This window comes from Adiantum capillus-veneris, chromosome 20 (genome assembly GCF_014529385.1).
Source record: "Adiantum capillus-veneris isolate H3 chromosome 20, ASM1452938v2, whole genome shotgun sequence".
NCBI classification, from domain to species: Eukaryota; Viridiplantae; Streptophyta; class Polypodiopsida; order Polypodiales; family Pteridaceae; genus Adiantum; species Adiantum capillus-veneris.
In genome coordinates this window covers 4,098,074-4,220,000 of record NC_140950.1, presented here as the reverse complement: position 1 = coordinate 4,220,000, position 121,927 = coordinate 4,098,074, and the positions used below count along the sequence as shown (strand labels likewise).

Genomic DNA, 121,927 nt, shown 5'->3' with positions numbered 1-121,927 from the left:
ACCTAGTAGTCAGCAGTTCACTCTTTTGACCATAACTTGCTCATCCGAACTCCGATTTAGGTGATCTATAGCCTCAATCGAAGAGCACGAAGCCCTCTACGCATTGATGTAAAGACAGAATTTTTCTGTGTAATGGAAGGCTTTGCTGTAACAGCATCTCAGAACTGAAAAAACTGTCAAAACTTTGCGTTTTTGTTGCCGACTTGAAGGCAATGTCAGACAAAACTCGCAAGGGTGGAAAAGCCACACTCGCCATGGATAATGATGCAAAATCTCCAAGGAATTTGGATGCTAATCCAACCACATCATCTACAACAACGGAAGCAATGATCATGGCTTACTTGATCTCGTTACAAGAAAACGTCAACAAACAAGGTGAAGAGTTGCGCGCACTTGCAATGGAGAATGGTACTTTAAGAGTTCTCGTTGTGGAGAATGAGCACCTCAAGAAGGTTCTTGAAATGCAAACAACACGCTTGATGCATCTTGAGAATGAAGTTCAAGAATGCAAACGCTCTCTTGTTGACATGAATGTATTGAAAGAGCGCTTGAGCAAAGTTGAAAGTGATCATGTATTGAAAGAGGAAACAATAGATACAATACGACATGATGTATGTGAGATGAGAAATGCATCCAAATCATGGGCTAATATATGTAAGGATAATGTGGTTTCTATATCTCCTATCACGCAAGTCGTTGTCCAAGCAAAGAATGTAGAGAATGTGGACACTCAAGAATTGCACGAACGACAAAAACGCTCAAAGAACATCGTCATTCGTGGAATCAAGGAGGAAAGCATGGAAACACCCCAATCTCTTGCAGTTGCTATTGAAGAGTTTTTTGCTACACACTTTGGCATGTCAAGAATCATGGCTTATGGTGCACATCGAGTTGGAAAACAAGGAGTCCCTCGCTCGGGAGAAAGACCTATTGTATGTACCATGGCTGATGAGGTAAAGAGAAAGATCATCCTTGACAATGGTTGGATCTACCTCAAAGGAACAGGTTGTAATGTATATGAGGATCGCACTATTATGCAACAAAATGTAGGTCGCAAAGCATATGAGGAAAGAAGTAAGAAGGTTAAGGTATCACCTCAAGAAGAAAAGCCACTTAAGGAGGATGCAAGTCCACCCAACAAATAGGGACACATGATCTATGAGACCAACTCACGCTTGCGAATAAGCTTTTGGAATTGTAACGGGTATCCATGGAATGCAGGAATTGGCATTGATGAGCTTACCAATGACTCCGATGTGATACTTCTTGTCGAAACATGGGAGCATGATGCGCAACGAATTCTTGGATTTGACAAATACGATGTGCATTCTTTGATGTGGGCCAAAAATGCAAAGCAACGAAGAGGCCAAGGAGGCGTAGCATGTATGACCAAAAAGGGTTTGAAAGATGTTTCCATTGTCAAAGAAGATAAGTATAAACGCTACTTATGGCTGAAAATCAGCCCACCAAATGGTCAAGTCATGTTTGTGGCCGGTTGCTACATTCCTCACTATGACTCCAACTTTTATGCTTGCTTGAATATGGATAGAGATCAGCCCTTTGTTGAACTAGAGGAAGACATTGCTCATTACAAAGATCAAGGTGAAGTCATTGTTTTTGGAGACATGAATGCTCGCACAAATATGCTACAACACGACACACAACAAGTAGACATGCCGCATGTCTCAAGAAGAATGGATGACTCATACATGTATAATCGAAGTTCTAATGATGCAAAAGAAGTGGATCACTATGGAAAGTTACTTCTACATATGTGCAATAGTACCGGAATGCTCATTGCAAATGGTGTATCTCTATGGCAAGGCACCAATGACTTTACATGTAGAAAGCACAACGGTGCTAGCGTGATTGACTATATGTTGTTCTCGGAAGCCACTCTAGAATGCATACAAAGCTTTACACTTGGTGAATGGAATCCGGAATCAGATCATAGGATGTTATGTATTGACCTCAAGTGTGGTAAACGGCCCAAGCATGTAGCTTCCAATCATGATGTGAATCATTTGTACCTATGTCTAGACTTCAAACGAGCACTTATATATGCTGATATGGTGGACCAAATGTTAAGCATGATAGAGCATCAAGAGAGCCCAACATTAGAATGCAAGTGGAAAGTTTTCAAAGAAGTAATTTTCTCTTGTGCGAAGGAATGCTTTTCGGTGAAACACACGTCTTTCAAAAGGTCTAAGAAGGGTAGCACCAAGAAGAAATGGTTTGACATGGAATGTAGTCAAGCCCGAAAACACTTGCTAAGATTGGATGCAATCAAAGACAAGGAAGTTTACTCGGAATGTTCACACACATACAAAGCACTTGTTCAAAAGAAAAGGAGAAGGTGGGAAGTCGAAAAACAACTTCTTTTAGCACAAGAGAAAGCACATGCATGTGGCAAGTTTTGGCAAAATCTAAAAGGCAAGCGCGTTGAGAGTTTTGGTGACTTGACTCTTGAGGATATGTATATGCATTGTAAGAATCTCTATGAGCAACCCAATGTTGATAGGATGGAGTGTTGTAGCTCCCTTCCGTTTATGCCTCCCTTCTTTACCATTGAAGATGTATGCCGCGCGCTTGAGAAACTTGCTACTCATAAGGCAGGTGACCTTCAAGGTGTCAAGGCTGAAATGATTAAATGGATAAGCAAGAAAACACGATATTGGATATGCGATATGTTTAACCTTGCACTTCAGTATGGCATGCCTCATGATTGGAGTGCAAATTGGATCAAACCTTTGCACAAAGGAGGAGATGTAAACAATGTGAACAACTATCGCACTATAATGGTTGGTTCTTTAATGGCAAAGTTATTTGGATGTATCATGGAGATGAAGATAAGTGAATGGGCTGAAAAGAATGGCAAACGTGCACTTGGCCAAGCAGGTTTTCGAAAGCATCATAGCACTATTGATCACCTTGTCACTCTTCGAGTTCTTATGGAAGCGTCTCGATTGAAAGGAAAAAAGTTGTATTGTTGCTTTGTGGATTTCAAGAAATCTTTTGACATGGTACCGCGAGGAAATCTTTGGAGACGTATGCAAAGCCTTCAAGTGCCGAGAGAATTTATGCATGCAGTCTTTCGCATCTACCAAAAAGTGATATGTCGATTACGTATGGGAGATGGAATTTCAGAATTTTTTGCAAGCACTATTGGTGTCAAACAAGGATGCCCACTTTCCCCAACCCTCTTTGGGCTACTCATTGATGAATTGGAATGCATGGTTCTTGACTTTATGCAGCAAGAAGGCATAGAAGAGGTTAAGATTGGAAATGCAGTGATCATGCTTTTGCTTTATGCCGATGATGTAGTGCTCTTGGCACATACCTTAGAAGATGCACAAAAGCTTATGAGTGTCTTGGAACGCTTTTGCCTACATAGCGGGCTGATCGTGAATGGATCCAAAACCAAGGTTATGCTTGTAAAGACCCTCAATGATGAAAATCCATGCATTGTATATAACAATGAGAAACTTGAAGTGGTAGATCACTTCAAGTACCTTGGCCTTGAGGTTCCATCCAATCATAAATGGAAGGATTGTGCAATGCGTCGCTTGGAAGCCGGAAAGAGGGCCTATTATGCATTTGAGAACATGTGCAATGCAGGAGAGATCAAGTGTTGGGCTCTCAAAAAGTACCTCTTTGACACATTGGTGACACCGGTGCTTCTTTATGGAGTGGAGGTGTGGGGTGGAAGCATCGGGAAGTCTACTTGGAAAGAGTTTGAGAATGTCCAAAAGCGTTTTCTCACCAACTTTCTCCAAGTCAAGACACAAACACCCTACATGCTCTTACTTCTTGAGTCCGGATTGCTTCCCATTGAGGTCTTGGGCATGCAAAGGGTTGTGGAGTACATGCGTAAGACACAACGTAGCCCTTTGCATCGACTTCCTAGAATCGCATATGAAGCAAGTCAAATGGTTCAAAAGACATACAAGAGCAAAATACTAAGTTCGGGGTGGATGCTTGATATCAAGAAATGGTTTGGAAGATGGGATGCATGTCACTTGGTCAAGGATGCGTCGATCGACTCCCAAGTTAATGAGGCCTTCTTACAACGCCAATGTATCACGGCTTGGGAGAAATCCGGAGGTTCTCGCTTCAGCCATTACACCACACACGTTGCCCCAAACTACAAATCTCTCTTCTTCTCGGAACGAGGTAACCGAACCCATTCCTACATCCTTGAGCCCATCCCGTTGAGTGCGATCCGCACCATTGCCTCCATTCGTCTTAGCTCCCATTCTCTACGCTGCGAGACAGGACGTTGGGGCACTGGCGAGGAGTGTCATCGACTTTGCACCTTATGCCCTCGTCAAGTGCGAGAGAGTGAGTACCACACACTACTTGAGTGCTCAGCTTTTGACCACATTAGGTCCTCTTTTCCCCATATATTCAGCCATGATCTCTCCCTACATACCTTCCTCTCCCAACCACGATGTGGACTCTCTATTGCGATGCTCATTTCATCCATTTTTTAGCATCGAGAGTCACTTATGAACTCCACTCACACCACGTGACATGTTCATTTGGTCCCATAGGCCATATTTGACCTCCCAGGACGATAATAGAACTATCTATCTATCTCTCTCTCTCTCTCATTTATTCTTTAGCGTTGGCTAACCGTTTGAGCTCACATTAAGGCATTGCTAAGATGGTGCTGATGATAGGGTGTTGCACAAGGTAATGGAGTACACTATCGTCTTTCTTCCATATTACAAACGATTGTATGAAAAGGCAATGCAACTAAGAATGATAGCTCTGATTGCTTTGTCAAGGTATTGCAATGTTCAATATCTGTTGCTAAATTTTGGATGATTTATCTCTATATAATCAATTTTCCATTTATGTTTACTAGAGTTTCCAATTTTGACTTAAAAATCCAGAAAGTTTTTAAGTGTGGCTTTGGTTAGGAAAAATGTTTTTGGAAGCCATGGTGGTAGGAAAGATAGAGAGAGAAAAGCGCTTGCATTTATGCTGAAAATAAATAGAATGGAAGTTAGAGAGAGAGAGAGAGAGAGAGAGGGAAGAGCATCCACGTCGGTGGAAAAATAAACGAAAATCTACAAGTAAAAAATTTGTCAAGATAAATTGTCTGCATTTTAAGGGCTTTAGAGAAATTTAGAATGAAAATTTTTAAATTTTGTAGCAAAATTCAAACGTCTATACTACTCTTATCTCTATTATGGAGAAGCCTTTTCAGGTGGACATGCACCAGGGATGGGAGGCGAATGGGCAAGACAAGAGAGGCAATTGAAGAGGAAGCACAGAGAGAGAGAGAGAGAGAGAGAGAGAGAGAGAGAGAGAGAGAGAGAGAGAGAGAGAGAGAGAGAGAGAGAGAGAGGGAGAGGGAGAGATCTCCTTGCCCGCGCACAGTCGCAAAAGCGAGCCACAGTTGCAATATGAATGAGTTGTGATGAGCTACATGCCAAAATCATTCTCTCTATCTTCCTACAGCCCCATGTGGCCGGTTAGGCCAGGTGCCCGCCCACTATACTTATTCATTATGTACATAATAGAATAAGGGGGCTCACATATTGTGAGTGAGTTTTAGCCCCTGCAAACACAAGGTCTCCTCTTCTCCATTCCTGCACACACACACACACACACGCTCTCACTACACGCGCACTTCAACTGGTACCAGAGCATGACATAGTTGGTGCAGGAGATGTCAGACTATTGTTATCGAGTGATGCATCATACGTGTTGCGAGATGTATGCCATGTGCCAGGTTTGACGCAGAGCTTGATCTTTGTGAGTCAGTTACAAGGTAGCGGATGCCAACTAGTGTTTGATGAGCACAGTTTTAGATTGCATTGTGAACAGCTAATCATAGTGAGAGGTGCTAGTGTTGGCATGATTCACGCGATGCGAGTATGTCACGTACAAGACGGCACAGTCTTTGTGAGTACGCAACCATGCAGAGAGACGAGGCATGTCTTCTTTGCGATGGATAGGTTGCATGATGCTCCAGTTTATGAGCATGTTGAGCCAGTTGTGCAGACAGTTGTGCAACAGGGCATGTCATTCATGGATATGATGACAGATATGGATGGCTTGAGTGTTGAGGATTCAACCATGATTCAGTCATTCATGGATATGCTTAGGCTAGAGGCTGATGTGTGTGAGTTAGAGCTAGGCATTGCTCTTACCACACAGGGTTCAGGACAGACAGATGCTCTTGGTGTGCATGTGACATGCGATGGACACGAGGATGGATTTGAGGGATCAAAGTTCGGGTGTCAGGGTGATTTCCATGAGTGGAGTTCTGAGCCAGATTTGATTGAGATGGTCAGATTGGCAGATATTGCTAGGATCACATCAGCATTTGGAAGTCTCATGTACGAGATACTGATCTCGAGACCCGAGATTGCATTTGCAGTAGGTGCATTTGCAGTGGTAGCAGTTAGTCGTGCAGTGACTGTCGTTGGCCTTGAGCATAGGGGCACTTTGCAGCGTATGGTGAGATACATGCAGGATGTGTGAAGCTTTGGTGAGGAGTATGGTGTCGATCGCTCTATACTTTCTCTACGATTCGAGCTGGATACACACAGATTCAGTGAGTCAATGGGCGTTGACTGAGGTCATACTTGCGATGGCCTTGTATAGGTTTTGTACGGTTTTCTTTTCTCTCTCACGGTCACATTGGCCTTTATGTGGGATGTTGTTGGGGTAAAGCCCCATGTGGCCGGTTAGGCCAGGTGCCCGTCCACTATACTTATTCATTATGTACATAATAGAATAAGGGAGCTCACATATTGTGAGTGAGTTTTAGCCCCTACAAACACAAGGTCTCCTCTTCTCCTCTCTTTTTCATTGCTGCACACACACAATCTTGTATTAATAAAGCACCAACACCACGCCCATTAGCATGAGTCCAAAAAAGAAGGGTCTTTTGAAATCATGAATTTGTAAGACAGGGGCATGTGTGAGTGCATAATAGAGTGTCTCAAAAGATTTTTTATGCTGGTCATTCCAAGTAAAAGATGTGTTCTTTTTCAAAAGGTTTGTGAGTGGTAAAGCCAAGCATCAAAAAGTTTGAATGAATCTTCTATAATAACTACACAAACTAAGAAAAGAACAAATCTCATAGAAAGATAGAGGTTTATTCCTTGTTTCATTGAGTCGATTCAAATAAAGTTGATTTTCATGCGACAGTTCAAAAACCAATCCAAATGTGTATAATGGTCTTTTTCATTCTTACTGAAAACCAAACTATCATCAAAGAAAATCACGACACAATCTTGATGCTTCAAAAAGATGTGATTCATCATGCGTGAAAACGTAGAAGGTGCATTTGTTAAAACCAAAAGACATTACAAGTAATTCATAATGACCAAACTGTATTTGAAATGCAGTTTTATGAACATCACTTTCCATCATACAGACTTAATGATATCTAGATTTAAGATCTATCTTACTAAAAATGGATACACCACCTAATTTATCAAGTAAGTCATCAACACAAGGAATAAGAAAACGAGTCTTTATTATGATTTTATTAAGTGCTCTATAGTCAATACACAAACAATACTAGGAAATCTCGTGATTCCACAAAGTCTCCTAATTGGTATTGCAAATCTTTTACCATATACACACAATTTATTTTGGTTCTTTGGAAAGCTACTTTTACTTGATAATTTGTGGGAGTCATATGCAATTTCAACTTTTGTGTAACACACGTAGAAATAAAATCATCATTATCAATTTTAACTTGCATACATAAAAGGATATGTAGTTGAGAAGTAGCAGTACATTTGTGATCTTGGTAGGGTAGGTAACCTTGAGGTTCTTGATTGCTATCTTCAAAAGTGTTGGCAATGTTGACATTCATCTCCATGTTGTGCACTTGATGGTCATTATCTTCTTCTATCCCCTCAATAAAGTGTGAGGAATGTGTTGACTTGCTTTCAAGAAATTGTTAGTTGTATGTCCCATTTTGTGACAAGTGTATCAAACAACAGTCTTCACAGCAACTTTTCCATTATTTTTGTTTCCATTATTGTTGATGTTGTGACTATGTGGAGCCTTGTTCTGTGACTTTAAGAAAGGAAAAGATAAAAGTTTAAAAGCATTACTTTAACCATTGTTATTTACCTTCTTTTGTCGAAAACCCTTTTGATTAAGATTGCTCGATTGTGGTCGATATTGATCATAATGTTGCATCCATCATTCCTCATTGGTCATTGGTCCTTGATTGAGGTATAGTAGGACTTGTACACTATGGTGGTGAAAGAGAAGAATAAGTCCTTCTGATTGGTTTCCCTTTTGGAGATGGATCTTTACCTTTCACAGCTTTGGCATCATGAGCTAAAGAAATAGCTCTTTTCAATGTATGAGGACAAAAACTATTCACCTCTACACGTAAAGTAGACTCCAAACCGGTAATATATTTACGTTTGAAAGTAGAGCGAGAAACTTTTTCTACATTTTGAAGAGCAAGTAGAATTTGTCAATAAATGTATGTGTACTGTGTGATAGTTTTCCATGTCCTAGGTTGAAGAGTATCATATGCATGTTTAGATTTCTCTTTGTATTGAGAAGGAAGAAAGTGCTTTTTTACCATTCTTTAAAATTTCTTCCAAGTTCATGGTCATTTGTGTTGTTTGCGAGTCACATTCCACCAAAGAGATACACATTCCATCATTTGGTATGCTGCACACTTGATATTGTCTCATTCACTGAACTTTTCTCCTTGAAATTAGTCATCCAAGGATGATGACCAAGAGAGAAGTTTTTAGAGATCTTGTTTTGTTTTGTCTTGGCTTGAGCATCCAAAGTATGTTTAATCACTTTGATAAGCCGCTTATCTTCGTTGTCATCCTCATGATTGCACTTGTGAAAACTCTGCTTTTGTAACTTCTCAATCTTTTTTTGAAGTAGAGTACGTGTAGTGCATTCTTTTGCAAGCTCTTCAAAAAAAACATCAATCTTTTGATCCATAACAAGAGAATCTTGGGTGGGCATAGTTTATTAACTCAAGAAATGAAAAGTTAAAATATAGTTGCTAATCCAAAATATATGCAAGTGTTAAATTGCAAAAAGCAAAAAAGAGCATAAGAAAACAAATTAGATGATAACTATGTATGTTGAACGAGCCAGAAAAATTTCATGAAGACCTCAAGTGAATATGCAAAGCCATTGGTTGTGATTGAAACTATTGAGATGAGGAAGCTTATTGTTCTTGCACCTTTATATGCGAACAAAAAGTTGAAAATAGACATGTAGTTCATGTGTCGAAGTAGAGCGCAAGACCTAATCTTGTGAGTGCAAACAACACCCCCTATGGGCAAAGGCGCACACACAAAAGAGGGAATTTTGTAAATATCAATCATTGCCTTCTGTGTTTGCAAATAGTCTAGTGGACTCAAGAATAAGAAAGAGCCAATACTAAGGGGGTTTGTTTGCTCCCACATTTGTCGCTCTCCATCCAATCTCTAAAGCTAGGTTCGTGAAGGTGGATGGATAGATGGATGGAGAGAGAGAGAGAGAGAGAGAGAGAGAGAGAGAGAGAGAGTCAGTCATGCAGCTGGAGAGATTCATGGAAAGGGTAGGAATTGAGCCACTCGTAATAGCGAGAAGAAGAGATCAACACTCAACAACAAAGAGAAAAAGAGAGCAAAGGACCTAGACTTGGTCGGACGTAGCGCATTTGGCAAGTGTTTCTGCTTGAATCGTCTTTGATGTTATCCCACTGCCCTATGCATACAGACTCCAACATGGCCATTCATATCTCAGTGCAATGATGCAGGTGTGCTCACTATCACCGTTGAGCATCATGTCCAGGGCATTCTCAAACATTCTCAAACATTCACTTTGAGAATTAGGTCTACTATAATTGTAAGCAAAAAAAATTCACCTCAATTCACGAAAAGTATACCATGAATCATTGTTTATGACTATTGAGGATGCACGGTAAAACAAAGTCTGTCATGAAATTCATAGAATCATAAAGAAATCCCACAAACACACTTAGTCTTGCAATGCTTCTAATGCTGATTATTTTTGTTAGTGAATATACCTAAAGAGGCACACACTCAATTAGCCAAATATTCCTTGTTAATGGAAAAATTGACCAGAGGAACTCTTCCAATTCGAATTTATCCTTCCACATGCAGCTCCCAAGTTTACATGCTTGAATGGAAGGCAATGAGACCTACTCATCATTTTCATACAAAGCTCAATCCTCTCCAAGTGCCATTCACCTCATTTGCAAATGACATAAACAAACAACCTAAAATATTGCACGCCAAAGCTGTAAAATGAAATAGCTATCCTCTCCATTTTTATTTGAGCTCGAGGCGCTTGTAGCCTATAGGTGATCAAAACATTGTTTCAAGAGGGGAATGCAACATAGGTCATATATCAGCAAAATGAACAAAGAGAAGCTTAGTCTCATTTTTTTGTTGTGATGGGTTTGTAAAAGATCAACCTCATTTTTTTTTTGAAATGTGTTTTCTAAGTGTGAAGGGGATAAAAGCTTTATCTCAGTTAAAGCGCTCAAACCAAATTTTAGTGATTACCCACAATTAATCGGCAACACTCATCTCAACTTCTGACAAATAGCTGCATTTAAAAAGTTAAAGATTGTACTAATCATAAATGACAAAGCTCAGTGCCAAGGAACTTGCAATGGTAGTGACAATTAGTGGCTTTACCATATCAAGAGTCAATTTTCACTATAAACGATATGCCATCAACAATGAGAATTTAGATTTGTGTCAAAGGAAAATAGCTACATGCTATATAATACCAGAATGCAAAAAAATCTATAACTACTTTCTTAAGATGGCAAACAAAAAAACAGAAACAGAGCGATGGAGCTAGCATGAAGGCATGGTGAGGACAATGAGACAATCATCTTTTTTGCATGCAACATAATGCATCTTTTTGTGTACAACATAATGTCGAATGGTGTAACACACACGTGTGTGTGTGTGTGGGTGGGTGGGTGTGTGTGTGTGACTATTTTACTTATATAAGACATAAATGAACTTTTACGCTCAAAAGACAGTTGGCTTTAGAAAAGTGACAATAATTAGTACAAAAACAACTCAGTCTTAGAATTATCTTTGTACATGGCTATACAAATGAAATCTCATTCTAATATAAAATTACAATAACCGATAAAAGAAGTAATTCCCAAACAATAGTAGGAGCTAGTGAAGTCACAGACACACATTTGTTTCAAGCCGAAAAATTTCAAGAAAGGATAGAGTCCTTACTCGCATCGATCCAAACAAGACAACACATTCATTAGCCTTGGATGCGTTTTATAGGTGTCAATGGACTATATCAGTTGTTATCCATGTCCAACTTACTTTTTTCAACTCAAAACTAATGTCCGAAATGTTTATGTAATCCAATTCTCTATTGTTTCAAGAAGCTCTTTAGAGTAGTTATAGATATTGATTTCTATTTAGCCCCATTTTTAAAAAAAAATTTAAGGTAATAGCATACATATGATTCTTGATCAGAAGACCACTACCCCTTCTAATCCACATGTCAAAATGCCCCAAACAATCCATAGGTCAATTTTTTTACATTTTTCAAATTATATTGCCAAATTTTTAACCTAATTTTTGTCTTGTTTCTCCAAGCAACATAAGTCATAAAAATGTCTCCGAATCCACATCTTTAGAACCAAAAATATATATACCACTGATAGCTTCAAGGTAGCCAACTTGGCTAGGCAAAGCCAAATTCTATATGGAATCTACCATACCACAGTTAATAAGCCAATTTAATCAAGTTAACCTTATGTTAAAAACTCTACACCATCAAAGGTAATCCCATTACCACACTAATAGCTTGATAAGAGCTTCGACTTTTAAAAAAATAAGAGTAATATCACGTATGCAGTCAATTTGACAATCGATCACCTCTTGGTGTTTAACAATAAAAAAACCACCAACTATTTTTCATGGGTAAGTACACCACCCTAAGTTTTTAAATCCATTAGTTTTATGGCAGCATAAAGTCATGGACAGAGGGTATTCAACAGAAAACCAAAAAATATAGCGCAAAGATGGCCAGTATGAAAATATCCTTAACCATGAGCCAAAAACCTCATTGATGTGGGATTTTTATCAAGCCAGAAGGTTAAAACAATCTACAAGCGATACAGTAATCAGTGGCGCAAACCCATGTCAGAGAGATGACGCAGACAAACTACTAATCCAACAAGTAAACGGACGTAACCACCATAAACCAACTAAGTTGAAACATGCTTTGCAAAGTATTGCAAAAGAAACCATAGCCTTTTAACCAACCTGAGATGTGACCTTATGTTCCACCATCTCCATTGTAACTCACTCCGCAATATTCAAGCACTCAGAAGAGCTCACTTTTTATACACACACACACAAAAAAAACAATCGCCAAGGCTAAGTGAGGGGGTAAACCCTCACCTGGTTTATAAATACCAGTTCTAGTACATGTTTTGAGAAGTAATATTCACAACGAATTGCGGCCTACTGTGTTATCATGAGAGGATGCTCCAACGACAACCGCCACATTAACCCGGGAGGGAGGGGCGGGTTGGTGGTGGTGTGTGTGTATGAGAATAATCGTGAGCAGAGTGTGGTGACATAAACGAGTATCACGCAGAGAGTGGGGGAGGAGGATTTATTGCATGGTAAGCTTACCAAGGAGGAGAAAAAATTCACGCCCCCCCCCCCCCCCTAAGAGGGGAAATTATGAGGACTAGACACCCAAGGCCAACTACCACTTTAAGAAGAGCATCCCACGAAAGAAGTGGAGATTCCTAACCAATTGATGTTGGAATTAGGGTTGCAGAGAAACACACACAGCTTGGAGAAGACGAAGGAAGCTCAAGGCACACAATAGAGAGTATGTTACTTAGTGTGCAATGGAAAGATAGTTAGCCCTAGAGTGATGGGCGTATATACAATGCACGGGGGAAAAAACCTCCTAAAGAGGGAAAAAATGCCCCGGCGGTCCTAGTGTGTTCACACACATCACTACCACATGTATATGGTAACAAATCCCCCCTGGAGTGATGCGGTGAACGAGAGCTGGCACATGAGTAAAGGGAAGTGCCATGCCCTGAGGACAGGATCAATCCACAAAGGGGAGTAAGCCCAAAGCTTTGCGGAAAGCTTCAAGCTTCTCACGAGACAATGCCTTTGTGAAAAGATCTGCAAGGTTGTCCTGTGTTGGCACATAAGCCAAGCTGATCTCTCCTGCTGAGAGCCTCTCCCTGACATAGTGGTAATGCACCTCAATGTGCTTTGTGCGAGCATGAAAAACTGGGTTCCTCGCAACTGCCAATGCGCTCTGACTGTCAGTGTAGATAGTGTTGGCAGTGTCCTGTCCAACACCCAAGTCAGCCATAAGGCGTCTGAGCCATACACACTCAACCGTAGCTGTGAAGACTGCCCTGTACTCAGCCTCACAACTCGAAGTGGCCATAGTAGGTTGCTTCTTGCTCAACCATGATATACATGAACTGCCAAGCATGAAACAAAAACCACTTGTGGACACTCGCGTGTCAAAACAACCTGCCCAATCTGAGTCCGAAAAAGCATGTAAGTCTGGCGGCAATGATCCCCCCTTGGGATAAAACAAGCCAAGATGTAAAGTGCCACTAAGGCAGCGGAAAATCCTCTTGACAGCCTGCCAATGCTTAGAAACTGGGCTATGCATAAATCTGCTGACCTGCGAGACTGCAAACTGAATATATGGCCTCGTGTTGCATACGTAAATGAGGCAGCCAACAGCAGTTTGGTAAAGAGTGACATCAGCAGGATCGCCAGCATCATGTAGACTCAACTTCAAACCTGTTTCCATGGGAGTGGCAATAGGTTTGCAATCCTCAAGTCCAAACTTACATAGCAATGTCTCTATGTAACTTTTCTGACACAAGGCAATACCACCATCACACTGCTTAAACTGTATACCCAAGTAATGATGCAACAGCCCCAAATCTTTCATCTTGAAAGTAGCATTCAAATCAGCCTTAAATTCAGCAATATGTCTCTCATTTGGTCCAGTGATCAGCAAATCATCAACATAAAGAACCACAATGAGAAATACATCATCCTCACGCTTTACATACAATGTGCTTTCTGTTGGACTGTTACGAAAGCCTCGTTTAACCAAATGAGTGTCAGCTTTCTCATACCAAGCACGAGGAGATTGCTTCAACCCATACAAAGCCTTCTTACATTTGCACACTTTGTCCTCTTGTCCTTTTATGACAAAACCGCGAGGCTGCGTTACATAAACTTCCTCAAATATGTCACCATTCAAGAAAGCAGTAACAATGTCTGATTGATGTACATCCCAACCAAAATGAGTTGCCAATGCACATAGAAAACGCACAGTAGTCATACGACAAGTGGGAGCAAAACTCTCTTCATAATCTATGCCTTTTTGTTGTGCATAACCCTTTGCAACAAGTCGAGCCTTATGGCGATCGATCTCACCATCCGGCTTGCGTTTCAACTTGTAAACCCATTTCGTACCAATGGCCTTTTTGCCAGGAGGCAATTCACATAAAGTCCATGTGTCATTCTCTATAAGTGCATCATATTCTGATTTCATGGCAGCAATCCAATTTTCTGAATTCTGTGCTTCATCAAAAGACAGAGGCTCCTCAACATCATGTAAACTAGACACAGCCAAAGCATAACAATCTGATGCATAAGATGCATGGCGAGAGCCTGAACGAGTACGACTAGATAAAGGTGCATCCAATTTACTGTCACGCAAAGTGTGCACCAGCCATTTTGGCATACCTCTAGCCTGCTCATTTTCAGCCCTTTCCTCATCAAGTACATCATGTACATCTGCATCAGTAATAGGCTGTTCTAAAACATTTTCAGAAACCCCCATAGGCTGTACATTTGCCTCATTGGAACTTACATTCGTATTTCCACCACTGAAAAGAGGCAACAAAGTGTCATAAATGTCCTGTGAGCTTACATTACTGTCTCTAGTACATGACAGCAAGGGCTGAACAGAATCTTCCACAAACACTACATCCCGTGAAACTAGAATACGTTTTGTTTGCGGATGATACAACCTGTAACCTTTGCTTTCAGCACTATAACCAACAAAAATACATTTGACAGCCTTATCATCCAATTTTCTGCGCTGCACTTGTGGCACCAAAGCATATGCCAAACAGCCAAAAACACGCATGTGCTCAATAGAAGGTTTTCTATCATGCCATGCTTCATATGGAGTAATAGACTGCAAAGCTTTCGTAGGACACTTGTTAAGTACATAAGTGGCACACATGATGGCCTCAAGCCAAAAAGAATGCGGCAAAGCTTGACTTTTGACCATACATCGTGCCATTTCCGTTAGTGACCTGTTTTTCCTCTCAGCAACACCATTTTGCTGAGGTGTATAAGGCACTGTACATTGGTGTTTTATCCCACGACTAGCCAGAAATGCATTAAATTCATGAGACATATACTCCCCCCCTCGATCGGAACGGAGGGTGTCCATAGTACATTTTGAGACATTTTCAGCCATAGCCAAAAATTGTTTGAAGCACATAAAAACTTCGGACTTCGCTTTAAGCGGAAATACCCATGCATGCCTGGAGTAATCATCAATGAAAGTCACGAAGTACAGGTAATTGCCCAAGGACGGAGTTTGCATGGGCCCACAAACATCACTATGCACAAGCTGCAACCTGCATGTGGCCCTAACTGAACCATCCTTTGGAAACTTAGAACGCTGCATTTTACCCAGAATACAGCCTTCACAAACATGTTTGATAGGTGCTTCAAGAGGCGGCAAAGAAGCAACCATATCAGATTTCTGCAAACGCAGCAAACTGGCAAAATTCAGATGACCAAAACGTGCATGCCAAAGTTTTGTATCTGAAATAGCCCTTGAATCTGCAACAGCATTTGCAAAATTTTGTCCACACTTGTCATACAAAGTGAGCTTATACAGCCCACGGCACAAAAGCCCAGATGCAACAATTTCATCACCAAAACTGAGATCATGAACTGTACATCTGTCATCCACAAATTTGACTACAAGTCCAAGTCTAGCAACTACGGATACAGACAAGAGATTCTTCTTAATCCCAAGTACATAAAGTGCATCAACAAGTGTGAAGGAACTGCCATTAGCAGCAGTGAGCACAATCTTTCCAACTCCCTGAGCTGGATAAGAGGCGTTGTTGGCACAAGTGACTGAATTCCCATGAGGGACAGACTCGAGAGAGGTAAACAATTCACGATGTGAGGTAATGTGCTTTGTAGCACCACTGTCGAAATACCACACATGTGAATCTGCAGCAACTGACAAGCATGCATCATGGACAGCAGGATTGTAAGTGCACTCTGCGCTAAAAGCCCATTCTGCATCAACATCAGCATCACAATCTCCTTTCACAGAAGACTCAACAATGGCTGCATTTGTAGTGGAAGCAGCATTTGCAGTGGAACCACCCTCTTTCTTCTTAGCCTCTTTGGCCTTCAACTTAGGACACGACTTGATCAAGTGATCATTGGCTTTACAATAATGGCAACGCATCTTCTTTTTGCCCTTATCACCAGAATTGCCAGACGAAGTGCTGCCAGCAGAAGCATTAGGAACAGAATTTTTGCCACTCGCAGCAGAACCATAAGAAGTGGCTGCATTACTGTTACCACCCTTTCTTTGAGAAGCAATAAAAGCCTGTTCAACTGCACGCTGCCTAGTCTTGTTTTTTCTAGAAAGTGACTCTTGCAACAGCAATGTGCATAATGCATCAAACTTGACAACTTCAGGATTTCCTTGGGTCATCAGTCTCCAAGTACTAGCAAAAGTCTGGTAGGAATCTGGTAAGGCATCAAGAACAGTCTGCACAAGGGAACTGTCCGAAATGACTTCACCTGCAGAAATGAGTTGCTCATTGATATCCTTGACACTAGCAAGGAAAGTGTCCATATCATCTTCCTCATGCATAATCTTCGACTCTAGCTCTTTACGCAGCAAAGCAATTTTAGCCTCATTGCGGCTTGCATAAAGACCTGCTAGAATATCCCAAGCCTGTTTTGCTGATTTTGCTGAACGGATGTGAGGAATAATGGTGCGCTTCACAGACAACGCAATCAATGCATGAGCCTGCACATCCTTAACATCCCAACGAGCTTGTTCTGCCGTAGGCAAAACAACTCTAACAACTGCAATCCTTGCAGCAAGACCTGCAACATCCTCAATATCGCCTACATCTTCAGAACCAGGACGTACATCAATGCCCTGCACAATGTTCCAGACACCTTTTGACACAAGAACATGTTGCATCATATAAGCCCACATAGGGTAGTTGTCCCCATCCAACCTTTCCTCAGCAGCAAACATCTTGAACACATCTGTGTTGTTGTTGTCAGCCATGGTAAATACTGCACCTGATGTGAAAACTGCCCGAAAATAGGAGAAATGGAGCGGGAACAACTTGTGCTATATAGCACAAACCGTAGAAGACTATAAGGCACCTGTTATGCAGAAAACGGCACTGACAAAAAATATGCACAAAATGACGAAATAGCCTGTGCAGTACTGCCCGTAGTGGAAACGGAGGCCGAAGTGAGCCCAAATCAAAATTCTGAGCAGACCAAGCTCTTCGAGCTATCCCAAAATATTTGTCGACCTGCGAACGCTCGCCAAAGCTCACTGAAATCGGAGAAAGTGAGCAGGCGTGTGCTGGAGCAGCTGACGACTAAGCCCGGGAGGACGTGACCTGCTCTGATACCAATTGTTGGAATTAGGGTTGCAGAGAAACACACACAGCTTGGAGAAGACGAAGGAAGCTCAAGGCACACAATAGAGAGTATGTTACTTAGTGTGCAATGGAACGATAGTTAGCCCTAGAGTGATGGGCGTATATACAATGCACGGGGGAAAAAACCTCCTAAAGAGGAAAAAAATGCCCCGGCGGTTCTAGTGTGTTCACACACATCACTACCACATGTATATGGTAACAATTGAAGTGTCCAAATTGTTGTACATGTACCTGTGTGTGTGTGTGTGTGTGTGTTTTGGGGGGGGGGGGTATGCACTATTTCTGTCATGTCAATGTGGGATTTTGGGCTACGTTTTTCACCTAGATGTTTAGAGATCATATGTTAAGGGACTTATTTACATTGTGTGCAAAAGAGTCAAATTTTATCAATTTTAAGGATTGGCCTGTCCTTAGTTTTGTATGCTGATGTTTATTTGGAATTCTGAGGCAAATTTACATCAGTTTTAGTATAACATTTTGTGCCAAGGTTAAGGTTAAAGTTTATCTATTCCGAGTATGACGTGGCCCTTGGTTTTGGGTTGACTTAGGGGAGCTTTGGAGATGTTTTTACATACATCAATTTTAGGAAATTACTGTTTGCTAAGAAAAGGGCGGTTCCTGGGTTTAGGAGCAAATGTTTAATTGGGACTCTGGGACTCATTTACAAGACCACTGGGGCATATTTTTCCACTACGTCCAGAGTGGATTTGCATCAGTTTGAATAGAGGCTGATTTACGTCAGCTTGAGTAGTCCCTTTGGTGTCGAGGTCAGGGTCGGTTCCAACGATAAGATTTGACGGCCATCCACCATGCCAAAGGCTTTCAAATTGTCATAGGAACGGCAAAGAAGGAACCAAGATGTCCACAGTACGGTGGAATGGAAAATCGCCCATCCACGTGGATTGGGAGGATTTTGAGTATAATGTCTATGGAATGGCATCCACAAAAATCGCTTGTCCAAAAAAAAATTTTGATAAATATATTTATATATATGTTAAATAGTTATAAAAGACACTACAGACTTCAAATTGTAAGGCTAAAGCTCACGAGGTCACTGGTGTGACACTGCTCCAATGCTCATCCTAAAATAAGGGGTGACTCCAGACTCAAGGGCCAAGGCTAAAGCTTAATGGGGCCTGGGCAGAGTCCGGACATCAATTTAAAAAATTGAAACCTGCTTACAACTACAAGTTTTACAAAAAAATTAAAATTTGAAGGATAATGGGCCTAAGGCTACACTCAGCACTGCACGCTTCGCCTGGTTCGAACGAAAGTTGAAACGCCTGCGCAGCTGCCTGGTTCAAAAGCTCAGAAAAACGCAGTGCGCAGCAGCCAGCTGCCTCAGTGGCAAGTGTTTGTTCAAAAACGCAGTGCGCAGCTGCTCCTGAGTCCGCGGCGCGTGCCCCACTTGCTGCTACCCCAGTGGCAAGTGCTGTCACGCATTGCACCCTCTTGCTCCCTATCCAACTTGCGCCCTCAAGGCTTAGGCTCTTGCCGCTTGCGCCCTATCCAGATTCTAGATTCCCGAATCCCACCTCGTCTGCAGAACTCACCTGAGTCACGACTCGGACTCACCTGGCAAGTGCACAATGCCCGTGGGGCGTTTATTTTCAGTTTTCAACGCTATAGCCTATGTTACATGTAGTATGAATAATGAAATGTCACTGTTCACCTTGGTACAGAGAGAGTCTGAGTCCTGACCAAAACTATTTCCTTTGAACAATGTACAGAAACTTGAAAAGAAGGGACTTGCGTGGACCGTGGTGCATCGTTTGACGAAGAGATTGGGGGAAGAGATTGAAAAGAAGGGACTTTGTCATTGTGAGGTCAATCGGCGACCGCGATCTGCAGGTGCAATATTTATATTTTTTCTTCGGTATTGTGTTTCAAAGAGTAACCCAATGGTATTGTTACAGTATTTGTTTTGCTTGCAAATTGTTTTGTCTCCTCGATTTTGTTTTGAATTGCAAACTGAGCTACACTTAGTATGTTTTATTTTGTTATCCTTAGCAGTAGAGTCAAGTTATGGCTGCTCTAGGGCGTCCTAAGAAAAGAAAAAAGCAAAGGACTCTTTATGAGTCTATTGGTTTGCACGCTTTGCCTAAGGAGACCGGAGAAGAGGTATTTCAAAAGGAGGAAGCAAAAAATAAGAAACATCGTCGAGTGTTTCTAGAGAGCTGGAAAATAGCTCATCCATGGGCTTATTGTATCATCGACAAAGATGGTAATGAACGAGCCAAGTGTAAGTGGTGTACGTTCGCTCATAGGAAAAATGTTTATGCAAAGCCGGAAGGGGCTCACTCATTGCAAAAACCTGCTCTTCAAGTGCATGAAGACTCTGACGAGCATCATGATGCAAAGCTCTTGTGGTTAGAGCATGAGCGAAGAAGCACTTTACCCATTGAAAAGCATGTTGTTGTTATGACAGATAGTGAAAAGGAACGCATTTTGTCATGCATACAAACAAGCTGGAATGTAATGAAAAGGTTCTTGCCTCTTGAAGAGTATCCTAATTTATGCAATTTTCAAAGATTTATGAGAACTCCAAATATGCCACTTGCCAATGAGTATTCATCTTATACTGGGAAAGATGCAAGCAAACAGTTTGGCAAGGCGATTCAACATGTATACTTTGAGAGACTGATGCAGGATGTAAAGAGTAGTCCATATTTCTCCATTCAAGTGGATGAGAGTACGGACATTAGTGTCAAGCAATATATGATTCTCTATGTCACATACATTGAAGATGCTGGCAATGGGGCCGTATGTACAAAGTTTGTGGAGCTTTTGGAGCCTCGGGATGCTACTGCAAAAGCTCTTTATGATGTTTTGATTGAGTTTTTTAAGAGCCAAAATGTAGCTATAGCCAAGATGGTTGGCATTGCAATAGATGGTGCAACTGTCATGACAGGTTGGGGTAGTGACAAGGCTTAAACGAGTGGTTCCCCATCTTGTAAGCTTTCATTGCATAGCTTATAGAGAAGCTCTTGCATCCAATGATGCTTTTAGTAAGCATAAAGAGTTCAAGTACACTGACAAAATTGCAAGAAATCTTTATGAATGGACTTCGAGGTCTGCCAAGAGACATGATTTTCTTGAGGATGTGGTGAAAGCTTTTGGAATTGGTAGAAGGAGAAAAGTGAGACCCCAAAAGATGCATGATGTAAGATGGCTCTCAAAGGGTGAGGTCTTGATTAAGGTTATGCGACTGATGCCTACGTACTTGAATGTAATGAGGAGTGCGGATGTCTCTTTATATGCATCACTCACTAATTACAAGGTGCAATTTTTTCTTCACTTTTTTGCCGATGTACTTGGAGAGTTGAATATCTTGAATTGCAAGTTTCAAGAGGCTCATGTTGACATATGTAGCATTAGAGACCATATTACGTCCGTTATGGAGACCTTTCGTTTGTTGTTCTTGGGTCCTAATTTTGCAAGTGAAACAAGACACACTGAAAGCTTCATAAAAACAATACATGCACAAATGGGGGTAATGATGTACAAGGATGAGAAAGATGTAGTACACTCTCATTATTTACACTTAGGTCCCATGTATGAAGGAGATGTATCAAATCCGCAGGAAACATATGATAGTGCAATGATTTACATGATGTATTTGTGTCAAAGCTATGTGAGAACCATAATTTAATCTTTGTGGGATCGCTTCAAATCTGACTTTGACATTTTGCAAGCTTCAAAGTACTTCACTCAAAGATTATGACAGTGACTTGGCAAAGGTAAATGTAATATCACAACAATGGCTGGAAGTTTTATGCAAACACTTTGGGGAATGTCAAAGTTCATTGCTCAATAGCCAAGAGTGCAAAGGAGAACGCCCATCTTTTATTACCAAAATGCGAAACTGCTTTAAAGACAAGGATATGTATACAGCTTGGTTGGATACATGTAATCATGTAGAATGGGAGCATTCTTTTCCTTGGATCATGAAGCTTTGGAGAGCTTTGTTAGTGCTTCCTCTTTCAAGTGTAGCATGCGAACGGGGATTTTCAAAGATGAACAAGATCAATAACAAGTTTCGTAATCAATTGTCGCTTGATACGCTTAATTTGGCGATGTTTGTTGGCATGAATACTCCCAAGATAGCGAATCCAAAAAATGTCTTATGGGATGAATGCTTTGAGGCTTGGAAGGGCATGAAGAATAGGAGTGGAGATGTAAAGACAACATGATGTGAAGATGATGTATCTTTTTATTGGGCTTTCTCGTTGTGAGATTACGGTTTGCTCACTGACATGGTGTTGCCAAGGCTGTTCAAGCTCTTTCCTTTAGCTTTATGTTTTCAATTTTTGTCACATGTGGATTACTTGACCAATGACGCCATATCTAATCAAGTCTTGTTAATTTTTTTGCTAATTAGATCTTTTGCAATTAACCCTAGAGTATAACTCTCACGAAAATTTTCCTGTCAAGCAAATTTTTGGAATGGTGGCTTGCATCTCAAAGAGGCTTTGGAATGGCCTTTTGAAAATTTGTCATGCCATGCGGAATGGCAATCGTAAAATGAGATTGTCCATTGCAAATAAAGGGTGCTTAGCAAATCCTAACGCTGGTCAATTCTCTTCTGTTTTCAAGGCCCTGACACAACCTTGACTTGCATCAATTTGATAAGGGACCCATTTGTGTTAGTTTTAGGAGACAATTATGGGCCAAGTTTCTGTTTATTTAAGTCTGAGAGAGAGAGATTGTAAACTATGTTGGCCATCCAAGAACGTAAAGAATGGTGGCAAGTATCCTCTCTTTCATTTCTGTATACTGGTACTTCTTTGCGTGTTGATATTATACCTAGATGAATTCAAGATAAGCATGAAAGGGAAGTGCAAGGATTAGACTTAACTGCCAAATTTATGATGCATCGATTTAAGCGAATATTGTTTGATAGTGGATGTAGAATTGGATACCGATGCATGCTGTAACACATGTGCACACGAAAATAGTACACTGTTCAGCTTGCAACACTAGGATTCTCTCTTCGTTCTTGGGTAAAAGATAGCTGAGGTTCGAATGAAAGCACAACAATGAATGCCACCCTAATTTACTGATCATAGACGCTGAGATTGACTAGTGTTTTCACAATATTGGACAGGGCAAAAAAGAGCTTCATATGTAGAACATGGATTTTCTGTTTCTATCATGTAAACAAGGCAAAGGCCGAGCAAGCCCGATAGCACCTCCAGAGCGTGAGTGTGTACCCCTGCTACTTCCCCCAGCACTACCACCGCCTACACTGTCCCTGTCATGCTGCGAGCCATGATTTGAACCCTCCAGTCCCAACCAAAGCCTCGCTCATGTCGCAGCCAAATGGGCATAGTAACATGGAGGAACTGGAGCAGCAACAAGCAAAGCAACAAAAGATTGTCAACAAGAGCAATCGTGTATTACTGTATATTTCAACTATAACCTTCTACACACACCTATGGAAACTGAACGGGTGCATCGCACATACCTGCCAAGGATAACCGTAAGTGTAAAAATCATAATTTAGTGCACAAATATTTGGCCAGAGAAATCTGGGCATCTTTCTAAGATAGATGCAAGAGAAGTAAATGAATGATTGGCTAAGGTTAAGTACTCACGTGTAACACAGATCATGTGTCAGCCGTTGAAGTTCATCTACTGTAAAGCCATTCTCATCCCTGAGCACATGGTAATGTGCTGGCCGACTTGTCCCCTAATATGCAAGGCAATTGACACAATTATTAAATCATGTCCACACAAGGCACCTCATGATCAGTGAAGAGTTTCATACTTGCCTTAATTCCATAATGGCTGCAGAGATAAAAATCGAAGTGTGTGGGATGGCAGATCACTTCATCAACAACGGTGCCTGCACACAATTCCAAGCATTAACCCACACTCTGCCTGTCACTTTCTTTTCGCAGGACTACAATTACCAGGAACAATATTGCCATTTTTCGTGTCATGCTGTTTTGGGAAAAGCCTCGTATGGTGCCCTTTCTGCACCACAATGAACGTAACTTTTGGCAGTGCATCACCCGATTGATGTCTCTTTGGCTGAGACTCACTACTCTCCACCAAGCGAGCACTTGCCCCAGCCCAAAGATTCACAAGCCTGCAGTTATATAGACGGCATGCATCATCTACCAAATCGAAGACATAGTTCGCCCATGAAATAAACTCCATAGAGCATAGCAATAAACCTTTTTTATTGCCCCCAGTTCATTATTGAGTACAGCTTCAAACGCCCCGTCACTTACACCATCTCTGAGAAAACAAGTGGAATGACATGATTAAAATCATGATGACTAAAACAGCTGATGGTTCTTCAATAGTTTCTAATGGTACCACCGGACACAGAGCTATAGCATTCTGCTCCAAGAGCTCAAGTACCTGTAGTAGATGATTCTCTCTGGCCTTCCATCTTGCCTTTCCGCAAATGCATGCAATAAATCTCTGCTCAACCATACCAAATTAGAAAAACAACCCAACGCTCTCACAGGGATGATTTTGTATACAGCAAGCAAGCTCTCTGCTTACTTGATAATGCCACCAGTCCTCCTTATGCCCTGCTGGTCCTCTCTTTCCCAAAAAAGGTCCTGGCATACTTCTTCCCGCTGCTGCTGTGTTTGTACAATAGCTTCATACTGCGAAAAATAAGGCCAGTCCATACTGGCTGCAACCTGTGCCAAAATAGGAATCCTTAGCCAAAAGATCAAACAAACAGCATGCACCCACAAATAAAGCATATAGATACACTTAATTACCGCAGAGATGGAGGGACTGTATTCATCACCCACTCTTGGGTGCGAAACATCTGCTCCAATGATTATGGAAGGCACTTCCGATATAAGTGGAAGCCTCCTATTTTTTTCATCAACCAGCAGGGCATTATAGCCTCCCATCTATCATGTATGGACTCTCACCGATTTAAAAAGTCACACAGAGATCCAGTATCTGACACTTTGATCACTCAAGGCTTAAGTCTAGGTAACAGAAAACCCAACAGAAAACTTCTCCAAGCGTAAACGATTAACAAACAGGTACTGAATTTTAGACTAAGGCAAATACTTGCAGGCAGGGCAGCTGTTGAACAATAGCGCTGAACAATTTCAAACAAAAAGGGTTTCATACTCATTTTTATTGAACAGAAAAACATTTTTGACTGCATGCACCTACCTTCACATTGACTTTGAGCAGCAAATTGGCAATGTACTCTGGTCGGGCGTTTTTCACATGCTCTGACAAGCAGCACGGGTGACCACACCCAGCTCAATTTCACATACACGCTTAACGGAAGCTGAAACAAGAAAAATTAAACGTCACACCCCCAAAATCCCTCTAGAGGGAGAACCATCAGCAGTTAGAATACAGGGGCTCACCATAAATGAACTGATTGTCTGCTTGAGGCATGATACAAATGAGCAAATCAAGATCCTGCCCAGATCTTTCGAAGCATTGTCTGTTTTGGTGTTTGATAGCACCCTCTACATTACCTCTCGTTTCAGTAATAGGCTTAACAGCCATTTCAGGGTTCATGTCCTGCAAGATTTGAAAAGTTAACTCATAATGAAAAAAATGACCCACAGGCAACTGAAGCGAGAACAGCTAGTCTCCTTACAAGACCATATAAGTCACATTGTTGAGGAAGCTTTCTGCAAAATTCACTCAAAGCCCTATCTTGCAGAGTGCTGGAGAAGTTGATAAGAGCCCAGCGGCCAACCCGACAGCCAGTTACCATCGTCTGAGTCAGAAATCACCGCATTGAAAGTTACCGTGTAAATTAAAACCATACAACTGTAAATAGAGACAACATGCTGTGTCATGAGGTCGTGGAAAGCCTGCAATATCATGATTGTATTTGATTTTACTCATACACCAGATCAAATACCAGGAATGTAGCACACACCTTATTCCTCATGTTCCAAGAACCTGATCCAGGAAAGGGTTGAATTGTAGCTGACTTGTACTGAGCTGTACGATCAAATGTAGAATACTCAGGACCTTGTTATGCGGCTAGCTTGGGCACAGAGCATACGTATGGATTCCTTACAGATGGAGCAGGTAATATGCCAGCGGGTATTTCAGTTATTTTGGTATTCTTTTGCACTCCAAACTCCTGGGGTAACGTTTGCGTTTGAGAGCTCAAGTCTGAGTGGATCTGGGATTCTTAAGCAAACAATACTTTAATTGTGTAGCTTTAAATCGCGACAAAAAAATAGGCCAACAATAATTGGTTGGATAAGATTTACCGTCACGGTGGCACCCTTACGCTTTTCTGGTTGGATACAAGTTATTCCAAGCAATGTTTTTTTTTGAGATTCACTCATGGATTTCATAAATGGTTGGCCAGGAAGAATTCTACAAACCTGCATCAGTATTTGAAATAAACATTAAAATTTCCCTTTACCCTATTAGACTTGGTCACTAAACCCTCTCTTTATCTCTCTACCTCGATGGGCAGATAGCGTTTCTTTTCTTTCGTCCCTGACTCGATAGCAGGGAGTCCTGGAAGCATGATTCTATAATTGTAAGTCCGAAAAAAGTAATCAGTCACCGAGATGCTCTCACCATCCATGTCAAATCTGTGCACAGCCAACCAATCTTACTATCAATAAGCAAAAGAGTACCAGAATCTAGTGGTAAAATTATTGTTACTCTAGCTGTAAAGACCTCCAAGACTCTTACTCTGGTCAATTTACTTCACAGCCAATATTGAAACACTAGTTCAAGTCTCTTACTACAGTCATTTTACTTCACAGACAGTGGAAACCTTAGATTGCGCGAAGGCTCATTAGATAAGCTTTGAATGCGATATTTCCGCTTGGCTCCACGATTATGGACAGTCTCTACACGAATCCCTTTCAGTAACTTTTTGGCCTGCATTGAAATTTATGCAAATTAAATACTGTCCAAAGTCACTCGGGGTAATCCCACTTCGAGATCAGATGCCAACCTTCGCTCTAGCTAGGTCACCATATGCATCTGGCCTGGAAAACTCCTGATTCAAATCGCATATATCTTTGCGGAAGGCCTGGGCAAGGAAATCAGGTAGATCTATAGCCTCCAGGAAAGGAGCAGCCGCAATATCTGAGGCAAGAAGAACAGACATAAGAAAGACTTTTAAGGAAAGCAAAGAAAAGAGACGTTAGAGGTATAAGCTTGAGACTGCTTACCAATATTCAGTGATAGCAATCCATTTTGGGCTGGCCTAATAGACTGATAGTAACCACGATAAGCTTCGACACCACCAGCCAAGCTCATTTTCCCAAAATGACTTCCAAAGAAGCACCGACCTTTCTGTGTATATCTACATACGGTAAAGCCAGCATCCTCTTAAAACACTCAACATATATGGGCACCCACGTTTGTAATCTTAACCCAAAAAAAAGCATACAAACAGAAGACTTACTGTTTGACTGCAGCTTCCCTAAGCACTATATCTAAAGCTTGAAGGCACTCCTGTGGGAGTACCCTGCGGCTTCCACAAAGGTACTCATGAAGAAACTCCATCTTGATTCTGGAAGCTTCACGTAGTGTAATTTTAAATCGATTGTTTTGCCTGCCAATAAGACATCACAAAACCAATTATCAGAGAAATTATCACTACATCCCCCAAGAAATGATACCCACAACTCCTTTCTAAAGTATCATGACATTTAGTGTCTCTTACCTATAAGGACAGTAATACAGTGACACATCATTTTCTATTACACGTCCCACACTGTTGGAGAGCCTTTACATCATAACTAGTTTTTCTTGTTCTATCTGCCAAATGTGGCACCTCCGGATACTAGTGTACAAACAAGGATGTATCTGATTTGTCCTATAGGTCGACTTCGGCCTCTAAACACTGTTGATATAATCTCTCTCTCTCTCTCTCTCTCTCTCTCTCTCTCTCTCTCTCTCTCTCTCTCTCTCTCTCTCTGCCCCCCGCCCTGCTCCCTCGCGCCCCCTCGCCCTGCTCTCTCGCTGCCCCCCGCCCTGCTCCCTCGCCCCCCCTCGCCCTGCTCGCTGCCCCCCGCACCTGCCCCTGCCCCTGCCCACGTGCCACTGTGCCCGACTGCAGCCTCGCGCGCTGCTCAGCCTCTCTCTGTGCTGCTCGCTGCTAGTGCGCGCTGCTGCCTGGCTTGCACCCCCCCCCCCCGCCTCTGCCCTCGCGCCCGCCGCCCTGCACCCCCGCCTCTGCCCCGCCGCGCTGCCCTAGCCCCCCAACCTCTACGCGTAGAATGTCTCCCTCCCCTTTCCTACGCGTAGCATGTATCCCCCCCCCCCCCCCCCCTCTCTCTCTCTCTCTCGTAACTAACGTTTTCACCCCCGGGCCGTACCGCCTCCGCTCTACCACTCGCCGAGACCGCTGCTAGTGTGGGTGCATACGTGCATCTAAACCCCCCCCCCCCCCCTTGCGAACAGCGATCAAGCATGAGGAAGACAAACAATAAAGCCGACCCCCTAGAGGATGCCATTCGAAAATGCAAAGAGGAAATGACGGAGACCGTCACCAAGTTGAACCGCAATCTCTGGGGTACAAAAAACATTCTCGAAGGACGTGTGCTGATCCAAGAGAGCAAGATAAGCACGCTGGAAGACCGTGTGACGACCCAAGAGGAAGAGATCGCGTCACTCAAGAAAGAACTCGTCGAAGCCCGATCAAGAAACACACTGGAAGAGGGCGAACTGCAACCCTCAGTAATTGAAGAAATCAACACGATCAAGGAACAAGTACGGGCCATCAAAGAGGGAGAAAAATAGCACAAAGAAATGACGACTTCTTGGGTGGATGTTCTTACCAAAACCCAACAGAAGGCGGACGAAGCCGAGAAATGGATCAAGGTGGCCAAGAAAGGGAAAGACAAGGAGATAACGCCCACGTCCACACCCAACAACATCATTAACCAGACACTAGAGGAGGAGCAGAGGAGAAGGGTGCGCGCTTTACATGTGAGAATTTGCGGTCTTAAAGACAAAGGCAATGTGGACAAAGAAGTAAAACAACTCACAGCCCTGATGGGGATTCATGAGCCGACACACACAAGGGCATGGAGGGTGGGCAACGTAAAGAAAAATGGAGGCAGTGGAGAAACCTCAAAAGAAAGAGCACTCATCCTCCGTTTTCCCTCCATGGAAGCAAAGAAGTCTTTCTTGAAGAAAAGACCAACTCTTAAGGAGACTGGCATCTTTCTCGGGGACGATCTCACCCTCTCGCAGATCGCCCATATGCAGGAAGTAATGCCGGAGATTAGAGCGGCAAGGGGGAAAGGCAAGATCGCTTTCTATCGAGACGGAAAAGTAGTAATACTGGAGCGACGCTCCACATGACGGTGCGAGACTTATGGGACCACACTCAAAGTAGCTGCCTGGAATTGCAATGGATCTATGCGTCTTGATGTGGGTGCTTTTGAGGATAGCTTTACTGGAAGAGACATCATCTTCTACTCTGAGACACACCAGGCCCCGGGGCAATCCATGCCTCACATCAGTGGATATAGGTGGGAGACAGCCTACAGACAAGAGACACACTCAGAGCACAGAGGGCGGGGCTCGGGAGGAGTGGCAGTGTTATTTAGAGAGGATCTGCAGCCACTGATACATATAGCCCGCAGGGACGAGCAGGCCAGGTACATGTGGGTGAGACTGAAAGCAGACAGGCAGATACCTCTATCTAGCTATTTGTTACTTTCCCCCGAGTACATCAGTTTATGCACCACCTAGGGGACAATCCCCTTTCTCTATTTTGGATGATGACATATGGGAGTTCTCTAGGGACGGTGACATTATCATCCTCGGGGACTTCAATGCTAGGACTGCCCATCACCAGGTAGTGTTCTATGATACTTCAGAGGAGATGCTAAGAGCGATAGATGTGGTAGATACGGGCCTTTCCAGACTATCACACGATATGGAATATACCAAGTATGGGCGACACCTGATAGACATGGGCACTGCACATGGATTGGCCATCTTGAACGGCCTACAGAGATTCCCTGCTGCGGGAGGTTTCACATGCTTCCCACACAGACATGGAGCCAGCACGGTGGACTATGTCATGGCACAACCGAATCTCATCTCTAGTATCCAGGATCTCACAGTTGGGCCCAGACCGGTCGGGGTGGCAGTGGATCATACTCTGGTGTCAATGACTATCTCTTTCCAATTCAGTGTAGCACACAGGCCACGAGTAGCAGCCCCTACTCGCTACACATTCACAAGGGAGACAGACTCTGTATACATGGACGGAATCTACAGACGCCTATGCACTGAGGACCCGGGGCGACCTCTGGAGGAGCTAACTACTATACTGACACAGACATTACATGAGGCAGCAGCAGAAGCATACCCACACACCCAACCTGAGCAGAGCCGCCGATCTGGGAGCAGGCCTCAGAACAGCTGGTACGATGAGGAGTGCCGCCAGACTAGAGTTCAGAGGGAGGTGTTGCTGGGGGACGTCACTCACAGATGGACTTTCGATGCATGGTGCGACGGAAGAAGAGGGCTTTTTTGGCCCGACTCGAGCAAGATCTCTATCAGCTATTCATGAGTCAAGACTCGCGTGAGGCGTGGCAGCTCTTTCATGAGCAGTCCCCCCCCCTGTTATTTCCTCCACAGAGACCTGGGGTCAGTACACATCATCTTTGTACACAGTACCTGAACAGCCGCCCCTCCCCAACCCCCCCGACCCATGCCCACATACATGTGTCTTTTTCACCGCTGAGATGGTGAAGAAAGCTATTGACAGGATGAAGACTGGGAGAGCATATGATCATGAGGGCCTAGTAGCTGAGCATTTCATGCATGCCAAAGACCTACTAGCAGAGCTTCTAGCAGTTTTTATTAACCGTGCCATGTGTGAGGGCTTACCGGACACTTGGAGCCTATCTACGATCATACCTATCTTCAAATCAGGAGACCCCATGGAGCATGGGAATTATCGCACTATTATGATCGGGCACACACTGGCACGGTTGTATGCATCCATTCTTGAGCAACAGCTGAGTAGATGGGCAGAGAGGGAAGGAATGCGTGCAACTGGGCAGGCAGGATTCAAGAGAGGCTTCTCTACTCTTGACCATATCCTAACACTCAGGGCCATCATCGAGGAAGGCAGATCTCATGGGAGACGGATCTATTGTAGCTTTGTGGACTTCCGCAAAGCTTTCGACACGGTACCCAAAGCTAGACTGATGCGCAGATTATAGGAAATGGGAGTACCCACAGAGCTCATTTGGGGGATCATGGCATTATACAGATCAGTAGTAGGGCATGTATGCACCCCGGAGGGACTCTCAATACCGGTTCACTCCACTATTGGGGTGAAGCAGGGTTGCCCGCTCTCTCCTACTCTTTACGGTATGTATGTGGATGAGGTTTCTGACTACATTGACAGGGACGGGGATAAAGGTGCACAGTTGGCAGGGACATGGATTCCACTTTTGTTATATGCGGACGATATTGTGTTGATCTCCGAATCCCCAGAGGGAATGCAACACCAATTGGATGCTTTGCATACGTTTGCCCACGAAAGTGGTTTGTCTGTCAACCTTGGTAAAACCAAGGTTATGGTGTTTAATACCACCCCACAATGGATCAGAAGATCGGCACCTACATTCACATACGGCCAGGAGATTGTGGAGTACACAAACGCTTACACTTACCTTGGAGTGGTTTTTATTGGACCCACATTCTCACTCAGAAGAGCAACAGAGACCAGACTGACTAGAGCCCACGCAGCATTGGGTAGATTGGAGAGGATGTGTTCAAAGGTTTAGTTTTAGGAACCCCGGACGAAGCTCTGGCTCTTTGACACCTTGGTGGCCTCACCATTGCTCTATGGGGCTGAGATATGGGGACCTTCATTGGATCACCACGGGAGGCCGGGTCGCACAGGCGGATGGGGGAACATGGAGAAGCCTCTCGTCTCTATGATCTCGCGGCTCATTAGAGCCAAGGCATCAATACCACGGGCCATTATCCGAGCAGAGCTGGCGGCCCCCCCACTAGTGGTAGAGGCGCTCACCAGATCAGTCTCCTTCATAAACCGCACATGGGAACTTCCCAGAGACAGATACGCTCGCATTGCACTTGAGTCCTCCCGACAGTTAGCCATACAAGGAGATACAACATGCTGGTATGGGGAGATGACATCATGGTTTCAGGCGCATGGGTTCAGCATAGACATGCTGCCACCATTCCAGTACTCATTGGACGCACCATCTCTCATTCTTACACAGTCGGAGATCACCAAGCTCATCCGCCAAGACCTGACCCAGCTAGACACATGGAGGACATGGATACAACCAACACAAAAACTGGGCACGAAGATGGCTTTCTACAAAGACCACCTTCTCCAGCTTACGGAAGATGGTTTTGTGATGAGACCTAGATACATGGATACCCACCTGTCTCATGGGATACGGTGTGCTATTGGCCAGTTACGCACATCGTCTCACCAGCTGCGGATTGAAACCGGGAGATATAGCGAAGTACCAACAGAGGCCAGGACATGCCCCTTGTGTGACATGGAACCTGAGACAGAGCTGCATTATACATGCCGCTGCCCCGTCTACTACGAGATACGAGGCCGCTTCCATTGCTTGTTCAGAGAGGGTTTTGGACCACTCTCAAGAGTAATGAGATACGAAGATCAAAGATGCCTAGGTTTGTTCTTGCTCGAGCTGCGCAAACACAGAGAGAGCCTGATGAATGGAGAGGCTAACCAGTCTCAAAGACGGATTACAGACTTCTTCAGAGCAGACACGGGACAGCCGCAAGAGCCACTCCCACAGCAGAGCTCCCCCCCGTCTCACACCAGAGGCACATTGATTGACCGAGTGATTGAACTGGGGAAATCCAGGCGCCCACGACTACGCAGGACTACACAGCATCGACGGAGGCTACGTCAAAAGATTCAGAGCACGTTGGCCAGGCATGCACGACACCAGGTCAGACTACTAACCATGGAGGAAATTGATGAGATCCACCAACGACCGATGCTAGATCTTTTGTGATTCAGCTATCCCAACTAGCCACCCATTTTTGCTTAGTTTTTCGGCTTAGCTCACATCGACCTATCTAGAATCCCATAATATATATCTTTGTTTTGTACTCTTGATTAGGTTATTTTGTTACTCTGACTTTGTATCAGATCCACCACCTTGTAACTTTCTGGTCTCATAGGTCACTATGGCCTTTTGAAGACGTTAATATAACATTTCATTTCTCTCTCTCTCTCTCTCTCTCTCTCTCTCTCTCTCTCTCTCTCTCTCTCTATATATATATATATATATATATATATATATATATATCTGTGGATCAGGATAATTGGAAGTCAATGGAGAGACCTTTGGTATCTATGATTTCCCGAATGATTAGAGCCAAGGCCTCCGTACCACACGCGATTACCCGAGCGGAACTAGCTGCCTCTCCGATAGAAATTGAAGCTCTTACCAGATCAGTGTCCTTTATACATGGTTTATGGGATACAAATATACTAGATTGACCCTCGAATCCTCTCAACAGTTGACAATGAAAGGAGATACATCATGCTGGTATGCAAAACTGTCCTCGTGGTTTCAGAGACACGGGTTCAGTATGGAAAGATTACCCCCCTTCCAATACTCTCTTGAGGCTCCATCACTGGCAATCACACGAACGGAGATCGATAAAATCATCCGCCAGAATCTTATACAGTTGGACACTAAGAGGACATGGGTAGACCCTCACAAGAATTGGGCACGAAGATGGCCAACTACAAAAAAAACTTCCTACAGTTATCTGAAGATGGTTTTGTGATTCGCCCAAGCTACATGGATACCCACCTGTCTCATGGTTTGAGATGTGCTATTGGTCAGATTCGTACATCCTCACGCCAGCTGGAAATTGAATTTGCTAGATTTAGGGGAATCCCACCTGAGAGCAGAATTTGCAAGTTATGCGGAATGGAGCCGGAGACAGAATTACACTACATATGCCACTGCACCGTATACTATGAGATACGTGGGCGTTTCCATTGCCTATTTAAAGAAGGCTTTGGACCTCTAGATAGAGTCATGCAATACCAAGATCAAAGGTGCTTAGGCATGTACCTACTGGAACTACATCGGCACAGGGATAATCTAATGAGAAGACAAAGAGCACTACAGCCTCAGAGGCAGATCCCAGATTGCTTCGGATCAAGAGAAGCAGAAATGGAAGGAGAAGCAAGAGGCCAGCAGCGAGCACAAAGGAGTACCCACAATCATACCAAAGGCACCCTCATTGACAGGGCGATTGAGCTTAGGAAATCGAGACGACCACGACCGAGATGCAGAAGCACACTTCACCGAAGGAGACTACAACAAAGGATTAGAAGCATTCTTGCCAGACACCCAGAATGCTCCTAAGAAGTTTATCTAATACTTTGTATTTAGTTTTTCGCATTTATTTTCACACTCACACTTTTCAGACATTGTAACAGACTCTCCACTTTTGTATCAGTTTGGTCTCATAGGTCACTCTGGCCTTTTGAAGACGTTGATATAACATTTCATTTCTCTCTCTCTCTCTCTCTCTCTCTCTCTCTCTCTCTCTCTCTCTCTCTCTCTCTCTCTCTCTCTCTCTCAGGTTCAGTTTCAGAGCCCCGGCCGAAGCTCTGGCTCTTTGACACTTTGGTGGCTTCAGCATGCTCTATGGAGCTGAGATATGGGGACCTTCATTGGATCACCGCGGGAGGCCGGGTCGCACAGACGGATGGGGGAACATGGAGAAACCTCTCGTCTCTACGATCTCGCGGCTCATTAGAGCCAAGGCATCAATACCACGGGCCATTATCCGAGCAGAGTAGCGGCCCCCCCACTAGTAGTGGAGGCGCTCACCAGATCAGTCTCCTTCATAAACCGCACATGGGAACTTCCTAGAGATAGTTATGCTCGCATAGCACTTGAGTCCTCTCGACAGTTAGCCATACAAGGAGATACAACATGCTGGTATGGGGAGATGACATCATGGTTTCAGGCGCATGGGTTCAGCATAGACAGGCTGCCACCATTCCAGTACTCATCGGATGCACCATCTCTCACTCTTACACAGTCAGAGATCACCAAGCTCATCCGACAAGACCTGACCCAGCTAGACACCAGGAGGACATGGATACAACCAACACAGGAATTGGGCACGAAGATGGCTTTCTACAGAGACCACCTCCTCCAGCTTACGGAAGATGGTTTTGTGACGAGACCTAGATACATGGATACCCACTTGTCTCATGGGATACGATGGGCTATTGGCCAGTTACGCACATCTTCTCACCAGCTGCGGATTTGGGAGATATAGCGGAGTACCAGCAGAGGCCAGGACATGCCCCTTTTGAGACATGGAACCTGAGACAGAGCCGCATTATACATGCCGCTACCCCGTCTACTACGAGATACGAGGCCGCTTCCATTGCTTGTTCAGAGAGGGTTTTGGACCACTCTCAAGAGTCATGGGATACGAAGATCAGAGATGCATGGGCTTGTTCTTGCTCGAGCTACGCAGACACAGAGATAGCCTGATGAATGGCGAGGCTAGCTAGTCCCAAAGACGGATCACAGACTTCTTCAGAGCAGACACGGGACAGCCGCAAGAGCCACTCCCACAGCAGAGCTTCCCCTTGTCTCACACCAGAGACACACTGATCGACCGAGCGATTGAACTGGGGAAATCCAGGCGCCCACGACTGCGGAGGACTACACAGCATCGACGGAGGCTACGTCAGAAGATTCGGAGCACGCTCGCCAGGCACACACGACGCCCAGTCAGACTACTAACCATGGAGGAAATTGATGAGATTCGTCAACGACCGATGCTAGATCTCTTGTGATTCAGCTATCCCAACAAGCCGCCCATTTTTGCTTAGTTTTTGTTTAGTTTTTTGCTTAGTTCATATCGACCAATCTAGGATCCCATAGTATATATCTTTGTTTTGTACTGTTGTTATGTTATTTTGTTACTCTGACTTTGTATCATATTCACCACCTTGTAACTTTCTGGTCTCATAGGTCACTATGGCCTTTTGAAGACGTTAATATAACATTTCATTTCATTCTCTCTCTCTCTCTCTCTCTCTCTCTCTCTCTCTCTCTCTCTCTCTCTCTCTCTCTCTCTCTCTCTCTCTCTCTCTCTCTCTCTCGTGGATTCTCCACAGGTCCAGCAGCGCATGGATTCTCTTTCTCTCAGCCTCTCTCTTAAGAAGCTTCTTTATACTTCGTATTTAGTTTTTCACATTCACATCTATTTTCACACTTTCACACTTTTCACACTTAGTACTATGGTACTAAGGTACCCAGACATTGTAACAGATTCACCACTTTTGTATCAGTTTGGTCTCATAGGTCATTCTGGCCATTTGAAGACGTTAATATAACATTTCATTTCATTTCTCTCGCGTGGCTAAGCACTGCTGAGCGCGCCAATACCTGCAGCTTTCACCTGCACGTGGTTGAGCTGCTGTTGCGCGCGCCACTGTCTACTAGAGAGCTGGATGTTGCAGAGAAGGGCCTATCCAAACTATCACAGGATGGGGAACACACTAAGTATGAACCACACTTGATAGACATGGAGACTGCACATGGATTGGCCATCTTGAATGGCCCACAGAGATTTCCCGCTGCGGGGGGTTTTACATGCTTTCCACACAGACATGGAGCCAGCACAATGGATTATATCATGGCACAGCCAAGCCTCATCTCTCATATCCAGGATCTCACGGTTGGACCCAGACCTGTGGATGTGGCAGTAGATCATGCTCTTGTGTCGTTACCATCTCTTTTCAGTTTAGTGAAGCACACAGGCCACGGGCCGCAACCCCTACTTACTACACCTTCACACGGAGACGGACTCTGTATACATAGATGGGATCTACAGACGCCTATGCACAAAGGAGCCAAGGCGACCTCTGGAGAAGCTTACTACTATACTAACATAGACACTACATGATGCAGCAGCAGAGGCATACCCACATACCCAACCTCAGCAGAGACGCCGTTCGGGGAGCATGCCCCAGAACAGTTGGTATGATGAGGAATGCCGGGACACTAGAGAGAGATACTTTTGGGGGATATCACTCACAAAAAGTCACAAATTGACCTCCGAAGCCTAGTGCGGCGGAAGAAGAGAGCATTTTTGGCTCGCCTAGAGCAGGATCTGTACCAACTATTCTTGAGTCAAGACTCGCGTGAGGCATAGCAGCTCTTTCATGAGCAATCCCCCCCTGCCATTACTTCTACAGAGGCCTGGGGCCACTACGCATCATCTCTGTACACAGTTCCTGAGCAGCCCTCCCTTCCCGACCCCCTCGATCCATGCCCACATACATGTGCTTTTTTCACCGCTGAGATAGTGAGGAAGGCCACTGACAGGATGAGGACTGGGAGAGCATATGATCATGATGGCTTAGTGGCTGAGCATTTCACGCACGCCAGAGATCTACTAGCACAGCTTCTAGCAGTTATGTTTAACCGTGCCATGTGTGAGGGCTTGTCTGATACTTGGAGCCTATCTACTATTGTACCTATCTTCGAGTCGGGAGACCCTATGGAGCCTGGGAATTATCGCACTATCATCATTGGACACACATTGGCACGGTTGTACGCATCTATTCTTGAGCAACAGTTGAGTAGACGGACAGAGAGGGAGGGGATACGTGCAACCGGGCAAGCAAGGTTCAGGAGGGGTTTTTCTACTCTTGACCATATCTTGACACTCAGAGCCATCATTGAGGAGGGCAGATCACATGGAAGACGGATCTATTGTAGCTTTGTGGATTTCCGCAAAGCATTTGACACAGTACCCAAAGCTAGATTGATACGCAGATTACAACAAATGGAAGTACCCACAGAGCTCATTTGGGGGGTCATGGCATTATACAGGTCACTAGTGGGGCATGTACGCACCTCATAGGGTCTATCCACATCGGTTCACTCCACTATTGGGGTGAAGCAGGGTTCCCCGCTCTCTCCTACTCTATTTGGTATGTATGTTGTACGCGTCTGCCGCACGTGTCGGAGCTAGGGACTTGTCGAGCACCGTGTGCGAGCCACGAAGGCTGCAAGCACACAACTAGCAGGCCTAGCAAGCTCACAGAGAGCAGGGGTGTGTCACTCACCTCCCTGCGCTTGCCGCCGTGAAGGATTCCTCGTCGCGAAGAAGAGGGAGCCGCCACCGTACTGCGCTCAACCGCCTCGCCGCCGCAGATGCCGTCGCAATGCTCGATCACACACACACTCTCTCCCTCAAGCGCGCGCGCACGCACACACATACACCTGTGAGCACACAATGGAAATGGGGATGGAGATAGGACAAGAGCACTTCTTCTATTGCACACTGAGAGAATGGGTCAATTTTAGGTTTAAGTGACTTTTATATGAGCTCGCCCCATTCACATTTAAGCGCCCATGCTTAGCCAACTAACCCTTGCGTGTTCCAGTTAGACTGCACCTCTCGTCGACGATCACTCTACCCTTTTCCTATTGGACCGACAAGCCCGGTGCCTGACTCTACTAAATAAATAATACGGCGTCCGTCGTAGGCGATAGGGTGTCCGTGAGCCACGAGGGTTAACATGCCCCCTTTCTTAATGTAGATTCCGTCCACGGAAGCTATTGAGTTGAATCTTGTTATGTCCATGTTATAGAGCATCTGGAGTTGAATCTGCAAGGCAAAGTCACTGTTTCAACAAGCGGAATTATATGGCCATAAATCATGAGGGGAATGTAAAGTACATGTGGAAATGAGTAAATGTTAGACTGCCATTAAGGACAAATAAATCGCACTTTTGAGTAAATTAATTAATCAAGAGTTTTGAGCTTATGGATGAATCTATCAATTAGTTAGCTATGACTAAGGTTAAAACAACTACTCTAGTACTAGCTATGCTAAGAAGATTATCTAAATGCAAGATTTCCTAATTGTGCTTTTCAGCTTTGATTAGCCAACTAGCTCTCACAACTGCAAACAAAAGCTTGAAATGTTAACTGTAAGCGCGATGGAAGTCTTTTAAATGTCATTCATTTTTTTCTTTTTTTCTTTTTTTCTTTTTTTCTTTTGTACTTTGGTTCACAATCATTTGACGTGTGTGCTTATTTTGTATGTCCGGGGCTTTTTGCTTCTCAAAGAAAAGCGCCCACACTGGGAACCTCTAGAGCTCTAGTACCATAGACAATACATGTGAGTGAAGTATCAAATCAAGCCAGGATTTCTCTTCCAGCATTAGATTTTTCATTTGTGGCACTCATGTTTTTTGCTTCCATTTCCTTTGTATTCTCACTAGTGTTTTTGTTGTTTAAGTGAGCAAACTTCTCTATGCCTTAAACATTCCTAAGGTCTCAAATCCTCAGATAATTTTATCAGCTAGGCTTAGTGGTCAAGTAAATGAGTTAACCTAAGTCACGGTCTCTTAATCTCAAGGCTCATCCATAAGATTAAACTCTAGTTCCATCAACTCAAGCAAAGACAAATTTATACATCTATAATGGCAGATAACAAATATAACTATTGTACTCAAACAAACCATGAAAAATCATTATTAGCAATTATACATATCCACCAACATGAATCATGGAAAGTAGTACACCTGGAGGTATGGAGTTGCTCATTTCGTCGAAGCAGATGTCCTCAGCTATGTGGATGGAAATCCATATAAGTCCTACCTAACACATCCAAAAAACAAACACTATACCTCTAGGAGGCATGTCAGTGTGAAAAAATTAAAACTCCTAAAAAACAAACTCAAAACACAATCCAGACCCCTAGCCTACCTATCTGTCATCCCTTTTAGAATCAAGGAAAGAGGATATTATGTAAACCGGGTGGCCACCCTAAGGCTAGGCCTCTATCCTCATCATCTAGATAAACGAAATCATTTTCCGTAAGGCCATAGTCTTCCTCGGTCTCTATTATTTCTTCTTTATCATCCTCTTGCGCAAACGTGTTAATCAAGAACCTCGCGATGCGTGGATACTCATCCTGTGCAAAAGAATAAGCATGTGCCACCGGAGAAACATTCGCTACTGGGTAAGGATCACTAGTTATCTATAGACGTATCAGCCATTCTAACTCCTCAAAATTTCGCTCACGCGCAAGTCTCTCTACCAAATCCCATTCGCAAAAAAGTATTCGCAAGAAAGTACACGGTAGCAGATGTGAAACACGTTGAGAAAAAGAAAAAGGGTACCTTTCATCAAAAATAGAAGCGCGTGCCTCTGGTGAACTAGCCATCTCAGAGAATACAGATAGATTTGGTTAGGTCTTTAAAACATGAGTTGTTTTTGTGTGCTGCTTGATGTGACATGGTGAATTTAGACTTATGTGTAGGATCTAATAGGATGCTCTCTCGTTGCTAGTCGCTCTTGCTCTTTTACTTCTTCTTTTTTTAATAATCTTTTTTTGTTTGTTTGCTAGAACTATTGTAAGACTTTATATATACATTCCCTATGATTGGAGATTGAGATGTCAGGGAGGAAGGTTGAGAGGGAAGCAAGTGAATGATGGATGTCAGCAAACACTCCCCCCTTCCTTGAGTAGATCATACCTTTTGGAATGATGTAGTCACCTTTTGAAACCAATTGTTCCAAGTTGTTATGGGTGAAGGCTTTAACCAATAGTTTTCGATCGCCCTATGAGTTTTATCTAGTTGCAAGGGTGGTAAGATACTCTCCCATGATTTTATTTGCAACATTGTTGTAGGTGGTGAACCTGCAACAGAAGATGCAAACTCTTTCTTGCTTGTATGGATATGTACAATGGTATGTGGAGGTTGTGTCGAAGCTTCTATTTGCGTATAGAAACTACATAAAGAGCAAGAAGCTTCATTTGATTTCCCTGTTCATGAGCTAGGTGAAACAAATCGTTCTTTCTTTGGTACCCAAACTATCTCTGGAGCAGATGTGTCGCATTCCGTGATTTTTTTCTTTCCACGATCTTCAATTTGTTTTGGAGCCACAGGATTGAGCTCACATGGGCCCGGTGACAAGTAAGAGCACAATTTACGTTTTGGCACCCAGATTTGATCATTTCTTTCATAGTAGCCTTGGGCTTCCAATAGTTTTTTAGGAATCCAACGCAACATTTCTTTACATTCCTTGGGACGAATGGGACGTCTCTTAACAGGCTGTTGTCTTTTAGCATTGACTATGGTTGCTAAAGAAGCTTTAGGGACCCACTTGTATGTTTTCTTTGTTATATTGAGATCGGTCTTGTGTGTCTCAAGCTTTATTTCAGCTACATCAGTTGAAGCTCTAGAGACTTGGGCTATGGGAACATATGGTTCAACCTCTTGGACATGCAATGTTTCGGGTTTTATTTCCTTAAGAGGCAATATCTCAAGGACTATGGCTTGCGTGGCAGGGCTAAGAGTTGGTTTTTGTGTTGTCACACCCCTGTTCCCCAATCAATAGTGCATTGGGTGACTATCATCCACGTGCGTCCTAGGTTTATATTACCCTCCATAGTTCCAACAAGCATGACCAAAAAGTCTTGAGCTACAACCCCATTGTCATAACTGACAAAAGTGTGTCAGATTCCAAAAACCGCAGTTTTTTTCTTGTTGACACCCTTGACTTTGATAATACTCTCAAATAGAGGTGGCTTCCCTAACTGACACCACACCCCATATGATAGCATTATATTTAGCACCCATGTGCAATAAGGCGTTATATTGCACTTTTCCATAGGTGTCGTTTAGCTCAATAGGGTATCGTAGAGGTGTATCAGAATCCAACCAATCCTCGTCGATTTCAATGTGGAATGCATGTGTGACTCCAAGGTTAGCCTCTCGTTTTCGTCTTATACGTTGTTGTTGCTCCTTAGCCTCAGCTTGAGCTTGTATCTTCTTCAATTCTATTTGTGCCTTAGCTGCCTTTTTTGTATGGATGGCACGCAACTCCTCTTGGCTTAAAGGATCATAGTATCTTTTAAATTTGCTCCCATTGAAGAATCCAATGGTTTCAACTCCATCAAGAATCTCCACACGAATGGTTCCTTGTGGGGTGATCTCACATACTCTATATGGTTCTTTTCTCGCATATTTCAACTTTTTCTTTTCGTTACGCACTCCATACATAAGGACTTTATCACCAACATTGATATCTTTGTTCTTTAGATGACGGTCAAACCATTTCTTCCTCCTATCTTTCTCCACAAGTGCATTTTGCACGGCTAATTGTCTCTCTTCATCTAGCCTTTCAAGGATATATAATCGCTCAACCAAGGGATTACCATCCCAACCTTCTTGAGAAGCTACTCCAAAACTAGGAACGACAAACTCCCATGGCATAACCGCTTCTTGGCCATACACCATCTTGAATGGTGTGCAGTTAATGGCAACTTTATACGCAGTACGATAAGCCCATAGAGCTGATGTAAGCTTTAAATCCCAATCTGTGCGATGAGCTTCCACTGTTTTGGTTAAGATAGAGATTAAGGTCTTATTGGTGCTCTCAGCTTGGCCATTTGCTTGTGGATAATAAGGTGTGGATTTATGGTGAGCTATCATAAAGTTAGTAGTGAGTTCTTTTATTACTCCATTTATAAAATGAGTACCATTGTCACTCACAATCTCAAAGGGACAACCAAATCTTGTAATAATGTTCTCAAAGAGAAACTTGGCAGTTGACCTTGCATCGGCCTTACGTGTCGCCCTGGCTTTAGCCCACTTTGTCACATAGTCAGTGGCAACGATAATATATCAAGATTGAGTGCTACGAGCTGCCGGACTAATTGGGCCTACAAAGTCCAAACCCCATTTTTCAAATGGTTGAGTCACTTTAACAGGATGTAAGGGCATCCTATCCTTTTGTTGTGTCATCTTGTAACGTTGGCATTCATCACATCCTTTTGCAAAAAGTATGCATCCTTAAATAAGGTTGGCCACCAATAGCCTGATTGCAACAACTTTCTAGCTGTTCGTTCCCCTGAGAAATGTCCTCCGGCTATATCCATGTGGGCTTCTTGCAGTATGTATAAATACTCATCCTCACCGGCACAACGTCTAAGAATATCGTCCTTCCCTAGCCTGTAGAGAGTTCCCGCAATGAGAGAGTAAGGTTCACATTCTTTTAACAGTTTTCGAGCTGTGTCTTTACGAAGCTCTTTGGGTGGAAAACCATTAACTAGAAAGTTCACAATCTTCTGACTCCATTCAAGTATGGTTTCGACTAGAAATAGAGAAGTATCAGGCAATTCATCATCAACTCCAGTAGGGGCTTCACCATTGGGTATGCGAGACAAATGATCAACCATGACATGTCTTTTACCAGGTCTCACCACAACGGTAAAATCAAACTCAAAGAGAATTAACAACCATCATGTAATTCTTCCCGTGGAACAAAGTTTATTTACTAGATACAACAAGGCTTGATGATCAACATAGAACACAAACTTGTTGGCAAGAAGGTAGTAGCGAAATTTCTTCACTGCATAAATCATACCTAAACCTTCTCGCTCTGTAGTGGTGTAGTTTCTTTCGGCATCATTCAACTGACGACTTGCAAAGCTAATGGGGTAGTCCAGTTTATGTTCTCCTGATTGAGCTAGAACACACCCAATAGCAAAGTTCGATGCATCAATACGCACATGAAAAATTACATTCCAATCGGGCACTCGTAGAATAGGAGCACTAGTCAAGGTCTTTTTCAATGACTCATAAGCATGGTCACACTCCGCAATCCATTGGAACTCAATAAGAAGCTTGTACAAAGGACGAGCTATCTCGGCAAAGTTTAAAATAAACCGTCGGTAATAACCGACATGGCCCATGAACCTTTGAACTCCTTTATAATTTGTAGGTGGTGGCAATTCAGCAATGGCTTTAATTTTGCCCTCATCTGTGGAAATCCCATTTTTGGACACTATATGTCCTAAAATGACTCCATGTTTAACCCAAAATTGGCATTTGAAAGGGTTTAAGGAGATGCGATACAATCTACACTTCTCAAACATCGTAAGCATGATAGATGTTCTTTCCAAGAGGAATAAACACAAAGGTCATCAAAGAAAGCTTCACAAAACTCCCTCAAATATCTTCTAAAAGCAGTGTTTATTAATCTTTGAAAGGTAGCCGGGGCATTGGTTAAGCCAAAAGCCATAACACGAAATATCTTCTAAAAGCCAAATATCTTCTAAAAGCAGTGTTTATTAATCTTTGAAAGGTAGCCGGGGCATATTGGTTAAGCCAAAAGCCATAACACGAAATGCGAACACTTCAAATTCGGTTATAAAGGCTATTTTAGCTCGGTCCTCCAGCGCAATTGTGATTTGATTGTAGCTAGTGTACCCATCTAAAAAGCTATAAGCTTCCTTCCCTGCAACTCTTTCAAGCACATGTTCCGAATATGGCAAGGGGTAATGGTTCCTCCTAGTGGCGGCATTGACCTTCTTGACATCTACGCACACTCTAAGTTTCCCATTCTTTTTTGGCACAATCACTATTGGAGACACCCATTCTGAGTGCTCAATAGGGTATATGAATCCGCATTCCACAAGCTTTTCAATCTCTTCTTGAACGATCTTTGCATATTTAGGATTCATTGGGTAGGGTCGTTGCTGAACTGGTTTAGCCATGCTATTCATGGGGATTGTGTGCTGCACCACGGAAGGTGGAACACCTTTCATATCATGATATATCCAAGCAAATATATCCCTGAATTCCTTGAGAAGTTCTTTAAGTACACACTCCTCAGTCGCTGTCAGATCTTGGGCAATGAAGACAGGTTTAGACTCTTCTCTTGGGTCTGCTAACTCTATTTCCTTAACTATCGTTGGACCATCATAGACTCCATTGCTCCCATCGATTGGTTTTCTTTGAGCCTTTGTATACACAACCTTACGTTCCTCTGTGGTATAGGATTTGAACTGTTCAAGGGCAGGGTGTAAGTCTGTGGGATCTTGTTGTTCTGTGGACTGTGATTTAACTTCTGATTTCTTTTGTTGTTGAGCTAACTCTCGATTTTGTCGTCTCCTTACGGTACGGCTCAACCTTGGCTTCTTTGTAGCCTCTAGTTGTGCGATATCAATGGGTTGTGGACTACACCACCTAACGCTTTAAAAGTATTCACCCCAATTATCTACCAACTTTCAATGAGCATCACATGTCCCTATATAATTAAGCCATTCTGCGGTAGATTTCTTTTCATTTATTCTAGCACGCACATTTGCTCGATATCGTCGCCTCTTATATCTCTTACTCTTCTTGTTTAATTCTCGATTACGGTCAATTTCTAGTGAAGACTCACTAGATGAATCACTACTTGAGTCTTCTGCTCCCTTGGATAGATTATCATCTAGGTTACCAATGGGCCCTGAATGGTTTGTCCCCACATTTGCACTAAGATTCAACTCAGATTCTTCGTCCTCAGAGTCAATTTCAACTGATGATTCTGACCCCAAATCGTGTGGGCTATAGTCTTGTGAGGCGCTACTGGTTTCAATGCCAGTCAAACTTTCATCTTGTAGATCATCAGAAGCTATATGCATTGCTTCTAGCATGTTTAAGGGTACAAGTGGTGGTATTTCATCCCCCTCAAGTGTTACCCAGGTCGTCTCCCTATTTCCCCAAGTGTCTATGGTTGCTGCTAGGTGGACCCAATCCACATTGTCCGACTCGGTCATCCCAGGTAGTACATCCATATAAGGAGAATCTTTCCCATGATCAGTGTCCGCTTTACACGTGTAACAATACTGCAATGGGGCCGAGTGAACTGTGGTGTCAAATCTATAATCAATTATAAACCTGTTTCCTAGAGGATGTGCTCGACCCGTCACAAGATCCACTCGAATGACAGAATCTTGGAACTGCAAGTAGACATAGTTTTTAGACCAATCATGCACCATTTTTGCTTCCCTCATGAAAGGACGTCCTAAGATCATCTCCGATGTCATAGTGAGTTTGGAGAAATTCATAACAATAAAGGTAATCCTTATTTTATATCCAAAGACCTTGATCTTGAGATCTTCTAGCATCCCAATAGGTTTAACAATAGACCCATTGGCCATCTTCACTACTATGGTTGTGGTCGCAAGGTGAGGTCTTCCCATAGTTTCCCAGCAATTTTTAGTCACAATGCTAACCCCAACGCCACCATCAAGGATTCCCTTCACAGTTAATCCCTTAGTAGTGATTGGTATGGTCACATTGGATTCATCACCCTCAAAGTATTGTCCCAACTTGTTAACAGGTATTTCTATAACAAGGTTCTCATCTAGGTTGGGTTGTGGATCTAAGTGTTCCTCCTCTATTGGCATCTCCCCAGCTCCATCCATCTGTGCAAATTGTGGTAGCCCAAACTTCAGTTCTCCATTGAAGAAGGCTCGAAGAGCTGAGACTAGCTCGGGGTCTTTATATAGTTTGGACATGATGGTGGTTCTTAACTTCTGAAGACATGAAATCCATCAATTTGGCAATGTTTAACGGCACCTTTTGGCCTTGAGTCCCTTGACGTGGGGAAGATGGGATCTCCATTTCTTCGATAGGATCTGGTAGTCCCTCTGTAAACATTCTTTCCATCAAGAAGTGAGTACGCCCACTTTCCCATGACTTTAAGTCACTTTCTTCTTGGATGACACTAGGTATGTCCAAGGGTCTATAGACTTGGTGAGGTGGTTGTTGCGTAGGGAACACGGTGTCTGTAATCTGGATCTTCCTAGGTGCTGGTTCTAGATCCCTTTGGGTATCTTCTACCAAACTCCTTAATTGCTTGACTCGCTCAATCTCCTCTATAGGGTTTGGGTAAGTTCTTATCTTCTTTTTGGATCCTGGCCATTGTGGCTCATGAAGATCTTCCTTGTTGGTTTCTATGTTAGTGGTCGTTTTGGTCTCCACGGTTTCACCTGAATCAGAATCTTCTTCAGCGTCGTTCATATGTACGGCGTCGTCATCAGTCCCTATGTTGGTCTTTGAACTGGGGTCTGACTTCGCTGCTTTTTGCGATCTCTTTCTTCGTGTTTTCTTCTTTTTCTGAGATTGGGCAATTGATGCAGTGTCTCTTTTCTCAAGAATATAATTTTGTTTTTGGAGCATCGATCGTGTGAGTACGTTTACTGGTACCACGGATGCACTTGGTGATGGCTCCTCGGTAACTTCAATCAAGTTTAATGGCGTGATCTTCGGTGCATTTGGATTATTTGGACATTGGGCAATCAAATGATCTATGCCACATCGATTACACATGAGTATCGGCATTGTATATGTGCTCGCTTTATTGGTTTGCATTAGTGTAGCGTTCTTTTGTAGCCTAATAGGACACTCGGCTACACGATGTGGACCTCCACACTCATAGCATTGAAGAGATGGTCTCTTAGCAGTGTAGTTGATATTTTGGCCTCTTGCCGCAAGAGCAGCTACTTGATATACAGGTTTGACTTGTCCCCAATAGTCCTCCATATAGTATTGTGGACTTTCTTCAAGCACATCCATCCCATAGGCGATATTAGGATCTATATCTTCCTCATAGCCTTCCAAACAAGAAATAGATGACTCACAACCCACTTGATTCACAGAAGTGATTCTCGGATGTGGTGGTTGCGGTCCTAGCACTGGAGGTGGTAAGGGTGTTGTTTTAACAACATTTTGGGCCCTAGGGACCATATGTTGTGATGTTTGTTCAAGAGGTGGGGCCGGCATCAATGCAGGCACTCGAGGTGTGTCTGTCCATGCTAAGGTTGGTCTATTGGCCATCGCACGCTTAAATACTATGCAATCCTTAGCTTGATGACCATACCTTCCACAGGCATTGCAGTTCCCATTGAATTTTACTCTAAAAGTAGGGCATTCACTGGTACTATGCTGTCCATAGCATACTAAGCACCATTGTTGCTCCCTTCTTGGATACATATGATTGTTTTGCGGAGCACGATTGTCTCTAAGACTCTCTTGAATAGCCTTGGTGAGATCTGCTAAAGTCATCTCAGATATCTTTGGCTCTTTAGCAATAGGCTTTAGGGTCATTGGCTGATACCCTGATGCTTGCGAGCTAATAGATTTAGGCTCAACAAACACTCTTTCTACTTGAATCATTAAATTATCCTCCAATTGGATCGCATTGGTGGTGACTGCTTCCCAAGTGGTGATACCTCTAATGACTAGGCCATTGTAGATATCCTCATGTCGTAATCCCCTAATCAATCTATCAAGCAATTGGTTATTGTTGAAGCGCTCATTTGGATTACAACGAGAATTCAAATGCTTCAAGCAACTTATAAAGTCTCTCACCGACTCTCCTTCCTCTCGTTGGGCTTTCTGGAGCTGAGAGGCTACACCCCAAAGCACTCCCTCTCGTATGTATTCTTTTAAGAACAGTCTCCTAAGAGTAGGGTAAATCGTTTTTTCTTCCACCCTTAGGGTTCTATACCAATCCCCAGCCTTTCCACTTAAGGTTAGGCTTAAAGCATTGCTCTTATGTAGGTCATTGTGTTCTCCTAGAATATTTGTTCAAACACTTCGATATGCTTTCTCACATCCCCGTCTCCACTAAATTTTTGTGTGAGCTTGGCTATTTGTATTGCCTTACTTGTAGGCTCTCTATCAGGCGTGTTACGCATATTCTCAGCAATAGATCGACCAATAGCTTGAGCAAATGTTGCCAAGTCACCTAAGTGAACAGGCACCGTGGGTGAAGGTGCTCCAGAGACTACATGTGGAGTAGGTATTGGCATTGGGCTTGGCGCATAGGAAGCCCTTGGGTTCCATGTTGGGTATACGATGTTGTGCCATGTGATGGTCCATAGTTCATATGAGTGGCCCTAGGCATAGCAGACGTCAGATGTGACATGCTAATGCTAGTCGGTATAGTCCCATGGAAATAAGAACTTGTGTATTGTGGTTGTGGAGCATAGGTAGTTGAAACAATGGGAAGGGTAGGGACTACATGAGTACGTGGACCCATAGGTGCATACGATTGGTACGCACTTGTAGGTACTATTGCAAGCATTGAGCTACCATGTAGCGGTGCTTTACTAACAAACGAGGTCCATGGTGTGTTTCTTGGCATGCCCATCATTGGGGTAGGCATGGTATCCGTGGTGTCATCCAGGGAAAGATGAGCTAGACTTGGAAAAGTAAAGCTATCACTTGTGGGCTCAGATTGCATTGAGACCCTGGCGAAACAACATATGGGGGATCGATGGGACTCACTGGGGGAGTCTCCATTTGTGATAGAGTGGGTTGTTTCCCTTTGCCCGTGTCTAAAAATCGCATAGGACCCGTCGAAGATATGTTCATTCCTCGATTTTGCCTCTCGGACTGGATAATCCTATGGATGACATTGCAAATCATGTGTTGTTGTTCCTCTAGACTAGTGGCACTAGATGTGGATTGTACAACTTCTAACCAACCCACATAGTATGTGTAGCCCATGTATAGGTCGGTCAAAGTCTCCGTATGTAGGTCATATTCCCAATTTTCATTGAGAAATACCTCGTCCAAACTTGGTGTACTAGAGGGTTGCCGTGAGGTGGATGCAATGTTGCTTCATGTGTTTTGACTTTTAGTCACCGCTACCTTAGAGGCGACTTTGAAAGGTGGTAGCTCGATAGGACCCTCATTAAATGAGGTAGGTAGAATGTCTACGTGGACACTCTTGAGGGAGTGTGGGGTCTACAAGAGATGTGAATGGTGATTCTACTTCCCCACCCCCTTCGTTTACTTCACTAGCCGTAGGTTCAGAGCGCGTAGCTCTACTAAAAGTTTCCATCAAACGGCTAAAAACACTAGCTCCTGGTTGTTGGGCCCAGCTAGGTACAATTTCATTTGTTCCCCCGAGGCTTTGTGTAAGATGCTCTTCCATAATATCGTAGTCAGAGGAAAAGTCGCTAGCCGCTATATTTGGGTCTTGGGTTGCACTACCTTGGGTCCCCGTCGAGGGCGTAGACCCTAGCGTGGAAGGATAGTGAGTACCCCCGTAAATCGAAGCACTAGCTAGTTGTTCGGACTCTAGCACACGACCAGAGCGTAGATGCATGTGCTTTGGGTGCCCTACAAGTGTCGGCAAGTACCTTCAAAGGTTACTTGCTTTGTTTTGTGGGTGTTTTGCACCTCGTTTTCTACTTGATTTTTTCTTGTTTTTGATGTTTTCTGAGATTCAAAAAACGAATTGGGACGTGTGATAGCTCGAAACGAGCGTATCGCTTAGGAGATCTAGGCGCACTTTACAGAACACTGTTTGACTATCGGAAGCTCCCAAAGTCCCTAAAACAATCAATTTCTCCTAGTTTCTACTTGGACACATGGCTTAAAATAGAAAGTTGAAGGGTGACTTGTGGAGGGAAAGGTGAAGGCTTTGCCCCACATGCTTTCTCCTTTCACTTGAGCACTAGCCTATATATAGTGAATAGCATTTACCTTATATCATAAGACCAAGCCCAAGCCCAAGCTCAAGCTCAAGCTCAAGCTCATCAAATGATCCCGATCCTGATCTATCTTTTTGGGACAAACTTACAACTAATTTTTGTGTGGAAATAAATATTCCCCTCACAAGAGAGCCTTGCGTATGAAACCTCACCCAAAAATCCTTTTTTTTTTCAACAATTGCTTTTTTTTTTTTTTTTTTGAAGATAATGTTGACGAAACGTGCTGATCTGTGGGCCGTGAAGTTGCTACGCACTGAACTAAACTAAGTGCGCATAACAGAATCGTGCAAACCAGATCTGAGCCGTTCTGACTTTGCAGAACACAAACTGAACTAGATGTACCGAAAACGAAGTGAATTGATTGTGCTGAACCGAACTGTAAGCAAAAATCGAAATGTGAAAACTTGCTGTGAGCTCAAACAGAACTGTGTGAGCTACAGCAGAACTGTAATAGACTGTGCAAATAAACAGACCTTTCGTACACTAACCCACAACACAAAACTCTTGCAAATCTACACCAAATCTGCGCACACAGTCACCAGGCTTCTCTTTCTTCCTTCCTACTTAAGCTTAGTGACTCCACGGGGCAGCACAGAGTGCTTCCCGGAGCTTGGTGCAAGGCAACTCCCCGGCAGCGGCGCCAAAAATATGTGCGTCTGCCGCACGTGTAGAAGCTAGGGACTTGCCGAGCACAGTGTGCGAGCCACGAAGGCTGCAAGCACACAACTAGCAGGCCTAGCAAGCTCACAGAGAGCGAGCAGGGGTGTGTCACTCACCTCCCTGCGCTTGTCGCCGTGAAGGATTCCTCGCCGCGAAGAAGAGGGAGCGGGAGCCGCCGCTGTACTGCGCTCAACCGCCTCGCCGCCCCGCAGATGCCGTCGCAATGCTCGATCACACACACACTCTCTCCCTCAAGCACACACACACAAACACACACACACACACACACACCTGTGAGCACACAATGGAGATGGGGATGGAGATAGGGCAAGAGCACTTCTTCTATTGCACACTGAGAGAATGGGTCAATTTTAGGTTTAGGTGACTTTTATATAAGCTCGCCCCATTCACATTTGGGCGCCCATGCTTAGCCAACTAACCCTTGCATGTTCCAGTTAGAGTGCGCCTCTCATCGGCGATCACTCTACCCTTTTCCTATTGGACCGACAAGCCCGGTGCCTGACTCTACTAAATAAATAATACGGCGTCCGTCGTAGGCGATAGGGTGTCCGTGAGCCACGAGGGTTAACATATGTGGATGAGGTTTCTGACTACATTGAGAGAGATGGTGATAGAGGTGCACACCTGGCAGGGACATGGATTCGAGTATTGTTATATGCTGATGATATTGTGTTGATCTCCGAGTCTCCGGAGGGGATGCAACGTCACTTGGATGCTTTGCATAGGTTTACCCAGGAAAGTGGTTTGTCCGTCAACCTTGGTAAAACCAAGGTCATGGTATTTAATACCACCCCACAGTGGATCAAGAGGTCAACGCCCCCATTTACATACGACCAGGAGACAGTGGAGTATACAGATGCTTACACTTACCTTGGAGTGGTTTTTAGTGGGCCAGCATTTTCACTGAGGGCAACAGAGACTAGATTGACCAAAGCCCAGGCAACATTGGGTAGATTGAAAAGGATGTGTTCACAGGTTCAGTTTCAGGAGCCTCGGACGAAGCTATGGCTTTTTGACACTTTGGTGGCTTCTGCATTGCTTTATGGAGCTGAGATTTGGGGACCTTCATTGGATCATCACGGAAGGACAGGCCACACTGATGGATGGGGGGGCATGGAGAAGCCTCTGGTCTCTATGATCTCGCGGCTCATTAGAGCCAAGGCTTCAGTACAACGTGCCATTGTTCGAGCAGAGCTAGCTGCCCCCCCCACTAGTGGTTGAGGCACTCACCAAATCTGTCTCCTTTATACACCACATGTGGAAACTTCCCAGAGACAGATATGCCCGCCTTGCACTTGAGTCTTCTCGACAGTTAGCCATGCAGGGAGATACAGCATGTTGGTATGGGGAGATGACATCATGGTTTCAGGCACATGGGTTCAGCATAGACAGATTGCCTCCCTTCCAATACTCATTGGATGCACCCTCTCTGACTCTTACACAGTCCAAGATCACCAGGCTCATCCGCCAAGACCTGACTCAACTAGACACCAAGAGGACATGGATACAACCAACACAAGAGCTGGGCACGAAGATGGTTTCTACGGAGAGCATCTTCTCCAGCTTACGGAGGACGGTTTTGTGACGAGGCCCAAATACATGGACACCCACTTGTCTCATGGGATACAATGTGCTATTGGCCAGATACACACATCTTCACACCAGCTGCGAATCGAGACTGGGAGATACTGCGGAGTACCAGCAGAGGCCAGGACACGCCCCCTGTGTGACATAGAGCCAAAGACAGAGTTGCACTACACATGCCACTGCCCCGTCTACTACGAGATACGAGGCCGCTTCCACTGCTTGTTCAGAGAGGGCTTTGGACCACTCTCCAGAGTCATGCGGTACGAGGATCAGAGATGCTTGGGTTTGTTTTTTGCTCGAGCTGCGCAGACACAGAGAGAGCCTGATGAGAGGAGAAACTAGCCAGTCTCAGAGAGGAGAGCTGGAGAGAGACGGTCCTAGAGACAAATTACAGATTTCTTTACACTAGATATTGGACACCCAGAGGAGCAGCCAGATTTGTCCTCTCTCTCTCTCTCTCTCTCTCTCTCTCTCTCTCTCTCTCTCTCTCTCTCTCTCTCTCTCTCTCTCTCTCTCTCTCTCTCTCTCAACCCTCAGTAGTTGACGAACTCAACACAATTAAAGAACAAATGCAAGCCATCAAAGGGGGAGAAGCAGCACAAAGAAATGACGACTTTGTGGGTGAACGTTATCACAAAAAACCAACAAAAAGCAGATGAGGCCGAAAATGGATCGAGATCGTCAAGAAAGGAAAAGGCAAGGAGACAAACCCCACACCCACCATCATTAACTTGACACTAGAAGAAGAGCAAAGGAGGCGTGTGAGTGCCTTATGTCTGAGGATTTGTGGCCTCAAATACCAAGATAATGTTGATGAAGAGGCCAAAGAACTCATGACCATGATGGGGGTTAATGAGCCGACACATACGAGAGCTTGGAGAGTGGGCAATAAGAAAAGTGGAAGCAATGGGGAAACCTCGAAGGAAAGGGCACTTATCTTGTGTTTCCCCTCATGGAAGTAAAGGACTTTTTGAAGAAGAGGCGGTATGCTTTCAAAATAGCACACGCCTGAAGCTTTGAAAATTGATACCATTGTCACGAGGACGGGCACCACATGCCAATGGAAAAGAACAAATTGAACAATTTTAAGCATTTCAAATAACACTGAACTGAAAGAGATGCACGACACACGAGACAAGGAGTGGCAGATGTCACAAACTGTTGACGTGTCAAGTCACTGAAGAACGGAGCTAGCCTCAGATCGCGACCGAGGGGCCTAAACCCTAAGAAGCAGAAGCAGTAGAAGAAGAAGCAAAACAAGTTCCCACCAACTTATGGGACCCCGTCCGATGGGGCCCAATGACATAAAGGCACTAAAATAAAGCTAGACTGAGCACACACATACACACGCAGGCTAATTTGCGAGCTGATGACATGGCAACTGTTGTATAGATTCTGGATTTTACGTTGACTGCTGACATGGCAAGCTGTACAGATTTTCGGATTTCACGCTCACTGCTGACGTGGCAGGCTGTGCGGATTTCCGCGTTTCATGCTGGTTGCTGACGTGGCAGAGCCGTACGGATTCTTGCTTTTGTGTTGATAGCTTTTGAGCGACTGTTTTTGGGCCATTTGTTTTTGGGTTTAACTGCTTTTCATGTAGCTGCTTTTCATGTAACTGCTTTTCAAGGCTAAGGGCCTTTAAATATGTGCAGCGGGCTCATTCTCTGGCATCCTTCAGTACGAAGGTGCAGAGGGTGGAGTACTTGCATTGTATTGAGTTCAAGTAATATAAAGAAATACCGAAAGGGGCGACAAGGTTTGGGGCCAATACTCTCTGGGGTGGAACTTCGCCACTCTCTCTCTCTCTCTCTCTCTCTCTCTCTCTCTCTCTCTCTCTCATGGGATACAATGTGCTATTGGCCAGATACGCACATCTTCACGCTAGCTGCGGATTGGGACTGGGAGATACAGCAAAGTACCAACAAAGGCCAAGACATGCCTCCTATGTGACCCGGAGCCTGAGACAGAGTTACAGTACACATGCCACTGCCCCGTCTACTACGAGATATGCGACCGCTTCCACTGCTTGTTCAGAGAGGGCTTCGGACCACTCTCCAAAGTCATGCAGTACGAGGATCAGAGATGCTTGGGTTTGTTTTTGCTCGAGCTGCGCAGACACTGAGAGAGCCTGATGAGAGGAGAGGCCAACCAGTCTCAGAGACGGATCACAGATTTCTTTAGAGCAGACTGTAACCGGCCTGTTCAATCCAAAAAGGGCGGTAGACTTTACTTTAAACCTTGATTTAGCTTTCACCCATTATTAATCGTCTATTTTACCTGTACTTTCAATACACAACAAAGGGGAGAGGGATACAGGCTGCTAGATTGCACCTGTATGAGTAGACAGACACCAGATTGGCCCCTAACTTAGGCGCCCCTTTCGGTATTTCTTTATTGTTAAAAAGAGGGAATAAACGTTGAGGTTCCCTACAAGCTGCCCTGCACAAACTCGGCTGAATTTCCACTGTTCCAGCCCGATTTCGGCAGCATAACTGTACTAGAACCTTTCACAGTCAGTATTCCCACGCATTGGATGACTTTCCCGACGCATACAGGCACTTTGCCAAACCTCGCGAGAATCTGCAGCACGCTGAATTCTCTGTTTTCAGCCCTGAAAATGCGCCAGATCGCCTGTACAGCGGTCCCCTTGCGTCCCCGAACCTCCTGGGGGTATTAGGGTCCGTTTAGGGCCAAAACCCTAAACCTGCAAAAATACACAGCAGGCTGTAATTCACTGTTTCGGGCTCCATTTCGCGTGCCGGTCGCATCCGTAGCAAGTCCTCGAGCTCCCGCACCTGTAGGGCTACTTGCCCTTTGAATCGGATGAGATTTCTGGCGTGAAACCTCTCCGAATTCACCTGTACCTGCGGGGGGATTAGCCGCTAGCTAATCCAATACCTGTGCAAGAGGCTCTTGCCTCGGCAATCGCGCATGAACCCACACAACTGTACATTGGTCAAATGAAGAGCCCACTAGAGGGGCATAACATACTGCCAAAGGGGAGAGAGAGGGCAGTGCGTAGCGTGCAGGGCATCACTCCTGGCACCGCACTGTACATAAGAGGGAAAGCAAGCACTCCATAGCTCTTAACCTGTGACAAAACTGAAAATGAGGCTCTCCCCTCTTCAAATTCAGCGCCACTTCTTGTTGCATGAGGCAAGTGCACCAGAAGGTGCCACTTGGCACATTTACAAGCATTTTCCCGTTTCGGGGTTGCCGCCTAAAAATCTCCCAACCGGTTGCCCAGTTGACTTCACGGCAGAGTAAGAAAATGTTCCCTTTGTCATTCCGGAGGTAATGACGCCAACACATTTTCAGGTCCCAAAATAGCAGTTCCCTAAATTTTAGGAGATGCTGCCATTGTATCTTTCTAGGTCATCCGACCCTCTTTGTACACTGCGGCCACATCCAAAACTGAAATGTAGCCTCTGTAGCAAAGGATTCCACTTTGGCTAGTCAATGACCCCACTTGGCTAACCATAGTCCTTGTCCAACCTTAGTGCTCCCTTGCCCTCAGGCCTGGACTCCCTCTGGACAGTTCCACACTAGCTATGCAATGCAGGGCAGTTAGATTTCCCGAGGGGTGTTTCCAAAAAGTGAAAGTAAATAGATAATAAGAAAGAAATCAACAAAAAGGATAGATAGTAGTCACACGCTGGTGACATACCCCCCTCTTGAAATCTCAAACGTCCTCGTTTGCATCTATGTCGTACAAGCTCCTAGTCAACATTGATGTATTCAATACCTGTCGACACATGTACGACACATACATGCTCATTGTCAACACTGGTGTATTCAACACCTTGTTGACTCATGTATTGCCTGCGTGTGAACCCTGTCCCAATGACATAGTGGTAGCTTCGCACTCTGCCATTGCTTTGAGTCACTAACTTTCCAATGACAAAATGGTAGCTGCACATTTTGCCACCGTCTTATAGTACACGTTGGATCCCGTAACACTTTCGAGCATACCCAAACCGACAGTTTAAGAATGCAGTTACACATGTACTCTTCAATAGAAGCAATCACTGTATCCTTGACAAACTGACAAGAAATACTCACTTCTATAGCACTAACCAAACTTTTGGACATTCCATAAGAGCAATTGCCAAACTGACAATCTGTACAGCTCTAACATCCATGTAACAGGTATTTGATTTGAGCTCACTTTAAATACGATGTACATCATTTGTTTCAGAAGCCATTGTCACACTGACAATCCATGTAGCTTTGAAACTCAAGGGGTCAAGGTAGGTTGCAAATCGAAGGCTTCCAGGTAGAGTGATAACACAGTTGGTGACTCTGCAAGTTCACCTTCTTCCATCCAGTTAGCATCCATTGTTGGATAGTTTCTGAACTTTACCAAGTAACGCCTCGCAACCTTGCCTTTCACTTTCCTTTCTTTGTGTGCCAAAATCTGTTCAGGGACCAAGATCTCGTCAAGTTCCTCGACTTCCGGCTGATCTTCAGCTGGCATATCTTCTGGCACATCACCCACATAGGGTCTGAGAAGACTCACATGAAACGCATTGTGAATCTTCCAACTGTCAGGCAATTTCAGCCTATATGCAACATCATTGATTATGTCGCACACTTGAAAAGGCCCATAGTAACGCATGCTGAGCTTTGGAAAGAGTCTTTCCTTGCCCTTCATCTTCTTTAACCTTGCCTTTTCAAAGCGTAAAAGCACCCAATCACCAAGTGAATATAGTACTTCACGACGGTGACGATCAGCTGATTTCTTTTGCTTTGCCTGAGTCCTTTCTAAGGCCACTTTGACCTTCTTGTACATTTCATCCATGTCCTGAACATACTTATCTGCTTCAAATATCTTGTCCTTTGTATGCAGTATGGGAGGAACTTTCTTGCCACCTTCAACTATCTCAAAAGGTGCCTTGCCAGTTGATGAATGCACTGTATTATTGTATGCACACTCCACCAATGGCAAATACTGCTCCCACTTTCCTTTATGCTCTGACACATAGCACTTCAGCAGGTCTAGGACAGTAGAATTTGCCTCTTCTGACTGCCCATCTGTTTGAGGATGAAATGACGAAGAGAATTTGAGCGTGGTGCCCATATTCTCAAACAAGCCTCTCCAAAACAAACTAGTCATGCGTGGATCACGGTCGCTAATAATCGACTGTGGCATGCCATGATACTTGAAAATATTGCTCATAAACACGCGTGCCATCTGATCTGGCTTTATCTTCTTCCTGACAGGAATAAAATGAGCCTGTTTGCTGAATCTGCAAATAATGGTCCAAATACCATCATTTCCTGTCTGCGTTCTCGGAAGATCAAAGATAAAATCCATAGCAATACTTTCCCATGGTTTATCTGGAATAGGTAGTGGTTGCAATAACCCTGGTGCCTTTTGCCTGTCAAACTTGACCTTTTGGCATATTAGGCATTCTCGCACAAAGGCATCCACATCCGTTCTCAATGTAGGCCAATAGAAGAATGTCTCTACCGCTTTAACTGTAGCATCGATACCACGATGCCCTGCATACGGTGGGACATGACTCTCTTCCATAACTTTGCGTCGCAATGGCTTTGTGACACACAATCTGCCATGCATCATCATGAACCCATCTTTGAGAAGATAGTGTTCATGACGTTGTCCATCCATTAGCTGCTCGAAGACCCTTGCAAAATCTTCATCATTTGCATACTGTTCTCTCATATCATCAAGTTCATGATGATAAGGAATCGACACAGCTGAAATTTGTGGCTTCCTTGACAAGGCATCAGCCACAACGTTCTTCTTGCCTTCCACATGCACAATCTGAAAATGGAACATGGACAAGATATTTGCCCATCGCATATGCTTCTCAGATAACTTTGTCTGTGTCAAGAAGTATCGCAAGGTCTGATGGTCCGTTTGGACAACAAAGTCTGCACCTAGCAGGTAGTGTTTCCAACTTAAGAGGGCATGAATCACAGCCAGTAACTCTTTCTCATAGACCTGCATGGTCATCTCTGGCCCTTGCAAAATTCTGCTCTCATAGGCTACTACCCTGCCATCTTGCATTAGCACAGCACCAATGCTACTACCGCAGGCGTCACACTGGACCACAAATGACTTCCTAAGAACTGGCAACACAATGACTGGATCTGAAGTCATCTTTTCCTTTAAGAGATTAAAAGCTGAAATCTCTTTTTGTGTCCATCTAAAGGTGACTGCCTTCTTTTGAAGAGCATGTAAAGGTGAAGCAATCTCAGCGAAATTTCGGATAAACCTTCTGTAATAGGAGCATAGTCCCAAAAAGCTTCGGACATCATGCACCGTCTTCAAATTTGGCCATGACTTGATCGCTTCGACTTTTGCAGGATCCATTCTGACACCGTCCTTTGAGACAATGTGTCCCAGAAAGTGAATCTCTTCCAGAAAAAACTCACTTTTCTTTGCATTGATGAGCAACCTATGACTGCGTAGCTCTTTGAACACAATGGCCAAGTGATGCCTATGCTCCTCTTCATTCTTTGAATAGACTATCATGTCATCAAAGAACGTACCAACAAACTGCTGGTGTGGACGGAAAATTCTGTCCATCATCCTATTAAACGTAGCAGGAGCATTTGTGAGACCAAAGGGCATCACTAAAAATTCGTAAAGGCCAAACGTTGTTCTAAAAGCAATCTTGTGCACATCCTCTGATCTAATGCGGATCTGATGGTACCCACTCTTTAGATCTATCCTGCTAAACATAGCTGCTCCTTCTAATTTGTCCATAATATCATCAATTCTAGGTATAGGAAACCTATTCTTGATGGTATTCTTGTTCAGTGCACGGTAGTCGATGCACATACGCCATGAGCCATCCTTTTTCTGCACCAACAACACTGGAGAACAGAATGGAGATGAACTGGGCTGAATCAGCCCCTTTTCTAACAACTCCTGTACTTGGCCCATTATTATCTCTTTCTGCTGAGCCGCACTAACCCTGTACGGAGGCTTATTTGGTGGGCTACAGCCTGGCACCAAATCTATCGCATGGTCCTCGGGTCTCTCTGGCGGTAATTGAGACGGTAATGAATCGGAAAAACAGTCACTATACTGTTGTAAAAACATTGAGCTTTCTTTATCTAGCACAGATAAATTTGATTCATCACAATCTGACACTTCACGTGCAAAAACCAAGTACGCAGAAAGATGCTTTTTCATTACAGAAGTAATAGCAGAAGCTGCTACAGTAGGAATAGACTCCCCTTTAAGCTTTACATCCAGAATGTGAGTCTTTCCCCTGCTCTGTACAGTGATCTTTTTGTTGTAGGCATCCATGATTCCCTGTACACGAAACAACCAAGGAATACCTAACAACACATCACATCCGTCCAGTGGCATGATGTAAAATTCTTCAGCATCTACATAGGACTGGATATGTAGACGCAACTTTCCAATGATGGGTGTCACAGCCTCTGTATGGCCAGGACATGCCAAACCTGCCTCTGCTGTATACCCCATCTCTTCAGGTCTGATTCCCAACTTTGAAGCCAATTCTGGGGAAATAAAGTTGGCTTTGGCACCTGGATCAAAGAAGATAAGCACTGTTTGATCCCTAACCTTTCCCCATGCTCTGCAAAGCTCACTTGCATCTGAATTTGGCTTGTCGCCCACCATATCTGGCACTAGACCAGCCATGGGCTTCTTTCCTTTCTTGTCTTCCTTGTCATCAGAATCAGCTAGCCTTTTCTTTGTAGGACAGTTGTAGGCAATGTGGCCAGGCTGCTCACATATAAAGCATTTGTTCTCTGTCCTCAGGACCTTCTTTTGCTCTTCTGACTTGCGAGGAAAACGTCTTTTCCATTTCTTTGCTGGTCCTTTTTCTGATTCAGCCGTAGCTTTGTCTTTCCCTGCATTGGCTGACTCCTGAGTCCCTTTAGGAGCCTCATTGGGAACGTGCTTCTTGGCTGAATTTTTCTTGCCTGATCCTGCCTTGACGCCAGTGTTAAATTCACAATCTTCTCCCTTGAGCAAACCATTGCCAGTGTTTGCATCGTCAAAGTAGTGACTTTTGTCTTCGTACAGTACTTTCTCAATCCTTTAGGTAGGCCACAACAGTATTTTTCAATCTGTTCTGTCAATGGCACAAACCTATAGGAAGTTACTGGAAGTAGAGCTTTCCAAAACTTCCGATTGTAATCATCCAGATTTCTGCAAGTGGCAGCATTTAGCTGGTGCCATTCTGTCATGACATCTGCTTCAAAGTCATCAGATAACCATGCTGCTGCAAAAATCTGCTTGAAGTAAATCCATGTGGACGGAGCTTGCCCTTGAAGCAATAAAGTTGTCCACCATTGTCCCGCATTCCCTGTCAAGAAAGTGGCTGCCTTACGGACCTTTGAAGCCTCTGTAAAGTTTCCCCCTGCATAGGCCTTATCAAACTGCTGGAGGAATGAAAGAGCCTTCTTCCTGTCATCAAACCCTGTAAAGGTCGTGAATGACACTCCTTTGCCACCTTCTTTGTACGGAGTTGGCCTCTCCAGCGGCGTTAAATTGTCATATGGAAGTGACTGAAACATGGGAACACTATTAGGGTTCATCTGTGTTCCTTGGCCGCTATTAACTTGACCTGGAAATGCCATATTTGGCTGCTGATTTGTAATTCCAGCCATACCAAAATTTGCTTGTGGCATCCCAAATTGTCCCTGAGTGCTTTGAAACCCTGGTTGCATACCCATGACACCATACATGGGGTTAGGCATCATCGTTTGAGCACCCCCAAACACTGTTCCTGGCGTGTAAAACTGATTTCCAGGTGCATGACCAGCCATGCTCTGGAATACCGATCCACCTCCAAAATAGCCAGGGTGTACTAAAGGTGGTGGGAAGACCTGTTGCATAGCCTGTAAGTTGCTTCCCTGCCCATTAGAACCAGCTATAGGTTGTTGAAAGGTGGCGGGCTGAACTGGTACAGCTTGAAAGACTGGCATCTCAGCCACCTGTTCTTGCACCTTAGGCATACGTTGTGGAGACTGCATGTTCTCCGTCAAGTGTACAGGTGTTTCCATTGACTGTGCGGTATGAATCACCTGTGCTCGAGCCTTAACAGGCTTTTGAATATGATCCAGTGACCCAACTTGCTGAGACGGAACAGGAGGTTGCAGAAAGGCTAAAAACCTTGGGTTCTGCATTACTTGTGTGAACATAGCCACAGCAGTAGCCAAATGGGTCCTGAATATATCATCATCAGTCTGTGGTGGTCTTGAGGACTCACCCACTTCATGTGTCTGTTGACCTTGTGAAGAGGAAACCTCTTCAGTCACATCATCTGGTCTGTCAGCCATAATTGCAATTCCCTGTGTCTGGTCTATGATCCCCTGTGTCTTCAAGTCCAAAACTGACCAAGGCTCACTTCTATGGGAAAAAGTGATTTAATCCCGTCGATGGAACCATGTAACCGGCCTGTTCAATCCAAAAAGGGCGGTAGACTTTACTTTAAACCTTGATTTAGCTTTCACCCATTATTAGTCGTCTATTTTACCTGTACTTTCAAGACACAACAAAGGGGAGAGGGATACAGGCTGCTAGATTGCACCTGTATGAGTAGACAGACACCAGATTGGCCCCTAACTTAGGCGCCCCTTTCGGTATTTCTTTATTGTTAAAAAGAGGGAATAAACGTTGAGGTTCCCTACAAGCTGCCCTGCACAAACTCGGCTGAATTTCCACTGTTCCAGCCCGATTTCGGCAGCATAACTGTACTAGAACCTTTCACAGTCAGTATTCCCACGCATTGGATGACTTTCCCGACGCATACAGGCACTTTGCCAAACCTCGCGAGAATCTGCAGCACGCTGAATTCTCTGTTTTCAGCCCTGAAAATGCGCCAGATCGCCTGTACAGCGGTCCCCTTGCGTCCCCGAACCTCCTGGGGGTATTAGGGTCCGTTTAGGGCCAAAACCCTAAACCTGCAAAAATACACAGCAGGCTGTAATTCACTGTTTCGGGCTCCATTTCGCGTGCCGGTCGCATCCGTAGCAAGTCCTCGAGCTCCCGCACCTGTAGGGCTACTTGCCCTTTGAATCGGATGAGATTTCTGGCGTGAAACCTCTCCGAATTCACCTGTACCTGCGGGGGGATTAGCCGCTAGCTAATCCAATACCTGTGCAAGAGGCTCTTGCCTCGGCAATCGCGCATGAACCCACACAACTGTACATTGGTCAAATGAAGAGCCCACTAGAGGGGCATAACATACTGCCAAAGGGGAGAGAGAGGGTAGTGCGTAGCGTGCAGGGCATCACTCCTAGCACCGCACTGTACATAAGAGGGAAAGCAAGCACTCCATAGCTCTTAACCTGTGACAAAACTGAAAATGAGGCTCTCCCCTCTTCAAATTCAGCGCCACTTCTTGTTGCATGAGGCAAGTGCACCAGAAGGTGCCACTTGGCACATTTACAAGCATTTTCCCGTTTCGGGGTTGCCGCCTAAAAATCTCCCAACCGGTTGCCCAGTTGACTTCACGGTAGAGTAAGAAAATGTTCCCTTTGTCATTCCGGAGGTAATGACGCCAACACATTTTCAGGTCCCAAAATAGCAGTTCCCTAAATTTTAGGAGATGCTGCCATTGTATCTTTCTAGGTCATCCGACCCTCTTTGTACACTGCGGCCACATCCAAAACTGAAATGTAGCCTCTGTAGCAAAGGATTCCACTTTGGCTAGTCAATGACCCCACTTGGCTAACCATAGTCCTTGTCCAACCTTAGTGCTCTCTTGCCCTCAGGCCTGGACTCCCTCTGGACAGTTCCACACTAGCTATGCAATGCAGGGCAGTTAGATTTCCCGAGGGGTGTTTCCAAAAAGTGAAAGTAAATAGATAATAAGAAAGAAATCAACAAAAAGGATAGATAGTAGTCACACGCTGGTGACACAGACACTGGACACCCGGAGGAGCTACTACCACAGGAGAGCTCGCTGACTCACACAGAAGGCACACTGATCGACCGAGCGACCGAGCTAGGGAGATCCAGACGCCCGCGACTGCGGAGGACTACACAACATCGACGGAGGTTGCATCAGAGGATTCGAATCACTTTGGCCCAACATGCACGACGCCCGGTCAGGCTATTGACCATGGAGGAGATTTATGAGATCCGCCAACGACCGATGCTGGATCTTTTGTGATCTGTGATTTAGCTATCCCACCTAGCTGGATCTTTTGTGATCTGTGATCTAGCTATCCCACCTAACTGCTTAGATCACACCTAGCTGTTTCGGATTCCATAGCATTTTATTCTGTCATTTTTGTTACTCTGACTTTGTATCAGATCCACCACATTGTAACTTTTTGGTCTCATAGGTCATTCTGGCCTTCTTTTGAAGACGTTAATGTAACATTTCATCTCTCTCTCTCTCTCTCTCTCTCTCTCTCTCTCTCTCTCTCTCTCTCTCTCTCTCTCTCTCTCTCTCTCTCTCTCTCTCTCTCTCTCTCTCTCTCTCACACACACACACACACACACACACACACAGTCGGACAGGAGACGACATTCTAGGAGCATGCCCCAGAATAGTTGGTATGATGATGAGCGCAAAGAGATGAGAGCCCAGCTTCAGAGGGTCTTCTTTTAGGAGTCATCACTTGCAGACAGTCTCGGATTGCTTCCCGACGCCTTGTGCGACGGAGGAAGCGAGCTTACCTGGCTCAGATGAAGCGAGACTTGTATCAAATGTTCTTGAGTAGGGACTCAGGAGAGGCATGGCGACTCTTTCATGAGCACTCACCTTCCCCAGTGATTACTTCACCTGATGTGTGGGGTCAATATACAACATCGTTATATACGGGTCCTAGACAGGAATCCCTTCCAGACCCTACAGAGCCATGCCCATCTACGAGCACCTTCTTTACCACTCGGATGGTACAGAGGACCATTGACAGGATGAGGACCGAGAGGGCATATGATCATGACGGTCTAGTAGCGGAGCACTTTATACATGCTAGGGATATGTTGATGGAGGTTCTTGCAATGTTGTTCAATCGTGCCATGTGTGAGGGGTTACCTGAGACTTGGAGGTTGTCTACTATTGTGCCTATCTTCAAGGCAGGTGATCCTACAGAGCCTGGGAACTACCACACTATTATGGTTGGACACACATTGGCACGATTATATGCATCCATTCTTGAGCAGCACTTGAGTGATTGGGCAGAGGGTAAGGGCTAGTTTCAGGAGGGGTTTCTCCACTCTTGATCATATTCTGACACTCACAGCCATCATTGAGGAGGGCAAGTCACATGGAGGCGGATTTATTGTAGCTTTGTGGATTTCTGCAAAGCATTTGACATGGTACCGAGAGCTCGATTGATGCGCAGACTGCGGGAGATGGGGGTGCCCATAGAGTTGATTTGGGGGATTATGGCTTTGTACAGATCAATGATGGGACATGTACGCACTCTGGAAGGGGTATCTGACTTAGTTCACTCTACTATTGGGGTGAAACAGGGCTGACCATTGTCTCCTACTCTGTTTGGTATGTATGTTGATGAGGTGTCTGATTACATTGACAGAGAGGGGGACAAGGGTGCCCAGCTGGTAGGGACGAGGATCCCATTGTTGTTATATATTGATGATATTGTGTTGATATCTAACTCACCAGAGGGTATGCAATGACATTTGAATGCACTACATAGTTTTGCAGAGGATAGTGGATTGTGTGTAAACCTTGGTAAAACCAAGGTTATGGTGTTTAACACCACACCACACTGGATCAGGAGATCAACGCCTACTTTCACGTATGGTCAAGAGACTGTGGAGTATACAGATGCATACACTTACCTGGGGGTAGTCTTTACTGGGCCGAGATTTTCTTTGAGAAGTGCAGCAGAGACTAGACTCACTAGAGCTTATGCGGCTTTGGGAGGATTGGAGAGAATGTGTTTGCAGGTTCAGTTACAGGAACCTAGGACAAAGTTATGGCTCTTTCATACTTTGGTTGCCTCGACTATGCTATATGGGGGGCAGGTTTGGGGACCTTCTGTAGGGCAGGAAGGCTGGAGACGTATGGAGAGGCCCTTGGTATCTATAATCTCTCGGCTGATTGGAGCCAAGGCCTCTGTACCGCATGATATCATTCGAGCAGAGTTAGCTGCCCCCCCTCATGGAGATTGAGGCACTTACCAGATCAGTCTCCTTTGTACATAGCCTATGGGATACTACCAAAGATAGATATGCCAAGTAGGCCCTAGAGTCCTCCGGACAGTTAGCTCTACAAAGGGATACATCATGCTGGTATGCACAAATTGACATCATGGTTTCAAACACATGGCTTCACCATGGACAGGCTGCCTCCTTTTCAGTACTCTCTACAGACACCCTTGATGTCTCTGACACGGGTGGAGATTACTAGACTCATTCGTCAGGATCTGATTCAACTGGACACGAGGAGGACATGGATAGAGCCGATACAGGAGTTGGGCACGAAGATGGCTTTCTATAGAGAGCATCTTCTCCACCTCATAGGGGATACATCCTCACATCAGCTCGAGATTGAGACTGGCAGATTCAGCGTCACGTGACACATCCAACCCTATGTGTCCGTGGACAAGCTACAGCATGACGAGGGTTCAACGAGTCAAGTCAATCTAGGATAGGAAGTGATCTAGGATAGGAAGTGATCTGGCACTTTTGTGAGTGTTCGCAGACCGGGCATGTCCAGACACTTAGATTAGATGCATATCCTCCAGATGCACACGGCATGATTATCAACATTCCCATCAGAATCCATTAGGGGAATTTTCCAGTGCATTAAACCTATTTTCCCTATTTTTGACATTTTTCACTTATTTATTAAGTGACTTTTGTTGGAAAGTAAGTAGGGCAAATTGAGTAAGTTTGTATATAAGCAAACCTAGCGCTAGCACTTTCTGGCAGAAGAGGCAGCAGGAGCACCTTGCTCAACAGGCAACTTCTCAGGAAGACCAACACCCGCGACAACTCTGGCATTTTCTCTCAACAGAAGGCCTAGCATTTTCAGTTCCAGATCAGCCTCGGCGTTTTTGCATTGCAGAGCAACCTCGGCGACCACAAGATAGCACATCCCCTAGCATTAGCAATTGCATAGCAAATCCATAGCAGATTTGACCAGACAGGAAAATTCAGCCCTAGAGTTTTTGGTTTGCGGAACAACCTCAGCGTTTTTGCAGATCTTCACGACGGAATCAGCCCTAGGACCAGCGTTTTCAGTTTTCAGCCTTTAGACACCGCAGAACAACCCCCAAACCTCGCAGATCTCACCTTCCCGCAACAGATCCTCGCTGCACGGTCAAAGTCCACGAAGGTTGCAGTTTCAGCCCGGAAAACGCAGATTTCAGCATCTGCGTTTTCAGCGTGTCGTCGTCGCATCGCCGTGTCATCGACATCGTGACCGACATAGAGTCAGAATTCGGCAGATAAAGATTTGCAGATTTTAGCCCTTAGCGTTTTCAGATTTCAGCCCGTCTCGTTGTCGTCGACATCGTCGGCAAGTCCAAGCATTGTAGAGATTGTGCAATCATAAGTAGACCGCTCTCGCCATAGAGAGTGGGGCCCTCGGAGGAGGGTTTTACAACGTCTCTGGTGTCGTATTCTCTTCTCTCTCTATCTCTTGGTCTCATGCACTTCCATACATAGTGTCCATTCACTTTGTTGTGTCCATTGCACACTCTCACTAAAGGAACGGAAGGCTCTCCCTTCCATAAGTAAAAGGAACCTTGAGCACAATTCGGAGCACTCATCTTGAGCAAAGTTCAACGTTCACTTTTGCTGCACCTTACATTGGTATCAGAGCTTTGGCAGTGTTCTGTATCACTCAAGGAAAGAACCACAAGAACCACAGAAATTTTTTTTGCTTGTTGCGGTCGCACATAACCCAAGTCTTCTTGGGCGTGTCGATTCCTAATCGTGTTTTTGAAGAGTGACAAGAAACCCAAGAAAGAAGGACTTGTCCAACCTCCCCTTGGGCCTCTTTTCACTCATTGAGAGCGGACTGCGCACTTAGCGGCCGGCCAATCGACGTGAGGTGGAAAAAAGCAACCTTGGTGTGAGCGCAAGGCCGCCAAGGGGTGCGCCCGCGGAAAAGAGCAGAACTCGGGTGAAGAGAAGATCCTTCTCTAGCACACATTGCAAGCGAAAGAAGAACCTCAAGAACCTCAAGACCCTCAAGAACCTCAAGAACTCAAGACCCCCAAGAACGCAAGTTCCTCGTGAACTTAAGAACCCAAGTTCCTCCTGAACTTAAGAACCCAAGACCACAAGAACCCAAGACTTCATTGGATGGTCATCACGCGAAGCCGAATGGATACTTCGCTTGGAGGTGATGAGCATGAGAAAGGTGAAGAAGAATTTTTCCCACCAAGAGGTTTTTCCGACTCTCCCCCTTCCCCATCTACGCCAAGGATTGCACCAGATCCTGTGGAGGCTTGGTGCAAGACGATGATGGACATGATGACAACGTGGTGGCACGAAGCAAGAATGGCAACCATGGAGCGTGAGCGCAAGCAATTATGCTTGGAAGCCAAAGAATTTGACCGCAAGTACACTGAAAGAAAAACAGATTTGGATCGCAAGAATGTTGTTCATTCTTCCTCTCTCATTTCTAATATGCATGCGAAGATTAAAGAGATTTTGGAAAAGGAGACTCTCTTAGTCTCTTCTTCTCCAAAGCATCACACAAGATTTGCATGATGATTTGAATGATACTGATAAGCATGATGATTTGCATGACCAAGATGTGATTTCTCACAAGCATGATGATTTGCATGAAGATGATGTGATTGTTCACAAGGATGATGTGTTAGTTGATACTTTCTCTAGTGAAGCTAGCCTCATTGCAGATTCGATCAATCACGAAGAGCCGATCTTTGCTCTCGAGTCAAGGTCCACAAAACCCCCTCAAGAAGGTTTGATTAAACACGAAGAACCGATCTTGGCTCTCAAGCCTAGGTCCAAAGAACCCTTACAAGAAGTACTATGTGTTCGAATGATTTGTCAGTACGCATTGTACGAGTGTTCGTGGTCGTTTCCTATATTTCAGCCAGCGTCTTTATGTGATCCCTTTTCCTAGGCATGACATATTGTACGTTGAGCACGTTTCACTCATGAATGAGCACGCATGTATGCGGATTATTCATGAAAATCTAAAAAGACATTCTATGTCCTTTCCTTGGCACGACACAGTCGTAGAAAGAGCATAAGAAAGTATGAGCACCAAGCTTGGGCATTTCCATTGTGAATTGCCACAGTTGATTGATTTAGCTCAAAAGAGAGAGATTAGATCTCATGGTTTGCATGTGTGTGGTGAACGGTTTGACACTCCGTCTAATTGTTCATCTACATTGCATGCACAATCTTTTAGGAAGACGAGATTTTCTCCACTCACTTTACATGGAATAGGTATGTTCATGCTTTTGTGTTGGAAGTGGTTTCAAGAATTTTCAGCCTTGGAGATTCTTGAAGAAGGACCTACGTCCATAGACAAAGTTGAAGCATTGAAGGAGCTACAGATGATTTTGTCGCTTTCGGCACGGCCCAAAGAAGCAAGCGTTGCAGACCTTTATGAAGTTCAAGTATCGCATGACCCACGCATCAGAGTGGGCCAGCGAAGAGTCCTTCCCAGGATTCTAGACATAGTTGGCGATCTCCCTCGATGACATACAGTTCGGTACCAATACCTCACTTTGAAAAGGAGGGGATGTCACGTGACACATCCAACCCTATGAGTCCGTGGACAAGCTACAATATGACCAAGATTCAACCAGTCAAGTCAATCTAGGATAGGAAGTGATCTGGCACTTTTGTGAGTCTGTTCGCTGACCGTGCATGTCCAGACACTTAAACTAGATGCATATCCTCCGGTTGCACAATTCGGAGCACTCATCTTGAGCAAAGTTCAAACATCCATTCCGCTGCACCTAACATTCAAAGGGATACCAGCAAATAGCAAGATATGTCGCTTATCTCATCTAGAGCCAGAGACAGAGTTACATTACATATGCCATTGCAGAGTGTACTATGAGATACGAGGCCCTTTCCATTGTCTATTAAGAGAGGGTTTTGGGCCTCTATCTAGGGTCATGAGTTATGAGGATCAAAGATGTATCTACTTGAGCTACACAAGCATAGAGACACTTTACTGAGGAGAGCTGGAGAGAGACGGTCCTAGAGACAAATTACAGATTTCTTTACACTAGATATTGGACACCCAGAGGAGCAGCCAGATTTGTCCTCTCTCTCTCTCTCTCTCTCTCTCTCTCTCTCTCTCTCTCTCTCAACCCTCAGTAGTTGACGAACTCAACACAATTAAAGAACAAATGCAAGCCATCAAAGGGGGAGAAGCAGCACAAAGAAATGACGACTTTGTGGGTGAACGTTATCACAAAGAACCAACAAAAAGCAGATGAGGCCGAAAATGGATCGAGATCGTCAAGAAAGGAAAAGGCAAGGAGACAAACCCCACACCCACCATCATTAACTTGACACTAGAAGAAGAGCAAAGGAGGCGTGTGAGTGCCTTATGTCTGAGGATTTGTGGCCTCAAATACCAAGATAATGTTGATGAAGAGGTCAAAGAACTCATGACCATGATGGGGGTTAATGAGCCGACGCATACGAGAGCTTGGAGAGTGGGCAATAAGAAAAGTGGAAGCAATGGGGAAACCTCGAAGGAAAGGGCACTTATCTTGTGTTTCCCCTCATGGAAGTAAAGGACTTTTTGAAGAAGAGGCGGTATGCTTTCAAAATAGCACACGCCTGAAGCTTTGAAAATTGATACCATTGTCACGAGGACGGGCACCACATGCCAATGGAAAAGAACAAATTGAACAATTTTAAGCATTTCAAATAACATTGAACTGAAAGAGATGCACGACACACGAGACAAGGAGTGGCAGATGTCACAAACTGTTGACGTGTCAAGTCACTGAAGAACGGAGCCAGCCTCAGATCCTGACCGAGGGGCCTAAACCCTAAGAAGCAGAAGCAGTAGAAGAAGAAGCAAAACAAGTTCCCACCAACTTATGGGACCCCGTCCGATGGGGCCCAGTGACATAAAGGCATTAAAATAAAGCTAGACTGAGCACACACATACACACGCAAGCTAATTTGCGAGCTGATGACATGGCAACTGTTGTATAGATTCTGGATTTTACGTTGACTGCTGACATGGCAAGCTGTACAGATTTTCGGATTTCACGCTCACTGCTGACGTGGCAGGCTGTGCGGATTTCCGCGTTTCATGCTGGTTGCTGACGTGGCAGAGCCGTACGGATTCTTGCTTTTGTGTTGATAGCTTTTGAGCGACTGTTTTTGGGCCATTTGTTTTTGGGTTTAACTGCTTTTCATGTAGCTGCTTTTCATGTAATTGCTTTTCAAGGCTAAGGGCCTTTAAAAATGTGCAGCGGGCTCATTCTCTGGCATCCTTCAGTACGAAGGTGCAGAGGGTGGAGTACTTGCATTGTATTGAGTTCAAGTAATATAAAGAAATACTGAAAGGGGCGACAAGGTTTGGGGCCAATACTCTCTAGGGTGGAACTTCGCCACTCTCTCTCTCTCTCTCTCTCTCTCTCTCTCTCTCTCTCTCTCTCTCTCATTCAATTCAATTGTTATTGAAGTGCTAAAAGTTTGTTCAGTCTGTTCTTTTCTATTGGCACGTGGTGCACATCTTGTGACAGTAGAGTTCAACCCCAAGAAAGCACTGGCCCCGAACCTTGGCACCCTTTTCGGTATTTCTTTATATTGCTTCAACCTTGTACAAGCTGGTACTCCATCCTCTACACCTTCACGTAGAAGCATGCCAGAGATTAAGCCCTCTGCACATATTTAAAGGCCCTTAGCCTATGAAAAGCAATTACATGAAAGCATCAAACTCAAAAGCATTTGGCCTCAAACGTTGCCGCCCAAAGCTGCCCAACATAAATCACGGAAATCCGTACACCTGCCACGTCATCCTGTCAACACAATTGCGAAAATCCATACAAATTGCAATGTCATCCTGTCTCAGCGCGAATCGCAGAAATTCGTAAAGCTGCCAAGTCATCAGTTCTTCGCTCTGGGTGCTTTCTTTTAATGCCTTTAGGTCACTTGGGCCCCATCGAACGGGAGGCCGTATGTTGGTGGGAAATCTTCCTTTTTAAAAAATGGGCCACTTGGCAAGACTTTGCAAGTTGGTAAAAATGCTTCTGTTGCTTCTACTTCTTCACTCAGGGTTTGAGCCTCTCGTCCGGGACTGATAGGTTGGCTCCGTTCTATAGTGGCTTGACACGCCATTAGTTTGTGACATACACATGCAGCAGCCACAGCTTTTCCCCACTTTCTACTTAATGGGAGACCACGATCTAGGAACACGCCTCAAAATAGTTAATATAACGATGAGTGTTGAGAGGCGAGAGCCCGACTACAAAGAGAGGTGGCTTTGGGAGACATCACACACGGGCAGTTGCGTATAATCTTCCGTAGCCTTATACGGCGAAAGAAGAGAGCTTTCTTAGCTCAGCTTGAGAGAGATGTTTATCACATACTCTTGAGTCAGGTCTCTAGAGAGGCTTGGCGACTCTTTAGAGAGCACTCCATACGGATTGCACGCTCATCTTGGGCATGTGTTGTGCAGTCACTTCAGGTACGCCTCTCTGGTCGCCCAGATGCGGATTACTCCCCATCGAAGCCAGCTTCAAAGATTGCGAGGTTGGCTCCCACGGCAACATCGGTTTTCTCTCATTGATCCCATGCGGATTGTCTCATGGAATGTGCAAGGTCTAGGTGGACCCCAGTTTCTATGCCATAGGGGTCGTTTGAGACGAGAGCTTCAGAGATGAATTGTGGGTGGATGATAGATATTCTTATGCTTCAAGAGCATCACCATTGTAAAAGCCGTATTCGCGTTGTGGACAAATCTTGCATGGCCCCTATGAGACCTTTTGGTCAGCTGCTTTTGGGCATGGGGGCATTTAGGGAGGTGTGTGTACGACTACTGCGGACTCATGGAAGCAAGCCATTGTGGGTAGACGTATTATTGTGCCAAGCAGGGCCAATGCGTCCTTCTACAAGTTCAAGGTAGCCTTGTGGGCTTCTTGAACATCTAAGCGCCCAACCATGTGAGTGCACAGGCTGAGTTTTGGTCACATATTGTGGAGTCCTTGCCTCATGCAAAGCAATGGTGCATTTGGGGGGGCCTTCAACATGTTGGAGGACCCCTCATATAGGATTGGGAGCAGCCATGCTGTTGTTCACGAGGTTGAGTTGGCTGCTTGGGAGCACCTATGTATGACTTCGAGAATTTCGAATATATGGTACAATGCAGGCTTTGTACAGCCCTCAGATAGCCTCTCTTTCCCTTGGTCTGACAACAAAGTAGGAGGCGTGAATCTATCGAGGATAGACCATTTTCATGCTAGTGACCACATTTGTCACATGGGCGATTCAATATGAATTTTGGCAAGGACTACTTTTTACTTGGACAGGAACCGTTTGTGAATGGTCAAGGGAGTAATAACACAATTTGTTATGGCCGGTTTTTCGCAGCCATATGGCCAAAATGCAGATATGACAGGTAAAACAGGTGATGCGAGTTGTTTATGACAATGTGACTCCTTTGAGTCAACCTAAGGATTACAAGGAAGGTGGGCAGGAAGTGAAGTTTGAAACTTTCAGGGGAACAGAACAGTTTGATGCAACTTATGCTCTTAGCTTATACTGGAGGAAACTTCACAGTCTTTGAAGATACGCAAGGTTGCCACTTTCTTGAAAGGGAATGCGCTTCAATGGAGGACCGCATTGTTGAATCAAGGTCAAACCCCAACAACGTGGGTCCAATTCAAACAGCTTTTTGCACCTGCATGGCTTACAAGCACTTTTGAAGTGGATGTGATGACAGAATGGCACAAGTTGAATGCTAAACAGAGTGCGAATCTGCAAGAGTACAAAAAACCATTTTGGGCCGCACTATTGCCAATAACCTCCTATAACAGGTTGAGAAGTACTGTTGTGGATTGCCCAAGAAAATCAAGGACTACTGCACAAAAGACTATTGTCATGAATATGGCGCACTTGATTGAGAATGCGAGAGTAACCAGTAGTCTATCGAAGGGAGATTCCAACGGATTTAATAGTAACAAGAGAGGGTCCCAAGGCAAACAGTTTTTAGCCAAGGGCAATGCTGCAACAAAGCCTTCTGTACCTCCCACAAAGAAACCCTCCACTGATGAAGCTGACAAGTCCAAGAAGCAATCTAGATCTTCTTCTGGGCGAGGACAAGGACAGAAAAGGCATTTTTTTGGCAAATCTTTTGAAGAAAGGAAAGCTCTAAGAGAGACCAAGAAATGCTACATTTGTGAAGAGAAGGGACATTTTGCTAATGAATGCTCACAAAAGAAGTCACAGGATAAGGATGACAAGTCAGAGCATAAAGGAAAGAAGCCAAAGCCCAATGCAGGACTTGTCCCAGATTTGGTTGGTGACCAACCGAACATAGATGCCACGGAACTAGTTGTGCAGAGCTTGGGGCAAAGTTAGAGACCAGACAGTGCTGGTTATCTTTGATCCAAGAGTCCGTGAAAATCTCATATCACCAAAATTGGCATCAAAGTTGGGCATTTGTGCATAGGAGATGGGTATGACAGGTGAAGCATGTTTGGCATGCCCCCGTCATTAAAGCTTGCTACTCCCATTTTGGGGAAGCTTCGTCTGCATATTCAAAGTAGTTATGTGGATGCGGAAGAATTTCATATTAAGCCACTCGAGGGTTGTCATGTGTTATTGGGTATCCCATGGTGTTACAGGTTGGCATGCTATGGTGGATACTTACAGCAAAAAATTACCCTTGTACATAGAGGAAAGACTCATGTCCTTGATGTAAAGCTTAAAGGCGAGTCAATTCCAGTTGTTTCTACTTCTACTATTTCATTTATAATAAAGAATCATCTTTCTGCGTACTTAATCTTTGCAAAAGAAGTACCTGAAGTTGTATCTAATTTGTCTACCTTAGATAAAGACATGTCGACTTTTCTGAGTGGTTTCAATGATTGTTTTTCGGACTCTTTGCCGGGGAAGTTACCTCCTAAGGGACCTGAGGATCATACCATAGATCTTGTGCCAAGTTCTAGTCCACCGAATAGACCACCATACAAGGTTAGTTCAGCCCAGCAGAAAGAGATTATGAGTCAGGTCAACGAGCTTTTAGAGAAGGGGCTGATTCAGCCCAGTTTATCCCTTTTTTGTTTGTGTACCCCTAGTGCAGACAAAAGATGGTTCATGGCGCATGTGCATTGATTATCACACCTTGAATAAGAATACCATCAAGAACAGGTTCCCCATATTGAGGAGAGATGACATCCTTGATCGGCTTGAGGGAGCGTCACTGTTTACAAGGATAGACCTAAAGAGTGGGTACCACTAGATACGCATTAGGCCAGAAAATGTTCATAAGGACAGAAGATGTCCATAAAACTGCGTTCAGGACAACATTTGGTCTCTATGAGTTTCTTGTCATGCCACTCTCACAAATGCTCCTGCCACGTTCAATAAAATGATGAACAGAATATTTAGACCACATAGAAACTACGTGGATACCTTCTTTGTTGACATGATTGTCTACCAAAGTCTGAAGAGGAGCATATCAAACTGCTGTATGAAGGCCAAAGCCCTCGAATCATCTTGCAATCGAGAAAAAGTGTCAAATTTAATTGACTGTCCACCTTTAAATTCTCAAACTTTCTTGCTTTTATCCTCCAGGAAGTCGTACTGGTTGGCTTTATAGAAATTCTTCTTCTTTGCACAAAAGCTGTGATCATCGGAGTCCGAACTATCTGAAGACGAGTCCTCTTTAGAACTGTCCAAAACTAGGCGAGATCTAGACTTCTTTGCCTTTTTCTTGCCCTTTCCAAAGCGCTGCTTTTTGCTTCGCTTTTCCCTTTCTTGTCTTCTTCGCTCGAGTTAGAAGAGCTAGAAGAACTGTTAGAAGAAGAAAGAGAAGAAGAAGAAGAAGAAGAACTGGGTACTCCTTTAAATTGCACATGCTTCTTCTGCTTTCTTGCCGATGCAAAAGTAGATTGACGACCCAAATAACCCGGGAAGTCAGTTCCTTTCCTTCGCTCATGCTTCTTCTGCTTTCTTGCCGATGCAAAAGTAGATTGACGACCCAAATAACCCGGGAAGTCAGTTCCTTTCCTTCGCTTTTCGTCGTGCTTTTTGGCTTTGTTCTACGCGTCAAAAAGCTGGCTAATCCGTGTATCAACCACCTCTTCCAATTCTTGCTATGTAAACATCCTCGAAGTAGGAGGTTGTTTTAGCGCCGGTTTGAGGGGTGGCTCCGTGGTTTGTCGCCAGTGTCAGTGCACCTCATCGAAGGAGTTCTGGGTCAAAAATTCTGCAAGTTTCGGGTCCTTCGCAAAATTTATCATCAACTTTGTCGCATCATCGACTAATTTCCGATGTTCCAGCTCTTCAAGCTCCACTTGAGTAGACCGAGGCGGGCCGTACTCCACGTATGACAGGGATCCACGTATGACGGGTCTTTTCTGGAAGGCATTGTTTGAGAACATGGGCACTACGCTCAAGTTCTCTTCTTCATTTCATCCGCAAACAAATGGACAGTCAGAAGAGGCAAATTCTATTGTCTTGGACCTACTCAAATGTTATGTCTCAGAGCACAAGGCAACTTGGGAACACCATCTCCCATTGGTTGAATATGCTTACAATAACACTGTGCATACATCAACAGGTAAGGCACCATTTGAGATAGTGGAAGGAGGAAAGAAAGTCCCACCCATTTTGCAAACTAAGGACAAGATATTTGAGGCAGACAAGTATGTGCAAGATATGGATGAAACATACAGGAAGATAAAGATTGCTCTTGAGAAGACTCTGGCTAAGCAAAAGAAAGCTGCTGATCGTCACCGTCGTGAACTTGTATTTTCACTTGGCGATTGGGTACTTTTGCGCTTTGAAAAGGCCAGGTTAAGGAAAAGGAAAGGCAAGGAACGCTTGTTTCCTAAGCTCAGTATGCGATATTATGGTCCTTTTTAGATTTCAAAAAAGATCAGCGATGTAGCTTACAGGTTAAAGCTACCAGAAGGCTGGAAAATACATAATGCTTTTCATGTCAGCCTTCTAAGGCCCTTTGTTGGTGATGTGCCAGAGAATATGCTTGATGAGGAACAACCCGAAGTGGAAGAATTGGATGAAATCCTTGTTCCTCAACAGATATTGGCACATAAAGAAAGAAAGGTTAGAGGAAAGGTTACAAGATGCTATTTGGTGAAGTTCAAGAACTATCCATCATTAGATGCCAAATAGATGGAAGAGTCTGAATTGCTTGATACACCTCAGCTATTGCAATTGTATCTTGAAGCCTTTCAAATGGAACCCACAGTGACTTGATGCAGCCTTTTTGGAGCAAGGCAAGAGCATGGTTCATGATGCTCAAGAGAGTAGTTAAGCAATTGTATCTACTCTTTCCATACAAAATTTAGCTAGAGAAGTTTGTGCTCAAGAGTACACTAGAAGACTTCTATGCTTGATATATGTGTCGTAGCCAGGTTGGTGGGATTGTTTAATCGTCCAACGCTATATTTCCGGAAGCATGTATATCTTGGATTCCCATCATAGAATATATGTGATATCAGGAGATATCTGCATGTATTATTGGCATGCAAGCGAGGTCGCTTGCAGTATTTCAAGGGTGGGGTGTGTCACCAGGAGGTGTATTTTTCCTGTTGCCTTCCGTAAATAAGTATTAGATATATTTATTTTATTTTTACTTGTTTGTCCCAAAACCCTTGAAAAGGTGCAAGTGGACATTGCATGGCCAATGTGAAACGGCTGCAGCCAAATGGGTTTCTCACATCGGGGATCTAGGTCGGTCAGACAGGGACTGCCCGAGCCAGTTTAGCACTGAATTCTGATGAGTATGGAAGCTCGTGTGCGCCAAACTGGAATTTGGGCCACTCGTCAAGTCACTGCAACTTTATAAGTTGAAAGGGGCCAATAAATTAACCCACATTGTAGATGTTGGTCAAATGGTAGTCTTCAATGATGGTCAAGAGACCGATAGGGACGCCATGGAAGCATCTCCTAAAATTTAGGGAACTGCTATTTTTGACCAGAAAATGTGTTAGCGTCATTAGCTCTGGAATGACAAGGGGAACATTTTATTGCTCTGCTGCCAAGTCAACTGACGCACCAATTGAGATATTTTTAGCAGGGAAAGCCCAAACTCGGAAATTGGGCGACGTGTCAGCCTGTGAGCGATTCTGCCACTCTGGGAGGCAAAAACGAGCTACATATCAACATGAGCAATGCTCCTGGTGCCTCTTCTGCTGTGGAATGCTAGCCCTGGTTTCCTTATATATTATCTTACTCATTTTTCCCTACCCAGTTTCCCAACAAAAGTCACTTAATAAATAAGTGAAAAATGTCAAAAATAGGAAAAATAGGCTTTTTGCTCTGTAAAATAATCCTAATGGAATCTGATGGTAATGCTGATGATCATGCTGTGTGCAACCAGAGGATATGCATCTAATTCAAGTGTTTGGACATGCACGGTCTGCGAGCAGACTCACAAAAGTGCTAGATCACTTCCTATTCTAGACTGACTTGACTGAACTAAACCTTGGTCATGCTGTAGCTTGTCCACGGACTCCTGTGGTTGGATGTGTCACGTGACATCCCCTCCTTTTCTAAGTGAGGTACTAGTACCGAACTGTATGGCGTCGAGGGAGATCGCCAACAGCGTCTGGAATCCTGGAAAGGACTCTTCGCCGGCCCACTCTGATGCATGGGTCATGCGATACTTGAACTTCATAAAGGTCTGCAATGCCTGCTTCTTTGGGCCGCACTGAAAGCGACACAAAGTCATCTGAGTCTTCTTCAATGCTTCAACTTCGTCGGTAGTCATGCGTCTACCTTCTTCAAGAATCTCCGGGGTTGAAAATTCTTGAAACCACTTCCAACACAAAAACATGAACATACCCATTTCATGTAAAGTGACTGGAAAAATACTACTCTTCTGTAGAGCCTGTGCATGCAATGTAGATGAACATAGAGATGGAGTGCCAAACCGTTCATCAAACACATGGAATCAATGAGATCGAATCTTGTGTTTCTGATCTGAATCAATCAACTGTGGCAAATCACAATGGACATGCCCATGCTTGATGCTCAATCTCTCTTGTGCTCTTTTTGATATTGTGTCATGCCAAGGAAGAGACATGGAATGTGACATTTCATCTTTTCATGAGTAATCGGCATACATCCGTGCTCATTCATGAGTGAATCGTGTTCATCGTACAATGTCATTCCTGTGAAAAGGGATCACATAAGGACGATGACTAAAATACAGGAAAGCATCACAAATGAAACACTTGAACAAACCGTATTGACTAATCATGCGCATACACAATACTTCCTGTGAGAGTTCTTTAGACTTCGACCCGAGAGCCAAGATCTGTTCTTCGTGATCGATTGAATCTGCAACGAGGTTAGCTTCGCTAGAAAAGCATCAACGAAACCATCATCCTTGTGAACAATCACATCATCTTTATGCAAATCATCAGGCTTGTGAGAAATCACATCTTGATCGTGCAAATCATCATGCTTGTCATTGTCATACAATTCTTCACACTTATCCTTATCATCCAAATCATCATGCTCATCATTATCATTCAAATTGTGTATCATGCTTTGAAATAGAAGAGACTGAGAGAGTCTCCTTCTCCTGAATCCTTTCAATCTTCGCTTGCACATTAGAAATGAGAGATGGAGAATGAACAACTTGCTCTCCACGAATGACAAGGGGAGAGTCACTTTTGGCATTGAAAATGAACGTATTTTCCGCCCAATCAATGAGAGGGTTATGCTCACAAAACCATCGAATTTTCAAAAGCATATCACATCTTGAAAGAGGAGAGACTACAAATTTTTTGCAGAAGGACACTTCTTGAAGAGTGAACAAAACATCAAGGCACTCTTGCGTGATGAGAGAGCCCATACCGGGAGAAAAGCCAGACACCTCGAAAGGAGATGTCTTGTGAACCTCCAAGCTAACTCTTTCGACAAGAATGAAGGAGGTGGATAAGGCAATCCCAATTAGAGAGACAGCAGTGGAGGGAGAGGGAGGGAGTGTAACAAACTGCTGACGTGTCGGCCTACCGAAGAACGGAGCTACCGACCGAGGGGCCTAAACCCTAGGAAGAACAAGTAACAGAAGAAGTGTCACAAAGTGATGACGTGGTTGCCCGAGAGCAGAAACCCTAACCCTAATTTGTCAAAAAAAAACCCTAACTGTTGAAACTCTAATTCTAAAAACCCTAACCCTAAAACTTGTAAACCCTAATTCCGAAGATCCTAACCCTAAAACCTGCAAACCCTAATTTTGGAAACCCTAACCCTAAAATTGTACAAACCCTAACCCTAACCCTAAGGATAGGAGGGAGATTTTTGAAAATTGCGTTGGTTGATGACATGGCAGACTGTACGGATTTTCGTGATTTCGGTTGCAGCTTTTTGGCTTTGCTTTTGGACCAGAAGCTTTTGAGTTTTAAAGGCTTTTTACTGTAACCGCTTTTCAAGCCAAGGGCCTCTAAATATGAGGCTAGGGCTCATTCCCTGGCATGCTTCCTGGAGAAGGTGCAGAGTCTGGGGTACCGGCTTGTACTTTGATGATGCAATATAAAGAAATACCGAAAGGGGCGCCAAGGTTTCGGGCCAATACTCTCTGGGGTGAAATTCCGCCACTCCGTGTCGCGTGTCGTCTCTCTTTCAGTTCAATTGTTATTGAAGTGCTAAAAGTCTGTTCAGTCTGTTCTTTTCTATTGGCACGTGGTGCCCGCCTTGTGACAGTGTTATTAGAGCATCAGGCGTGTGCTTTTCTGAAAGCATACCGGTCCTACAAAAGAGGAGACAAAGCTATTGGATTTTTATTTAAGGTATCTTCGCCCTCCAACCCGGTCTTATCAGCCACGCCCACCCTTACTTCATCGCGCATCGGGCGTGCTCCCGTCTTCACCGCAGTGTCTTACAGGGCATAAGCCAATTAAGATCACTTGCAAGAGAAGGATCCACATTTGTTTCAAGTCACTGTTTTTTTTCTCAGAAGCAATGCCATGCAGATGTTGATGTCTACAGCTACCAAGCAACATACTCCGAGTACTTGGCAAGCTTTCAAGAAAATTTTTGTCCGAAGTTATATGGTTTTTGACATCTTCCTTCGGCGTGCAACTTCTAGCAGAGTGGGGTATCCTGAAATGCTTGCCATGGAAACCCTAGCAAATTATAACTTGAAATTTCTCGACATCTTTTAGTGGATGTCTCTTCTTTTAGTGGATGTCTCTTCACGAGTAGATGACCTTGGAGATCCAGTGCGATTGCTATCTTGGGACTACCATCGCCGCCAACAAAAACAGTCTGTCCAAGAGCTGATGGACCATGCTGTGCTTGGCTACGACCTTACAGAATGAACCTAACCCTAATTTTTGGTACAGGTTTCAGGATGGAAAGTCGATCGACTTTTCGAGCTCGACTGATGTCAAGATTGGTTTTTTTTAAGTTTCAAATTTGTTTGAGAACCTGTTTGGTGATCCTGTTTGGAATTTGTTTGAAATGAATGCTATCTGTTTTGAACCTGTTTTGGTGCCGATTTTAATTGTTTGACTCTGGTTTGATATTGGTTTCAATGATTGGTGATTTTACCTCCGGGTGGAGAAGTGAGAAATGATGTTTGAGAATGCTTGTTCATACTAATGGCCCGGACCCTTGTGGTTATTTGCGAGGGGAGTATTGAATGATTGAAAAGTGTTGTTTTTACTCATCGCCCGGACCCTTGTGGTTATTTACGGGGGGAGTATTGTTGTTGTTACTCATGGCCCGGACCTGGATGGTTATGCGGGAGGAGTATTAAGAAGTCTAAGCAGTGGTTGCTCTCAGCACCTCCAAACGACGCACGCTGCGGTCTGGGGGGCGTTTAGTTGTAAAAGGCTTCTATATCTCATGCCCCGAACCTTTGCCGGAGGAGTGATGAGGGAGTTGTCGAATAGCTCATGGCCCAAACCTGGATGGTTATTTGCGGGGGGAGTGTTCATCGGCAGCTTTATGTTTCTATGTCTTGTAACATGCATATGTGAGCATTTGTGTTGCATTGTGATGTGTCAACTACTGAATATTCCTAATTGGATGAGATTGCCTGGGTATGTAATTTTAGTGCATCAAGACACCCGTGGAAGATCAGTACGGTCTCGGTGTGATAGCTAATTTTACTATGCCGGAATATCAAGAGTTCCGATCTGAACGAAAGGAGAAGCTAACTCCTTAATCAAAACAGCCGAAAGGAGAAGTTAACTCCTTGATCAAAAGAGCAGAAAGGAGAAGCTAACTCCTTAATAAAAAGAGCAAATTGATTGTCCCTCCGAAATTTTTGAGCTAACTTGAGTTGTTTTGCAGATATTCTGTAATCGAGGACGATTACTCTCTTTCAAGAAGAGGAGATGTAACAAACTGTTGACGTGTTGGCCTAGTGAAGAACGGAGCTACCGACCGAGGGGCCTAAACCCTAAGAAGAACAAGTAACAGAAGAAGTGTCACAAAGTGATGACGTGGTTGCCCGAGAGCAGAAACCCTAATCCTAATTTTTGCAAAAAACCCTAACTACTGAAACCCTAATTCTGGAAACCCTAACCCTAAAACCTGCAAACCCAAAGCTGGCCAATAGAAGAATGCCTTAACCCCTTTCACTGTCACATCAATTCCACGATCCTAGCATATGGTGGAGCATGACTTTCCATCAAAACCTTTGGCCGTAACTGTTAAGTAACGCATAACTTTCCATGCATTATGAGAAAGTCATTCTTAAGCATATAGTGCCCATGATGTTGCCCCTCAACAAGTTGATCATAGATCCTTGCAAAATCTGAATCTTCAGCATATTGTGTCTTCATTTCGTCTAGTTCACAACGGTACGGAATTGACACTGCCAAAATTTGGGGCTTTCCTCACAACGCATCAGCCACCATGTTCTTTTTCTCTTGCACATGCACAATCGGAAAATGGAACATTAACAAGATGTTTGCCCATCGCATTTGGTTTCTCAGACAACTTCGTTTGTGTGTGAAAATATCGCAAGGTTTGATGATCTGTTTGGACAACAAAATCAGCCCCTAGCAGATAGTGTTTCCAATTAGTGAGTGTGAATTATTGCCAACAATTCTTTCTCATAAACTTGCAAGTTCCTTTTGGTCTTCAAAAAAATTTTGCTCTCATATGCGGCTACTTGGCCATTCTGCATTAGAACTGCACGAAGACTGTGGCCACATGCATCACACTGAACCACAAAAGGTTTCGAGAGATCTGGCAAAATGATTGTCGGATCTGAAGTCAGCTTCTCTTTCAAGTGTTTGAAGGCTAGAATTTTCTAGGCTGTCCACTTGAAAGTAACTCCTTTCCCTTGGAGTGCATGGCGTGGAGAAGCCATCTCAGCAAAATTTCGGATGAACCCCTTATAGTAGGAACATAAGCCTAGAAAGCTTCGAATGTCATGTAAGGACTTCAAGTCTGGCCATGACCTAATTGCTTCCACTTTGACGAGATCCATGTGTACCCCATCCTTTGAAACAATGTGCCCAAGGAAGTGAATCTCTTCCAAGAAGAATTCACTCTTCTTCGCTTTAATGAGTAGCCTGCTCTTGCGTAACTCATTGAAACGCGTAACTCATTGAAAACTGCGGTCAAGTGATCCCTATAGCTTTCTCTAGAGGGCATTACTCAGAGCACTCCAAGATTTGGAGGGCTACCTCTTACTTCAAGGGAAATGCTCGAGCTTGGTGGTCCACTCTCCTATTGAACAAGAAAGCGCCACTTAAATGGCTGAAATTTAAAAGGCTTTTTATTTCTTCATGGCTGACTCAGGAGTACTAGCGCGACATACGAACTGCTTGGAACCATCTTCGGATGACCAAGAAAGATACTTTGGACGCATATTGCAAGAGATTTTGGAGCTGTTTTCTACCAACTTCTTCATTTAAGAAGATCTCGTTTAAGAACAGAATGAGCGATTTACCTTGGGACTTCCTACAGAGATCCACTTCCATTGTTTGAAGTCTGTTTGGTCCTCTGCGTCATGATTTGATCTGTGAGGTAGGTCAAATTGCATGAATGAATGGCAAAACCCCGTTTCGCATGACTCATCAGTTCTTGAATAGAATCTAACTTTTGTTCTAAGCAGTGATCTTAGAAAGAAGAAGAGCAACCCAGAAAAGAAAGAAAAAGATGCACGATCCAAGCTCACTCTTCGAGAGAGGGCTAACTACATCAAAGAGGGGAAGTGCTTTGGATGCGGGGAAACTAAGCACATCTTCGCGAAGTGCCCTAAAAAGGCACAGAAAGATCAAGATGAAGAAAGGCCAGAGAGTTCAAAAGCAACTGACGAATGTGGACGAAGGCCAATTTCATTTCACCTGGCTCGAGATTACACTCGATCAGATGGGACCACAAGCAAAGGCAGTTATAGGGGCACCAACAGGGACGTAGCCATTACACCTGCCATTGGCAAACTTTGATTGCATTATCAGGGGTATTTGGGGCCAAGGACTTCTACGTAATGCCCTTGGAAGGTTGTGATGTCCTCTTGGGAATTCCCTTGTATTTTAAGAACAACGTCGTGCTCGATCATCGAACGAAGAAAGCGACACTAACTGCAAAAAAGGGCCGAACCATTGTACTTGATGTGAAACTTAAGAGCGAGTGTGTCCCTATTGTATCGGCTTCGACCGTTTCCAAATTAATGAAATCCAATCTGTTAGTTTACTCGATCATTTTGAAAGAGTTGAATGATGATCATAGGACAAATATGTCAGATCTAGAAAAAGAACGCCAAGATTCTCCACACTCATGCCGATTGCTTTTCTGAAGGCCTGCCAGGCAAGTTGCCACCAGCTCGTCCTGAGGATCATACCATTGATCTGATACTTGGAAGCACACGACCGAACCGGCCACCTTACCGAGTGAGCCGAGCCCAAAAATGAAGAGATTATGAATCAAGTGAAAGACCTCTTGGAAAAGGGTCTTATCCAGCCGAGTACTTCACCTTACTGCTCTCCGGTGTTGTTGGTTTTGAAGAAAGACGGATCTTGGAGAATGTGCATTGACTATAGAGCTCTCAACAAAATTACCATCAAGAACAGATTTCCGATTCCTAGGATCGATGATATTCTAGACCGATTACAAGGATCCTCTTGTTTCAACAGGATCGATTTGAAGAGCGGATATCATCATATCCGAATCGTGCCAGGAGATGTCTACAAGACAGCTTTTCGGACGACCTTCGGTTTATTCGAGTTTTTGCTTATGCCTTTTGGGCTTACCAATGCTCCAACGACCTTTAACCGAATGATGGACAGGATTTTCAAAGACTAAAAATCTTTTGTGGACACTTTCTTTGATGACATTATTGTCTTCTCCAAGGATGAGGCAGATCATAGAGCACATCTACTACAAGTCTTTCAGGCATTGCGGGATCACTAGTTGAAAGAGTGAATTTTCCTACCAAAGATACACTTTTTGGGACACATCGTCTCAGCAGCAGGAGTGCAAATGGACCCGGCCAAGCAAGATAGAGACTATTCATGATTGGCCCGATTTGAAGAATGTCCATAAAGTTAGAAGCTTCTTGGGCTTATGTTCTTACTACCGGCGGTTCATTAGAAAGTTTGCACAGGTTGCTTTCCCTTTGCATATTTTGACACACAAAGGAGTCCCTTTCTCGTGGGAATCCACGGAGGTCGCCTTTCAAACTTTGAAAGAGAAATTAACTACAAGACCAGTTTTGACTTTGCCGGACTTACAGAAGTCATTTGAAGTTTATTGTGATGCTTGTGGTCGTAGTCTGGGTGCGGTCTTAATGCAAGAAGGCCATGTCATTGCCTACGAAAGCCGATTGTTTTCAAGGCCGGAATTGACAGCACAGATATATGAGAAAGAGCTTTTGGCGGTTATCCATGCTCTTACTCAGTGGTGACACTACCTACTTGGAGCCGATTTTACAACCTTCACAGATCACCAGAGCTTACACTACTTCCTGTCACAGATGCAGCTATCGAGAAAGCAGATACGACGGGCGAACATCTTGTCACAATCTCACTTCCAGATTGTCCATGTGCAAGGACAAAAGAACTTGGTGACAGATGCTTTGTCCCGAAAGCCGTTGATTCTAGCTATTTCCGCGATACATCATAAGAGCTTCGAGGATATGGTCGATCAATATGCCGGGAGCTGGTAGCCGGATATTCCATTCGGAATGGCTACTTGATGAAGAAAACAATATTGTGCGTTACACAGCCATCAAGAGAAAAGGTTCTAACCGAATGTCACTGTCCACCATTTACGGGTCACCGAGGCATTGCTACCACCTTGAAAGGTGTGGAGAGATACTTCTTTTGGCCGAGACTCAAGAAGGACAAGGACAATTTTGTACGCTTCGTATGCCAGAAGGTCAAGTTTGACAGGCATAAAGCAAAGGGATTGTTACAACCTTTACCCATACCCACCCGCCCCTGGGAAAGTATTGCAATGGATTTCATTTTTCATTTCCCGAGAACACAGAGTGGGCACGATGGTATCTGAATTGTTATTGACAGATTTAGCAAGCAAGCTCATTTCATTCCAGTGAAGAAAACAATCAAGCCCAATCACTTAGCGAGATTGTTTGTGGCCCAGATCTTCATATTACATGGCATGCCTAAGACGATTGTCTCCGACAGAGACCCCAGATTCACGAGTTTGTTTTGGAAGGCTATTTGGGAGAACATCGGCACACGGTTGCAGTTCTCGTTGTGAGCGGGATGAAAACACACAGAACGTCTCTATAACGACCCGACACACTCTTGGGAAGATACACACACACACTATGGGGCACCACTCAGCTTCCACAACCACCTGGCAGAGACAAGAAACACACTTATGGAGTGAGAGGAGAGAGACTATCCACTTGCCCACTCCACACAGAGACACACATACACACACACACCCAAAAATTCAGCTCAAAAGAGGAGAATTTCTGATGTTTAGATACAAATGAGCTTGGGCCAACACCAATGGGACAAACAGCTCACACAATATGGGTAAAAGATACCAGATACAATCACAAACTGGAGCAGAAACTTCGCTCATAGGAGAAACTTACACAGCCAAAACAACAAAAAAAGAGGGAGGAATTTGGCAAAATGGACAGCGCCATCGCGTCCGGAACGGCCCAAAACCCCAATCTACAATGTCAAAGTGCTCAAATCCGACCTTGGATGAGCAATTTACGGCCAAAACAGGCTCCAAAAACCCCAAAAACACACCTGCGGCTGTTCCTCCTCTCTTCTCCATGTTTTTTCTGGTCTTCTCTCAGTTTTTTCAGTTCCCACACTTAGTTTATTAGTTGGGCACCCTTGGCCTTTTAGATGACCCCAAACGGACCCCGAACAGGCCAAAAACTGACCTTGCAGTGCATAGTTGTCACCTTTTTTGCATCATCCGCACACCTGGCACTCAGTTTTTCCCAATAATGCATCCCACAACCACGTGAAGTGGCCCCAAAAAGTGGTCCTCATGATGACCTTTCTGCATAAGTATCACAAGAAAACACCCACGTCGTGTCCGTACTTCTCCGCGTGCAAGTATTGATCCCGTTCGACCTCCTGACGCCACTCGATGCCATCTGACGCACCTGCTTACCTCATATCGTCGGCCCGCGAATAGCTTCCTCGAGAAGTTTTACGCGCTACCAACTCCTCATTATTGTAGAAAAAACACACTGGTACTGATAACGATGAAAATCGATGCACTATGTACATGTCCTACCCGTACACATGTGGGCCCCACGTAACCACCTGGCTCTGGAAAATGGGCAATACTTTATTCGATGCACCATGCATGGATATGTACATATGCGCAATTCTTTGCTCCAAAAAACTCCTGACATCGTCATCTTTCCACCCGCAGATTGACGGGCAATCAGAGATTGCTAATGTAAGGTACAACAGAAGTGAAAGTTGAATTTTGCTCAAGATGAGTGCTCGGAACTGTGCTCAAGGTTCCTTTTAATTACGAAAGGGAGAGCCTTCCGTTCCTTTAATGAGAGAGTGCAAGTGATCACAAACAAAGTGGATAAACATGGTGAATGAAGGTGTTAAGACAGAGAGAGAGAGAGAGAGAGAGAGAGAGAGAGAGAGAGAAAAATATGACACGAGACAGTTGTCAAATCCTCCTCCAAAGACCTCTCCCTTGATGGCGAGAGAGGTCTGTGCTATTGATTACACAAATGTGGTACAAGATGCTAATGCAAGTTTGTGATGCACTGTGGTTCTAGATTGGAGACGACGGCGACGACGAGAGCGACGACAATGCTAATGATTGCTGGCCGGAAACGCTGATTAGATGACTTCAAACACTGCTTTATCTGTTGTTGTAAACGCTGAATTGAACTGTTGAAAACGCTGATTTGAACTGCTGAAAAACGCTAGTACAGTGGGCTGAAGTCGTCGTAGCAACAGGCTGAAAAACATTGTGGCAGCAGGCTTGATATCGCTGATGTGCTGGCTTGAAAACCCTGATAGTCAAGGGCTGCTTGGCGATGGGATGGCTATTGAAAAACGTTGGCTTAATTTGATGAAAAAGGCCAAGGGTTCTTGCTTGAGAGAGAGAGAGAGATGCATGTTGCAAGCGACTTGCCTGTGCACTTCTTCCTCTTCTGTCAGATTCCACTAGCGCTAGGTTTTCTTTTGTATTTGCTTTGCTAATTTGCCCTACCTAGTTCCCAACAAAAGTCACTTAAAATTAATAAGTGAAAAATGACTAAAATGGAAAAAATAAATTTTTTGCACTGTAAAATGCTCTTAATGGATTTTGATGGTAATGCTGATGATCATGTTGTACGCAACCAGAGGATATGCATCTACTCTAAGTGCCTGGGCATGCACGATCTACGAACAGACTCACAAAAGTGTCAAAACACTTCCTAAGCTAGGCTAACTGAACCCTAGTCATGAAGTAGCTTGTCCACATGCACATAGGGTTAGATGTGCACATAAACATCCCCTCCTTTTTAAAGTGAGGTACTGGTTCCAAACTGCATGGCTTCCTTGTAGTCTGCCAACAACTCTGGGTAATCTTTAAAAAACTCTTCATCGACCCACACAGCTTCGTGGGTTCCTCGATCTTTGAACTTCAAAAAGTATTGTCTCACTTGCAATACGATACTGATTTGTTCTCGACTTGTTTAAGTGCAGGAACTAATAGACGAAATGACTACAGCATTTCCTGCAGCATTTCGGTCTGAAAGATCTCGATAGACGTGATTGCAATAGGATTAGTTAATCGAGCATCTATGAGGTCCCCAGTGGATCTAGATGCGATTGCTAAAAACGTTGCCGATTAATCATGGTCTGAGATCCGAATAAACTTTTGAATGTGATTTGTCATGTGATGTCTTGTGATATCAAGTGATGTCCTGTGATGTGACTATCGATTGGTACATGTGCTAGATGTCTTGTTCCTAGTGCGTCAGTACTTACAATCAATGTCTGCTAAGACAGTTTATGGCCTCTATATGTTTTGCATGCGTAATCGAGGGCGATTACAATGTTTTCAAGAGGAGGATATGTCACAAACTGGTGACGTGGCAACACACTGCCAGAGCAGGCAACAAGGAAAACAGCCCGGAAATTACATTGCAGGGCTGATGTGGCAGTGTGCAGCAAATTCCGAAAAATGCAACGCAAATTCCGTTGGATTGCTGACATGGCTGAGCGTACGGAATTCCGCTTTTTGCGCTGATTTTGTACGAAAAAGCGGGCTGAAACCTACGCAATGTTTAGAAAGGCTTCTTGGGGAGTTTTGCCTTATTTTTGAAGAGCTTTTAAAAGGCAGCTTTTGGGGCCTTGCTTTTGGGCATCCCTTGTAATCAATAAATAGGTGGTTGGGCTCCCACCCTGCAGAGCATCTGGACGCAAAGTCTGAGTGTGAGACCCCTCCCACTCCCTTGTACTTTGAGCACAGAGTAATACAAAAAGAAATACCGAAAGGGACGCCAATCTTTGGGCCCAATATCTCTAGGCATGGAACTCCGCCGGGCCATGTCGAATCAATTTTGAACTTTGAACTGTTTTGAAGTGAATCTCTGTTGTGTCGCGGTAGAATCTTGACTTGGAGTGTCCAAGTTTGTTACATTATGCACAATCATGATGTCCCATCAACAAGAGACTTCTGTGGATACAAAGTCTGTTGAGGATGGTGCAGCTTCTACCAATTATACTGCTAGAATTGTTTTGCAAGTGCTTAGCAAGTACATTGGGACAAAAGAGATGCACAAGCTCATGCATTCATACCTATATGGAAAATTGTTTTCATACCATTATGGAAAATGATATCATACCCAGCCAAAATCGGCAAGAAAATTCAAATTAATAAGGTTGATGTGGATGTTAATGTTTGATTGAACCTCATAGCAATTTCAACACTAATATAAGATGTGAAAAGATCTATATTTCTATGGTGTTATGAATACTTACCATATATAATCATTTGTGTTTTTCTTGATAAAATTAGGGCCATGTGTGTTTCGACTTCAAGGGTTAAAACATACTCTAGTCATACTTCCAAACCCGTATGTGTTTGCTGTATCAAAAAAACTATGCACCCAAGCATGTCATTGAGAAGATCTAATGATGTGCTTGTTTGATCTCGTACATATGTTGATCATTGCACCTTTTTCTTATAACCACGACTTAATACGGCTCTAGGATATATATCTCTTAGAGAAGTAATATGCATTATGAATCTGAAGTCATCGCCATACATGCAGCATGAACAACAGGATCATATTAAAATGTTTACAAAACACCCCAATCTCGATGGCCTATCGCGACAGCAGAAGAGGGAGTGCACAACCCTCCTTAGTCTTGACTATCATCCTTCTCTTCTTCTTGTTATTGTCATTGTGCTATCTCTCTTCTGCTCCTCCCTTTGGCTTCTCCCTCATGGCCTTCACCTAAGAAGCTCTAAAGAAGCTAGAATATCCTGTGTGCTTTGCTATGTTCATTGAGTGAATGTGTGGAATAATGCAATGCTTAAAGAGAGTGCAATTGTTCAACTTACCATACGAGTATAGTTGCAACTATGCTTCAGTGTTTGTGCTCGAGATGTTGTTGTTTTTACACCAACAGACATGCAACTAACACAATAAACTGCCTTGTGATTTCCATATTCCCTCCTTGTGTATATGACTAATCCTAGCAATGGCACTCCATCCCTAGAAGACACAAAGCAGTGATAAACACCACAACAAGTGTTCAAGAATTATTTCATGAGTCAAAGGCATGCACGAATCACACTTGAAGGGATACAATGATGTGGTATTAGTGTACTAGACCAATAGAGTGATAAGGAAAATTTCCTTTTTTGATACAGTAAGTTATGGGTTGAGTGATACATATGCTAGAACCGCATAAGTACTGACAAAAAAAGAGATGCACGGAGCATGGTCGATGTTTTAGGAGCCTTCAAACGAGCACACGATTTGATCTTCTCAATGGCATGCTTGGGAGTTCTTGTTCAGGAAGCTTCTTTCTTTACACAAACGGACCTCGAGCTAGTCCAGCTAACTACCTTATGCTTACAATCTTCTTTCCTTTTAAATATGACCAATCCTACAGTTGGCTTTCCATCCCTGAACAGAAGGGGACACAAGCAATGATAAGCACGACAGTAAGTTCTGGTTTGAGTGATACATATGCTAGGACCGCATATGTACTGACAAAAAAAAAGAGATGCATGGAACATGGTCAATGTTTTAGGAGCCTTCAAACAAGCACCTTCTCAATGGCATGCTTGGGTGTTCTGGTTCACGAAGCTTCTTTCTTTACACAAACGGACCTCAAGCCCACTACAGCTAACTACCTTATGATTACAATCTTCCCTCCTTTAACATAAGACCAATCTTAATGTTGGTTTTCCATCCCTGATCAACAGTGGACACAAGCGACGGTAAACACTACAGCAAGCATATTCAAGATATTTACTTCATGAAGTAGATCAGAAGTGTATACGAATGAGAACTTAAGGGATATGTGTGATGTCAACAAGGGACAGACGAACCAATTTGCAAAGTGAGCAGTGACCACCCTTTATACACAGCATTTTAGCGCAGTTAAAGGGTAAAGACTTCAGGCGTCTAGAGTGACTGATTAATAAACGTAGAAACCTCTTGGCCGTTTTGAATCAGCCACAGCCCACCTATTCATTCTGTCCTACTGGCTTGGGCAGGTTGTACCATCCTGCAGTCCATAGCTTAATAAAAGCGCTTGCAAGCTAACATTCTTCTTTGAAGTCTCTCTCTCTCTCTCTCTCTCTCTCTCTCTCTCTCTCTCTCTCTCATACACACACACAAACACATATTCATAAATATACAACGGCACGTGCAGTACCTTTTGGGGCCCTCGGGGTTGTCCTGAGCAAGCTCAATGTCGATTTCGAGCTGCAGGGGTAGCTCTTTCGCAGTGTAAAGTGATCGCTGCCCATCATAGGCAACCCGGGCCCGCGGAAGCTTCTCTTGGACTCCCTGGTTTAAGACTGCCCGATGAAGCCCCTTGGGCGGCTCGGGCTCTATAGCCACCTGCCGTGTCGAAAGCCAGCATTCAAAGCTCGCGGAAGAAAACAAGCTCCCAAGAACCATGCAAGACATATCCGAAGAAGGAAAGGGAAGGAAGGAGGGGGGATACTCACATCATAATGAAAAATGGTGTGTGCTCTAAACCGAACTCGGAAATGATTTGCGAAAACGGTGGTCGCCTCACCGAACTTTCCATAACCAGGGCGCCGCATCAGGAATGCCTCCTGCCCAGCCAAAAAGGCAAGTGAAGCAGAAAGAGCGCCAGCTACTTAAGAGCGCTTTTATCACGATATACTCATTACATGCACGGTACCATTTAAAATCAGCAAACACTAGGAGCTCCTGTGTGTGTGTGTGTTTGTGTGTGTGTGTGTGAGAGAGAGAGAGAGCAGCCAAGAAGGCAAGTGAAGCAAAAAGAGCGCCAGCTACTTCAGAACGGTTTTATCACGATATACTCAATTACATGCACGGTACCATTTAAAATCAGTAATGACATCCACTAACATCTACTATCTACTAACATAATAAGGCGGCCAAGCTTCCACTTTCCACTTGTCCACTTCTGCGAAATGAAGGCTACATCCAAAAAAAGCGAATGAATTTTTTCTAGGCAACTTGGCGGCGGCTTTGTAAGGCTTTGAATGCTCATTTAGTTGCATCTCCTTACTCGCTCATCTACTAACATAATAAGGCGGCCAAGCTTCTACTTTCCACTTGTCGGCTTTTGCGAAATGAAGGCCACATCCAAAAAAAGCGAATGAATTTTTTCTAGGCAACTTGGTGGCGGCTCTGCAAGGATTTGAATGCTCATTTAGTTGTGTCTCCTTGCTTGCTCATATAGCTCCTTGCTCCTCATATTTCATGCTCCCAGATACACAGAGAGAGAGAGAGAGAGAGAGAGAGAGAGCAAGAGAGAGCACGATACGCAGTCTGCATGTATCCTTTCTCTTTTGCTCATATTCTCTGTGTGCTGTGAGTAGCCAGCCTTGCTCACTGCCTGTGGTGTCGCCTTCAAGCCTGCTGCATTGTTGTTGTTGCTCACACTGCTGCGCCCAGCTGCCCTTGAATCTCCCATCCCACAGTAATCACGATGGACTAGGCTAACAAAGGGTCTCCATCGCCGAGAATACACCGGTGTCTCCGTTGCAGTCTTGCACTGCCGACAGATTAAAGGGCGTCGACGCAGCTGGTTGCCAGCTGGGTTCCTACGGCACTGCCGAGCAAGCACTGCCCGTCATCACCATCATCATTGCTGCTTCGTCGGCCCTCCTGCTCTGCCTTCCTCAGCTTCGTGGACTCCTCCTCCCTTGCGCTGTCCACCCACCGCCTGATTCCACATGTCAAGTTAAACGGCGCCTGGCGCCTCAGCCGCATGCCCGTGTTGTCGCTTGAGCTGCCTGTGGTGTCACCTGAACCTTGCCTGCATCTCCTACACGCCCCCGCCGCTTCCTTCGTCTCATGCATGCACGCACCAAGCACCTGCTTTTGCTCACTGAACTCACGATTTGAGAGGCTTTTATTATACTAGCTATAGAACACAAGAACTGAAATGTTATATATTTTTTGTGGCAGGTGCAGGCACACACAAGTTCCAGGTAACTTTGTTAAATTTAATCCTTCGTTTATATATTTATTAAAAACCCTTGACCTCAAAAAAAATGCATAAAGATACACATAGGAGAGAGAGAGAGAGAGAGAGAGAGAGAGAGAGAGAGAGAGCAAAGAGAATGAAAAAAAATGGGGGGAGAGGGAGAGAGGGAGAGAGATTAACCTTATTTTAAAAAAATCATAAAGATACACATAGAAGGAAGAGAGAGAGAGAGAGAGAGAGAGAGAAGAAGAAGAAAAAGAGTATGAAAAAATGGGGAGAGAGCGAGAGAGAGATATGACAATGAAATGAAATGGATATATGTTTGGGGGTCATATGTAGTTTAGATATTTTGTTTATTTAATTTAAGTTTTGATTTAATCAATCATTTAACTTCTTTCAAAAAGAGCAAGACGACCATGGTCTATGAGACTAGAAGAGGAAGAGGGGGGGGAGGGAGAAGAGAGAGAGAAAAATGAAATGTTATATTAGCGTCTTTAAAGGGCCAAAATGACCTATGAGACCAAATCGTTACAAAATTGTGAATCTGATACCATGTCTGGGTGCTAAAAGACTAGAACAAAAAATACTACTACTTCTAGAATCCATCCTCGTTTGCACTCTAGATATCGAGAGTATGACTCGAATCCTCTTCTGTACTCTCTGTCGATGCTATGTAGCTCCACTCCTCGATTGTGGGCATCTGGACCTCCGTAGCTCCTGTGCTAGAGAGAGAGAGAGAGAGAGAGAGAGAGAGAGAGAGAGAGAGAGAGAAGAAAAAGACCAAAGAGTATGAAAAAATGGGGGGGGGGGAGAGAGAGAAATGACAATGAAATGAAATGGATATATGTTTGGGGGTCATATGTAGTTTATATATTTTGTTTATTTAATTTAAGTTTTGATTTAATCAATCACTTAACTTCTTTCAAAAAGAGCGAGACGACAATGGTCTATGAGACTTGAAGAGGAGGGGGTGGGGGGGGGGGGGGGGGGGGGGGGGGGGGGGGGGGAAGAGAGAGAGAGAGAGAGAGATTTTATTATCGTCCTCGGAGGTCAAATATGACCTATGGGACCAAAGTTACATGTGATGTAATATGTGTATGGCTGATGAGTGACTCTCGATGCTCCAAAATTGTGATGATGAGAGTCGCAATGGAGAGCCCACACTTTGGCTAGGAGAGGAAAATTTGTAGGTCTAAGTTATGGCTAAAAATGTGAGAGAAGCAAGTTCGGATGTGACCAAAAGCTGAGCACTCTAGTAGTGTGTGGTACTCAAACTCTTTAACTTGCAATGAGCATAGTGTGCACAGTCAATTCGACTCTTCTCCATTGCCCCAACGCCCTATCTCGCATCGAAGGAAATGGGAGCTAAGCCGAATTGCTGCGATAGTGCGTATCGCGGACAAGGAAATAGGCTCAAGCATGTAAGTGTGAGTACGGTTTCCTCTCTCAGCGAAGAACATGGTTTTGTAGTTGGGGGCAATATAGGTGGTGTAATGTATGAAGCGTGACCCACCGGATTTCTCCCAACCCGTAATACATTGGCGTTGTAGAAAAGCATCATTCACTTGAGAGTCAATTGAAGCATCATGTAGCAAGTGTAATGCATCCCATCTCCCAAACCACTTCTTTATGTCTTGCATCCATCCCGTGCTCAAGATCTTGCTTTTATGCGTCTTTTGAACTTTTTTGCTTGCTTCCCATGCAATTGTAGGAAGTCGATGTGAGGGGTTTTGACGCATCTTTATCATGTACTCCACAACCCTTTCCATTCCCATAACCTCAATTGGAAGAGATCCCGACTCAAGAAGTAGGAGCATATATGGTGTTTGTGTCTTAACTTGGAGAAAGTTTGTAAGAAAACGCTTTTGGACATTCTCAAACTCTTTCCAAGTAGACTTTGAGATGCTCCCGCCCCACACTTCAACTCCATAAAGAAGAACTGGTGTCACCAATGCATCAAAAAGATACTTCTTGAGAACCGAACACTTGATGTTTCCCGCATTACACATGTTCTCAAATGCATAATATGCTCTCTTTTCCGCTTCCAAACAACGCATAGCACATTCATGCCACCTGTGATTGGATGGAACCTCAAGGCCAAGGTACTTAAAGCTCTCAACAACTTCAAGTGTCTCGTTGTTGTACACAATGCATGGCTTCTCCTTATGGTTGGTTTTCACAAGCATAACCTTTGTTTTGGATTCATTTACAATCAGCCCACTATGCAAGCAAAAGTTCTCAAGGACAACCATAAGCTTTTGTGCATCTTGTAAAGTGTGTGCTAGAAGCACTACATCATCCGCATACAACAAAAGCATGATTACCGCATTGCAAATAGTGACCTCTTCAATGCCTTCTTCTTGCATAAAGTCAAGTACCATTTGTTCCAATTGATCGATGCATAGACCAAAGAGAGTTGGTGACAATGGACATCCTTGTTTAACCCCAATAGTGCTTACAAAAATTTCCGAAATTTCTCTTCTCATGCGCAATTGACAAATCACCTTCTCATAGATTCGAGAAACCGCAAGCATAAACTCACTTGGCACTTGGAGTTCTTCCATCCTTCTCCACAAATTGTTACGTGGAATCATATCAAAGGCTTTCTTAAAGTCCACAAAACAACAATACAATCGCTTGCCTTTCAACCGACTTTCCTCCATGAGAACACGAAGAGTGACAAGATGATCAATGGTGCTATGGCATCGACAAAAACCCGCTTGTCCCTTTGCACGCTTGTCATTCTCTTCAGCCCAATCACTCAATTTCATCTCCATTATGCACCCAAACAACTTTGCCATAAGAGACCCAATCATTATAGTCCGGTAGTTGCTTACATTCTTTACATCCCCTCCTTTATGCAAAGGCTTAACCCAATTAGTACTCCAATCATAAGGCATACCATGTTGAAGTGCAAGGTTGAACATATCACACATCCACTCATGGGTAAAATCTCCCGTCCATTTGATCATCTCCGGCTTGATACCTTGAAGATCTCCCGCTTTGCGAGTGGCCAACTTTTCAAGCCCACCGCATACATCCTCAATAGTAAAAAAAGACGGCATACATGGGAGTGAACCATAAAATGGCATTTTTTCAGTATTTGCTTGCTCATATAATTGCCTACAATGTGTGTACATATCCACTAGACTCAAGTTACCAAAATTCTCAACCCGCTTGCCTCTCAAGTTTCTCCAAAATCTTCCACATGCATGTGCCTTTTCTTGGACTTGAAATTCTTGTTGCTTTACTTCCCATCTTCTTCTCTTCTTTTGAATCAATGCCTTGTATGTATGCAAATGACTTTGATAGTTGTCTTTGTCGATAGTTGCATCAAGCTTTATCAAGGACTTTTGAGCATCTTGACATTCTTTATCAAACCACCTTTTGCGTGATCTATCTTTGTTGATACCATGGAGATGCTTTATGGCAAAGCATTCTTCCACACAAGAACAAATAGCTTTCTTGAAAGCTTCCCATTTAGTTTCCAATGGTGCATCACATTGAAGCTTTGTCATCCATAATTTTTGCTCAACCATTTCAATGTACATTGGTGCCCGTTTGAAATCCATACATAGTGATAACTTCTCTTTCCTTTGGCTGAGATTATCATGCTTAGTTGCTTCTCCACATGAAAGGTCAATACATAAGGTGCGATGGTCAGATTCCGGGGTCCATTGACCAAACATAAAACTCTTTATGCGATACATGATGGCTTTGGAGAGTAGCATATAGTCAATCACACTATCCCCATTATGTCTCCTATATGTAAATCTATTGGTTCCACTCCACAAAGATACACCATTGGCAATGAGCATACCCGTGCTATTACACATGTGTAAAAGTAACTTTCCATAGTGATCCGGCTCTTTCTTATCCATTGAAGTACGATCATACAAGTGAACTTCCTCCAACTCCCTTGAAATGTATGGCATATCAAATTGTTGAGTATCATGTTGCAATGTTTTTGTGCGAGCATTCATATCCCCAAATACAATAACATCACCTTCACCTTTGAAATAAGCAATGTCCTCTTCCAAATCAGAAAATGGTTGATCTCTATCCATGCAAGCATAAAAGGGAGAATCATGATGAGGAATGTAGCAACCGGCTACAAAAATAGGTGCTCTTTTTGGTGTCATAATTTTCAGCCATACATAACGTTTGTACTTGTCATCTTTCACAATTGATACAAAATCTTCCAATCCTATCTTAACCATACATGCTAACCCTCCTTGTCCTCTTCGTTGCTTGAGATTCTTTGACCACATCAATGAATGTACATTGTAATCCTCCAAGCCGTTAATCCTTTGTGTATCATGCTCCTAAGTTTCAACAAGAAGTACAACATCAGCTTTGCTTGTTAGTTCATCAATGCCAACCCCCGCATTCCATGGGTATCCATTACAATTCCAAAAGCATATTTTCAATTGTAACTCGGTCTCATAGGTCACGCATCCCTATTTACTTGAGAGACTTGCCTCCTCCTTGGGCACATTTTCTTCATGAGAGATCTCCTTGTTTTTATTATTCTTTTCCTTATACGCCTTGCGACGCATATTTTGTTGCTTAATAGTGCGATCTTCACATACAAAACATTTTGTATCCCTCAAATAGATCCAACTATTATCAAGGATAATCTTTCACTTGGTCTCATCTGGCATGGTGCATACAATTGGCCGTTCTCCCGAGCGAGGAGCTCCTTGCTTCCCCACTCTATGTGCTCCATAGACCATAACTCCGGACATGCCAAAGTGGGTTTTGAAAAAATCTTCAATAACAATGGCAAGAGAAGGAGGTGTCTCTAACTTCTCTTCGGGAATTCCACGAATAACAATGTTCCCGGAACGTCGCTCCCGTTTCTTCAACTCCTCCACATCCACATTCTCAACATTCTTTGTTTGAACCATAGCTTGCATGAGTGAGGAATTAGAAACCACATTGCTACCACATACATCATCCCAAGACTTGTTTGTGCATACATTTTTCATGTCGCATACATCCCGGCTCATAGTGTCAAATTTCTCCTCTTTCAATACATGGTCATGCTCTACTTTGCTCATCCGCTCCTTCAAAGCATTCAAGTCCACAAGAGAGCGTTTACATTCCTTGACTTCCTCTTCAAGTTGCATCAAACGTGTTGTTTGCATCTCAAGTGTCCTCTTGAGATTCTTATTCTCAACCACAAGTACCCTTAGTGTGCCATTCTCCATTGCAAGTGCTCGTAAGTCTTCGCCTTGTTTGTTTACGGTCTCTTGCAATGATACCAAGTACGCCATGATCATGGTTTCCGATGTCGTTGGTTGGGTGGTTGTGTTGCTATCTCCACACTTAGGAGATTTTGGATCATTTTCCACAATGGTTGTGGACCTTGTTGAAGAAGAAGAACCCTTGCGAGTGCCGGAAGACATTGTATGTAAAATAGGAGATGAGAATCAATTTTGTTGAACATGTTCACTTCGGAAATGCTGCTACAGAAATGCCTTCCATTACTCTGAAAATTTCTGTCTTTACATCAATGCGTAGAGGACTTCGTGCTCTTCGATTGAGGCTATAGATCACCCAAATCGGAGTTCGGATGAAGAAGTTATGATCAAAAGAGTGGACTGCTGTCTACTAGGTCAAAAAACAGCTGCGTTTTTAGAGAGAGAGAGAGAGAGAGAGAGAGAGAGAGAGAGAGAGAGAGAGAGAGAGAGAGAGAGAAATGAAATGTTATACTAGCATCTTTAAAAGACCAAAATGACCTATGAGACCAAACTGTTACAAAATTGTGAATCTGATACCATGTCTGGGTGCTAAAAGACTAGAACAAAAAATACTACTACTACTAGAATCCATCCTCATTTGCACTCTAGATATCGAGAGTATGACCTGAATCCTCTTCTGTACTCTCTGTCGATGCTATGTAGCTCCACTCCTCAATTGTGGGCGTCTGGATCTCCGTAGCTCCTGTGCGAGAGAGAGAGAGAGAGAGAGAGAGAGAGAGAGAGAGAGAGAGAGAGAGAGAGAGAAAGACCAAAGAGTAAATGACAATTGACATGAACTTAGGTAAACAAGGTTAATGACATGAAATGAAATGTTATATTAGCGTCTTTAAAAGGCCAAAATGACCTATGAGATCAAACTGTTACAAAATTGTGAATCTGATACCATGTATGGGTGCTAAAACACTAGAACAAAAAATACTACTACTACTAGAATCCATCCTCATTTGCACTCTAGATATCGAGAGTATGACTCAAATCCTCTTCTATACTCTCTGTCGATGCTATGTAGCTCCACTCCTCAATTGTGGGCATCTGGACCTCCGTAGCTCCTGTGCTAGAGAGAGAGAGAGAGAGAGAGAGAGAGAGAGAGACCAAAGAGAACGAAAAAAAATGGGGGGAGAGGGAGAGAGATTAACCTTATTCAAAAAAAATCACATAGAAGGAGAGAGAGAGAGAGAGAGAGAGAGAGAGAGAGAGAGAGAGAGAGAGAGAGAGAGAAATGACCATGAAATTAAATGGATATATGTTTGGGGGTCATATGTAGTTTAGATATTTTGTTTATTTAATTTAAGTTTTGATTTAATCAATCACTTAACTTCTTTCAAAAAGAGCGAGATGCCAATGGTCTATGAGACTAGAAGAGGAAAGAGGGGGGGGGGGGAGAGAGACACACACACACACACACAAATGAAACGTTATAGGCGTCTTTAAAAGGCCAAAATGACCTATGAGACCAAACTGTTACAAAATTGTGAATCTGATACCATGTCTGGGTGCTAAAAGACTAGAATAAAAAATACTACTACTAGAATCCGTCCTCATTTGCACTCTAGATATCGAGAATATGACTCGGATCCTCTTCTGTACTCTCTGTCGATGCTATGAAGCTCCGCTCGTCAATTGTGGGCGTTTGGATCTCCATAGCACCTCTGCGAGAGAGAGAGAGAGAGAGAGAGAGAGAGAGAGAGAGAGAGAGAGAGAGAGAGAGAGAGAGAGAGAGAGAGAATGACAATTGACCTGAACTTAGGTAAATTAGGTTAATGAAATGAAATGAAATGTTATATTAGCGTCTTTAAAAGGCCAAAATGACCTATGAGACCAAACTGTTACAAAATTGTGAATCTGATACCAAGTCTGGGTGCTAAAAGACTATAACAAAAAATACTACTACTACTAGAATCCATCCTCATTTGCACTCTAGATATCGAGAGTATGACTCGAATCCTCTTCTGTACTCTCTGTCGATGCTATGTAGCTCCACTCCTCAATTGTGGGCGTCTGGACCTCTGTAGCTCCTGTGCGAGAGAGAGAGAGAGAGAGAGAGAGAGAGAGAGAGAGAGAGAGAGAGAGAGAGAGAGAGAGAGAGAGAGAGAGAGAGAGAGAGAGAGAGAGAGAGAGAGGGGAAAAAGACCAAAGAGTAAAAAAAAAATTGGGGGGAGAGAGAAAGAGAGACATGACAATGAAATGAAATGTTATGGTAATGTGACCATAAACATAATAAAAGAAGAGAGAGAGAGAGAGAGAGAGAGAGAGAGAGAGAGAGAGAGAGAGAGAGAGAGAGAGAGAGAGTTTAAATTTATTTACAATAAACATATCACATGAGCCCGAAATACAACAACCTCAATCTACAAACATAGTTCAAAAGATTATATATTTATCTTGACAGTCTATCAACAAAAAATACATCTCATAGTTACAGGCCATTTGATAATAATAAGGTCCTGCAAAAAGGTAGTGTTTTGAAATGTACATCCTCTTTCTAACAGCAACCAAGGAAAGGGCATCCTTACCTCCATCCATAGTAAGAAAACAATCCAGCGATTAGTTCTCAGACAGCCATACAGGTAACTTGGGTGACCCTAGATGTCATCCATGTCACCTTGGTTCCTAAAAGAAAGAGAGAGGTAAAAAAAGTTTTCTGTTTATGTACTCCTTTGGTTCAGAGTGCCTTAGTTAAGTTGTCCAATATCCAAAAAATTATGCATGTAAGAAGCATTCAGGCGGGGTACTTCAATACAGACCCATAAGTGCCAAGCTAAAGTTTAGAAAGTTTACAATGTTAACTTTGAGTTTCTATTGCAAAAAGACCATTATTGTCTTGAATTAAAACAGCAAATCTCTAACTGTATACAGGTATCCCTGTCTAGAGGCCTGTTTAGAAAAAACCCAGTGAGAAGCACTCGGCTAAGAATCAGTAGTGAAAGGACCAATAATTGCTTGTCCATCAAAAGTAAGAGGCAAAAGAAACATAAGGCTGCCACTTTTTCCCTGGTGAAGAATGTCATCGATTCATAGAGTAATAAACTAGTATAACCAAGAGCAATAGAGAATTCTCAACTTATTACAGTGTAAGGACTAGCAACAAATTTTTTAAAACAAACCAATGCTCAAGTTAACCAACAGAAAAACTCTCTCTCTCTCTCTCTCTCTTTCTCTCTCTCTCTCTCTCTCTCTCTCTCTCTCTCTCTCTCTCTCTCTCTCTCTCTCTCTCTCTCAATGTGGTCATGTGCTACATCTTGAGCACAGCCAACTAAGTAACCAAAAAGTTTGCTTTAGAAAACAAACATATTGTTGGACAGTATAGCTTATAGAAGACTACATAGGCAAACATTCCTTAAAAAGTTCAGCAAAACCAAACCCATATTCTAACAAATTTCCATGTTTAGCCAGCAATCATCTCAAAATTCAAATATAATTAACCATGTGGAAGACTAGATAGCCATCAAGGAGCCAACAATCTTCCATTTACACAGATGTATATATCTCTGTGCATGAAATGTCCAATCAGTGCACCTTTGCAAGATCGACCACGAATAATTTTAACCAAACATTTATGATTCAGCATACCACCATACTTTCAAAGCTTGTATTTTGAAGAGATTGCCCAAATACCTCAGATGATTCGGCAGCAAGCTTCTTGTTTGGAGCCATTGTTTCGATGCAAGAACAGGACCCTCTCTCACAGAAAACAGAAAAAAAGGAGACAAGTAGGGCTGAATGAGAACTAAGTGAGCTTATAGCTCACCTTTATACACAAGAGGCAGGGTGCCAGGTTCATCATCCATTGTAAGTTTCAGTGGTTCTGAGCCAGCTACCATACCCGGGCCCCACCAATATACTGGTGTAGTGAGAGATGTTTAATGAGGCGGCGGCTCCCATTTTCTACCAAAATAGAGTTCTGTAGAAGCGCCGCCTGTCAAAGATAAATGCTACATGCTAAAAATAAGAGATTAAGCTACCTAGTTGGCTCGGTCTGCACCACATGATTGCTTCTGAGTATCGACACGCCTTCATGCAGAGAATGGAGTGAGGAGTAAACGCTCCATCTATATCAAGGTAATGAGTCATTACCTATTTTAAATACTCAAGAGGAGGTTCCCACTGGAGTTATAGGATATTCTCCAGGTAAAGGAATAACCCCCTTATTTTTTTTAGAAAAAAGAAAGATTTTTTCATAAAAACCATCAGGGTCATCGATTAGTTTTTGAGGGGGTCCTGGTGTAGGACAGGTTTGAGCGAAGAGAGGGGAATATGCAAGTATACCATATTTCATTATATAAGGCAAATTTGAGTAGAAAAGGGAAAAGATAAATCAGAGGAGGCTAGTGATGATAATGTTGATTTTAGGAAGAGGTAAACCAGGTCAAGAACCTAGAGAGAGAGAGAGAGAGAGAGAGAGAGAGAGAGAGAGAGAGAGAGAGAGAGAGAGAGAGAGAGAGAGAGAGAGAGAGAGACCTTTACCTAGGAGAGGTCTTCCACTTGGTAGGGGAGGTCTACCAAGTGGTAAGACCTCCCCTACTCCTTAAGTTAGTGTATAAGGTTTATAAGTTCAATGACGTGTTCTTTATTGGCTCGAGAAAGTAACCAAGAGTGTTTTGAGATGAACTGCTTGATAGTATTCTGCAGTTCCTTCAAAGTAAATCCATTGGCTCTATATTTCTTTATCAGATGGCAAATTGCATAGAAGGCAATAAGAGTATGAGAGGAAGAGTACATAATAAGATAAACCATACCAAGACAAGTTTTTATGGCCACCTTGTGGGGTCTATTACTCTTCTTTTTGACATATTCAATCTATCCCAGACTAAGGGCATCCTTTTTCCAAGAGAATTCAGTGACAAAGAGACCTGTCAAAGGGGATAGAAGTGAAATTTCAATATTCAGAAAGGTTGTTTTAGTAACAATCTGGTTTCCATCTAAGTCCAGATATTCCAAAGAGGTAGGTTGAATCAGTAAATTTTCTGGATATATGAACGGTAAACAATTTATGAAAATAGGATTGTTTAGGCTCAAAATATCATCCATATATCTGTAAGTGTGGTTAAATGATGCCAAATCAAGCAAAATTTGTGGCGTTTCTAGTTGTTTTTTAATCCATCTGAATTCAAAGAAGGCTAGGTAGAGATTGCATAAAACAGGTAACAGGAAAAACCCATTGGAATTCCATGAATCTGCCTATAGCATTTATCTCCAAGCTGAATGAAGCAGTTCATAAACAACCATTCAATCAAATTCAGTAGATCGAGATAATTATAGTAAGTAGGTGGTCCTTTCTTGGTATTTTTTACCCATCTAGGACTCCTTACCAAAGAAATGGTATGGTATCCCAGATCGTTTCTTCTTTTAAAGACCATCCTACAGGTCTGCTGAAGGACAGACAGAAGCCCGGAGGCCTCAAATAGTGAAATGTTCTCATAGCACTGGGTGATATCTGCTGTGAAGATAGAGAAAATATTATGAGGTAGATTAAGGAAGACTTCTGTCGCATTTTGAACCAACCAGAAGTGGTTGACTTCAATGCCTCTGAATGTTTTAACAGTAGAAAATTTCACTTCGCAAATTAGATTAAAATCCGTGAGAATTAGGTTAAGACAAGAGGTAATAACTTCAGTGGCTTGAAGCATGATACAGTTCGAAGCATCAGATATCCATCTGAATTTATGCTTGTGACTTTTGTAAGTGGGGAACAAGATAGGAAGCTTGTTGCTGTGAGCTTCAAGTTTAAAGTAAGCTAAGGAAATTTCAACGAAAGGTAAGGATTCATTTGGTTTCATCTCAGAGAGGGCGAACTCATTGCCATTGAGCCGAGCAATGGTAGCTATTTTTGCTACATGTTTACAGATGAGAGTAGGTATGTGTGGAGCTTTGTCCAACCCTACCACAAACCAGTCTTGCTTAAGTTTGGATAGTAGACGTGAAAGTAGAGGTGTAAGCCAAGTTGTATCATGACTAATCCATTCCTGTGGGAATGCGTTGCAACAGTTATGAAAGTGTGAGACAAGAGCATTAGACAACTTAGCAAGTTGTAAGCTGTCTAGCCCTAGAGTTGTGGCTATGTTGGCCAAACAATTCAATAGTGCAGCTAATGCCAGTGGAGGGTTAAGGGGTTGAAGTGGAATGTGGTTGAGACCGTTCTCAATCAATTCCCTTATTTCCCTTTCATTAATTAGTGTCAAATCAGTAGTACAGACATGCTGTCCTAGATCACCAAAATCCTTACAATAATCATTAAAAAGGGAGCACTTACACTTTAACTCTTTATCAGAAGTAAGGAACTCGGTTGAGTATATGAAATTCTTAATTGGTGGATCAACAGTCCAACCAATTGTTAAATCGTCAAGCCTGTCATGATGACCAAAAACTCTGATGAATGCTTGCTGAAAAAAAGATTTTGGAGTAAAGAAATTAAATAGGTGGTTTGTAAAATGACAATGCACAATATCCTTTGCTTGGTTGTTTTCCTTCCGCAAAAAGACCTTCCCGGAGATTGTCACATTAATCTGGAAAAAAAAAACAACACAGTCAAGAGTTAAACATTTTCTTGACAGGGAAGCTTTTCCCTCTCCCTCTAGTAAAACTTCTAGCTTTCCCACGACCATCAGAAGAGCTAGGTGTAGAAGCTGGAGTTAATAGGGAGGTAATAGAATGAGAAGCAGAGCTAGTTAGTAAAGGTCTTTTGAGAGTTGGAGTGTCTTCTAGATTTAGAGATGGTTTAAGAAGGGTAAGGATATTCTTGATACCCTTAGAAGAGCTGAGGTTAGAAATTAAATGGCTAGGAGATTCAGATTTCAGCTCCTTTAAAGCCTCATACATGAAGTTTCTGAAATGGAGATAGGCAATCTGAGCTCGAACTGCTTCTCTTGCCTGGTCACTCAGCCAGGAACAGATCATAGGGAGGAAGTGCTCCTCTGCATGAGAGGGGAACAGGTCTTCAAGGTGATTGACAAGGTACCAGATGGCATGGTCAAACCATAGGATGTTGCTTTCACAGTCTGCCTTGGCATCTAGAGCTTTGCAGGCACATTTAATGTATGGCCTGTATATATTCCAGATAGACTCGGAGTAAAACTCATTGCTCTGTTTAGAAAAAGTCATAGTGCCTTTAGTCCTGACATAGATGCCTGAAAAAACTGGACATCTCCGGGCATCAAGGAAGTGCATGCAAAAGGGTGCTTTAAGCACATCTCCTTTGTCTAGAAACTCAACTCCTTTGAGAATCTTGAGGCGACAGTCTTCACTTGTTGAGGTAGGAAGTGCCGCAAGAAAGACCCATGTCTCAATGGAGATAGGAGCAATGAAGGCTTTATTCTGGAGGTCCCAGATTCGATGGTCAAGGTTGATCCCTTAAATAGCAATTTTCCTAGCAGGGAGAAAGGGAAAACATTTAGAGACTTTAGGAAAAAGTTCTAGCAGGGAGACCTCACTCAATGAACTAAGCCCCTCCTGAAAGTCTTTAACAGCTTCAAAGGCAGCATCATCCCTACAAAAAAGTCCTTTGGGAGCTTTGGAGAGATCAGTGGATTTGGATGTCGCAAAGCAAGAAGCTAGGCTGCACTGCATCCTGATAAATTTAGATAGCTCTGCACCTTTGGCCAAGAACTGCAGCAGGTCCGATTTATGACTAAGCTCAATAATAGCAAGGTTGGCCACTAGATTCTGTAGATGAAGTAGCCCATCTTTTGAGTTAGTATCCAGGTTGGCTAGGACTAAGACCCAGTCATTAAAGGTCAAGAGATGCATGATAGTGTCATGAGAGGAGTTCTCTGAAACTTTTGAGTATTGGTTCAGAAGGGCAACAACAGCAGGATCAATGATCATTTTGATCACTAGAAGGGATACTGGGGAAAAGGGTAGAGTAGAGAGATCGAGCCTAGCAGGTGCAACGATCATCTGTAGAAAACAAGGAAAAAGGAAACTTGGTAGGTTATCCATCTTTTAAACCAACCAAACCAAAAGGTTTTAAAAAAAAGGTTGTGTGGAAAACCCCCCATCCATATGTATAAGGTAAAACCTTATCCATAGGATGCAAGTGTTGCGGATCAGGTCATGGTGAGACTAGATGTAAAAACATCTAAACACACCCATGTGAATAGGAGAGAGAGTTTAAATTAATTTACAATAAACATATCACATGAGACCGAAATACAACAACCTCAATCTGCAAACATAGTTCAAAAGATGATATATTTATCTTGACAGTCTATCAAAATAAAATACATCTCATAGTTATAGGCCATTTGATAATAATAAGGTCCTGCAAAAAGGTAGCGTTCTGAAATGTACATCCTCTTTCTAACAGCAACCAAGGAAAGGGCATCCTTACCTGCATCCAGAGTAAGAAAACAATCCAGCGATTAGTTCTCAGACAGCCATACAGGTAACTTGGGTGACCCTAGGTGTCATCCATGTCACCTTGGTTCCTAAAAGAAAGAGAGAGGTAATTTTTTTTTTCTGTTTATATACTCCTTTGGTTTAGAGTGCCTTCGTTAAGTTGTCCAATATCCAAAAAATTATGCATGTAAGAAGCATTCAGGCGGGGTACTTCAATACAGACCCATAAGTGCCAAGCTAAAGTTTAGAAAGTTTACAATGTTAACTTTGAGTTTCTACTGCAAAAAGACCATTATTGTCTTGAATTAAAACAACAAATCTCTAACTGTATATGGGTATCCCTTTCGAGAGGCCTGTTTAGAAAAAACCCAGTGAGAAGCACTCAGCTAAGCATCAATAGTGAAAGGACCAATAATTGCTTGTCCATCAAAAGCAAGAGGCAAAAGAAACATAAGGCTGCCACTTTTTCCCTGGTGAAGAATGTCATCGATTCATAGAGTAATAAACCAGTATAACCAAGAGCAATAGAGAATCCTCAACTTATTACAGTGTAAGGAAAAACCTGCCAAACAGCTGCCAGGTTACATGCCACAAATGGACATTTAGAAGGACTAGCAACAGATTTAAAAAAAAAAAACCAATGCTCAAGTAACCAACAGAAAAATCTCTCTCTCTCTCTCTCTCTCTCTCTCTCTCTCTCTCTCTGTAACATTTAATGGCCTAAAATCTTATGTGTAGTGGAAATTAGCATGAATATAGTGGGCATTTCATTAGAATAGATTCCTAATGAGAATTACAAGAGTGCTTGGGTGGAGAGAGCAACAAAAAGCATAACACCTAGCTAGATAGCATCGACAATACTTTCAAAAGAGAGAGCAATTAAGCTATTGACAACAGTTGAGGACCGGATTTGCATGGAGCCGGTCCCCCCTCCAAAAGGCTTTGTATTATGGTTTCTCCCATCAAGAGAGACATTGTACAATACAATTCTTTGTGTTCCTTCAAGACTAGCTAGTGCAATGAAGATGGAAGCTTCATACACCAAGCAAAACACTTAATCAAACACAACTTGAATTATCCCCGTTCTCAGACCCAAGACCTCACACACCTTCGAAGATGGTGAGAGCTAGCAGGGTATGAGAGTAGATTGAGAAGAAAAAGAAGTATCTTACGAGAAAGATGTACATCTCCTCACATAATCACTCATATTAGCATAGCTTAGCTTAGTAATTAGCTTGGTAGAGAAGATGAGCATGCATTGAAGCTTGGCTCTTGGTTGGATTTGCATCCATATGCCAAGAGAGTGTTGATGTAGGCTTCTATCTCACAAGCTTGGAGTAGGTGATGAGCTCTCCATTAAAGCTTGGGAGGAGACCCTAGCTGCTAATTAGGTCTGCCTTTTGCCTCATTGGACCTCCCCAGGTCAAGCCAATAGGAATTAAGCAGCATAAGTGATAGCCTTCTGACATGTGTCCCCCTTTCCCCTTTTGTGAGAGCTTTAGGTAATTAAATAATTAAACTAAACTCTCATTGGACCCCTTTGCCTCCTGGCCAATAGGAATCAGGCAAGCCATGGGGCTCCTGAATGCTCATTGGACCCCTTGGGAGACTGCCCAATAGTCTTCTAGGAGACTTAATTCTCATTGGTTTCTTTTATTAAATGTTTTTAAATTAATTAAACTAGATTTACTCTAGCTTAATTTTCATTGGTCCACTTCAAGGGTCTTCCAATAGGAATTGGGCACACCTTGTGGGCATCTGGCCTAGGGAGCTGACATGTGTCCCTCATTCCCTTTGTGTAAAGGGAGCCTGTGTGTGTGTGTGTGGCTTTCTCTCTCATCCCCTAGCTTTGGGGCTCGCCCCCTCCCATGTAGGGATGTGCAAAGACTTTTTAGGGCACACACTAAGCATCCAATTTTCCCTAGGGTTGACCTTTGGACACAACCTTTGAATTTTGGAACCTTAGCATTTTGGAAGTCTTAATGGGCTGAACCTTAGGGTCTTTTTGGCCCATTGTTTCACATGGCTCTTTTGCAGATGGCCCCCCCTTTGGATCCCTATTTTCCCTCCTTTGGATCCCTACTGTGGCCGGTCTGCTAGCTTAACCAATATTCTAGCTTTTTCTCCCTTGGCACTTCCCCACATTAAATGATCAGTTTAATATGAGAAAATCATTTAGGAGAATTAGATATTGATTATTATGACACTCTCTCTCTCTCTCAATGTGGTCATGCGCTACAGCTTGAGCACAGCCAACTGAGTAACCAAAAAGTTTTTTTTAGAAAACAAACATACTATCACGGACAGTATAGCTTATAGAAGATTACATAGGCAAACATTCCTTAAAAAGTTCAGCAAAACCAAACCCATATTCTAACAAATTTCCATGTTTAGCTAGCAATCATCTCAGAATTCAAATATAATTAACCATGTGGAAGACCAGATAGCCATCAAGGAGCCAACAATATTCCATTTACATAGATGTATATATCTCTGTGCATGAAATGTCCAATCAGTGCACCTTTGCAAGATCAACCACGAACAATTTTAACCAAACATTTATGATTCAACATACCACCATACTTTCAAATCTTGCCCAAATACCTCAGATGATTCGGCAGCAAGCTTCTTGTTTGGAGCCATTGTTTCGATGCAAGAACAGGACCCTCTCTCACAAAAAACAGAAAAAAAGGAGACAAGTAGGGCTGAATGAGAACTAAGTGAGCTTCAAGCTCACCTTTATACACAAGAGGCAGGGTGCCGGGTTCATCATCCATTGTAAGTTTCAGTGGTTCTGAGCCAGCTACCATACCCGGGCCCCACCAATATACTGGTGTAGTGAGAGATGTTTAATGAGGCACCGTCTCCCATTTTCTACCAAAATAGAGTTCTGCAAAAGCGCCGCCTGTGAAAGATAAATGCTACATGCTAAAAATAAGAGATTAAGCTACCTAGTTGGCTCGGTCTGTACCACAACATTGCTTCTGAGTATCGGCACGCCTTCATGCAGAGAATGGAGTGAGGAGTAAACGCGCCATCTATATCAAGGTAATGAGTCATTATCTATTTTAAATACTCAAGAGGAGGTTCCCACTGGAGTTATAGGATATTCTCTAGGTAAAGGAATAACCCCCTTATTTTTTTTAGAAAAAAGAAAGATTTTTTCATGAAAACCATCAGGGTCATCGATTAGTTTTTGAGGGGGTCCTGGTGTAGGACAGGTTTGAGCCAAGAGAGGGAAATATGCAAGTATACCATATTTCATTAATATAATGCAAATTTGAGTAAAAAAGGGAAAAGATAAATTAGAGGAGGCTAGTGATGATAATGTTGATTTTAGGAAGAGGTAAACCAGGTCAAGAACGGAGAGAGAGAGAGAGAGAGAGAGAGAGAGAGAGAGAGAGAGAGAGAGAGAGAGAGAGAGAGAGAGAGAGAGATAGGGAGAGTTAAATGTGAGTGACAATTCCATCCAAAGATGTAAATTTTATTGTCATAGATAGGGTTTCCAAAGATCTCGGGCTTGATGTAAATGCCTAGAGCAATTCGAGTAGACCTCAGAAATTCTTGCGTAGTCTTGAAAATCAAGGCATGATACTCAAAAGGCAATCCCAAGAGAGCCTTGAAACTGAACCAAGATGGGATATTTGTCTTCACCCTAATAAGGAAGAGGTTTTTAGGGTCCTGTCTATGGAAGTATTGAAAGATCTATCTAATGATAGGGCTCCAAATCTAGCTATGCTATTCCAGTGATAATTAACATAATCCATTTTGTCACTGGAAGATCCCAAGGATGTAAGTGCCATGAAACTAGCATTTATCTACTATTATTCATAAAGAACTCTGACGAGTTTTGAAATGTAGGCATGAAATTCAAGAGGGCATTTGAATAATCAACATCTTATTCTTAACAATAAGATAAAACATGTGATTGTTCTATACATCATGCCGTGCTTGATAATTGTGGGAGGAGATGACAGTGGAACATGTCCCAAAGAGACAAGGATTGGTTTGTTTTTCATATGATCCGAAGCTAGGGCATCTCTCCTTATGCAATTACATATGCATTACAGTTCAAGTTAAACCATAGTTTGATCACCAAAAGGTGACCACATGGATAGTCGAGCACAGAAAACCAAGATAGATTTCAAAAAGGGTTAGATAGAGAGAATAACACGTGTGATTGAAAGATCCAGTGCTACTTCTGAACCCTACAAATTTTAGATACATAGAGAGAGAGAGAGAGAGAGAGAGAGAGAGAGAGAGAGAGAGAGAGGGATGGGAAACAGAGCTAGAAATCTATACTGCTTCGAGCACTTATTTAAAGAGACATACTGTAAATTCAAGTTTTGTGGATGAAGTCCGAGAGCAACTACACTTACAGTGTCTCTTATTTTTCTCTTAGGAACTTTATGGCACCTAGGGTATCTGCTGAATGTTTTGGTCATGGATTGGAAGCGAGGGAGATAATATTGGATCATATAATGATCCACTACTCTCTAGAAGACAAAGCTAACTTCTTTCAAAACATTGTTCGAGGTTTGTTTCCGGGTGTTACTATAGAAGAAGCTTGGAGAACCTACGATCACACTTCCATGACTCGAGATGGGGTACCCTTTCTCCTGGTGTTTGTCAGAATCCAGAATGATCCCAGTCAATGGTTTCACAACCTACATCTTTTGCAAATTTGAGTAAAGTTGGGATACTCAGATGCCCTCTACCTTGATTCTGAGTTAGATTGTTGTTCTATATCTGAAGTTTATAGCAAAATTAATGCTTTAAAGAACATTGTAGGACCTGATAAGATAGAGAATGGAGCCTATTTTCAAGCGTCCTAGCGCTAAACGCTATTTTCCCATTTTCAAATGTAGATGGGGTTGATCATGTAAAGAGCAAAATTTTTATCTACTGGCCAAAGTGATTCATGAGCATTTTGGTTTGTTTTCCACTTCTCATGCAATCCATTGTTGTTTTTCACATCTAGATAGAGATGATGTATTTTGTTGATTCTAAAATAGCAAGCACTTAAAAAGTGAATATTCTGGGAGGGTTATTTTTCTCAATTTACAAGAATTCAAACCTTTCTCTTTGGTTTCTCTTTGCAATCACTGTAGTTTTTTGTGTACAGTAAAATGGAGATTAGTCGTGCCATTCCACTCGCTATTGCAACCAATGGCTTGATATCTTCTGGAATAGTTGTAAGTGCATTAGCGGGTGAAGAGGAGATATTGTCATCTCTTCCTATTCACAATGTGCATGCAGCAAAGAGAGCAGCTCGAAATGTCGGGAGGAATAGTGCATCAGCTAATGAATGGGAGATACTTTTATCTCTTCGTACTCGCAATGTGTGTACGGTAAAGAGAGCAGCTCTTCGAGAGGAATTCTAAAAAGAAAATTATTGAAACCTTGCTAGAGATCAAAGCCTCCTGCAATAGGATGGAGACAATCCAAACCAATGTCTCCGATGTGGTTGAAACTTTAAGCTCTACTTTGGAGATTGAAAGTGGGATACTATGGAAATTTCAAGAAAAGACAAAAGCATTAAACTTGCAGAGATTAGAGAGTGATGCATACATGAGAGAGAAACTTTCCAAAGTTGAGGATTCTCAAAAGATGATATTGGCATCTATTGAGAATCTTCGAAAAGAGGCTTCACGGAGTCAACGCTAATCAAAAGGACAAATTAAAGACAATACTCTACAACAAATCGTGCCAAGATTGAGAAGTATCGTCAACAAGCTGGGTGCTTTGACAAAGGTTCAAGGTTCAAAACTTTCAGATATCCGAGCTACCTCAAATAAATTAAGTGCTTTGGCTAGATTAGTTCGACCAAAGCAATGTCAATTTTGTCAACGACCTAATCCTACTAATGGAAGAAATGTGTAATGCTATGTTGTATCTTCATCAAACTGTACTTTTTAATTGTGTCACTATCAATGTGTCAAATGTTTTTAGTTTATAGAATATAATTAGATGTCCCAGTTATATTGATTTTTATTATGCATAAGAATGTCCTTTTAGTGACTGATCAAAATTATAGCAAGTATATTATATTTATATGAGATCTTTTTGCACCTGATTTAATAGATGGTATCTGGACCACGTATATTATCACCTGGTGATGCATGACGTAGCCGACTGTGTGATGATTCCCGAAAGGCAAGACGCCAAATAGCACTAGAGAGAACAAGGCATTCACTACTACAAAGTACTATTAGAACTTTGTTAGAGTGCAATGAAAGGCAGAGCATGCATGATGTACATGAAAGAAACTTTGAAGCCATTGATGTTGGGATCAGAGGAAAACACACATTTGTACACAATTGAATATCTGAATAGCCTTACTCTTGGTGGTGGTTTTCCACCTCATGCTTTAGTCTTAAAAGAAAATGCTCCTTTCATGTTGCTGCAGAATTTGGATCCAAGACATGGATTATGCAATGGAACGAGATTAATATGCATCAGTTTCCAATTAGGCTTGCTTTTGGGATGACTATCAACAAAGCACAAGGGCAAACACTGGGAATTCTTGGTTTATATCTTGCATCATCGATCTTCTCTCACGGACAATTGTATGTTGCAATGTCATGTGTGCAAAGTGCAGCTTCTATGAGGATTGTTGTCAATACTGGAAACTCTCAAGCGGAGTGTTACTACACTCCAAACATTGTATTCAAGGAAGTATTACAACTAGCGAACTCATAACAATAAGTTCAAATTGACATTGTGGCTCTCACTTAAAGTCAGACACACTTGATGTTAAATTTTATTCATATCTCTTAGATCAAAGTATTGGCCACAAATGGATCCTCAATGCATTGCATCCTATGTAGTGGGTCATATCACTGAATTCATTCGAGGTATTTATCTTCTTTTTTAAATTAGTGTATTAACTTGACCTATTTTCTTGAGAAGATTGGCTTATACATTGACTTACTTTGTTGAAGATCCACCACAATGGAGGGGAAGAGTTTCTGCTATGTTTTTGGCGATCTTATTTGATACAACTCATATTATATTGTAAGATTTTTTATATGGTATATTGGTAGTTTTAATCTTTTGTTGCTTGATATAATTCATGGATGCCTTTGCAGAGATCACTCCCAATGGGGATTTATCATCGTAGGTGTTTATGAAATGCTATAATTAGGTAAAGATATGTCTATGGAAGTTCTTGGATACTACCATGTTGCCTTTTCTTCGGACCACGAGCATCGCCAAATTCAAGTTAATACTTGGTTTGTGAGTGACAAGAGGCCAGTCAATGCACAACGGGTGGGTTGCTGGAGATCGCACTACACCATATCGATTGAGGATATTTACTCAAGTTGAAACACCACCCCATATATTGCAAAATGTATACAACATAGGCCCTTGGACTTATAGAATCCCTAATGTGGTCTCTCTAAGGCTACACTTTGAATAACTGTTTTGTATTGTCTCTGCTACATTCAAAATATTCAAATAATTTTTGTGAAGTGTGAAATTTCAAAGTCTTTTGAATTGCTTTCATTCCCCCCTTTCTCTCTCTCTCTCTCTCTCTCTCTCTCTCTCTCTCTTAAATCCTTCACTTAAATAAAAGAAAGAAGGAGATGATTCTCTACGGCATGATCGTCAAAGTCTTCTTTATTCTATTTCATCTATCTTCCTCTTAAACTTCTAAACTTCGCTGTTAGAGCAGATAAAGAATGGCACGATAAATCATAGTTTCGTACACCCTCAATGATGTACCTACTTATATTAGAGGTATGTAAAATCTTATCTTTGATACTTACTTTTACCGTGAATGAGAACTTTGTGGCCTTTATTTTGTATATTTACATATGTTACATCTTTTCTAGATCCTCCATTGTGGAGGGGTCCTGCACATGCTGAGGATATTGTTCGTATTATCGAGGATTTTGAGATCCTTTGGTGCGTATAGCTTGAACTTGAATCCATATGACGCTAAATGTGTTGTTACTTTTACTTTTTATGTTTGAATGGTTGGTTTTTATCTTCATTGCAGGCTTTAATAATATTGCAGACATTTTGTCTTGGCATTATATGAAGCACGATATTTTAGAAGTGTTGTAAGTTATTATCACATAGAGTTTGATATAGATGATATGAAAATCATTGTACAAGAGTTAGTATGCAACGGCCTCTCAATTGCAATTTTTCATACGGTCCCTATGGAGTGTATGAATGGATGTTTAGAATCTATTCTTTGGGTGACTCACCTTGACGCCTCGGTCGCAGTGTTCGACGTGTTGGACCTTGGATCTTGAGAGTTCCAAGTAGAGTGTGTCGTAGTCTCAACTTCTCTAAATAATCGAACACTTTGATCCATCGTCTATGCATTCTAATTAGTACCATATTTTTTTAGTTATTGTTGGCTTATTGAAGTGGTTTTTTATCTACTACATAAATTAATGAGAGAGAGAGAGAGAGAGAGAGAGAGAGAGAGAGAGACAGAGAGAGAGAGAGAGAGAACTTTGCTAATTGCTAATGTAGGTTAACATGGGTCATGATGTAAAATGCATATATATTTGAAAGTTAAGGAAGAGTACATTTTTCAAGGATATGGTATATGGTGTTGGTGGCATCATTGGGTGTATTCATATGCTGATGGGTGGTATGGAAATTGTGGACACTTAAGCATTTCACTATGCAAAGTGTCACAATTATTGAGCAAAATAAAATCGATGAGAGTTCTACAAGAACTACATATGGTTGATATTTATTATGTCAATGTTTGTGGTTGTGATATTCAGTTGCGAAAGATATATCACAATCATAAATCTTATATTTCAGATGAAGAGTTTGAAGTTTTGAAATTAATTGTGAAGTTTATCAATGGGGTATATTGGAGTGATCCTCAACCATCCAATTATAGAGTACAATATGAGTCGTTGTAAACAAAAATATTGAGGTTGTTGTAAAGACTTTGACCTAATGAATCTCTTGACACTTTTTGGCATGACAATTAGTAATTCAAGTGTTCATATTGTGTGTATACTTTTGTAAAGTGTTTAAGTGGCCATGTTGATCATCTCTCTCTCTCTCTCTCTCTCTCTCTCTCTCTCTCTCTCTCTCTCACTCTCATTTTTAGCTTTGAGTACTAATGTTGCCTTCTTTTCTTGTAGCCAATTAAATGGCCCACGAAATTGTGAATATTTTTCCAAGTGTAAAAAATCTTATTGTTGATGCCATTGAAGAAAATTTGTTACTTGCTGAATGGGGATGGAAATGGGCATGGGAAGTGATCGAGGAAAACTACACTGTTTGGGGGTCATATGTAGATGAAGAGTTGGACATGATTTACATTAGGTTGCTTGATCCCTATTTCTTTCCCAAGATTAGGCTCATGCTCTTAAAGCAAGAGCTTGGGTTGATTCATCATTACAAGGTTTACTTGAGCTGGGTTCAAAAAATAGATTTAAGAGAAGTTTGTAGAGCTCCAGCTCAATATCCTGTTGAAATAGCACGACTAAGAGTGCTATGCAGATATGTTCCGGAGCCTTTTTGGCAATAATGTAAATTGTTTTTTTTTGGTTTGAAATATGTCTCTTTAGTCATGTGCTTTTATGTTATCTCTCTCTCTCTCTCTCTCTCTCTCTCTCTCTCTCTCTCTCTCTCTCTCTCTCTCTCTCTGTGTGTGTGTGTGTGTGTGTGTGTGTGTGTGTGTGTGCGCGCGAAAGGGGTTAAATGTACCAGGAGTAATCTAAAGGGGCCAAAGACAGAAAGTGTCGATTGTGTGTGTGTGTGTCATGGAGAGATGTATAAAGATGCACACAAACACAAATACATACAGAGTGAGGTGGTAAGAGCGAGCGAGGCCCGTCGATAGGCGGGGCGCGCGAGCTAGTATCAATTATACTATTGAGCGCTTATGTATGCACCGCAGTAAAAACAAGGGAAATTACCAAAATACCCCTCTAATTTGCAAAAATTTCTAAAACACCCCCAATATTTTGTGACAAATTCCCAAAATGCCCTTCAATTTTTCCAAAATTCCCAAAGTACCCCTAGTCGTGAGATTAAAAGCTCTTGAAAGACGAAAAAAGTTTTAGCTTTTTATAAAAAGATTGATTGTCTGTCATCAATACAAGATGCTAAAACTCGAATTCGGGTATGCTACACATGCTTTGGAGATGAATTTCTTCGTTATTTTTAGACATATTGCCCTTTTTGCAAGGTAATTAGTGACGAATTACATGCTAAGCACTCAAAAACGGATCTAAATTGTCAAAAAGGAATAAAGATTAGAAAATCATCAACAATCCAACCAAAATAGATGCAAGGGTATTTTGGTAATTTTTGAAATTTGAGGGGTACCGATAGGCCTCCCTTTTAAAAGTTATGAAGGTAGATTAAGAATGATTAAATGGAAACTTCAAATTAAGGGATCACATTCTTTCTCACAAATGTGCACCGGTACATTGTGTGTGTGTGTGTGTGTGTGTGTGTGTGTGAGAGAGAGAGAGAGAGAGAGAGAGAGAGAGAGAGAGAGAGAGAGAGAGAGAGAGAGAGAGAGAGAAGGGGTGATTGGAGTAGGTTTAATGGATATCATTCTGGCATCTAGTAAATAAAAATGAATAAGTACTTCAAAATATTCCCTATTCCTTGGTATCAAGCATCAAGCGATGCACACAAGGAGCCTTCTACTCCCTTGTGTCACAAAAGAGCCCCTCCGCCTCCTTTTCTTGCTCCTCATGTCGTTGCAACAAGCTCTCTCTCTCTCTCTCTCTCTCTCTCTCTCTCTCTCTCTCTCTATCTTCAAGTTCCATGTTAATGATTTGAATAGGTAGACACTAACATCTATTAATGGAAGAGGAAAAGAATTATGGCAAAGCACACGTAGCCCAAGGGGAGTTCCACATGGACACCATTCTTCCTTGAGATGTCATCACACACTTTGGTTGCTTTCGTACTTGCAAGAAGCTATTGTTTTCTAGGCGCTTGTTGTGCAACCCAAACAAGGATTACCACCAACCAAATTGCTTGAAGTGGTCGATTTAGCCCATGCAATCTTTGTTGAGTAGAGAAGACAAGCCATGGTAGGTAACTCAAGTGACTAGTAGCTTTAGTAGTCTTGCCAATACCTTCATAACAAAACAAGAAAACTCCAAAATCCATCGTGTGGAACTTCTAGTGTGGGTGTACCCATCTTCTACCTTGAGAAGTGAAGAGAAATTACACCTCTTCCAATCTCTCTCTCTCTCTCTCTCTCTCTCTCTCTCTCTCTTCCTTCTTTCGTGTGTGTGTGTGGGTGCATGTGTGCGCAAATAAAAATAGGAAATGGTATAACCTTTCTATCACCCTAGTGTGGTAGATTGGTTATGCCATTTCCCTCTTGAATAATAGGGTTTGAGTTCAACTCTCCCCGTCGGATAGATTATAAGGTCTCTTGGGATAGTTTCCTACAACGTTAAAACACTCTTCTTCTTCTTCTTCTTCTTCTTCTAGTTTGTGAAACACTCATCTTCCACCTCGAGAAGTGAAGAGCCGCTAAACCTCTTCAAATCTCTCTCTCTCTCTCTCTCTCTCTCTCTCTGTGAATGTACCGGTGCACAGTTGTGAAGAATGTGATCCCGTAATTTGAAGTTTACATTTAATCATTCTTGGAACATGATAATCCTATTTTAAAAGGGAGGCTCTCCATTGTGACTCTCATCACTACAATTTTGGAGCATCAAGTGCCACTCATCAGCCATACACATACTACATCACATGTCACTTTGGTCCCATAGGTCATATTTGACCTCCGAGGACTATAATAAAATCTCAAATCTCTCTCTCTCTCTCTCTCTCTCTCTCTCTCTCTCTCTCTCTCTCTCTCTAAGAGAATGCCTTTGCCTAACGTTGATGGCCATGGACAGCTCTCCCTCTACACATCAAGCTCTTCACATGACGGCTTGAATCCAACAGAGCAAAGCATACTCTCATAGTCTCTTAGGGCTTGTCGCATATTCTCCAACTTCATGCCTCAGCTTTGGTAGTTGAGTAAGCCAGCACGTCACATAGCTTCAGGCTATGGTTATACGTCCTTATTAGTCTCGACGCCTTCAGTGGAGTCATCCATCTTTGTGGTATAGGCAGAACAACACAACAACTTTTGTGAGACATGATTTGTCAGCGATGATAGGGTGAGGAAGTTTATAAAAGAATTGTAGACCTTGTGGTGTTGCAAAAGCGCATTGGTGAGCGAGGTCTCATGGTCAATCCAAGAAGTCTGTACGGAGGAGGGAGGCAAGCCAGATGTGTATGCCAAAGAATAGTAGTGTAAAGGTAGAGGGAACGTGTGGGACACCTGGGTAAGCACAGAGAGAGCGCAAGGGTGAGGATATGGTAGACAGAGAGGTGCAAAAACAAGCTCCACTCACCATGCTAATGTCATTTCAACTTCCCCTCTCCAACTTAATCATAAAAAATATAATGATTCATTCTACATTTATCTCCATAATTAATCATAACAAATATAATCATTCACTCTACATTGTATCTCCATAATTGATAAGCACTATGCCTATCAACCAATCAAAACATTTTAAATTCAAGATAATTTTTGTTAGCAAAAGTCCATTTTTCATTAGCAAAAAGGTAAGGCATCACAAGGGCCTTACCCCTTGGCTGTGTGTGTGTGTGTGTGTGTGTGTGTGTGTGTGTGTGTGTGGTGTGATCAGACAGAGGTCTCTCTCTCTCTCTCTCTCTCTCTCTCTCTCTCTCTCTCTCTCACTCTTATGCAACAAAATGTACGTCGCAAAGCATACGAGGAAAGAAGCAAGAAGGTTAAGGTATCATCTCAAGAAGAAAAGGCACTTGAGGAGGATGCAAGTCCACCCAACAAATAGGGACACATGATCTATGAGACCAACTCACGCTTGCGAATAAGCTTCTGGAATTGTAACGGGTATCCATGGAATGCGGGAATTGGCATTGATGAGCTTACCAATGACTCTGATGTGATACTTCTTGTCGAAACATGGGAGCATGATGCGCAACGAATTCTTGGATTTGACAAATACGATGTACATTCTTTGATGTGGGCCAAAAATGCAAAGCAACGAAGAGGCCAAGGAGGCATAGCATGTATGACCAAAAAGGGTTTGAAAGATGTTTCCATTGTCAAAGAAGATAAGTATAAACGCTACTTATGGCTGAAAATCAGCCCACCAAATGGTCAAGTCATGTTTGTGGCCGGCTGCTACATTCCTCAATATGACTCCAACTTTTATGCTCGCTTGAATATGGATAGAGATCAGCCCTTTGTTGAACTAGAGGAAGACATTACTTATTACAAGGATCAAGGTGAAGTCATTGTTTTTGGAGACATGAATGCTCGCACAAATATGTTACAACACGACACACAACAAGTCGACATGCCGCATGTATCAAGAAGAGTGGATGACTCATACATGTATAATCGAAGTTCTAATGATGCAAAAGAAGTGGATCACTATGGAAAGTCACTTCTACATATGTGCAATAGTACCGGAATGCTCATTGCAAATGGTGTATTTCTATGGCAAGGCACCAATGACTTTACATGTAGAAAGCACAATGGTGCTAGCGTGATTGACTATATGTTGTTCTCAGAAGCCACTCTAGAATGCATACAAAGCTTTACACTTGGTGAATGGAATCCGGAATCGGATCATAGGATGTTATGTATTGACCTCAAGTGTGGTAAACGGCCCGAGCATGTAGCCTCCAATCATGATGTGAATCATTTGTACCTACGTCTAGACTTCAAACGAGCACTTATATATGCTGATATGGTGGACCAAATGTTAAGCATGATAGAGCATCAAGGGAGCCCAACATTAGAATGTAAGTGGACAGTTTTCAAAGAAGTAATTTTCTCTTGTGCGAAGGAATGCTTTTCGGCGAAACACATGTCTTGCAAAAGGTCTAAGAAGGGTAGCACCAAGAAGAAATGGTTTGACATGGAATGTAGTCAAGCCCGAAAACACTTGCTAAGATTGGATGCAATCAAAGACAAGGAAGTTTACTTGGAATGGTCACACACATACAAAGCACTTGTTCAAAAGAAGAGGAGAAGGTGGGAAGTCGAAAAACAACTTCTTTTAGCACAAGAGAAAGCACATGCATGTGGCAAGTTTTGGCAAAATCTAAAAGGCAAGCGCGTTGAGAGCTTTGGTGACTTGACTCTTGAGGATATGTATATGCATTGTAAGAACCTCTATGAGCAACCCAATGTTGATAAGATGGAGGGTTGTAGCTCGCTTCCATTTATGTCTCCCTTCTTTACCATTGAAGATGTATGCCGCGCACTTGAGAAACTTGCTACTCGCAAGGCAGGTGACCTTCAAGGTGTCAAGGCTGAAATGATTAAATGGACAAGCAAGAAAACACGATATTGGATATGCGATATGTTTAACCTTGCACTTCAGTATGGCATGCCTCATGATTGGAGTGCAAATTGGATCAAACCTTTGCACAAAGGAGGAGATGTAAACAATGTGAACAACTATCGCACTATAATGGTTGGTTCTTTGATGGCAAAGTTATTTGGATGTATCATGGAGATGAAGATAAGTGAATGGGCTGAAAAGAATGGCAAACGTGCGCTTGGCCAAGCAGGTTTTCGAAAGCATCATAGCACTATTGATCACCTTGTCACTCTTCGAGTTCTTATGGAAGCGTCTCGATTGAAAGGAAAAAAGTTGTATTGTTGCTTTGTGGATTTCAAGAAAGCTTTTGACATGGTACCGCGAGGAAATCTTTGGAGACGTATGCAAAGCCTTCAAGTGCCGAG

General features: G+C 43.1%; 2 pseudogenes across 2 annotated transcripts; one reads left to right on the top strand and one right to left on the bottom strand.

The window, feature by feature from the left end:
- Window positions 1-18,986: 18,986 nt before the first annotated feature.
- LOC147432023 (uncharacterized) lies at window positions 18,987-22,424 on the top strand (annotated as a pseudogene). Its single transcript, XR_015185491.1, has 3 exons — window positions 18,987-19,345; window positions 19,498-19,618; window positions 19,781-22,424. The product of XR_015185491.1 is annotated as an uncharacterized LOC147432023 (transcript).
- Window positions 22,425-22,624: 200 nt separating this feature from the next.
- Window positions 22,625-92,245, bottom strand: LOC147432022 (protein argonaute 1-like; annotated as a pseudogene). Its single transcript, XR_015185492.1, has 22 exons — window positions 92,091-92,245; window positions 91,793-91,980; window positions 27,159-27,308; window positions 26,923-27,056; window positions 26,703-26,836; window positions 26,520-26,626; window positions 26,199-26,331; window positions 25,999-26,115; window positions 25,785-25,907; window positions 25,656-25,715; window positions 25,368-25,490; window positions 25,129-25,288; window positions 24,926-25,046; window positions 24,514-24,651; window positions 24,287-24,429; window positions 24,140-24,202; window positions 23,950-24,013; window positions 23,683-23,861; window positions 23,542-23,615; window positions 23,365-23,459; window positions 23,203-23,234; window positions 22,625-23,112 (listed from the first exon to the last, which is right to left on the bottom strand). The product of XR_015185492.1 is annotated as a protein argonaute 1-like (transcript).
- Between the last annotated feature and the right edge of the window lie 29,682 nt (window positions 92,246-121,927).